Below are 143,838 nucleotides of genomic sequence, written 5' to 3'. Positions count from 1 at the left end.
CTGCACTGGCTCATCTTTCACGCCGAGGATCGACTCACACCACGGTGGCACGTGGGACAGCCCTGTGGGAAAGCCTCGAGGGAAAACCACAGATCCTTTGATCCGCGCGACGGGAAGCGTGACATTGCTGCTACAGCCTGGAAGGAAAGCGCACGTGCATGCCCCCACTCGAGAAGAGGCCTAACTCCCCTGGGGAGACTCCAGAAGTACCCAAAGATCCATGTCAGCCCCTGAGAGGAATCCTCGGTTCCGGCCCTGACTCCACACAAGGTTTTTGGCCCCGGTATCGACGGGAGAGGAATCCCGAGAGGCCCCCTAGCACCTCGCATGGGGACTGGCCTCTCCTGAGGCCACCAGGGCGGGTCCCTGAGGTCCCCGTCGTAACTCGAGAACACCTGCCGCAACTCGAGAAAATCCAGGAAGTTCTCCCTTTCAGGCGAGATGAGGCCTATTTCCGATGAGGCGTCTGGAGACTAATGACACCTAACCTCTGGAACTTCGAAAGGGTCTTTCACACTCTTGCTGCAACTCAAGAAGTTCACCGCCATACCCGTCTCCACTCGAGAGGAAGCACGATGGTCCCGCCCACATCCAGAGGAGCCCCGTTTCCCCCTCGTATCTCGAGATGAGGGAACCTTTCCCTGCTTTAGACGGGAAAGAATTCCCGGCGTTCCCGTCGCATCTCAAGAGGAGGCACTCTCAACAGGAAAGGCGAGAGGAACTCCATGGTCGTACCACCATTCAAGGAGTCCCCCAGATGTCTCAGTCCATTCCAGAGGAACCTCTTTGCCCTGCACTGGCTCATCTTTCACGCCGAGGATCGACTCACACCACGGTGGCACGTGGGACAGCCCTGTGGGAAAGCCTCGAGGGAAAGCCTCGAGGGAAAACCACAGATCCTTTGATCCACGCGACAGGAAGCGTGACATTGCTGCTACAGCCTGGAAGGAAAGCGCACGTGCATGCCCCCACTCGAGACGAGGCCTGACTCCCCTGGGGAGACTCCAGAAGTACCCAAAGATCCATGTCAGCCCCTGAGAGGAATCCTCGGTTCTGGCCCTGACTCCACACAATGTTTTTGGCCCCGGTGTCGACGGGAGAGGAATCCCGAGAGGCCCCCTAGCACATCGCATGGGGACTGGCCTCTCCTGAGGCCACCAGGGCGGGTCCCTGAGTTCTCCGTCGTAACTCGAGAACACCTGCCGCAACTCGAGAAAATCCAGGAAGTTCTCCCTTCCAGGCGAGATGAGGCCTATTTCCGATGAGGCGTCTGGAGACTAATGACACCTAACCTCTGGAACTTCGAAAGGGTCATTCACACCCTTGCTGCAACTCAAGAAGTTCACCGCCATACCCGTGTCCACTCGAGAGGAAGCACGATGGTCCCGCCCACATCCAGAGGAGCCCCGTTTCCCCCTCGTAGCTCGAGATGAGGGATCCTTTCCCTGCTTTCAACGGGAAAGAATTCCCGGCGTTCCCGTCGCATCTCAAGAGGAGGCACTCTCAACAGGAAAGGCGAGAGGAACTCCATGGTCGTACCACCATTCCAAGAGTCCCCCAGATGTCTCAGTCCATTCCAGAGGAACCTCTTTGCCCTGCACTGGCTCATCTTTCACGCCGAGGATCGACTCACACCACGGTGGCACGTGGGACAGCCCTGTGGGAAAGTCTCGAGGGAAAACCACAGATCCTTTGATACACGCCACGGGAAGCGTGACATTGCTGCTACAGCCTGGAAGGAAAGCGCACGTGCATGCCCCCACTCGAGTCGAGGCCTGACTCCCCTGGGGAGACTCCAGAAGTACCCAAAGTTCCATGTCAGCCCCTGAGAGGAATCCTCGGTTCCGGCCCTGACTCCACACAAGCTTTTTGGCCCCGGTATCGACGGGAGAGGAATCCCGAGAGGCCCCCTAGCACCTCGCATGGGGACTGGCCTCTCCTGAGGCCACCAGGGCGGGTCCCTGAGGTCCCCGTCTTAACTCGAGAACACCTGCCGCAACTCGAGAAAATCCAGGAAGTTCTCCCTTCCAGGCGAGATGAGGCCTATTTCCGATGAGGCGTCTGGAGACTAATGACACCTAACCTTTGGAATTTCGAAAGGGTCTTTCACACCCTTGCTGCAACTCAAGAAGTTCACCGCCATACCCGTCTCCACTCGAGAGGAAGCACGATGGTCCCGCCCACATCCAGAGGAGCCCCGTTTCCCTCTCGGAGCTCGAGATGAGGGATCCTTTCCTGCTTTCAACGGGAAGGAATTCCCGGAGTTCCCGTCGCATCTCAAGAGGAGGCACTCTCAACAGGAAAGGCGAGAGGAACTCCATGGTCGTACCACCATTCCTAGAGTCCCCCAGATGTCTCAGTCCATTCCAGAGGAACCTCTTTGCCCTGCACTGGCTCATCTTTCACGCCGAGGATCGACTCACACCACGGAGGCACGTGGGACAGCCCTGTGGGAAAGCCACGAGGGAAAGCCTCGAGGGAAAACCACAGATCCTTTGATCCACGCGACGGGAAGCGTGACATTGCTGCTACAGCCTGGAAGGAAAGCGCACGTGCATGCCCCCACTCGAGACGAGGCCTATCTCCCCTGGCGAGACTCCATAAGTACCCAAAGATCCATATAAGCCCCTGAGAGGAATCCTCGGTTCCGACCCTGAATCCACACAAGGTTTTTGGCCCCGGTATCGACGGGAGAGGAATCCCGAGAGGCCCCCTAGCACCTCGCATGGGGACTGGCCTCTCCTGAGGCCACCAGGGCGGGTCCCTGAGGTCCCCGTCGTAACTCGAGAACACCTGCCGCAACTCGAGAAAATCCAGGAAGTTCTCCCTTCCAGGCGAGATGAGGCCTATTTCCGATGAGGCGTCTGGAGACTAATGACACCTAACCTCTCGAACTTCGAAAGGGTCTTTCACACCCTTTCTGCAACTCAAGAAGTTCACCGGCATACCCGTCTCCACTCGAGAGGAAGCACGATGGTCCCGCCCACATTAAGAGGATCCCCGTTTCCCCCTCTTAGCTCGAGATGAGGGATCCTTTCCCTGCTTTCAACGGGAAAGAATTCCCGGTGTTCCCGTCGTATCTCAAGAGGAGGCACTCTCAACAGGAAAGGCGAGAGGAACTCCATGGTCGTACCACCATTCCAAGAGTCCCCCAGATGTCTCAGTCCATTCCAGAGGAACCTCTTTGCCCTGCACTGGCTCATCTTTCACGCCGAGGATCGACTCACACCACGGTGGCACGTGGGACAGCCCTGTGGGAAAGCCTCGAGGGAAAGCCTCGAGGGAATACCACAGATCCTTTGATCCACGCGACGGGAAGCGTGACATTGCTGCTACAGCCTGGAAGGAAAGCGCACGTGCATGCCCCCACTCGAGTCGAGGCCTGACTCCCCTGGGGAGACTCCAGAAGTACCCAAAGATCCATGTCAGCCCCTGAGAGGAATCCTCGGTTCCGGCCCTGACTCCACACAAGCTTTTTGGCCCCGGTATCGACGGGAGAGGAATCCCGAGAGGCCCCCTAGCACCTCGCATGGGGACTGGCCTCTCCTGAGGCCACCAGGGCGGGTCCCTGAGGTCCCCGTCGTAACTCGAGAACACCTGCCGCAACTCGAGAAAATCCAGGAAGTTCTCCCTTCCAGGCGAGATGAGGCCTATTTCCGATGAGGCGTCTGGAGACTAATGACACCTAACCTCTCGAACTTCGAAAGGGTCTTTCACACCCTTGCTGCAACTCAAGAAGTTCACCGCCATACCCGTCTCCACTCGAGAGGAAGCACGATGGTCCCGCCCACATCCAGAGGAGCCCCGTTTCCCCCTCGTAGCTCAAGATGAGGGATCCTTTCCCTGCTTTCAACGGGAAAGAATTCCCGGCGTTCCCGTCGCATCTCAAGAGGAGGCACTCTCAACAGGAAAGGCGAGAGGAACTCCATGGTTGTACCACCATTCCAAGAGTCCCCCAGATGTCTCAGTCCATTCCAGAGGAACCTCTTTGCCCTGCACTGGCTCATCTTTCACGCCGAGGATCGACTCACACCACGGTGGCACGTTGGACAGCCCTGTGGGAAAGCCTCGAGGGAAAACCACAGATCCTTTGATCCACGCCACGGGAAGCGTGACATTGCTGCTACAGCCTGGAAGGAAAGCGCACGTGCATGCCCACACTCGAGACGAGGCCTGACTCCCCTGGGGAGACTCCAGAAGTACCCAAAGATCCATGTCAGCCCCTGAGAGGAATCCTCGGTTCCGGCCCTGACTCCACACAATGTTTTTGGCCCCGGTATCGACGGGAGAGGAATCCCGAGAGGCCCCCTAGCACCTCGCATGGGTACTGGCCTCTCCTGAGGCCACCAGGGCGGGTCCCTGAGGTCCCCGTCGTAACTCGAGAACACCTGCCGCAACTCGAGAAAATCCAGGAAGTTCTCCCTTCCAGGCGAGATGAGGCCTATTTCCGATGAGTCGTCTGGAGACTAATGACACCTAACCTCTGGAAATTCGAAAGGGTCTTTCACACCCTTGCTGCAACTCAAGAAGTTCACCGCCATACCCGTCTCCACTCGAGAGGAAGCACGATGGTCCCGCCCACATCCAGAGGAGCCCCGTTTCCCCCTCGTAGCTCGAGATGAGGGATCCTTTCCCTGCTTTCAACGGGAAAGAATTCCCGGCGTTCCCGTCGCATCTCAAGAGGAGGCACTCTCAACAGGAAAGGCGAGAGGAACTCCATGGTCGTACCACCATTCCAAGAGTCCCCCAGATGTCTCAGTCCATTCCAGAGGAACCTCTTTGCACTGCACTGGCTCATCTTTCAAGCCGAGGATCGACTCACACCACGGTGGCACGTGGGACAGCCCTGTGGGAAAGCCTCGAGGGAAAGCCTCGAGGGAAAACCACAGATCCTTTGATCCATGCGACGGGAAGCGTGACATTGCTGCTACAGCCTGGAAGGAAAGCGCACGTGCATGCCCCCACTCGAGTCGAGGCCTGACTCCCCTGGGGAGACTCCAGAAGTACCCAAAGATCCATGTCAGCCCCTGAGAGGAATCCTCGGTTCCGGCCCTGACTCCACACAAGGTTTTTGGCCCCGGTATCGACGGGAGAGGAATCCCGAGAGGCCCCCTAGCACCTCGCATGGGGACTGGCCTCTCCTGAGGCCACCAGGGCGGGTCCCTGAGGTCCCCGTCGTAACTCGAGAACACCTGCCGCAACTCGAGAAAATCCAGGAAGTTCTCCCTTCCAGGCGAGATGAGGCCTATTTCCGATGAGGCGTCTGGAGACTAATGACACCTAACCTCTCGAACTTCGAAAGGGTCTTTCACACACTTGCTGCAACTCAAGAAGTTCACCGCCATACCCGTGTCCACTCGAGAGGAAGCACGATGGTCCCGCCCACATCCAGAGGAGCCCCGTTTCCCCCTCGTAGCTCAAGATGAGGGATCCTTTCCCTGCTTTCAACGGGAAAGAATTCCCGGCGTTCCCGTCGCATCTCAAGAGGAGGCACTCTCAACAGGAAAGGCGAGAGGAACTCCATGGTTGTACCACCATTCCAAGAGTCCCCCAGATGTCTCAGTCCATTCCAGAGGAACCTCTTTGCCCTGCACTGGCTCATCTTTCACGCCGAGGATCGACTCACACCACGGTGGCACGTGGGACAGCCCTGTGGGAAAGCCTCGAGGGAAAACCACAGATCCTTTGATCCACGCCACGGGAAGCGTGACATTGCTGCTACAGCCTGGAAGGAAAGCGCACGTGCATGCCCCAACTCGAGACGAGCCCTGACTCCCTTGGGGAGACTCCAGAAGTACCCAAAGATCCATGTAAGCCCCTGAGAGGAATCCTCGGTTCCGGCCCTGACTCCACACAAGGTTTTTGGCCCCGGTATCGACGGGAGAGGAATCCCGAGAGGCCCCCTAGCAACTCCCATGGGGACTGGCCTCACCTGAGGCCACCAGGGCGGGTCCCTGAGGTCCCCGTCGTAACTCGAGAACACCTGCCGCAACTCGAGAAAATCCAGGAAGTTCTCCCTTCCAGGCGAGATGAGGCCTATTTCCGATGAGGCGTCTGGAGACTAATGACACCTAACCTCTGGAACTTCGAAAGGGTCTTTCACACCCTTGCTGCAACTCAAGAAGTTCACCGCCATATGCGTCTCCACTCGAGAGTAAGCACGATGGTCCCGCCCACATCCAGAGGAGCCCCGTTTCCCCCTCGTAGCTCGAGATGAGGGATCCTTTCCCTACTTTCAACGGGAAAGAATTCCCGGCGTTCCCGTCGCATCTCAAGAGGAGGCACTCTCAACAGGAAAGGCGAGAGGAACTCCATGGTCGTACCACCATTCCAAGAGTCCCCCAGATGTCTCAGTCCATTCCAGAGGAACCTCTTTGCCCTGCACTGGCTCATCTTTGACGCCGAGGATCGACTCACACCACGGTGGCACGTGGGACAGCCCTGCGGGAAAGCCTCGAGGGAAAGCCTCGAGGGAAAACCACAGATCCTTTGATGCACGCGACGGGAAGCGTGACATTGCTGCTACAGCCTGGAAGGAAAGCGCACGTGCATGCCCCCACTCGAGACGAGGCCTGACTCCCCTGGGGAGACTCCAGAAGTACCCAAAGATCCATGTCACCCCTGTGAGGAATCCTCGGTTCCGGCCCTGACTCCACACAAGGTTTTTGGCCCTAGTATCGACGAGAGAGGAATCCCGAGAGGCCCCCTAGCAACTCGCATGGGGACTGGCCTCTCCTGAGGCCATCAGGGCGGGTCCCTGTGGTACCCGTCGTAACTCGAGAACACCTGCCGCACCTCGAGAAAATCCAGGAAGTTCTCCCTTCCAGGCGAGATGAGGTCTATTTCCGATGAGGCATCTGGAGACTGACACGTAACCTCTGGAACTTCAAAAGGGTCTTTCACACCCTTGCTGCAACTCAAGAAGTTCACCGCCATACCCGTCTCCACTCGAGAGGAAGCACGATGGTCCTACCCACATCCAGAGGAGCCCCGTTTCCCCCTCGTAGCTCGAGATGAGGGATCCTTTCCCTGCTTTCAACGGGAAAGAATTCCCGGCGTTCCCGTCGCATCTCAAGAGGAGGCACTCTCAACAGGAAAGGCGAGAGGAACTCCATGGTCGTACCACCATTCCAAGAGTCCCCCAGATGTCTCAGTCCATTCCAGAGGAACCTCTTTGCCCTGCACTGGCTCATCTTTCACGCCGAGGATCGACTCACACCACGGTGGAACGTGGGACAGCCCTGCGGGAAAGCCTCCAGGGAAAGCCTCGAGGGAAAACCACAGATCCTTTGATCCACGCCACGGGAAGCGTGACATTGCTGCTACAGCCTGGAAGGAAAGCGCACGTGCATGCCCCAACTCGAGATGAGCCCTGACTCCCTTGGGGAGACTCCAGAAAAACCCAAAGATCCATGTCAGCCCCTGAGAGGAATCCTCGGTTCCGGCCCTGACTCCACACAAGGTTTTTGGCCCCGGTATCGACGGGAGAGGAATCCCGAGAGGCCCCCTAGCAACTCCCATGGGGACTGGCCTCTCCTGAGGCCACCAGGGCGGGTCCCTGAGGTCCCCGTCGTAACTCAAGAACACCTGCCGCAACTCGAGAAAATCCAGGAAGTTCTCCCTTCCAGGCGAGATGAGGCCTATTTCCGATGAGGCGTCTGGAGACTAATGACACCTAAACTCTGGAACTTCGAAAGGGTCTTTCACACCCTTGCTGCAACTCAAGAAGTTCACCGCCATATGCGTCTCCACTCGAGAGGAAGCACGATGGTCCCGCCCACATCCAGAGGAGCCCCGTTTCCCCCTCGTAGCTCGAGATGAGGGATCCTTTCCCTGCTTTCAACGGGAAAGAATTCCCGGCGTTCCCGTCGCATCTCAAGAGGAGGCACTCTCAACAGGAAAGGCGAGAGGAACTCCATGGTCGTACCACCATTCCAAGAGTCCCCCAGATGTCTCAGTCCATTCCAGAGGAACCTCTTTGCCCTGCACTGGCTCATCTTTCACGCCGAGGATCGACTCACACCACGGTGGCACGTGGGACAGCCCTGTGGGAAAGCCTCGAGGGAAAACCACAGATCCTTTGATCCACGCGACGGGAAGCGTGACATTGCTGCTACAGCCTGGAAGGAAAGCGCACGTGCATTCCCCCACTCGAGACGAGGCCTGACTCCCCTGGGGAGACTCCAGAAGTACCCAAAGATCCATGTCAGCCCCTGAGAGGAATCCTCGGTTCCGGCCCTGACTGCACACAAGGTTTTTGGCCCCAGTATCGACGGGAGAGGAATCCCGATAGGCCCCCTAGCACCTCGCATGGGGACTGGCCTCTCCTGAGGCCACCAGGGCGGGTCCCTGAGGTCCCCGTCATAACTCGAGAACACCTGCCACAAATCGAGAATATCCAGGAAGTTCTCCCTTCCAGGCGAGATGAGGCCTATTTCCGATGAGGCGTCTGGAGACTAATGACACCTAACCTCTGGAATTTCGAAAGGGTCTTTCACACCCTTGCTGCAACTCAAGAAGTTCACTGCCATACCCGTGTCCACTCGAGAGGAAGCACGATGGTCCCGCCCACATCCAGAGGAGCCCCGTTTCCCCCTCGTAGCTCGAGATGAGGGATCCTTTCCCTGCTTTCAATGGGAAAGAATTCCCGGCGTTCCCGTCGCATCCAAAGAGGAGGCACTCTCAACAGGAAAGGCGAGAGGAACTCCATGGTCGTACCACCATTCCAAGAGTCCCCCAGATGTCTCAGTCCATTCCAGAGGAACCTCTTTGCCCTGCACTGGCTCATCTTTCACGCCGAGGATCGACTCACACCACGGTGGCACGTGGGACAGCCCTGTGGGAAAGCCTCGAGGGAAAAACACAGATCCTTTGATCCACGCGACGGGAAGCGTGACATTGCTGCTACAGCCTGGAAGGAAAGCACACGTGCATGCCCCCAATCGAGAAGAGGCCTGACTCCCCTGGTGGTACTCCAGAAGTACCCAAAGATCCATGTCAGCTCCTGAGAGGAATCCTCGGTTCCAGCCCTGACTCCACACAAGGTTTTTGGCCCCGGTATCGACGGGAGAGGAATCCCGAGAGGCCCCCTAGCAACTTGCATGGGGACTGGCCTCTCCTGAGGCCACCAGGGCGGGTCCCTGAGGTCCCCGTCGTAACTCGAGAACACCTGCCGCACCTCGAGAAAATTCAGGAAGTTCTCCCTTCCAGGCGAGATGAGGCCTATTTCAGATGAGGCTTCTGGAGACTAATGACACCTAACCTCTGGAACTTCGAAAGGGTCTTTCACACCCTTGCTGCAGCTCAAGAAGTTCACCGCCATACCCGTCTCCACTCGAGAGGAAGCACGATGGTCCCGCCCACATCCAGAGGAGCCCTGTTTCCCCCTCGTAGCTCGAGAAGAGGGATCCTTTCCCTGCTTTCAACGGGAAAGAATTCCCGGCGTTCCCGGCGCATCTCAAGAGGAGGCACTCTCAACAGGATAGGCGAGAGGAACTCCATGGTCGTACCACCATTCCAAGAGTCCCCCAGATGTCTCAGTCCATTCCAGAGGAACCTCTTTGCCCTGCACTGGCTCATCTTTCACGCCGAGGATCGACTCACACCACGGTGGCACGTGGGACAGCCCTGTGGGAAAGCCTCGAGGGAAAGCCTCGAGGGAAAACCACAGATCCTTTGATCCATGCGACGGGAAGCGTGACATTGCTGCTACAGCCTGGAAGGAAAGCACACGTGCATGCCCCCACTCGAGACGAGGCCTGACTCCCCTGGGGAGACTCCAGAAGTACCCAAAGATCCATGTCAGCCCATGAGAGGAATCCTCGGTTCCGGCCCTGACTCCACACAAGGTTTTTGGCCCCGGTATCGACGGGAGAGGAATCCCGAGAGGCCCCCTAGCAACTCGCATGGGGACTGGCCTCTCCTGAGGCCACCAGGGCGTGTCCCTGAGGTCCCCGTCATAACTCGAGAACACCTGCCGCAACTCGAGAAAATCCAGGAAGTTCTCCCTTCCAGGCGAGATTAGGCGTATTTCCGATGAGGCGTCTGGAGACTAATGACACCTAACCTCTGGAACTTCGAAAGGGTCTTTCACACCCTTGCTGCAACTCAAGAAGTTCACCGCCATACCCGTCTCCACTCGAGAGGAAGCACGATGGTCCCGCCCACATCCAGAGGAGCCCCGTTTCCCCCTCGGAGCTCGAGATGTGGGATCCTTTCCCTGCTTTCAACGGGAAAGAATTCCCGGCGTTCCCGTCGCATCTCAAGAGGAGGCACTCTCAACAGGAAAGGCGAGAGGAACTCCAGGGTCGTACCACCATTCCAAGAGTCCCCCAGATGTCTCAGTCCATTCCAGAGGAACCTCTTTGCCCTGCACTGGCTCATCTTCCACGCCGAGGATCGACTCACACCACGGTGGCACGTGGGACAGCCCTGTGGGAAAGCCTCGAGGGAAAGCCTCGAGGGAAAACCACAGATCCTTTGATCCACGCGACGGGAAGTGTGACATTGCTGCTACAGCCTGGAAGGAAAGCTCACGTGCATGCCCCCACTGGAGACGAGGCCTGACTCCCCTGGGGAGACTCCAGAAGTACCCAAAGATCCATGTCACCCCTGAGAGGAATCCTCGGTTCCGGCCTTGACTCCACACAAGGTTTTTGGCCCCGGTATCGACGGGAGAGGAATCCCGAGAGGCCCCCTAGCAACTCGCATGGGGACTGGCCTCTCTTGAAGCAACCAGGGCGGGTCCCTGAGGTCCCCGTCGTAACTCGAGAACACCTGCCGCAAATCGAGAAAATCCAGGAAGTTCTCCCTTCCAGGCGAGATGAGGCCTATTTCCGATGAGGCGTCTGGAGACTAATGACACCTAAACTGTGGAACTTCTAAAGGGTCTTTCACACCCTTGCTGCAACTCAAGAAGTTCAGCGCCATACCCGTGTCCACTCGAGAGGAAGCACGATGGTCCCGCCCACATCCAGAGGAGCCCCGTTTCACCCTCGTAGCTCGAGATGAGGGATCCTTTCCCTGCTTTCAACGGGAAAGAATTCCCGGCGTTCCCGTCGCATCTCAAGAGGAGGCACTCTCAACAGGAAAGGCGAGAGGAACTCCATGGTCGTACCACCATTCCAAGAGTCGCCCAGATGTCTCAGTCCATTCCAGAGGAACCTCTTTGCCCTGCACTGGCTCATCTTTCACGCCGAGGATCGACTCACACCACGGTGGCACGTGGGACAGCCCTGCTGGAAAGCCTCGAGGGAAAGCCTCGAGGGAAAACCACAGATCCTTTGATGCACGCGACGGGAAGCGTGACATTGCTGCTACAGCCTGGAAGGAAAGCGCACGTGCATGCCCCCACTCGAGACGAGGCCTGACTCCCCTGGGGAGACTCCAGAAGTACCCAAAGATCCATGTCAGCCCCTGAGAGGAATCCTCGGTTCCGGCCCTGACTCCACACAAGGTTTTTGGCCCCGGTATCGACGGGAGAGGAATCCCGAGTGGCCCCCTAGCAACTCGCATGGGGACTGGCCTCTCCTGAGGCCACCAGGGCGGGTCCCTGAGGTCCCCGTCGTAACTCGAGAACACCTGCCGCAACTCGAGAAAATCCAGGAAGTTCTCCCTTCCAGGCGAGATGAGGCCTATTTCCGATGAGGCGTCTGGAGACTAATGACACCTAACCTCTGGAACGTCGAAAGGGTCTTTCACACCCTTGCTGCAACTCAAGAAGTTCACCGCCATACCCGTCTCCACTCGAGAGGAAGCACGATGGTCCCGCCCACATCCAGAGGAGCCCCGTTTCCCCCTCGGAGCTCGAGATGAGGGATCCTTTCCCTGCTTTCAACGGGAAAGAATTCCCGGCGTTCCCGTCGCATCTCAAGAGGAGGCACTCTCAACAGGAAAGGCGAGAGGAACTCCATGGTCGTACCACCATTCCAAGAGTCGCCCAGATGTCTCAGTCCATTCCAGAGGAACCTCTTTGCCCTGCACTGGCTCATCTTTCACGCCGAGGATCGACTCACACCACGGTGGCACGTGGGACAGCCCTGCTGGAAAGCCTCGAGGGAAAGCCTCGAGGGAAAACCACAGATCCTTTGATGCACGCGACGGGAAGCGTGACATTGCTGCTACAGCCTGGAAGGAAAGCGCACGTGCATGCCCCCACTCGAGACGAGGCCTGACTCCCCTGGGGAGACTCCAGAAGTACCCAAAGATCCATGTCAGCCCCTGAGAGGAATCCTCGGTTCCGGCCCTGACTCCACACAAGGTTTTTGGCCCCGGTATCGACGGGAGAGGAATCCCGAGTGGCCCCCTAGCAACTCGCATGGGGACTGGCCTCTCCTGAGGCCACCAGGGCGGGTCCCTGAGGTCCCCGTCGTAACTCGAGAACACCTGCCGCAACTCGAGAAAATCCAGGAAGTTCTCCCTTCCAGGCGAGATGAGGCCTATTTCCGATGAGGCGTCTGGAGACTAATGACACCTAACCTCTGGAACGTCGAAAGGGTCTTTCACACCCTTGCTGCAACTCAAGAAGTTCACCGCCATACCCGTCTCCACTCGAGAGGAAGCACGATGGTCCCGCCCACATCCAGAGGAGCCCCGTTTCCCCCTCGGAGCTCGAGATGAGGGATCCTTTCCCTGCTTTCAACGGGAAAGAATTCCCGGCGTTCCCGTCGCATCTCAAGAGGAGGCACTCTCAACAGGAAAGGCGAGAGGAACTCCATGGTCGTACCACCATTCCAAGAGTCCCCCAGATGTCTCAGGCCATTCCAGAGGAACCTCTTTGCCCTGCACTGGCTCATCTTTCACGCCGAGGATCGACTCACACCACGGTGGCACGTGGGACAGCCCTGTGGGAAAGCCTCGAGGGAAAGCCTCGAGGGAAAACCACAGATCCTTTGATGCACGCGACGGGAAGCGTGACATTGCTGCTACAGCCTGGAAGGAAAGCGCACGTGCATGTCCCCACTCGAGACGAGGCCTGACTCCCCTGGGGAGACTCCAGAAGTGCCCAAAGATCCATGTCACCCCTGAGAGGAATCCTCGGTTCCGGCCCTGACTCCACACAAGGTTTTTGGCCCCGGTATCGACGGGAGAGGAATCCCGAGAGGCCCCCTAGCAACTCGCATGGGGACTGGCCTCTCCTGAGGCCACCAGGGCGGGTCCCTGAGGTCCCCGTCATAACTCGAGAACACCTGCCGCAAATCGAGAATATCCAGGAAGTTCTCCCTTCCAGGCGAGATGAGGCCTATTTCCGATGAGGCGTCTGGAGACTAATGACACCTAACCTCTGGAATTTCGATAGGGTCTTTCACACCCTTGCTGCAACTCAAGAAGTTCACCGCCATACCCGTGTCCACTCGAGAGGAAGCACGATGGTCCCGCCCACATCCAGAGGAGCCCCGTTTCCCCCTCGTAGCTCGAGATTAGGGATCCTTTCCCTGCTTTCAATGGGAAAGAATTCCCGGCGTTCCCGTCGCATCCAAAGAGGAGGCACTCTCAACAGGAAAGGCGAGAGGAACTCCATGGTCGTACCACCATTCCAAGAGTCCCCCAGATGTCTCAGTCCATTCCAGAGGAACCTCTTTGCCCTGCACTGGCTCATCTTTCACGCCGAGGATCGACTCACACCACGGTGGCACGTGGGACAGCCCTGTGGGAAAGCCTCGAGGGAAAAACACAGATCCTTTGATCCACGCGACGGGAAGCGTGACATTGCTGCTACAGCCTGGAAGGAAAGCACACGTGCATGCCCCCAATCGAGGAGAGGCCTGACTCCCCTGGTGGTACTCCAGAAGTACCCAAAGATCCATGTCAGCTCCTGAGAGGAATCCTCGGTTCCAGCCCTGACTCCACACAAGGTTTTTGGCCCCGGTATCGACGGGAGAGGAATCCCGAGAGGCACCCTAGCAACTTGCATGGGGACTGGCCTCTCCTGAGGCCACCAGGGCGGGTCCCTGAGGTCCCCGTCGTAACTCGAGAACACCTGCCGCACCTCGAGAAAATTCAGGAAGTTCTCCCTTCCAGGCGAGATGAGGCCTATTTCCGATGAGGCTTCTGGAGACTAATGACACCTAACCTCTGGAACTTCGAAAGGGTCTTTCACACCCTTGCTGCAGCTCAAGAAGTTCACCGCCATACCCGTCTCCACTCGAGAGGAAGCACGATGGTCCCGCCCACATCCAGAGGAGCCCTGTTTCCCCCTCGTAGCTCGAGAAGAGGGATCCTTTCCCTGCTTTCAACGGGAAAGAATTCCCGGCGTTCCCGGCGCATCTCAAGAGGAGGCACTCTCAACAGGATAGGCGAGAGGAACTCCATGGTCGTACCACCATTCCAAGAGTCCCCCAGATGTCTCAGTCCATTCCAGAGGAACCTCTTTGCCCTGCACTGGCTCATCTTTCACGCCGAGGATCGACTCACACCACGGTGGCACGTGGGACAGCCCTGTGGGAAAGCCTCGAGGGAAAGCCTCGAGGGAAAACCACAGATCCTTTGATCCATGCGACGGGAAGCGTGACATTGCTGCTACAGCCTGGAAGGAAAGCACACGTGCATGCCCCCACTCGAGACGAGGCCTGACTCCCCTGGGGAGACTCCAGAAGTACCCAAAGATCCATGTCAGCCCATGAGAGGAATCCTCGGTTCCGGCCCTGACTCCACACAAGGTTTTTGGCCCCGGTATCGACGGGAGAGGAATCCCGAGAGGCCCCCTAGCAACTTGCATGGGGACTGGCCTCTCCTGAGGCCACCAGGGCGGGTCCCTGAGGTCCCCGTCGTAACTCGAGAACACCTGCCGCAACTCGAGAAAATCCAGGAAGTTCTCCCTTCCAGGCGAGATGAGGCCTATTTCCGATGAGGCGTCTGGAGACTAATGACACCTAACCTTTGGAACTTCGAAAGGGTCTTTCACACCCTTGCTGCAACTCAAGAAGTTTACCGCCATACCCGTCTCCACACGAGAGAAAGCACGATGGTCCCGCCCACATACAGAGGAGCCACGTTTCCCCCTCGGAGCTCGAGATGAGGGATCCTTTCCCTGCTTCCAACGGGAAAGAATTCCCGGCATTCCCGTCGCAGCTCAAGAGGAGGCACTCTCAACAGGAAAGACGAGAGGAACTCCATGGTCGTACCACCATTCCAAGAGTCCCCCAGATGTCTCAGTCCATTCCAGAGGAACCTCTTTGCCCTGCACTGGCTCATCTTTCACGCCGAGGATCGACTCACACCACGGTGCCACGTGGGACAGCCCTGTGGGAAAGCCTCGAGGGAAAGCCTCGAGGGAAAACCACAGATCCTTTAATCCTCGCGATGGGAAGCGTGACATTGCTGCTACAGCCTGGAAGGAAAGCGCACGTGCATGCCCCCACTCGAGACGAGGCCTGACTCCCCTGGGGAGACTCCAGAAGTACCCAAAGATCCATGTAACCCCTGAGAGGAATGCTCGGTTCCGGCCCTGACTCCACACAAGGCTTTTGGCCCCGGTAACGACGGGAGAGGAATCCCGAGAGGCCCCCTAGCAACTCGCATGGGGACTGGCCTCTACTGAGGCCACCAGGGCGGGTCCTTGAGGTCCCCGTCGTAACTCGAGAACACCTGCCGCAACTCGAGAAAATCCAGGAAGTTCTCCCTTCCAGGCGAGATGAGGCCTATTTCCAATGAGGCGTCTGGAGACTAATGACACCTAACCTCTGGAACTTCGAAAGGGTCTTTCACACCCTTGCTGCAACTCAAGAAGTTCACCGCCATACCCGTGTCCACTCGGGAGGAAGCACGATGGTCCCGCCCACATCCAGAGGAGCCCCGTTTCCCCCTCGGAGCTCGAGATGAGGGATCCTTTCCCTGCTTTCAACGGGAAAGAATTCCCGGCGTTCCCGTCGCATCTCAAGAGGAGGCACTCTCAACAGGAAAGGCGAGAGGAACTCCATGGTCGTACCACCATTCCAAGAGTCCCCCAGATGTCTCAGTCCATTCCAGAGGAACCTCTTTGCCCTGCACTGGCTCATCTTTCACGCCGAGGATCGACTCACACCACGGTGGCACGTGGGACAGCCCTGTGGGAAAGCCTCGAGGGAAAGCCTCGAGGGAAAACCACAGATCATTTGATCCACGCGACGGGAAGCGTGACATTGCTGCTACAGCCTGAAAGGAAAGCGCACGTGCATGCCCCCACTCGAGACGAGGCCTGACTCCCCTGGGGAGACTCTAGAAGTACCCAAAGATCCATGTCAGCCCCTGAGAGGAATCCTCGGTTCCGGCCCTGACTCCACACAAGGTTTTTGGCCCCGGTATCGACGGGAGAGGAATCCCGAGAGGCCCCCTAGCAACTGGCATGGGGACTGGCCTCTCCTGAGGCCACCAGGGCGGGTCCCTGAGGTCCCCGTCGTAACTCGAGAACACCTGCCGCAACTCGAGAAAATCCTGGAAGTTCTCCCTTCCAGGCGAGATGAGGCCTATTTCCGATGAGGCGTCTGGAGACTAATGACACCTAACCTCTGGAACTTCGAAAGGGTCTTTCACACCCTTGCTGCAACTCAAGAAGTTCACCGCCATACCCGTCTCCACTCGAGAGGAAGCACGATGGTCCCGCCCACATCCAGAGGAACCCCGTTTCCCCCTCGTAGCTCGAGATGAGGGATCCTTTCCCTGCTTTCAACGGGAAAGAATTCCCGGCGTTCCCGTCGGATCTCAAGAGGAGGCACTCTTAACAGGAAAGGCGAGAGGAACTGCATGGTCGTACCACCATTCCAAGAGTCCCCCAGATGTCTCAGTCCATTCCAGAGGAACCTCTTTGCCCTGCACTGGCTCATCTTTCGCGCCGAGGATCGACTCACACCACGGTGGCACGTGGGACAGCCCTGTGGGAAAGCCTCGAGGGAAAGCCTCGAGGGAAAACCACAGATCCTTTGATCCACGCCACGGGAAGCGTGACATTGCTGCTACAGCCTGGAAGGAAAGCGCACGTGCATGCCCCCACTCGAGACGAGGCCTGACTCCCCTGGGGAGACTCCAGAAGTACCCAAAGATCCATGTCAGCCCCTGAGAGGAATCCTCGGTTCTGGCCCTGACTCCACACAAGGTTTTTGGCCCCGGTATCGACGGGAGAGGAATCCCGAGAGGCCCCCTAGCAACTCGCATGGGGACTGGCCTCTCCTGAGGCCACCAGGGCGGGTCCATGAGGTCCCCGTCGTAACTCGAAAACACCTGCCGCAACTCGAGAAAATCCAGGAAGTTCTCCCTTCCAGGCGAGATGAGGCCTATTTCCGATGAGGCGTCTGGAGACTAATGACACCTAACCTCTGGAACTTCGAAAGGGTCTTTCACACCCTTGCTGCAACTCAAGAAGTTTACCGCCATACCCGTCTCCACACGAGAGAAAGCACGATGGTCCCGCCCACATACAGAGGAGCCCCGTTTCCACCTCGTAGCTCGAGATGAGGGATCCTTTCCCTGCTTTCAACGGGAAAGAATTCCCGGCATTCCCGTCGCATCTCAAGAGGAGGCACTCTCAACAGGAAAGGCGAGAGGAACTCCATGGTCGTACCACCATTCCAAGAGTCCCCCAGATGTCTCAGTCCATTCCAGAGGAACCTCTTTGCCCTGCACTGGCTCATCTTTCACGCCGAGAATCGACTCAAACCACGGTGGCACGTGGGACAGCCCTGTGGGAAAGCCTCGAGGGAAAGCCTAGAGGGAAAACCACAGATACTTTGATCCACGCGATGGGAAGCGTGACATTGCTGCTACAGCCTGGAAGGAAAGCGCACGTGCATGCCCCCACTCGAGACGAGGCCTGACTCCCCTGGGGAGACACCAGAAGTACCCAAAGATCCATGTCAGCCCCTGAGAGGAATCCTCGGTTCCGGCCCTGACTCCACACAAGGTATTTGGCCCCAGTATCGACGGGAGAGGAATCCCGAGAGGCCCCCTAGCAACACGCATGGGGACTGGCCTCTCCTGAGGCCATCAGGGCGGGTCCCTGTGGTACCAGTCGTAACTCGAGAACACCTGCTGCACCTCGAGAAAATCCAGGAAGTTCTCCCTTCCAGGCGAGATGAGGTCTATTTCCGATGAGGCGTCTGGAGACTGACACGTAACCTCTGGAACTTCGAAAGGGTCTTTCACACCCTTGCTGCAACTCAAGAAGTTCACCGCCATACCCGTCTCCACTCGAGAGGAAGCACGATGGTCCCGCCCACATCCAGAGGAGCCCCGTTTCCCCCTCGTAGCTCGAGATGAGGGATCCTTTCCCTGCTTTCAACGGGAAAGAATTCCCAGCGTTCCCGTCGCATCTCAAGAGGAGGCACTCTCAACAGGAAAGGCGAGAGGAACTCCATGGTCGTACCATCATTCCAAGAGTCCCCCAGATATCTCAGTCCATTCCAGAGGAACCTCTTTGCCCTGCACTGGCTCATCTTTCACTCCGAGGATCGACTCACACCACGGTGGCACATGGGACAGCCCTGTGGGAAAGCCTCGAGGGAAAGCCTCGAGGGAAAACCACAGATCATTTGATCCACGGGACGGGAAGCGTGACATTGCTGCTACAGCCTGGAAGGAAAGCGCACGTGCATGCCCCCACTCGAGAAGAGGCCTGACTCCCCTGGGGAGACTCTAGAAGTACCCAAAGATCCATGTCAGCCCCTGAGAGGAATCCTCGGTTCTGGCCCCGACTCCACACAAGGTTTTTGGCCCCGGTATCGACTGGAGAGGAATCCCGAGAGGCCCCCTAGCAACTCGCATGGGGACTGGCCTCTCCTGAGGCCATCAGGGCGGGTCCCTGTGGTACCCGTCGTAACTCGAGAACACCTGCCGCACCTCGAGAAAATCCAGGAAGTTCTCCCTTCCAGGCTAGATGAGGCCTATTTCCGATGAGGCGTCTGGAGACTAATGACACCTAACCTCTGGAACTTCGAAAGGGTCTTTCACACCCTTGCTGCAACTCAAGAAGTTCACCGACATACCCGTGTCCACTCGAGAGGAAGCACGATGGTCCCGCCCACATCCCGAGGAGCCCCGTTTCCCCCTCGTAGCTCGAGATGAGGGATCCTTTCCCTGCTTTCAACGGGAAAGAATTCCCGGCGTTCCCGTCACAACTCAAGAGTAGGCACTTTCAACAGGAAAGGCGAGAGGAACTCCATGGTCGTACCACCATTCCAAGAGTCCCCCAGATGTCTCAGTCCATTCCAGAGGAACCTCTTTGCCCTGCACTGGCACATCTTTCACGCCGAGGATCGACTCACACCACGGTGGCACGTGGGACAGCCCTGTGGGAAAGCCTCGAGGGAAAGCCTCGAGGGAAAACCACAGATCCTTTGATCCACGCGACGGGAAGAGTGACATTGCTGCTACAGCCAGGAAGGAAAGCGCACGTGCATGCCCCCACTCGAGACGAGGCCTGACTCCCCTGGGGAGACTCCAGAAGTACCCAAAGATCCATGTCAGCCCCTGAGAGGAATCCTCGGTTCTGGCCCTGACTCCACACAAGGTTTTTGGCGCCGGTATCGACGGGAGAGGAATCCCGAGAGGCCCCCTAGCAACTCGCATGGGGACTGGCCTCTCCTGAGGCCATCAGGGCGGGTCCCTGTGGTACCCGTCGTAACTCGAAAACACCTGCCGCACCTCGAGAAAATCCAGGAAGTTCTCCCTTCCAGGCGAGATGAGGCCTATTTCCGATGAGGCGTCTGGAGACTAATGACACCTAACCTCTGGAATTTCGAAAGGGTCTTTCACACCCTTGCTGCAACTCAAGAAGTTCACCGCCATACCCGTCTCCACTCGAGAGGAAGCACGATGGTCCCGCCCACATCCAGAGGAGCCCCGTTTCCCCCTCGGAGCTCGAGATGAGGGATCCTTTCCCTGCTTTCAACGGGAAAGAATTCCCGGCGTTCCCGTCGCATCTCAAGAGGAGGCACTCTCAACAGGAAAGGCGAGAGGAACTCCATGGTCGTACCACCATTCCAAGAGTCCCCCAGATGTCTCAGTCCATTCCAGAGGAACCTCTTTGCCCTGCACTGGCTCATCTTTCACGCCGAGGATCGACTCACACCACGGTGGCACGTGGGACAGCCCTGTGGGAAAGCCTCGAGGGAAAGCCTCGAGGGAAAACCACAGATACTTTGATCCACGCGACGGGAAGCGTGACATTGCTGCTACAGCCTGGAAGGAAAGCACACGTGCATGCCCCCACTCGAGACGAGGCCTGACTCCCCTGGGGAGACTCCAGAAGTACCCAAAGATCCATGTCAGCCCCTGAGAGGAATCCTCGGTTCCGGCCCTGACTCCACACAAGGTTTTTGGCCCCGGTATCGACGGGAGAGGAATCCCGAGAGGCCCCCTAGCAACTCGCATGGGGACTGGCCTCTCCTGAGGCCACCAGGGCGGGTCCCTGAGGTCCCCGTCGTAACTCGAGAACACCTGCCGCAACTCGAGAAAATCCAGGAAGTTCTCCCTTCCAGGCGAGATGAGGCCTATTTCCGATGAGGCGTCTGGAGACTAATGACACCTAACCTCTGGAACTTCGAAAGGGTCTTTCACACCCTTGCTGCAACTCAAGAAGTTTACCGCCATACCCGTCTCCACACGAGAGAAAGCACGATGGTCCCGCCCACATCCAGAGGAGCCCCGTTTCCCCCTCGTAGCTCGAGATGAGGGATCCTTTCCCTGCTTTCAACGGGAAAGAATTCCCGGCATTCCCGTCGCATCTCAAGAGGAGGCACTCTCAACAGGAAAGGCGAGAGGAACTCCATGGTCGTACCACCATTCCAAGAGTCCCCCAGATGTCTCAGTCCATTCCAGAGGAACCTCTTTGCCCTGCACTGGCTCATCTTTCACGCCGAGAATCGACTCACACCACGGTGGCACGTGGGACAGCCCTGTGGGAAAGCCTCGAGGGAAAGCCTAGAGGGAAAACCACAGATACTTTGATCCACGCGACGGGAAGCGTGACATTGCTGCTACAGCCTGGAAGGAAAGCGCACCTGCATGCCCCCACTCGAGACGAGGCCTGACTCCCCTGGGGAGACTCCAGAAGTACCCAAAGATCCATGTCAGCCCCTGAGAGGAATCCTCGGTTCTGGCCCTGACTCCACACAAGGTTTTTGGCCCCGGTATCGACTGGAGAGGAATCCCGGGAGGCCCCCTAGCAACTCGCATGGGGACTGGCCTCTCCTGAGGCCATCAGGGCGGGTCCCTGTGGTACCCGTCGTAACTCGAGAACACCTGCCGCACCTCGAGAAAATCCAGGAAGTTCTCCCTTCCAGGCTAGATGAGGCCTATTTCCGATGAGGCGTCTGGAGACTAATGACACCTAACCTCTGGAACTTCGAAAGGGTCTTTCACACCCTTGCTGCAACTCAAGAAGTTCACCGACATACCCGTGTCCACTCGAGAGGAAGCACGATGGTCCCGCCCACATCCCGAGGAGCCCCGTTTCCCCCTCGTAGCTCGAGATGAGGGATCCTTTCCCTGCTTTCAACGGAAAAGAATTCCCGGCGTTCCCGTCACAACTCAAGAGGAGGCACTCTCAACAGGAAAGGCGAGAGGAACTCCATGGTCGTACCACCATTCCAAGAGTCCCCCAGATGTCTCAGTCCATTCCAGAGGAACCTCTTTGCCCTGCACTGGCTCATCTTTCACGCCGAGGATCGACTCACACCACGGTGGCACGTGGGACAGCCCTGTGGGAAAGCCTCGAGGGAAAGCCTCGAGGGAAAACCACAGATCCTTTGATCCACGCGACGGGAAGCGTGACATTGCTGCTACAGCCTGGAAGGAAAGCGCACGTGCATGCCCCCACTCGAGACGAGGCCTGACTCCCCTGGGGAGACTCCAGAAGTACCCAAAGATCCATGTCAGCCCCTGAGAGGAATCCTCGGTTCTGGCCATGACTCCACACAAGGTTTTTGGCGCCGGTATCGACGGGAGAGGAATCCCGAGAGGACCCCTAGCAAGTCGCATGGGGACTGGCCTCTCCTGAGGCCACCAGGGCGGGTCCCTGAGGTCCCCGTCGTAACTCGAGAACACCTGCCGCAACTCGAGAAAATCCAGGAAGTTCTCCCTTCCAGGCGAGATGAGGCCTATTTCCGATGAGGCGTCTGGAGACTAATGACACCTAACCTCTGGAACTTCGAAAGGGTCTTTCACACCCTTGCTGCAACTCAAGAAGTTTACCGCCATACCCGTCTCCACACGAGAGAAAGCACGAAGGTCCCGCCCACATCCAGAGGAGCCCCGTTTCCCCCTCGTAGCTCGAGATGAGGGATCCTTTCCCTGCTTTCAACGGGAAAGAATTCCCGGCATTCCCGTCGCATCTCAAGAGGAGGCACTCTCAACAGGAAAGGCGAGAGGAACTCCATGGTCGTACCACCATTCCAAGAGTCCCCCAGATGTCTCAGTCCATTCCAGAGGAACCTCTTTGCCCTGCACTGGCTCATCTTTCACGCCGAGGATCGACTCACACCACGGTGGCACGTGGGACAGCCCTGTGGGAAAGCCTCGAGGGAAAGCCTAGAGGGAAAACCACAGATACTTTGATCCACGCGACGGGAAGCGTGACATTGCTGCTACAGCCTGGAAGGAAAGCGCACGTGCATGCCCCCACTCGAGACGAGGCCTGACTCCCCTGGGGAGACTCCAGAAGTACCCAAAGATCCATGTCAGCCCCTGAGAGGAATCCTCGGTTCCGGCCCTGACTCCACACAAGGTATTTGGCCCCAGTATCGACGGGAGAGGAATCCCGAGAGGCCCCCTAGCAACACGCATGGGGACTGGCCTCTCCTGAGGCCATCAGGGCGGGTCCCTGTGGTACCAGTCGTAACTCGAGAACACCTGCCGCACCTCGAGAAAATCCAGGAAGTTCTCCCTTCCAGGCGAGATGAGGTCTATTTCCGATGAGGCGTCTGGAGACTGACACGTAACCTCTGGAACTTCGAAAGGGTCTTTCACACCCTTGCTGCAACTCAAGAAGTTCACCGCCATACCCGTCTCCACTCGAGAGGAAGCACGATGGTCCCGCCCACATCCAGAGGAGCCCCGTTTCCCCCTCGTAGCTCGAGATGAGGGATCTTTTCCCTGCTTTCAACGGGAAAAAATTCCCAGCGTTCCCGTCGCATCTCAAGAGGAGGCACTCTCAACAGGAAAGGCGAGAGGAACTCCATGGTCGTACCACCATTCCAAGAGTCCCCCAGATGTCTCAGTCCATTCCAGAGGAACCTCTTTGCCCTGCACTGGCTCATCTTTCACTCCGAGGATCGACTCACACCACGGTGGCACATGGGACAGCCCTGTGGGAAAGCCTCGAGGGAAAGCCTCGAGGGAAAAACACAGATCATTTGATCCACGCGACGGGAAGCGTGACATTGCTGCTACAGCCTGGAAGGAAAGCGCACGTGCATGCCCCCACTCGAGACGAGGCCTGACTCCCCTGGGGAGACTCCAGAAGTACCCAAAGATCCATGTCAGCCCCTGAGAGGAATCCTCGGTTCTGGCCCTGACTCCACACAAGGTTTTTGGCCCCGGTATCGACTGGAGAGGAATCCCGGGAGGCCCCCTAGCAACTCGCATGGGGACTGGCCTCTCCTGAGGCCATCAGGGCGGGTCCCTGTGGTACCCGTCGTAACTCGAGAACACCTGCCGCACCTCGAGAAAATCCAGGAAGTTCTCCCTTCCAGGCTAGATGAGGCCTATTTCCGATGAGGCGTCTGGAGACTAATGACACCTAACCTCTGGAACTTCGAAAGGGTCTTTCACACCCTTGCTGCAACTCAAGAAGTTCACCGACATACCCGTGTCCACTCGAGAGGAAGCACGATGGTCCCGCCCACATCCCGAGGAGCCCCGTTTCCCCCTCGTAGCTCGAGATGAGGGATCCTTTCCCTGCTTTCAACGGAAAAGAATTCCCGGCGTTCCCGTCACAACTCAAGAGGAGGCACTCTCAACAGGAAAGGCGAGAGGAACTCCATGGTCGTACCACCATTCCAAGAGTCCCCCAGATGTCTCAGTCCATTCCAGAGGAACCTCTTTGCCCTGCACTGGCTCATCTTTCACGCCGAGGATCGACTCACACCACGGTGGCACGTGGGACAGCCCTGTGGGAAAGCCTCGAGGGAAAGCCTCGAGGGAAAACCACAGATCCTTTGATCCACGCGACGGGAAGCGTGACATTGCTGCTACAGCCTGGAAGGAAAGCGCACGTGCATGCCCCCACTCGAGACGAGGCCTGACTCCCCTGGGGAGACTCCAGAAGTACCCAAAGATCCATGTCAGCCCCTGAGAGGAATCCTCGCTTCCGGCCCTGACTCCACACAAGGTTTTTGGCCCCGGTATCGACGGGAGAGGAATCCCGAGAGGCCCCCTAGCAACTTGCATGGGGACTGGCCTCTCCTGAGGCCACCAGGGCGGGTCCCTGAGGTCCCCGTCGTAACTCGAGAACACCTGCCGCAACTCGAGAAAATCCAGGAAGTTCTCCCTTCCAGGCGAGATGAGGCCTATTTCCGATGAGGCGTCTGGAGACTAATGACACCCAACCTCTGGAACTTCGAAAGGGTCTTTCACACCCTTGCTGCAACTCAAGAAGTTCACCGACATACCCGTGTCCACTCGAGAGGAAGCACGATGGTCCCGCCCACATCCCGAGGAGCCCCGTTTCTCCCTCGTAGCTCGAGATGAGGGATCCTTTCCCTGCTTTCAACGGGAAAGAATTCCCGGAGTTCCCGTCACAACTCAAGAGGAGGCACTCTCAACAGGAAAGGCGAGAGGAACTCCATGGTCGTACCACCATTCCAAGAGTCCCCCAGATGTCTCAGTCCATTCCAGAGGAACCTCTTTGCCCTGCACTGGCTCATCTTTCACGCCGAGGATCGACTCACACCACGGTGGCACGTGGGAGATCCCTGTGGGAAAGCCTCGAGGGAAAGCCTCGAGGGAAATCCACAGATCCTTTGATCCACGCGACGGGAAGCGTGACATTGCTGCTACAGCCTGGAAGGAAAGCACACGTGCATGCCCCCACTCGAGATGAGGCCTGACTCCCCTGGGGAGACTCCAGAAGTACCCAAAGATCCATGTCAGCCCCTGAGAGGAATCCTCGGTTCCGGCCCTGACTCCACACAAGGTTTTTGGCGCCGTTATCGACGGGAGAGGAATCCCGAGAGGCCCCCTAGCAACTCGCTTGGGGACTGGCCTCTCCTGAGGCCAGCAGGCCGGGTCCCTGAGGTCCCCGTCGTAACTCGGGAACACCTGCCGCAACTCGAGAAAATCCAGGAAGTTCTCCCTTCCAGGCGAGATGAGGTCTATTTCCGATGAGGCGTCTGGAGACTGACACGTAACCTCTGGAACTTCGAAAGGGTCTTTCACACCCTTGCTGCAACTCAAGAAGTTCACCGCCATACCCGTCTCCACTCGAGAGGAAGCACGATAGTCTCGCCCACATCCTGAGGAGCCCCGTTTCCCCCTCGTAGCTCGAGATGAGGGATCCTTTCCCTGCTTTCAACGGGAAAGTATTCCCAGCGATCCCGTCGCATCTCAAGAGGAGGCACTCTCAACAGGAAAGGCGAGAGGAACTCCATGGTCGTACCACCATTCCAAGAGTCCCTCAGATGTCTCAGTCCATTCCAGAGGAACCTCTTTGCCCTGCACTGGCTCATCTTTCACTCCGAGGATCGACTCACACCACGGTGGCACGTGGGACAGCCCTGTGGGAAAGCCTCGAGAGAAAACCACAGATCATTTGATCCACGAGACGGGAAGCGTGACATTGCTGCTACAGCCTGGAAGGAAAGCGCACGTCCATGCCCCCACTCGAGACCAGCCCTGACTCCCCTGGGGAGACTCTAGAAGTACCCAAAGATCCATGTCAGCCCCTGAGAGGAATCCTCGGTTCCGGCCCTGACTCCACACAAGGTTTTTGGCCCCGGTATCGACGGGAGAGGAATCCCGAGAGGCCCCCTAGCAACTCGCATGGGGACTGGCCTCTCCTGAGGCCATCAGGGCGGGTCCCTGTGGTACCCGTCGTAACTCGAGAACACCTGCCGCACCTCGAGAAAATCCAGGAAGTTCTCCCTTCCAGGCTAGATGAGGCCTATTTCCGATGAGGCGTCTGGAGACTAATGACACCTAACCTCTGGAACTTCGAAAGGGTCTTTCACACCCTTGCTGCAACTCAAGAAGTTCACCGACATACCCGTGTCCACTCGAGAGGAAGCACGATGGTCCTGCCCCCATCACGAGGAGCCCCGTTTCCCCCTCGTAGCTCGAGATGAGGGATCCTTTCCCTGCTTTCAACGGGAAAGAATTCCCGGCGTTCCCATCGCATCTCAAGAGGAGGCACTCTCAACAGGAAAGGCGAGAGGAACTCCATGGTCGTACCACCATTCCAAGAGTCCCCCAGATGTCTCAGTCCATTCCAGACGAACCTCTTTGCCCTGCACTGGCTCATCTTTCACGCCGAGGATCGACTCACACCACGGTGGCACGTGGGACAGCCCTGTGGGAAAGCCTCGAGAGAAAGCCTCGAGGGAAAACCACAGATCCTTTGATGCACGCGACGGGAAGCGTGACATTGCTGCTACAGCCTGGAAGGAAAGCACACGTGCATGCCCCCACTCGAGACGAGGCCTGACTCCCCTGGGGAGACTCCAGAAGTACCCAAAGATCCATGTCAGCCCCTGAGAGGAATCCTCGGTTCCGGCCCTGACTCCACACAAGGTTTTTGGCCCCGGTATCGACGGGAGAGGAATCCCGAGAGGCCCCCTAGCAACTCGCATGGGGACTGGCCTCTCCTGAGGCCACTGGGCGGGTCCCTGAGGTCCCCGTCGTAACTCGAGAACACCTGCCGCAACTCGAGAAAATCCAGGAAGTTCTCCCTTCCAGGCGAGATGAGGCCTATTTCCGATGAGGCGTCTGGAGACTAATGACACCCAACCTCTGGAACTTCGAAAGGGTCTTTCACACCCTTGCTGCAACTCAAGAAGTTCACCGACATACCCGTGTCCACTCGAGAGGAAGCACGATGGTCCCGCCCACATCCCGAGGAGCCCCGTTTCCCCCTCGTAGCTCGAGATGAGGGATCCTTTCCCTGCTTTCAACGGGAAAGAATTCCCGGAGTTCCCGTCACAACTCAAGAGGAGGCACTCTCAACAGGAAAGGCGAGAGGAACTCCATGGTCGTACCACCATTGCAAGACTCCCCCAGATGTCTCAGTCCATTCCAGAGGAACCTCTTTGCCCTGCACTGGCTCATCTTTCACGCCAAGGATCGACTCACACCACGGTGGCACGTGGGACAGCCCTGTGGGACAGCCTCGAGGGAAAGCCTCGAGGGAAAACCACAGATCCTTTGATCCACGCGTCGGGAAGCGTGAAATTGCTGCTACAGCCTGGAAGGAAAGCGCACGTGCATGCCCCCACTCGAGACGAGGCCTGACTCCCCTGGGGAGACTCCAGAAGTACCCAAAGGTCAATGTCAGCCCCTGAGAGGAATCCTCGGTTCCGGCCCTGACTCCACACAAGGTTATTGGCCCCGGTATCGACGGGAGAGGAATCCCGAGAGGCCCCCTAGCAACTCGCATGGGGATTAGCCGTTCCTGAGGCCACCAGGGCGGGTCCCAGAGGTCCCCGTCGTAACTCGAGAACACCTGCCGCAACTCGAGAAAATCCAGGAAGTTCTCCCTTCCAGGCGAGATGAGGCCTATTTCCGATGAGGCGTCTGGAGACTAATGACACCTAACCTCTGGAACTTCGAAAGGGTCTTTCACACCCTTGCTGCAACTCAAGAAGTTCACCACCATACCCGTCTCCACTCGAGAGGAAGCACGATGATCCCGCCCACATCCAGAGGAGCCCCGTTTCCCCCTCGTAGCTCGAGATGAGGGATCCTTTCCCTGCTTTCAACGGGAAAGAATTCCCGGCGTTCCCGTCGCATCTCAAGAGGAGGCACTCTCAACAGGAAAGGCGAGAGGAACTCCATGGTCGTACCACCATTCCAAGAGTCCCCCAGATGTCTCAGTCCATTACAGAGGAACCTCTTTGCCCTGCACTGGCTCATCTTTCACGCCGAGGATCGACTCACACCACGGTGGCACGTGGGACAGCCCTGTGGGAAAACCTCGAGGGAAAGCCTCGAGGGAAAACCACAGATCCTTTGATCCAGGCCACGGGAAGCGTGACATTGCTGCTACAGCCTGGAAGGAAAGCGCACGTGCATGCCCCCACTCGAGACGAGGCCTGACTCCCCTGGGGAGACTCCAGAAGTATCCAAAGATCCATGTCAGCCCCTGAGAGGAATCCTCGGTTCCGGCCCTGACTCCACACAAGGTTTTTGGCCCCGGTATCGACGGGAGAGGAATCCCGAGAGGCCCCCTAGCACCTCGCATGGGGACTGGCCTCTCCTGAGGCCACCAGGGCGGGTCCCTGAGGTCCCCGTCGTAACTCGAGAACACCTGCCGCAACTCGAGAAAATCCAGGAAGTTCTCCCTTCCAGGCGAGATGAGGCCTATTTCCGATGAGGCGTCTGGAGACTAATGACACCTAACCTCTGGAACTTCGAAAGGGTCTTTCACACCCTTGCTGCAACTCAAGAAGTTCACCGACATACCCGTCTCCACTCGAGAGGAAGCACGATGGTCCCGCCCACATCCAGAGGAGCCCCGATTCCCCCTCGTAGCTCGAGATGAGGGATCCTTTCCCTGCTTACAACGGGAAAGAATTCCCGGCGTTCCCGTCGCATCTCAAGAGGAGGCACTCTCAACAGGAAAGGCGAGAGGAACTCCATGGTCATACCACCATTCCAAGAGTCCCCCAGATGTCTCAGTCCATTCCAGAGGAACCTCTTTGCCCTGCACTGGCTCATCTTTCACGCCGAGGATCGACTCACACCACGGTGGCACGTGGGACAGCCCTGTGGGAAATCCTCGAGGTAAAGCATCGAGGAAAAACCACAGATCCTTTGATCCACGAGACGGGAAGCGTGACATTGCTGCTACAGCCTGGAAGGAAAGCGCACGTGCATGCCCCCACTCGAGACGAGGCCTGACTCCCCTGGGGAGACTCCAGAAGTACCCAAAGATCCATGTCAGCCCCTGAGAGGAATCCTCGGTTCCGGCCCTGACTCCACACAAGGTTTTTGGCCCCGGTATCGATGGGAGAGGAATCCCGAGAGGCCCCCTAGCAACTCGCATGGGGACTGGCCTCTCCTGAGGCCACCAGGATGGGTCCCTGAGGTCCCCGTCGTAACTCGAGAACACCTGCCGCAACTCGAGAAAATCCAGGAAGTTCTCCCTTCCAGGCGAGATGAGGCCTATTTCCGATGAGGCGTCTGGAGACTAATGACACCTAACCTCTGGAACTTCAAAAGGGTCTTTCACACCCTTGCTGCAACTCAAGAAGTTCACCGCCATACCCGTCTCCACTCGAGAGGAAGCACGATGGTCCCGCCCACATCCAGAGGAGCCCCGTTTCCCCCTCGTAGCTCGAGATGAGGGATCCATTCCCTGCTTTCAACGGGAAAGAATTCCCGGCGTTCCCGTCGCATCTCAAGAGGAGGCACTCTCAACAGGAAAGGCGAGAGGAACTCCATGGTCGTACCACCATTCCAAGACTCCCCCAGATGTCTCAGTCCATTCCAGAGGAACCTCTTTGCCCTGCACTGGCTCATCTTTCACGCCGAGGATCGACTCACACCACGGTGGCACGTGGGACTGGCCTGTGGGAAAGCCTCGAGGGAAAGCCTCGAGGGAAAACCACAGATCCTTTGATCCAGGCCACGGGAAGCGTGACATTGCTGCTACAGCCTGGAAGGAAAGCGCACGTGCATGCCCCCACTCGAGACGAGGCCTGACTCCCCTGGGGAGACTCCAGAAGTACCCAAAGATCCATGTCAGCCCCTGAGAGGAATCCTCGGTTCCGGCCCTGACTCCACACAAGGTTTTTGGCCCCGGTATCGACGGGAGGGGAATCCCGAGAGGCCCCCTAGCAACTCGCATGGGGACTGGCCTCTCCTGAGGCCACCAGGGCGGGTCCCTGAGGTCCCCGTCGTAACTCGAGAACACCTGCTGCAACTCGAGAAAATCCATGAAGTTCTCCCTTCCAGGCGAGATGAGGCCTATTTCCGATGAGGCGTCTGGAGACTAATGACACCTAACCTCTGGAACTTCGAAAGGGTCTTTCACACCCTTGCTGCAACTCAAGAAGTTCACCACCATACCCGTCTCCACTCGAGAGGAAGCACGATGATCCCGCCCACATCCAGAGGAGCCCCGTTTCCCCCTCGTAGCTCGAGATGAGGGATCCTTTCCCTGCTTTCAACGGGAAAGAATTCCCGGCGTTCCCGTCGCATCTCAAGAGGAGGCACTCTCAACAGGAAAGGCGAGAGGAACTCCATGGTCGTACCACCATTCCAAGAGTCCCCCAGATGTCTCAGTCCATTACAGAGGAACCTCTTTGCCCTGCACTGGCTCATCTTTCACGCCGAGGATCGACTCACACCACGGTGGCACGTGGGACAGCCCTGTGGGAAAACCTCGAGGGAAAGCCTCGAGGGAAAACCACAGATCCTTTGATCCAGGCCACGGGAAGCGTGACATTGCTGCTACAGCCTGGAAGGAAAGCGCACGTGCATGCCCCCACTCGAGACGAGGCCTGACTCCCCTGGGGAGACTCCAGAAGTATCCAAAGATCCATGTCAGCCCCTGAGAGGAATCCTCGGTTCCGGCCCTGACTCCACACAAGGTTTTTGGCCCCGGTATCGACGGGAGAGGAATCCCGAGAGGCCCCCTAGCACCTCGCATGGGGACTGGCCTCTCCTGAGGCCACCAGGGCGGGTCCCTGAGGTCCCCGTCGTAACTCGAGAACACCTGCCGCAACTCGAGAAAATCCAGGAAGTTCTCCCTTCCAGGCGAGATGAGGCCTATTTCCGATGAGGCGTCTGGAGACTAATGACACCTAACCTCTGGAACTTCGAAAGGGTCTTTCACACCCTTGCTGCAACTCAAGAAGTTCACCGACATACCCGTCTCCACTCGAGAGGAAGCACGATGGTCCCGCCCACATCCAGAGGAGCCCCGATTCCCCCTCGTAGCTCGAGATGAGGGATCCTTTCCCTGCTTACAACGGGAAAGAATTCCCGGCGTTCCCGTCGCATCTCAAGAGGAGGCACTCTCAACAGGAAAGGCGAGAGGAACTCCATGGTCATACCACCATTCCAAGAGTCCCCCAGATGTCTCAGTCCATTCCAGAGGAACCTCTTTGCCCTGCACTGGCTCATCTTTCACGCCGAGGATCGACTCACAACACGGTGGCACGTGGGACAGCCCTGTGGGAAATCCTCGAGGTAAAGCATCGAGGAAAAACCACAGATCCTTTGATCCACGAGACGGGAAGCGTGACATTGCTGCTACAGCCTGGAAGGAAAGCGCACGTGCATGCCCCCACTCGAGACGAGGCCTGACTCCCCTGGGGAGACTCCAGAAGTACCCAAAGATCCATGTCAGCCCCTGAGAGGAATCCTCGGTTCCGGCCCTGACTCCACACAAGGTTTTTGGCCCCGGTATCGATGGGAGAGGAATCCCGAGAGGCCCCCTAGCAACTCGCATGGGGACTGGCCTCTCCTGAGGCCACCAGGATGGGTCCCTGAGGTCCCCGTCGTAACTCGAGAACACCTGCCGCAACTCGAGAAAATCCAGGAAGTTCTCCCTTCCAGGCGAGATGAGGCCTATTTCCGATGAGGCGTCTGGAGACTAATGACACCTAACCTCTGGAACTTCGAAAGGGTCTTTCACACCCTTGCTGCAACTCAAGAAGTTCACCGCCATACCCGTCTCCACTCGAGAGGAAGCACGATGGTCCCGCCCACATCCAGAGGAGCCCCGTTTCCCCCTCGTAGCTCGAGATGAGGGATCCATTCCCTGCTTTCAACGGGAAAGAATTCCCGGCGTTCCCGTCGCATCTCAAGAGGAGGCACTCTCAACAGGAAAGGCGAGAGGAACTCCATGGTCGTACCACCATTCCAAGAGTCCCCCAGATGTCTCAGTCCATTCCAGAGGAACCTCTTTGCCCTGCACTGGCTCATCTTTCACGCCGAGGATCGACTCACACCACGGTGGCACGTGGGACTGGCCTGTGGGAAAGCCTCGAGGGAAAGCCTCGAGGGAAAACCACAGATCCTTTGATCCAGGCCACGGGAAGCGTGACATTGCTGCTACAGCCTGGAAGGAAAGCGCACGTGCATGCCCCCACTCGAGACGAGGCCTGACTCCCCTGGGGAGACTCCAGAAGTACCCAAAGATCCATGTCAGCCCCTGAGAGGAATCCTCGGTTCCGGCCCTGACTCCACACAAGGTTTTTGGCCCCGGTATCGACGGGAGGGGAATCCCGAGAGGCCCCCTAGCAACTCGCATGGGGACTGGCCTCTCCTGAGGCCACCAGGGCGGGTCCCTGAGGTCCCCGTCGTAACTCGAGAACACCTGCTGCAACTCGAGAAAATCCATGAAGTTCTCCCTTCCAGGCGAGATGAGGCCTATTTCCGATGAGGCGTCTGGAGACTAATGACACCTAACCTCTGGAACTTCAAAAGGGTCTTTCACACCCTTGCTGCAACTCAAGTAGTTCACCGCCATACCCGTCTCCACTCGAGAGGAAGCACGATGGTCCCGCCCACATCCAGAGGAGCCCCGTTTCCCCCTCGTAGCTCGAGATGAGGGATCCTTTCCCTGCTTTCAACGGGAAAGAATTCCCGGCGTTCCCGTCGCATCTCAAGAGGAGGCACTCTCAACAGGAAAGGCGAGAGGAACTCCATGGTCATACCACCATTCCAAGAGTCCCCCAGATGTCTCAGTCCATTCCAGAGGAACCTCTTTGCCCTGCACTGGCTCATCTTTCACGCCGAGGATCGACTCACACCACGGTGGCACGTGGGACAGCCCTGTGGGAAAACCTCGAGGGAAAGCCTCGAGGGAAAACCACAGATCCTTTGATCCAGGCCACGGGAAGCGTGACATTGCTGCTACAGCCTGGAAGGAAAGCGCACGTGCATGCCCCCACTCGAGACGAGGCCTGACTCCCCTGGGGAGACTCCAGAAGTACCCAAAGATCCATGTCAGCCCCTGAGAGGAATCCTCGGTTCCGGCCCTGAATCCACACAAGGTTTTTGGCCCCGATATCGACGGGAGAGGAATCCCCAGAGGCCCCCTAGCAACTCGCATGGGGACTGGCCTCTCCTGAGGCCACCAGGGCGGGTCCCTGAGGTCCCCGTCGTAACTCGAGAACACCTGCCGCAACTCGAGAAAATCCAGGAAGTTCTCCCTTCCAGGCGAGATGAGGCCTATTTCCGATGAGGCGTCTGGAGACTAATGACACCTAACCTCTGGAACTTCGAAAGGGTCTTTCACACCCTTGCTGCAACTCAAGAAGTTCACCGCCATACCCGTCTCCACTCGAGAGGAAGCACGATGGTCCCGCCCACATCCAGAGGAGCCCCGTTTCCCCCTCGTAGCTCGAGATGAGGGATCCTTTCCCTGCTTTCAACGGGAAAGAATTCCCGGCGTTCCCTTCGCATCTCAAGAGGAGGCACTCTCAACAGGAAAGGCGAGAGGAACTCCATGGTCGTACCACCATTCTAAGAGTCCCCCAGATGTCTCAGTCCATTCCAGAGGAACCTCTTTGCCCTGCACTGGCTCATCTTTCACGCCGAGGATCGACTCACACCACGGTGGCACGTGGGACAGCCCTGTGGGAAAGCCTCGAGGGAAAGCCTCGAGGGAAAACCACAGATCCTTTGATCCAGGCCACGGGAAGCGTGACATTGCTGCTACAGCCTGAAAGGAAAGCGCACGTGCATGCCCCCACTCGAGACGAGGCCTGACTCCCCTGGGGAGGCTCCAGAAGTACCCAAAGATCCATGTCAGCCCCTGAGAGGAATCCTCGGTTCCGGCCCTGACTCCACACAAGGTTTTTGGCCCCGGTATCGACGGGAGGGGAATCCCGAGAGGCCCCCTAGCAACTCGCATGGGGACTGGCCTCTCCTGAGGCCACCAGGGCGGGTCCCTGAGGTCCCCGTCGTAACTCGAGAACACCTGCCGCAACTCGAGAAAATCCAGGAAGTTCTCCCTTCCAGGCGAGATGAGGCCTATTTCCGATGAGGCGTCTGGAGACTAATGACACCTAACCTCTGGAACTTCGAAAGGGTCTTTCACACCCTTGCTGCAACTCAAGAAGTTCACCGCCATACCCATCTCCACTCGAGAGGAAGCACGATGGTCCCGCCCACATCCAGAGGAGCCCCGTTTCCCCCTCGTAGCTCGAGATGAGGGATCCTTTCCCTGCTTTCAACGGGAAAGAATTCCCGGCGTTCCCGTCGCATCTCAAGAGGAGGCACTCTCAACAAGAAAGGCGAGAGGAACTCCATGGTCGTACCATCATTCAAAGAGTCCCCCAGATGTCTCAGTCCATTCCAGAGCAACCTCTTTGCCCTGCACTGGCTCATCTTTCACGCCGAGGATCGACTCACACCACGGTGGCACGTGGGACAGCCCTGTGGGAAAGCCTCGAGGGAAAGCCTCGAGGGAAAACCACAGATCCTTTGATCCAGGCCACGGGAAGCGTGACATTGCTGCTACAGCCTGGAAGGAAAGCGCACGTGCATGCCCCCACTCGAGACGAGGCCTGACTCCCCTGGGGAGACTCCAGAAGTACCCAAAGATCCATGTCAGCCCCTGAGAGGAATCCTCGGTTCCGGCCCTGAATCCACACAAGGTTTTTGGCCCCGGTATCGACAGGAGGGGAATCCCGAGAGGCCCCCTAGCAACTCGCATGGGGACTGGCCTCTCCTGAGGCCACCAGGGCGGGTCCCTGAGGTCCCCGTCGTAACTCGAGAACACCTGCTGCAACTCGAGAAAATCCATGAAGTTCTCCCTTCCAGGCGAGATGAGGCCTATTTCCGATGAGGCGTCTGGAGACTAATGACACCTAACCTCTGGAACTTCGAAAGGGTCTTTCACACCCTTGCTGCAACTCAAGAAGTTCACCGCCATACCCGTCTCCACTCGAGAGGAAGCACGATGGTCCCGCCCACATCCAGAGGAGCCCCGTTTCCCCCTCGTAGCTCGAGATGAGGGATCCTTTCCCTGCTTTCAACGGGAAAGAATTCCCGGCGTTCCCATCGCATCTCAAGAGGAGGCACTCTCAACAGGAAAGGCGAGAGGAACTCCATGGTCATACCACCATTCCAAGAGTCCCCCAGATGTCTCAGTCCATTCCAGAGGAACCTCTTTGCCCTGCACTGGCTCATCTTTCACGCCGAGGATCGACTCACACCACGGTGGCACGTGGGACAGCCCTGTGGGAAAGCCTCGAGGGAAAGCCTCGAGGGAAAACCACAGATCCTTTGATCCAGGCCACGGGAAGCGTGACATTGCTGCTACAGCCTGGAAGGAAAGCGCACGTGCATGCCCCCACTCGAGACGAGGCCTGACTCCCCTGGGGAGACTCCAGAAGTACCCAAAGATCCATGTCAGCCCCTGAGAGGAATCCTCGGTTCCGGCCCTGAATCCACACAAGGTTTTTGGCCCCGGTATCGACGGGAGAGGAATCCCCAGAGGCCCCCTAGCAACTCGCATGGGGACTGGCCTCTCCTGAGGCCACCAGGGCGGGTCCCTGAGGTCCCCGTCGTAACTCGAGAACACCTGCCCCAACTCGAGAAAATCCAGGAAGTTCTCCCTTCCAGGCGAGATGAGGCCTATTTCCGATGAGGCGTCTGGAGACTAATGACACCTAACCTCTGGAACTTCGAAAGGGTCTTTCACACCCTTGCTGCAACTCAAGAAGTTCACCGCCATACCCGTCTCCACTCGAGAGGAAGCACGATGGTCCCGCCCACATCCAGAGGAGCCCCGTTTCCCCCTCGTAGCTCGAGATGAGGGATCCTTTCCCTGCTTTCAACGGGAAAGAATTCCCGGCGTTCCCGTCGCATCTCAAGAGGAGGCACTCTCAACAGGAAAGGCGAGAGGAACTCCATGGTCGTACCACCATTCTAAGAGTCCCCCAGATGTCTCAGTCCATTCCAGAGGAACCTCTTTGCCCTGCACTGGCTCATCTTTCACGCCGAGGATCGACTCACACCACGGTGGCACGTGGGACAGCCCTGTGGAAAAGCCTCGAGGGAAAGCCTCGAGGGAAAACCACAGATCCTTTGATCCAGGCCACGGGAAGCGTGACATTGCTGCTACAGCCTGGAAGGAAAGCGCACGTGCATGCCCCCACTCGAGACGAGGCCTGACTCCCCTGGGGAGACTCCAGAAGTACCCAAAGATCCATGTCAGCCCCTGAGAGGAATCCTCGGTTCCGGCCCTGACTCCACACAAGGTTTTTGGCCCCGGTATCGACGGGAGGGGAATCCCGAGAGGCCCCCTAGCAACTCGCATGGGGACTGGCCTCTCCTGAGGCCACCAGGGCGGGTCCCTGAGGTCCCCGTCGTAACTCGAGAACACCTGCCGCAACTGGAGAAAATCCATGAAGTTCTCCCTTCCAGGCGAGATGAGGCCTATTTCCGATGAGGCGTCTGGAGACTAATGACACCTAACCTCTGGAACTTCGAAAGGGTCTTTCACACCCTTGCTGCAACTCAAGAAGTTCACCGCCATACCCGTCTCCACTCGAGAGGAAGCACGATGGTCCCGCCCACATCCAGAGGAGCCCCGTTTCCCCCTCGGAGCTCGAGATGAGGGATCCTTTCCCTGCTTTCAACGGGAAAGAATTCCCGGCGTTCCCGTCGCATCTCAAGAGGAGGCACTCTCAACAGGAAAGGCGAGAGGAACTCCATGGTCATACCACCATTCCAAGAGTCCCCCAGATGTCTCAGTCCATTCCAGAGGAACCTCTTTGCCCTGCACTGGCTCATCTTTCACGCCGAGGATCGACTCACACCACGGTGGCACGTGGGACAGCCCTGTGGGAAAGCCTCGAGGGAAAACCACAGATCCTTTGATCCAGGCCACGGGAAGCGTGACATTGCTGCTACAGCCTGAAAGGAAAGCGCACGTGCATGCCCCCACTCGAGACGAGGCCTGACTCCCCTGGGGAGACTCCAGAAGTACCCAAAGATCCATGTCAGCCCCTGAGAGGAATCCTCGGTTCCGGCCCTGAATCCACACAAGGTTTTTGGCCCCGGTATCGACGGGAGAGGAATCCCCACTGGCCCCCTAGCAACTCGCATGGGGACTGGCCTCTCCTGAGGCCACCAGGGCGGGTCCCTGAGGTCCCCGTCGTAACTCGAGAACACCAGCCGCAACTCGAGAAATTCCAGGAAGTTCTCCCTTCCAGGCGAGATGAGGCCTATTTCCGATGAGGCGTCTGGAGACTAATGACACCTAACCTCTGGAACTTCGAAAGGGTCTTTCACACCCTTGCTGCAACTCAAGAAGTTCACCGCCATACCCGTCTCCACTCGAGAGGAAGCACGATGGTCCCGCCCACATCCAGAGGAGCCCCGTTTCCCCCTCGTAGCTCGAGATGAGGGATCCTTTCCCTGCTTTCAACGGGAAAGAATTCCCGGCGTTCCCGTCGCATCTCAAGAGGAGGCACTCTCAACAGGAAAGGCGAGAGGAACTCCATGGTCATACCACCATTCCAAGAGTCCCCCAGATGTCTCAGTCCATTCCAGAGGAACCTCTTTGCCCTGCACTGGCTCATCTTTCACGCCGAGGATCGACTCACACCACGGTGGCACGTGGGACAGCCCTGTGGGAAAACCTCGAGGGAAAGCCTCGAGGGAAAACCACAGATCCTTTGATCCAGGCCACGGGAAGCGTGACATTGCTGCTACAGCCTGGAAGGAAAGCGCACGTGCATGCCCCCACTCGAGACGAGGCCTGACTCCCCTGGGGAGACTCCAGAAGTACCCAAAGATCCATGTCAGCCCCTGAGAGGAATCCTCGGTTCCGGCCCTGACTCCACACAAGGTTTTTGGCCCCGGTATCGACGGGAGGGGAATCCCGAGAGGACCCCTAGCAACTCGCATGTGGACTGGCCTCTTCTGAGGCCACCAGGGCGGGTCCCTGAGGTCCCCGTCGTAATTCGAGAACACCTGCCGCAACTCGAGAAAATCCAGGAAGTTCTCCCTTCCAGGCGAGATGAGGCCTATTTCCGATGAGGCGTCTGGAGACTAATGACACCTAACCTCTGGAACTTCGAAAGGGTCTTTCACACCCTTGCTGCAACTCAAGAAGTTCACAGCCATACCCGTGTCCACTCGAGAGGAAGCACGATAGTCCCGCCCACATCCAGAGGAGCCCCGTTTCCCCCTCGTAGCTCGAGATGAGGGATCCTTTCCCTGCTTTCAACGGGAAAGAATTCCCGGCGTTCCCGTCGCATCTCAAGAGGAGGCACTCTCAACAGGAAAGGCGAGAGGAACTCCATGGTCGTACCACCATTCCAAGAGTCCCCCAGATGTCTCAGTCCATTCCAGAGGAACCTCTTTGCCCTACACTGGCTCATCTTTCACTCCTAGCATCGACTCACACCACGGTGGCACGTGGGACAGCCCTGTGGGAAAGCCTCGAGGAAAAGCCTCGAGGGAAAACCACAGATCCTTTGATCCAGGCCACGGGAAGCGTGACATTGCTGCTACAGCCTGGAAGGAAAGCGCACGTACCTGTGCCCACTCGAGACGAGGCCTGACTCCCCTGGGGAGACTCCAGAAGTACCCAAAGATCCATGTCAGCCCCAGAGAGGAAACCTCGGTTCTGGCCCTGACTCCACACAAGGTTTTTGGACCCGGTATCGACGGGAGAGGAATCCCAGAGTCCCCTTAGCAACTCGCATGGGGATTGTCCTCTCCTGAGGCCACCAGGCCTGGTCCCTGAGGTCCCCGTCGTAACTCGAGAACACCTGCCGCAACTCGAGAAAATCCATGAAGTTCTCCCTTCCAGGCGAGATGAGCCCTATTTCCGATGAGGCGTCTGGAGACTAATGATACCTAACCTCTGGAACTTCGAAAGGGTCTTTCACTCCCTTGCTGCAACTCAAGAAGTTCTCTGCCATACCCGTCTCCACTCGAGAGGAAGCACGATGGTCCCGCCCACATCCAGAGGAGCCCCGTTTCCCCCTCGTAGCTCGAGATGAGGGATCCTTTCCCTGCTTTCAACGGGAAAGAATTCCCGGCGTTCCCGTCGCATCTCAAGAGGAGGCACTCTCAACAGGAAAGGCGAGAGGAACTCCATGGTCGTACCACCATTCCAAGAGTCCCCCAGATGTCTCAGTCCATTCCAGAGGAACCTCTTTGCCCTGCACTGGCTCATCTTTCACGCCGAGGATCGACTCACACCAGGGTGGCACGTGGGACAGCCCTGTGGGAAAGCCTCGAGGGAAAGCCTCGAGGGAAAACCACAGATCCTTTGATCCAGGCCACGGGAAGTGTGACATTGCTGCTACAGCCTGGAAGGAAAGCGCACGTGCATGCCCCCACTTGAGACGAGGCCTGACTCCCCTGGGGAGACTCCAGAAGTACCCAAAGATCCATGTCAGCCCCTGAGAGGAATCCTCGGTTCCGGCCCTGACTCCACACAAGGTTTTTGGCCCCGGTATCGACGGGAGAGGAATCCCGAGAGGCCCCCTAGCAACTCACATGGGGACTGGCCTCTCCTGAGGCCACCAGGGCGGGTCCCTGAGGTCCCCGTCGCAACTCCAGAACACCTGCCGCAACTCGAGAAAATCCAGGAAGCTCTCCCTTCCAGGCGAGATGAGGCCTATTTCCGATGAGGCGTCTGGAGACTAATGACACCTAACCTCTGGAACTTCGAAAGGGTCTTTCACACCCTTGCTGCAACTCAAGAAGTTCACCGCCATACCCGTCTCCACTCGAGAGGAAGCACGATGGTCCCGCCCACATCCAGAGGAGCCCCGTTTCCCCCTCGTAGCTCGAGATGAGGGATCCTTTCCCTGCTTTCAACGGGAAAGAATTCCCGGCGTTCCCGTCGCATCTCAAGAATAGGCACTCTCAACAGGAAAGGCGAGAGGAACTCCATGGTCGTACCAGCATTCCAAGAGTCCCCCAGATGTCTCAGTCCATTCCAGAGGAACCTCTTTGCCCTGCACTGGCTCATCTTTCACGCCGAGGATCGACTCACACCACGGTGGCACGTGGGACAGCCCTGTGGGAAAGCCTCGAGGGAAAGCCTCGAGGGAAAACCACAGATCCTTTGATCCACGCCATGGGAAGCGTGACATTGCTGCTACAGCCTGGAAGGAAAGCGCACGTGCATGCCCCCACTCGAGACGAGGCCTGACTCCCCTGGGGAGACTCCAGAAGTACCCAAAGATCCATGTCAGCCCCTGAGAGGAATCCTCGGTTCCGGCCCTGACTCCACACAAGGTTTTTGGCCCCGGTATCGACGGGAGAGGAATCCTGAGAGGCCCCCTATCAACTCGCATGGGGACTGGCCTTTCCTGAGGCCACCATGGCGGGTCCCTGAGGTCCCCGTCGTAACTCCAGAACACCTGCCGCAACTCGAGAAAATCCAGGAAGTTCTCCCTTCCAGCCGAGATGAGGCCTATTTCCGATGAGGCGTCTGGAGACTAATGACACCTAACCTCTGGAACTTCGAAAGGGTCTTTCACACCCTTGCTGCTACTCAAGAAGTTCACCGCCATACCCGTCTCCACTCGAGAGGAAGCACGATGGTCCCGCCCACATCCAGAGGAGCCCCGTTTCCCCCACGTACCTCGAGATGAGGGATCCTTTCCCTGCTTTCAACGGGAAAGAATTCCCGGCGTTCCCGTCGCATCTCAAGAGGAGGCACTCTCAACAGGAAAGGCGAGAGGAACTCCATGGTCGTACCACCATTCCAAGAGTCACCCAGATGTCTCAGTCCATTCGAGAGGAAGATCTTTGCCCTGTACTGGCTCATCTTTCACGCCGAGGATCGACTCACACCACGGTGGCACGTGGGACAGCCCTGTGGGAAAGCCTCGAGGGAAAGCCTCGAGGGAAAACCACAGATCCTTTGATCCACGCGACGGGAAGCGTGACATTGCTGCTACAGCCTGGAAGTAAAGCGCACGTGCATGCCCCCACACGAGACGAGTCCTGACTCCCCTAGGGAGACTCCAGAAGTACCCAAAGATCCATGTCACCCCTGAGAGGAAACCTCGTTTCCGGCCCTGACTCCACACAAGGTTTTTGGCCCCTGTATCGACGGGAGAGGAATCCTGAGAGGCCCCCTAGCAACTCGCATGGGGACTGGCCTTTCCTGAGGCCACCATAGCGGGTCCCTGAGGTCCCCGTCGTAACTCTAGAACACCTGCCGCAACTCGAGAAAATCCAGGAAGTTCTCCCTTCCAGCCGAGATGAGGCCTATTTCCGATGAGGCGTCTGGAGACTAATGACACCTAACCTCTGGAACTTCGAAAGGGTCTTTCACACCCTTGCTGCTACTCAAGAAGTTCACCGCCATACCCGTCTCCACTCGAGAGGAAGCACGATGGTCCCGCCCACATCCAGAGGAGCCCCGTTTCCCCCTCGTAGCTCGAGATGAGGGATCCTTTCCCTGCTTTCAACGGGAAAGAATTCCCGGCGTTCCCGTCGCATCTCAAGAGGAGGCACTCTCAACAGGAAAGGCGAGAGGAACTCCATGGTCGTACCACCATTCCAAGAGTCCCCCAGATGTCTCAGTCCATTCCAGAGGAACCTCGTTGCCCTGCACTGGCTCATCTTTCACGCCGAGGATCGACTCACACCACTGTGGCACGTGGGACAGCCCTGTGGCAAAGCCTCGAGGGAAAGCCTCGAGGGAAAACCACAGATCCTTTGATCCACGCGACGGGAAGCGTGACATTGCTGCTACAGCCTGGAAGGAAAGCGCACGTGCATGCCCCCACTCGAGACGAGGCCTGACTCCCCTGGGGAGACTCCAGAAATACCCAAAGTTCCATGTCACCCCTGAGAGGAAACCTCGGTTCCGGCCCTGACTCCACACAAGGTTTTTGGCCCCGGTATCGACGGGAGAGGAATCCTGAGAGGCCCCCTAGCAACTCGCATGGGGACTGGCCTTTCCTGAGGCCACCAGGGCGGTTCCCTGAGGTCCCCGTCGTAACTCGAGAACACCTGCCGCAACTCGAGAAAATCCAGGATGTTCTCCCTTCCAGGCGAGATGAGGCCTATTTCCAATGAGGCGTCTGGAGACTAATGACACCTAACCTCTGGAACTTCGAAAGGGTCTTTCACACCCTTGCTGCAACACAAGAAGTTCACCGCCATACCCGTCTCCACTCGAGAGGAAGCACGATGGTCCCGACCACATCCAGAGGAGCCCCGTTTCCCCTCGTAGCTCGAGATGAGGGATCCTTTCCCTGCTTTTAACGGGAAATAATTCCCGGCATTTCCGTCGCATCTCAAGAGGAGGCACTCTCAACAGGAAAGGCGAGAAGAACTCCATGGTCGTACCACCATTCCAAGAGTCCCCCAGATGTCTCAGTCCATTCCAGAGGAACCTCTTTGCCCTGCACTGGATAATCTTTCACGCCGAGGATCGACTCACACCACGGCGGCACGTGGGACAACCCTGTGGGAAAGCCTCGAGGGAAAGCCTCGAGGGAAAACAACAGATCCTTTGATCCACGCGAAGGTAAGCGTGACATTGCTGCTACAGCCTGGAAGAAAAGCGCACGTGCATCCCCCCACTCGAAACGAGGCCTGACTCCAGTGGGGAGACTCCAGAAGTACCCAAAGATCCATGTCAGCCCCTGAGAGGAATCCTCGGTTCGGACCCTGACTTCACACAAGGTTCTTGACCCCGGTATCGATGGGAGAGGAATCCCGAGAGGCCCCCTAGCAACTCGCATGGGGACTGGCCTCTCCTGAGGCCACCATGGCGGGTCCCTGAGGTCCCCGTCGTAACTCGAGAACACCTGCCACAACTCGAGAAAATCCAGGAAGTTCTCCCTTCCAGGCCAGATGAGGCCTATTTCCAATGAGGCGTCTGGAGACTAATGACACCTAACCTCTGGAACTTCGAAAGGGTCTTTCACACCCTTGCTGCTACTCAAGAAGTTCACCGCCATACCCGTCTCCACTCGAGAGGAAGCACGATGGTCCCGCCCACATCCAGAGGAGCCCCGTTTCCCCCTCGTAGCTCGAGATGAGGGATCCTTTCCCTGCTTTCAACGGGAAAGAATTCCCGGCGTTCCCGTCGCATCTCAAGAGGAGGCACTCTCAACAGGAAAGGCGAGAGCATCTCCATGGTCGTACCACCATTCCAAGAGTCCCCCAGATGTCTCAGTCCATTCGAGAGGAAGCTCTTTGCCCTGCACTGGCTCATTTTTCACGCCGAGGATCGACTCACACCACGGTGGCACGTGGGACAGCCCTGTGGGAAAGCCTCGAGGGAAAACCACAGATCCTTTGATCCACGCGACGGGAAGCGTGACATTGCTGCTACAGCCTGGAAGGAAAGCGCACATGCATGCCCCCACTCGAGACGAGGCCTGACTCCCCTGGGGAGACTCCAGAAATACCCAAAGTTCCATGTCACCTCTGAGAGGAAACCTCGGTTCCGACCCTGACTCCACAGAAGGTTTTTGGCCCCGGTATCGACGGGAGAGGAATCCTGAGAGGCCCCCTAGCAAATCGCATGGGGACTGGCCTTTCCTGAGGCCACCATGGCGGGTCCCTGAGGTCCCCGTCGTAACTCGAGAACACCTGCCGCAACTCGAGAAAATCCAGGAAGTTCTCCCTTCCAGGCGAGATGAGGCCTATTTCCGATGAGGCGTCTGGAGACTAATGACACCTAACCTCTGGAACTTCGAGAGGGTCTTTCACACCCTTGCTGCTACTCAAGAAGTTCACCGCCATACCCGTCTCCACTCGAGAGGAAGCACGATGGTCCCGCCCACATCCACAGGAGCCCCGTTTCCCCCTCGTAGCTCGAGATGAGGGATCCTTTCCCTGCTTTCAACGGGAAAGAATTCCCGGCGTTCCCGTCGCATCTCAAGAGGAGGCACTCTCAACAGGAAAGGCGAGAGGAACTCCATGGTCGTACCACCATTCCAAGAGTCCCCCAGATGTCTCAGTCCATTCCAGAGGAACCTCTTTGCCCTGCACTGGCTCATCTTTCACGCCGAGGATCGACTCACACCACGGTGGCAAGTGGGACAGCCCTGTGGGAAAGCCTCGAGGGAAAGCCTCGAGGGAAAACCACAGATCCTTTGATCCACGCGACGGGAAGCGTGACATTGCTGCTTCAGCCTGGAGGGAAAGCGCACGTGCATGCCCCCACTCGAGACGAGGCCTGACTCCCCTGGGGAGACTCCAGAAGTACCCAAAGATCCATGTCAGCCCCTGAGAGGAATTCTCGTTTCCGGCCCTGACTCCACACAAGGATTTGGCCCGGGTATCGACGGGAGAGAAATCCCGAGAGGCCCCCTAGCAACTCGCTTGGGGACTGGCCTCTCCTGAGGCCACCAGGGCGGGTCCCTGAGGTCCCCATCGTAACTCGAGATCACCTGCCGCAACTCGAGAAAATCCAGGAAGTTCTCCCTTCCAGGCGAGATGAGGCCTATTTCCGATGAGGCGTCTAGAGACTAATGACACCTAAACTATGGAACTTCGAAAGGGTCTTTCACACCCTTGCTGCAACTCAAGTAGTTCACCGCCATACCCGTATCCACTCGAGAGGAAGCACGATGGTCCCGCCCACATCCAGAGGAGCCCCACTTCCCCCTCGGAGCTCGAGATGAGGGATCCTTTCCCTGCTTTCAACGGGAAAGTATTCCCGGCGTTCCTGTCGCATCTCAAGAGGAGGCACTCTCAACAGGAAAGGCGAGAGGAACTCCATGGTCGTACCACCATTCCAAGAGTCCCCCAGATGTCTCAGTCCATTCCAGAGGAACCTCTTTGCCCTGCACTGGCTCATCTTTCACGCCGACGATCGACTCACACCACGGTGGCACGTGGGACAGCCCTGTGGGAAAGCCTCGAGGGAAAACCACAGATCCTTTGATCCACGCGACGGGAAGCGTGACATTGCTGCTACAGCCTGGAAGGAAAGCGCACGTGCATGCCCCCACTCGAGACGAGGCCTGACTCCCCTGGGGAGACTCCAGAAATACCCAAAGTTCCATGTCACCCCTGAGAGAAAACCTCGGTTCCGGCCCTGACTCCACACAAGGTTTTTGGCCCCGGTATCGACGGGAGAGGAATCCTGAGAGGCCCCCTAGCAACTCGCATGGGGACTGGCCTTTCCTGAGGCCACCATGGCGGGTCCCTGAGGTCCCCGTCGTAACTCGAGAACACCTACCGCAACTCGAGAAAATCCAGGAAGTTCTCCCTTCCAGGCGAGATGAGGCCTATTTCCTATGAGGCGTCTGGAGACTAATGACACCTAACCTCTGGAACTTCGAAAGGGTCTTTCACACCCTTGCTGCAACTCAAGAAGTTCACCGCCATACCCGTCTCCACTCGAGAGGAAGCACGATGGTCCCGCCCATATCCAGAGGAGCCCCGTTTCCCCCTCGTAGCTCGAGATGAGGGATCCTTTCCCTGCTTTCAACGGGAAAGAATTCCCGGCATTCCCGTCGCATCTCAAGAGGAGGCACTCTCAACAGGAAAGGCGAGAGGAACTCTATGGTCGTACCACCATTCCAAGAATCCCCCAGATGTCTCAGTCCATTCCATAGGAACCTCTTTGCCCTGCACTGGCTCATCTTTCACGCCGAGGATCGACTCACACCACGGTGGCAAGTGGGACAGCCCTGTGGGAAAGCCTCGAGGGAAAGACTCGAGGGAAAACCACAGATCCTCTGATCCACGCGAAGGTAAGCGTGACATTGCTGCTACAGCCTGGAAGAAAAGCGCTCGTGCATGCCCCCACTCGAAACGAGGCCTGACTCCAGTGGGGAGACTCCAGAAGTACCCAAAGATCCATGTCAGCCCCTGAGAGGAATCCTCGGTTCCGGCCCTGACTCCAAACAAGGTTTTCGGCCCCGGTATCGACAGGAGAGGAATCCTGAGAGGCCCCCTAGCAACTCGCATGGGGACTGGCTTTTCCTGAGGCCACCAGGGCGGTTCCCTGAGGTCCCCGTCGTAACTCGAGAACACCTGCCGCAACTCGAGAAAATCCAGCATGTTCTCCCTTCCAGGCGAGATGAGGCCTATTTCCAATGAGGCGTCTGGAGACTAATGACACCTAACCTCTGGAACTTCGAAAGGGTCTTTCACACCCTTGCTGCAACTCAAGAAGTTCACCGCCATACCCGTCTCCACTCGAGAGTAAGCACGATGGTCCCGCCCACATCCAGAGGAGCCCCGTTTCCCCTCGTAGCTCGAGATGAGGGATCCTTTCCCTGCTTTTAACGGGAAAGAATTCCCTGCATTTCCGTCGCATCTCAAGAGGAGGCACTCTCAACAGGAAAGGCGAGAGGAACTCCATGGTCGTACCACCATTCCAAGAGTCCCCCAGATGTCTCAGTCCATTCCAGAGGAACCTCTTTGCCCTGCACTGGCTAATCTTTCACGCCGAGGATCGACTCACACCACGGCGGCTCGTGGGACATCCCTGTGGGAAAGCCTCGAGGGAAAGCCTCGAGGGAAAACCACAGATCCTTTGATCCACGCGACGAGACGCGTGACGTTGCTGCTACAGCCTGGAAGGAAAGCGCACGTGCATGCCCCCACTCGAGACGAGGCCTCACTCCCCTGGGGACACTCCAGAAGTACCCAAAGATCCATGTCAGCCCCTGAGAGGAATCCCCGGTTCCGGCCCTGACTTCACAGAAGGTTTTTGGCCCCGGTATCGACGGGAGAGGAATCCTGAGAGGCCCCCTAGCAACTCGCATGGGGACTGGCCTTTCCTGAGGCCACCATGGCGGGTCCCTGAGGTCCCCGTCGTAACTCGAGAACACCTGCCGCAACTCGAGAAAATCCAGGAAGTTCTCCCTTCCAGGCGAGATGAGGCCTACTTCCAATGAGGCGTCTGGAGACTAATGACACCTAACCTCTGGAACTTCGAAAGGGTCTTTCACACCCTTGTTGCAACTCAAGAAGTTCACCGCCATACCCGTCTCCACTTGAGAGGAAGCACGATCGTCCCGCCCACATCCAGAGGAGCCCCCTTTCCCCCTCGTAGCTCGAGATGAGGAATCCTTTCCCTGCTTTCAATGGAAAGAATTCCCGGCGTTCCCGTCGCATTTCAAGCGGAGGCACTCTCAACAGGAAAGGCGAGAGGAACTCCATGGTCGTACCACCATTCCAAGAGTCCCCCAGATGTCTCAGTCCATTCCAGAGGAACCTCTTTGCCCTGCACTGGCTCATCTTTCACGCCGAGGATCGACTCACACTACGGTGGCACGTGGGACAGCCCTGTGGGAAAGCCTCGAGGGAAAGCTTCGAGGGAAAACCACAGATCCTTTGATCCACGCCACGGGAAGCGTGACATTGCTGCTACAGCCTGGAAGGAAAGTGCACGTGCATGGCCCGACTCGAGACGAGGCCTGACTCCCCTGGTGAGACTCCAGAAGTACCCAAAGATCCATGTCAGCCACTGAGAGGAATCCTCGGTTCCGGCCCTGACTCCACACAAGGTTTTTGGCCCCGGTATCGACGGGAGAGGAATCCTGAGAGGCCCCCTAGCAACTCGCATGGGGACTGGCCTTTCCTGAGGCCACCATGGCGGGTCCCTGAGGTCCCCGTCGTAACTCGAGAACACCTGCCGCAACTCGAGAAAATCCAGGAAGTTCTCCCTTCCAGGCGAGATGAGGCCTATTTCCGATGAGGCGTCTGGAGACTAATGACACCTAACCTCTGGAACTTCGAAAGGGTCTTTCACACCCTTGCTGCAACTCAAGAAGTTCACCGCCATACCCGTCTCCACTCGAGAGGAAGCACGATGGTCCCGCCCACATCCAGAGGAGCCCCGTTTCACATTCGTACCTCGAGATGAGGGATCCTTTCCCTGCTTTCAACGGGAAAGAATTCCCGGCGTTCCCGTCGCATCTCAAGAGGAGGCACTCTCAACAGGAAAGGCGAGAGGAACTCCATGGTCGTACCACCATTCCAAGAGTCCCCCAGATGTCTCAGTCCATTCCAGAGAAACCTCTTTGCCCTGCACTGGCTCATCTTTCACGCCGAGGATCGACTCACACCACGGTGGCACGTGGGACAGCCCTGTGGGAAAGCCTCAAGGGAAAGCCTCGAGGGAAAACCACAGATCCTTTGATCCACGCGACGGGAAGCGTGACATTGCTGCTACAGCCTGGAAGGAAAGCACACGTGCATGCCCCCACTCGAGACGAGGCCTGACTCCCCTGGGGAGACTCCAGAAGTACCCAAAGATCCATGACAGCCCCTGAGAGGAATCCCCGGTTCCGGCCCTGACTCCACACAAGGTTTTTGGCCCCGGTATCGACGGGAGAGGAATCCCGAGAGGCCCCGTAGCAACTCGCATGGGGACTGGCCTCTCCTGGGGCCACCAGGGCGGGTCCCTGAGGTCCCCGTTGTAACTCGAGAACACCTGCCGCAACTCGAGAAAATCCATGAAGTTCTCCCTTCCAGGCGAGATGAGGCCTATTTCCGATGAGGCGTCTGGAGACTAATGAAACCTAACCTCTGGAATTTCGAGAGGGTCTTTCACACCCTTGCTGCTACTCAAGAAGTTCACCGCCATACCCGTCTCCACTCGAGAGGAAGCACGATGGTCCCGCCCACATCCAGAGGAGCCCCGTTTCCCCCTCGTAGCTCGAGATGAGGGATCCTTTCCCTGCTTTCAACGGGAAAGAATTCCCGGCGTTCCCGTCGCATCTCAAGAGGAGGCACTCTCAACAGGAAAGGCGAGAGGAACTCCATGGTCGTACCACCATTCCAAGAGTCCCCCAGACCATTCGAGAGGAAGCTCTTTGCCCTGCACTGGCTCAGCTTTCACGCCGAGGATCGACTCACACCACGGTGGCACGTGGGACAGCCCTGTGGGAAAGCCTCGACGGAAAGCCTCGAGGGAAAACCACAGATCCTTTGATCCACGTGACGGGAAGCGTGACATTGCTGCTTCAGCCTGGAGGGAAAGCGCACGTGCATGCCCCCACTCGAGACGAGGCCTGACTCCCCTGGGGAGACTCCAGAAGTACCCAAAGATCCATGTCAGCCCCTGAGAGGAATCCTCGTTTCCGGCCCTGACTCCACACAAGGATTTGGCCCGGGTATCGACGGGAGAGAAATCCCGAGAGGCCCCCTAGCAACTCGCTTGGGGACTGGCCTCTCCTGAGGCCACCAGGGCGGGTCCCTGAGGTCCCCATCGTAACTCGAGATCACCTGCCGCAACTCGAGAAAATCCAGGAAGTTCTCCCTTCCAGGCGAGATGAGGCCTATTTCCGATGAGGCGTCTAGAGACTAATGACACCTAAACTATGGAACTTCGAAAGGGTCTTTCACACCCTTGCTGCAACTCAAGTAGTTCACCGCCATACCCGTCTCCACTCGAGAGGAAGCACGATGGTCCCGCCCACATCCAGAGGAGCCCCGCTTCCCCCTCGGAGCTCGAGATGAGGGATCCTTTCCCTGCTTTCAACGGGAAAGAATTCCCGGCGTTCCTGTCGCATCTCAAGAGGAGGCACTCTCAACAGGAAAGGCGAGAGGAACTCCATGGTCGTACCACCATTCCAAGAGTCCCCCAGATGTCTCAGTCCATTCCAGAGGAACCTCTTTGCCCTGCACTGGCTCATCTTTCACGCCGACGATCGACTCACACCAAGGTGGCACGTGGGACAGCCCTGTGGGAAAGCCTCGAGGGAAAACCACAGATCCTTTGATCCACGCGACGGGAAGCGTGACATTGCTGCTACAGCCTGGAAGGAAAGCGCACGTGCATGCCCCCACTTGAGACGAGGCCTGACTCCCCTAGGGAGACTCCAGAAATACCCAAAGTTCCAAGTCACCCCTGAGAGAAAACCTCGGTTCCGGCCCTGACTCCACACAAGGTTTTTGGCCCCGGTATCGACGGGAGAGGAATCCTGAGAGGCCCCCTAGCAACTCGCATGGGGACTGGCCTTTCCTGAGGCCACCATGGCGGGTCCCTGAGGTCCCCGTCGTAACTCGAGAACACCTGCCGCAACTCGAGAAAATCCAGGAAGTTCTCCCTTCCAGGCGAGATGAGGCCTATTTCCTATGAGGCGTCTGGAGACTAATGACACCTAACCTCTGGAACTTCGAAAGGGTCTTTCACACCCTTGCTGCAACTCAAGAAGTTCACCGCCATACCCGTCTCCACTCGAGAGGAAGCACGATGGTCCCGCCCATATCCAGAGGAGCCCCGTTTCCCCCTCGTAGCTCGAGATGAGGGATCCTTTCCCTGCTTTCAACGGGAAAGAATTCCCGGCATTCTCGTCGCATCTCAAGAGGAGGCACTCTCAACAGGAAAGGCGAGAGGAACTCTATGGTCGTACCACCATTCCAAGAATCCCCCAGATGTCTCAGTCCATTCCATAGGAACCTCTTTGCCCTGCACTGGCTCATCTTTCACGCCGAGGATCGACTCACACCACGGTGGCAAGTGGGACAGCCCTGTGGGAAAGCCTCGAGGGAAAGCCTCGAGGGAAAACCACAGATCCTTTGATCCACGCGACGAGAAGCGTGACATTGCTGCTACAGCCTGGAAGGAAAGCGCACGTGCATGCCCCCACTCGAGACGAGGCCTGACTCCCCTGGGGAGACTCCAGAAGTACCCAAAGATCCATGTCAGCCCCTGAGAGGAATCCCCGGTTCCGGCCCTGACTTCACAGAAGGTTTTTGGCCCCGGTATCGACGGGAGAGGAATCCTGAGAGGCCCCCTAGCAACTCGCATGGGGACTGGCCTTTCCTGAGGCCACCATGGCGGGTCCCTGAGGTCCCCGTCGTAACTCGAGAACTCCTGCCGCAACTCGAGAAAATCCAGGAAGTTCTCCCTTCCAGGCGAGATGAGGCCTATTTCCAATGAGGCGTCTGGAGAGTAATGACACCTAACCTCTGGAACTTCGAAAGGGTCTTTCACACCCTTGCTGCAACTCAAGTAGTTCACCGCCATACCCGTCTCCACTCGAGAGGAAGCACGATGGTCCCGCCCATATCCAGAGGAGCCCCGTTTCCCCCTCGTAGCTCGAGATGAGGGATTCTTTCCCTGCTTTCAACGGGAAAGAATTCCCGGCATTCCCCTCGCATCTCAAGAGGAGGCACTCTCAACAGGAAAGGCGAGAGGAACTCTATGGTCGTACCACCATTCCAAGAATCCCCCAGATGTCTCAGTCCATTCCAGAGGAACCTCTTTGCCCTGCACTGGCTCATCTTTCACGCCGAGGATCGACTCACACCACGGTGGCAAGTGGGACAGCACTGTGGGAAAGCCTCGAGGGAAAGCCTCGAGGGAAAACCACAGATCCTTTGATGCACGCGAAGGTAAGCGTGACATTGCTGCTACAGCCTGGAAGAAAAGCGCTCGTGCATGCCCCCACTCTAAACGAGGCCTGACTCCAGTGGGGAGACTCCAGAAGTACCCAAAGATCCATGTCAGCCCCTGAGACGAACCCTCGGTTCCGGCCCTGACTCCAAACAAGGTTTTTGGCCCCGGTATCGACAGGAGAGGAATCCTGAGAGGCCCCCTAGCAACTCGCATGGGGACTGGCTTTTCCTGAGGCCACCAGGGCGGTTCCCTGAGGTCCCCGTCGTAACTCGAGAACACCTGCCGCAACTCGAGAAAATCCAGGATGTTCTCCCTTCCAGGCGAGATGAGGCCTATTTCCAATGAGGCGTATGGAGACTAATGACTCCTAACCTCTGGAACTTCGAAAGGGTCTTTCACACCCTTGCTGCAACACAAGAAGTTCACCGCCATACCCGTCTCCACTCGAGAGGAAGCACGATGGTCCCGCCCACATCCAGAGGAGCCCCGTTTCCCCTCGTAGCTCGAGATGAGGGATCCTTTCCCTGCTTTTAACGGGAAAGAATTCCCGGCATTTCCGTCGCATCTCAAGAGGAGGCACTCTCAACAGGAAAGGTGAGAAGAACTCCATGGTCGTACCACCATTCCAAGAGTCCCCCAGATGTCTCAGTCCATTCCAAAGGAACCTCTTTGCCCTGCACTGGCTCATCTTTCACGCCGAGGATCGACTCACACCACGGCGGCAGGTGGGACAACCCTGTGGGAAAGCCTCGAGGCAAAGCCTCGAGGGAAAACCACAGATCCTTTGATCCACGCGACGAGAAGCGTGACATTGCTGCTACAGCCTGGAAGGAAAGCGCACGTGCATGCCCCCACTCGAGACGAGGCCTCACTCCCCTGGGGAGACTCCAGAAGTACCCAAAGATCCATGTCACCCCTGAGAGGAATCCTCGGTTCCGGCCCTGACTCCACACAAGGTTTTTGGCCCCGGTATCGACGGGAGAGGAATCCCGAGAGGCCCCCTAGCAACTCGCATGGGGACTGGCCGTTCCTGAGGCCACCAGGGCGGGTCCCTGAGGTCCCCGTCGTAACGCGAGAACACCTGCCGCATCTCGAGAAAATCCAGGAAGTTCTCCCTTCCAGGCGAGATGAAGCCTATTTCCGATGAGGCATCTGGAGACTAATGACACCTAACCTCTGGAACTTCGAAAGGGTCTTTCACACCCTTACTGCAACTCAAGAAGTTCACCGCCATACCCGTCTCCACTCGAGAGGAAGCACGATGGTCCCGCCCACATCCAGAGGAGCCCCGTTTCCCCCTCGTAGCTCGAGATGAGGGATCCTTTCCCTGCTTTCAACGGGAAAGAATTCCCGAAGTTCCCGTCGCATCTCAAGAGGAGGCACTCTCAACAGGAAAGGCGAGAGTAACTCTATGGTCGTACCACCATTCCAAGAATCCCCCAGATGTCTCAGTCCATTCCAGAGGAACCTCTTTGCCCTGCACTGGCTCATCTTTCACGCCGAGGATCGACTCACACCACGGTGGCAAGTGGGACAGCCCTGTGGGAAAGCCTCGAGGGAAAGCCTCGAGGGAAAACCACAGATCCTTTGATCCACGCGAAGGTAAGTGTGACATTGCTGCTACAGCCTGGAAGAAAAGCGCTCGTGCATGCCCCCACTCGAAACGAGGCCTGACTCCAGTGGGGAGACTCCAGAATTACCCAAAGATCCATGTCAGCCCCTGATAGGAATCCTCGGTTCGGGCCCTGACTCCACACAAGGTTATTGGCCCCGGTATCGACGGGAGAGGAATCCCGAGAGGCCCCCTAGCAACTCGCATGGGGACTGGCCTCTCCTGAGGCCACCAGGGCGGGTCCCTGAGGTCCCCGTCGTAACTCGAGAACACCTGCCGCAACTCGAGAAAATCCAGGAAGTTCTCCCTTCCAGGTGAGATGAGGCCTATTTCCGATGAGGCGTCTGGAGACTAATGACACCTAACCTCTGGAATTTCGAAAGGGTCTTTCACACCCTTGCTGCAACTCAAGAAGTACACCGCCATACCCGTCTCCACTCGAGAGGAAGCACGATGGTCCCGCCCACATCCAGAGGAGCCCCGTTTACCCCTCGTAGCTCGAGATGAGGGATCCTTTCCCTGCTTTCAACGGGAAAGAATTCCCAGCGTTCCCGTCGCATCTCAAGAGGAGGCACTCTCAACAGGAAAGGCGAGAGGAACTCCATGGTCGTACCACCATTCCAAGAGTCCCCCAGATGTCTCAGTCCATTCCAGAGGAACCTCTTTGCCCTGCACTGGCTCATCTTTCACGCCGAGGATCGACTCACACCACGGTGGCACGTGGGACAGCCTTGTGGGAAAGCCTCGAGGGAAAGCCTCGAGGGAAAACCACAGATCCTTTGATCCACTCGACGGGAAGCGTGACATTGCTGCTACAGCCTGGAAGGAAAGCGCACGTGCATGCCCCCACTCGAGACGAGGCCTGACTCCCCTGGGGAGACTCCAGAAGTACCCAAAGATACATGTTACCCCTGAGAGGAATCCTCGGTTCCGGCCCTGACTCCACACAAGGTTTTTGGCCCCGGTATCGACGGGATAGGAATCCCGAGAGGCCCCCTAGCAACTCGCATGGGGACTGGCCTCTCCTGAGGCAACCAGGGCGGGTCCCTGAGGTCCCCGTCGTAACTCGAGAACACCTGCCGCAACTCGAGAAAATCCAGGAAGTTCTCCCTTGCAGGCGAGATGAGGCCTATTTCCGATGAGGCGTCTGGAGACTAATGACACCTAACCTCTGGAACTTCGAAAGGGTCTTTCACACCTTTGCTGCAACTCAAGAAGTTCACCGCCATACCCGTCTCCACTCGAGAGGAAGCACGATGGTCCCGCCCACATCCAGAGGAGCCCCGTTTCCCCCTCGTAGCTCGAGATGAGGGATCCTTTCCCTGCTTTCAACGGGAAAGAATTCCCGGCGTTCCCATCGCATCTCAAGAGGAGGCACTCTCAACAGGAAAGGCGAGAGGAACTCCATGGTCGTACCACCATTCCAAGAGTCCCCCAGATGACTCAGTCCATTCCAGAGGAACCTCTTTGCCCTGCACTGGCTCATCTTTCACGCCGAGGATCGACTCACACCACGGTGGCACGTGGGACAGCCCTGTGGGAAAGCCTCGAGGGAAAGCCTCGAGGGAAAACCACAGATCCTTTGATCCTCGCGACGGGAAGCGTGACATTGCTGCTACAGCCTGGAAGGAAAGCGCACGTGCATGCCCCCACTCGAGAGGAGGCCTGACTCCCCTGGGGAGACTCCAGAAGTACCCAAAGATCCTTGTCACCCCTGAGAGGAATCCTCGGTCCCGGCCCTGACTCCACACAAGGTTTTGGCCCCGGTATCGACGGGAGAGGAATCCCGAGAGGCCCCCTAGCAACTCGCATGGGGACTGGCCTCTCTTGAGGCCACCCGGGCGGGTCCCTGAGGTCCCCGTCGTAACTCGAGAACACCTGCCGCAACTCAAGAAAATCCAGGAAGTTCTCCCTTCCAGGCGAGATGAGGCCTATTTCCGATGAGGCGTCTGGAGACTAATGACACCTAACCTCTGGAACATCGAAAGGGTCTTTCACACCCTTGCTGCAACTCAAGAAGTTCACCGCCATACCCGTCTCCACTCGAGAGGAAGTACGATGGTCCCGCCCACATCCAGAGGAGCCCCGTTTCCCCCTCGGAGCTCGAGATGAGGGATCCTTTCCCTGCTTTCAACGGGAAAGAATTCCCGGCGTTCCCGTCGCATCTCAAGAGGAGGCACTCTCAACAGGAAAGGCGAGAGGAACTCCATGGTCGTACCACCATTCCAAGACTCCCCCAGATGTCTCAGTCCATTCCAGAGGAACCTCTTTGCCCTGCACTGGCTCATCTTTCACGCCGAGGATCGACTCACACCACGGTGGCACGTGGGACAGCCCTGTGGGAAAGCCTCGAGGGAAAGCCTCGAGGGAAAGCCTCGAGGGAAAACCACAGATCCTTTGATCCACGCGACGGGAAGCGTGACATTGCTGCTACAGCCTGGAAGGAAAGCGCACGTGCATGGCCCCACTCGAGAGGAGGCCTGACTCCCCTGGGGAGACTCCAGAAGTACCCAAAGATCCATGTCACCCCTGAGAGGAATCCTCGGTCCCGGCCCTGACTCCACACAAGGTTTTTTTCCCCGGTATCGACGGGAGAGGAATCCCGAGAGGCCCCCAAGCAACTCGCATGGGGACTGGCCTCTCCTGAGGCCACCAGGGCGGGTCCCTGATGTCCCCGTCGTAACTCGAGAACACCTGCCGCAACTCGAGAAAATCCAGGAAGTTCTCCCTTCCAGGCGAGATGAGGCCTATTTCCGATGAGGCGTCTGGAGACTAATGACACCTAACCTCTGGAACTTCGAAAGGGTCTTTCACACCCTTGCTGCAACTCAAGAAGTTCACCGCCATACCCGTCTCCACTCGAGAGGAAGCACGATGGTCCCGCCCACATCCAGAGGAGCCCCGTTTCCCCCTCGGAGCTCGAGATGAGGGATCCTTTCCCTGCTTTCAACGGGAAAGAATTCCCGGCGTTCCCGTCGCATCTCAAGAGGAGGCACTCTCAACAGGAAAGGCGAGAGGAACTCCATGGTCGTACCACCATTCCAAGAGTCCCCCAGATGTCTAAGTCCATTCCAGAGGAACCTCTTTGCCCTGCACTGGCTCATTTTTCACGCCGAGGATCGACTCACACCACGGTGGCACGTGGGACAGCCCTGTGGGAAAGCCTCGAGGGAAAGCCTCGAGGGAAAACCACAGATCCTTTGATCCACGCGACGGGAAGCGTGACATTGCTGCTACAGCCTGGAAGGAAAGCACACGTGCATGCCCCCACTCGAGACGAGGCCTGACTCCCCTGGGGAGACTCCAGAAGTACCCAAAGATCCATGTCAGCCCCTGAGAGGAATCCTCAGTTCGGGCCCTGACTCCACACAAGGTTCTTGGCCCCGGTATCGACGGGAGAGGAATCCCGAGAGGCCCCCTAGCAACTCGCATGGGGACTGGCCTCTCCTTAGGCCACCAGGGCGGGTCCCTGAGGTCCCCGTCGTAACTCGAGAACACCTGCCGTAACTCGAGAAAATCCAGGAAGTTCTCCCTTCCAGGCGAGATGAGGCCTATTTCCGATGAGGCGTCTGGAGACTAATGACACCTAACCTCTGGAACTTCGAAAGGGTCTTTCACACCCTTGCTGCAACTCAAGAAGTTCACCGCCATACCCGTCTCCACTCGAGAGGAAGCACGATGGTCCCGCCCACATCCAGAGGAGCCCCGTTTCCCCCTCGGAGCTCGAGATGAGGGATCCTTTCCCTGCTTTCAACGGGAAAGAATTCCCGGCGTTCCCGTCGCATCTCAAGAGGAGGCACTCTCAACAGGAAAGGCGAGAGGAACTCCATGGTCGTACCACCATTCCAAGAGTCCCCCAGATGTCTCAGTCCATTCCAGAGGAACCTCTTTGCCCTGCACTGGCTCATCTTTCACGCCGAGGATCGACTCACACCACGGTGGCACGTGGGACAGCCCTGTGGGAAAGCCTCGAGGGAAAGCCTCGAGGGAAAACCACAGATCCTTTGATCCACGCGACGGGAAGTGTGACATTGCTGCTACAGTCTGGAAGGAAAGCGCACGTGCATGCCCCCACTCGAGACGAGGCCTGACTCCCCTGGGGAGACTCCAGAAGTACTCAAAGATCCATGTCAGCCCCTGAGAGGAATCCTCGGTTCGGGCCCTGAATCCACACAAGGTTATTGGCCCCGGTATCGACGGGAGAGGAATCCCGAGAGGCCCCCTAGCAACTCGCATGGGGACTGGCCTCTCCTGAGGCCACCAGGGCGGGTCCCTGAGGTCCCCGTCGTAACTCGAGAACACCTGCCGCAACTCGAGAAAATCCAGGAAGTTCTCCCTTCCAGGTGAGATGAGGCCTATTTCCGATGAGGCGTCTGGAGACTAATGACACCTAACCTCTGGAATTTCGAAAGGGTCTTTCACACCCTTGCTGCAACTCAAGAAGTACACCGCCATACCCGTCTCCACTCGAGAGGAAGCACGATGGTCCCGCCCACATCCAGAGGAGCCCCGTTTCCCCCTCGTAGCTCGAGATGAGGGATCCTTTCCCTGCTTTCAACGGGAAAGAATTCCCAGCGTTCCCGTCGCATCTCAAGAGGAGGCACTCTCAACAGGAAAGGCGAGAGGAACTCCATGGTCGTACCACCATTCCAAGAGTCCCCCAGATGTCTCAGTCCATTCCAGAGGAACCTCTTTGCCCTGCACTGGCTCATCTTTCACGCCGAGGATCGACTCACAACACGGTGGCACGTGGGACAGCCTTGTGGGAAAGCCTCGAGGGAAAGCCTCGAGGGAAAACCACAGATCCTTTGATCCACTGGACGGGAAGCGTGACATTGCTGCTACAGCCTGGAAGGAAAGCGCACGTGCATGCCCCCACTCGAGACGAGGCCTGACTCCCCTGGGGAGACTCCAGAAGTACCCAAAGATTCATGTCACCCCTGAGAGGAATCCTCGGTTCCGGCCCTGACTCCACACAAGGTTATTGGCCCCGGTATCGACGGGAGAGGAATCCCGAGAGGCCCCCTAGCAACTCGCATGGGGACTGGCCTCTCCTGAGGCAACCAGGGCGGGTCCCTGAGGTCCCCGTCGTAACTCGAGAACACCTGCCGCAACTCGAGAAAATCCAGGAAGTTCTCCCTTGCAGGCGAGATGAGGCCTATTTCCGATGAGGCGTCTGGAGACTAATGACACCTAACCTCTGGAACTTCGAAAGGGTCTTTCACACCCTTGCTGCAACTCAAGAAGTTCACCGCCATACCCGTCTCCACTCGAGAGGAAGCACGATGGTCCCGCCCACATCCAGAGGAGCCCCGTTTCCACCTCGTAGCTCGAGATGAGGGATCCTTTCCCTGCTTTCAACGGGAAAGAATTCCCGGCGTTCCCGTCGCATCTCAAGAGGAGGCACTCTCAACAGGAAAGGCGAGAGGAACTCCATGGTCGTACCACCATTCCAAGAGTCCCCCAGATGTCTCAGTCCATTCCAGAGGAACCTCTTTGCCCTGCACTGGCTCATCTTTCACGCCGAGGATCGACTCACACCACGGTGGCACGTGGGACAGCCTTGTGGGAAAGCCTCGAGGGAAAGCCTCGAGGGAAAACCACAGATCCTTTGATCCACTCGACGGGAAGCGTGACATTGCTGCTACAGCCTGGAAGGAAAGCGCACGTGCATGCCCCCACTCGAGACGAGGCCTGACTCCCCTGGGGAGACTCCAGAAGTACCCAAAGATACATGTCACCCCTGAGAGGAATCCTCGGTTCCGGCCCTGACTCCACACAAGGTTTTTGGCCCCGGTATCGACGGGATAGGAATCCCGAGAGGCCCCCTAGCAACTCGCATGGGGACTGGCCTCTCCTGAGGCAACCAGGGCGGGTCCCTGAGGTCCCCGTCGTAACTCGAGAACACCTGCCGCAACTCGAGAAAATCCAGGAAGTTCTCCCTTCCAGGCGAGATGAGGCCTATTTCCGATGAGGCGTCTGGAGACTAATGACACCTAACCTCTGGAACTTCGAAAGGGTCTTTCACACCTTTGCTGCAACTCAAGAAGTTCACCGCCATACCCGTCTCCACTCGAGAGGAAGCACGATGGTCCCGCCCACATCGAGAGGAGCCCCGTTTCCCCCTCGTAGCTCGAGATGAGGGATCCTTTCCCTGCTTTCAACGGGAAAGAATTCCCGGCGTTCCCGTCGCATCTCAAGAGGAGGCACTCTCAACAGGAAAGGCGAGAGCAACTCCATGGTCGTACCACCATTCCAAGAGTCCCCCAGATGTCTCAGTCCATTCCAGAGGAACCTCTTTGCCCTGCACTGGCTCATCTTTCACGCCGAGGATCGACTCACACCACGGTGGCACGTGGGACAGCCCTGTGGGAAAGCCTCGAGGGAAAGCCTCGAGGGAAAACCTCAGATCCTTTGATCCACGCGACGGGAAGCGTGACATTGCTGCTACAGCCTGGAAGGAAAGCGCACGTGCATGCCCCCACTCGAGAGGAGGCCTGACTCCCCTGGGGAGACTCCAGAAGTACCCAAAGATCCTTGTCACCCCTGAGAGGAATCCTCGGTCCCGGCCCTGACTCCACACAAGGTTTTTGGCCCCGGTATCGACGGGAGAGGAATCCCGAGAGGCCCCCTAGCAACTCGCATGGGGACTGGCCTCTCTTGAGGCCACCCGGGCGGGTCCCTGAGGTCCCCGTCGTAACTCGAGAACACCTGCCGCAACTCAAGAAAATCCAGGAAGTTCTCCCTTCCAGGCGAGATGAGGCCTATTTCCGATGAGGCGTCTGGAGACTAATGACACCTAACCTCTGGAACTTCGAAAGGGTCTTTCACACCCTTGCTGCAACTCAAGAAGTTCACCGCCATACCCGTCTCCACTCGAGGGGAAGTACGATGGTCCCGCCCACATCCAGAGGAGCCCCGTTTCCCCCTCGGAGCTCGAGATGAGGGATCCTTTCCCTGCTTTCAACGGGAAAGAATTCCCGGCGTTCCCGTCGCATCTCAAGAGGAGGCACTCTCAACAGGAAAGGCGAGAGGAACTCCATGGTCGTACCACCATTCCAAGACTCCCCCAGATGTCTCAGTCCATTCCAGAGGAACCTCTTTGCCCTGCACTGGCTCATCTTTCACGCCGAGGATGGACTCACACCACGGTGGCACGTGGGACAGCCCTGTGGGAAAGCCTCGAGGGAAAGCCTCGAGGGAAAACCACAGATCCTTTGATCCACGCGACGGGAAGCGTGACATTGCTGCTACAGCCTGGAAGGAAAGCGCACGTGCATGGCCCCACTCGAGAGGAGGCCTGACTCCCCTGGGGAGACTCCAGAAGTACCCAAAGATCCATGTCACCCCTGAGAGGAATCCTCGGTCCCGGCCCTGACTCCACACAAGGTTTTTGGCCCCGGTATCGACGGGAGAGGAATCCCGAGAGGCCCCCTAGCAACTCGCATGGGGACTGGCCTCTCCTGAGGCCACCAGGGCGGGTCCCTGATGTCCCCGTCGTAACTCGAGAACACCTGCCGCAACTCGAGAAAATCCAGGAAGTTCTCCCTTCCAAGCGAGATGAGGCCTATTTCCGATGAGGCGTCTGGAGACTAATGACACCTAACCTCTGGAACTTCGAAAGGGTCTTTCACACCCTTGCTGCAACTCAAGAAGTTCACCGCCATACCCGTCTCCACTCGAGAGGAAGCACGATGGTCCCGCCCACATCCAGAGGAGCCCCGTTTCCCCCTCGGAGCTCGAGATGAGGGATCCTTTCCCTGCTTTCAACGGGAAAGAATTCCCGGCGTTCCCGTCGCATCTCAAGAGGAGGCACTCTCAACAGGAAAGGCGAGAGGAACTCCATGGTCGTACCACCATTCCAAGAGTCCCCCAGATGTCTCAGTCCATTCCAGAGGAACCTCTTTGCCCTGCACTGGCTCATTTTTCACGCCGAGGATCGACTCACACCACGGTGGCACGTGGGACAGCCCTGTGGGAAAGCCTCGAGGGAAAGCCTCGAGGGAAAACCACAGATCCTTTGATCCACGCGACGGGAAGCGTGACATTGCTGCTACAGCCTGGAAGGAAAGCACACGTGCATGCCCCCACTCGAGACGAGGCCTGACTCCCCTGGGGAGACTCCAGAAGTACCCAAAGATCCATGTCAGCCCCTGAGAGGAATCCTCGGTTCGGGCCCTGACTCCACACAAGGTTCTTGGCCCCGGTATCGACGGGAGAGGAATCCCGAGAGGCCCCCTAGCAACTCGCATGGGGACTGGCCTCTCCTTAGGCCACCAGGGCGGGTCCCTGAGGTCCCCGTCGTAACTCGAGAACACCTGCCGTAACTCGAGAAAATCCAGGAAGTTCTCCCTTCCAGGCGAGATGAGGCCTATTTCCGATGAGGCGTCTGGAGACTAATGACACCAAACCTCTGGAATTTCGAAAGGGTCTTTCACACCCTTGCTGCAACTCAAGAAGTTCACCGCCATACCCGTCTCCACTCGAGAGGAAGCACGATGGTCCCGCCCACATCCAGAGGAGCCCCGTTTCCCCCTCGGAGCTCGAGATGAGGGATCCTTTCCCTGCTTTCAACGGGAAAGAATTCCCGGCGTTCCCGTCGCATCTCAAGAGGAGGCACTCTCAACAGGAAAGGCGAGAGGAACTCTATGGTCGTACCACCATTCCAAGAGTCCCCCAGATGTCTCAGTCCATTCCAGAGGAACCTCTTTGCCCTGCACTGGCTCATCTTTCACGCCGAGGATCGACTCACACCACGGTGGCACGTGGGACAGCCCTGTGGGAAAGCCTCGAGGGAAAGCCTCGAGGGAAAACCACAGATCCTTTGATCCACGCGACGGGAAGTGTGACATTGCTGCTACAGTCTGGAAGGAAAGCGCTCGTGCATGCCCCCACTCGAGACGAGGCCTGACTCCCCTGGGGAGACTCCAGAAGTACTCAAAGATCCATGTCAGCCCCTGAGAGGAATCCTCGGTTCGGGCCCTGACTCCACACAAGGTTATTGGCCCCGGTATCGACGGGAGAGGAATCCCGAGAGGCCCCCTAGCAACTCGCATGGGGACTGGCCTCTCCTGAGGCCACCAGGGCGGGTCCCTGAGGTCCCCGTCGTAACTCGAGAACACCTGCCGCAACTCGAGAAAATCCAGGAAGTTCTCCCTTCCAGGTGAGATGAGGCCTATTTCCGATGAGGCGTCTGGAGACTAATGACACCTAACCTCTGGAATTTCGAAAGGGTCTTTCACACCCTTGCTGCAACTAAAGAAGTACACCACCATACCCGTCTCCACTCGAGAGGATGCACGATGGTCCCGCCAACATCCAGAGGAGCCCCGTTTCCCCCTCGGAGCTCGAGATGAGGGATCCTTTCCCTGCTTTCAACGGGAAAGAATTCCCGGCGTTCCCGTCGCATCTCAAGAGGAAGCACTCTCAACAGGAAAGGCGAGAGGAACTCCATGGTCGTATCACCATTCCAAGACTCCCCCAGATGTCTCAGTCCATTCCAGAGGAACCTCTTTGCCCTGCACTGGCTCATCTTTCACGCCGAGGATCGACTCACACCACGGTGGCACGTGGGACAGCCCTGTGGGAAAGCCTCGAGGGAAAGCCTCGAGGGAAAACCACAGATCCTTTGATCCACGCGACGGGAAGCGGAACATTGCTGCTACAGCCTGGAAGGAAAGCGCACGTGCATGCCCCCACTCGAGAGGAGGCCTGACTCCCCTGGGGAGACTCCAGAAGTACCCAAAGATCCATGTCACCCCTGAGAGGAATCCTCGGTCCCGGCCCTGACTACACACAAGGTTTTTGGCCCCGGTATCGACGGGAGAGGAATCCCGAGAGGCCCCCTAGCAACTCGCATGGGGTCTGGCCTCTCCTGAGGCCACCAGGGCGGGTCCCTGAGGTCCCCGTCGTAACTCGAGAACACCTGCCGCAACTCGAGAAAATCCAGGAAGTTCTCCCTTCCAGGCGACATGTGGCCTATTTCCGATGAGGCGTCTGGAGACTAATGACACCTAACCTCTGGAACTTCGAAAGGGTCTTTCACACCCTTGCTGCAACTCAAGAAGTTCACCGCCATACCCGTCTCCACTCGAGAGGAAGCACGATGGTCCCGCCCACATCCAGAGGAGCCCCGTTTCCCCCTCGTAGCTCGAGATGAGGGATCCTTTCCCTGCTTTCAACGGGAAAGAATTCACGGCGTTCCCGTCGCATCTCAAGAGGAGGCACTCTCAACAGGAAAGGCGAGAGGAACTCCATGGTCGTACCACCATTCCAAGACTCCCCCAGATGTCTCAGTCCATTCCAGAGGAAACTCTTTGCCCTGCACTGGCTCATCTTTCACGCCGAGGATCGACTCACAACACGGTGGCACGTGGGACAGCCCTGTGGGAAAGCCTCGAGGGAAAGCCTCGAGGGAAAGCCACAGATCCTTTGATAAATGCGACGGGAATCGTGACATTGCTGCTACAGCCTGGAAGGAAAGCGCACGTGCATGCCCCCACTCGAGACGAGGCCTGACTCCCGTGGGGAGACTCCAGAAGTACCCAAAGATCCATGTCAGCCCCTGAGAGGAATCCTCGGTTCGGGCCCTGACTCCACACAAGGTTCTTGGCCCCGGTATCGACGGGAGAGGAATCCCGAGAGGCCCCCTAGCAACTCGCATGGGGACTGGCCTCTCCTGAGGCCACCAGGGCGGGTCCCTGAGGTCCCCGTCGTAACTCGAGAACACCTGCCGTAACTCGAGAAAATCCAGGAAGTTCTCCCTTCCAGGCGAGATGAGGCCTATTTCCGATGAGGCGTCTGGAGACTAATGACACCTAACCTCTGGAATTTCGAAAGGGTCTTTCACACCCTTGCTGCAACTCAAGAAGTTCACCGCCATACCCGTCTCCACTCGAGAGGAAGCACGATGGTCCCGCCCACATCCAGAGGAGCCCCGTTTCCCCCTCGGAGCTCGAGATGAGGGATCCTTTCCCTGCTTTCAACGGGAAAGAATTCCCGGCGTTCCCGTCGCATCTCAAGAGGAGGCACTCTCAACAGGAAAGGCGAGAGGAACTCCATGGTCGTACCACCATTCCAAGAGTCCCCCAGATGTCTCAGTCCATTCCAGAGGAACCTCTTTGCCCTGCACTGGCTCATCTTTCACGCCGAGGATCGACTCACACCACGGTGGCACGTGGGACAGCCCTGTGGGAAAGCCTCGAGGGAAAGCCTCGAGGGAAAACCACAGATCCTTTGATTCACTCGACGGGAAGCGTGACATTGCTGCTACAGCCTGGAAGGAAAGCGCACGTGCATGCCCCCACTCGAGACGAGGCCTGACTCCCCTGGGGAGACTCCAGAAGTACCCAAAGATACATGTCACCCCTGAGAGGAATCCTCGGTTCCGGCCCTGACTCCACACAAGGTTTTTGGCCCCGGTATCGACGGGAGAGGAATCCCGAGAGGCCGCCTAGCAACTCGCACGGGGAGTGGCCTCTCCTGAGGCCAGAAGGGCGGGTCCCTGACGTCCCCGTCGTAACTCGAGAACACCTGCCGCAACTCGAGAAAATCCAGGAAGTTCTCCCTTGCAGGCGAGATGAGGCCTATTTCCGATGAGGCGTCTGGAGACTAATGACACCTAACCTCTGGAACTTCGAAAGGGTCTTTCACACCCTTGCTGCAACTCAAGAAGTTCACCGCCATACCCGTCTCCACTCGAGAGGAAGCACGATGGTCCCGCCCACATCCAGAGGAGCCCCGTTTCCCCCTCGTAGCTCGAGATGAGGGATCCTTTCCCTGCTTTCAACGGGAAAGAATTCCCGGCGTTCCCGTCGAATCTCAAGAGGAGGCACTCTCAACAGGAAAGGCGAGAGGAACTCCATGGTCGTACCACCATTCCAAGAGTCCCCCAGATGTCTCAGTCCATTCCAGAGTAACCTCTTTGCCCTGAACTGGCTCATCTTTCACGCCGAGGATCGACTCACACCACGGTGGCACGTGGGACAGCCCTGTGGGAAAGCCTCGAGGGAAAGACTCGAGGGAAAACCACAGATCCTTTGATCCACGCCACGGGAAGCGTGACATTGCTGCTACAGCCTGGAAGGAAAGCGCACGTGCATGCCCCCACTCGAGACGAGGCCTGACTCCCCTGGGGAGACTCCAGAAGTACCCAAAGATCCATGTCAGCCCCTGAGAGGAATCCTCGGTTCCGGGCCTGACTCCACACAAGGTTTTTGGCCCCGGTATCGACGGGAGAGGAATCCCGAGAGGCCCCCTAGCAAATTGCATGGGGACTGGCCTCTCCTGAGGCCACCAGGGCGGTTCCCTGAGGTCCCCGTCGTAACTCGAGAACACCTGCCGCAACTCGAGAAAATCCAGGAAGTTCTCCCTTCCAGGCGACATGTGGCCTATTTCCGATGAGGCGTCTGGAGACTAATGACACCTAACCTCTGGAACTTCGAAAGGGTCTTTCACACCCTTGCTGCAACTCAAGAAGTTCACCGCCATACCCGTCTCCACTCGAGAGGAAGCACGATGGTCCCGCCCACATCCAGAGGAGCCCCGTTTCCCCCTCGGAGCTCGAGATGAGGGATCCTTTCCCTGCTTTCAACGGTAAAGAATTCACGGCGTTCCCGTCGCATCTCAAGAGGAGGCACTCTCAACAGGAAAGGCGAGAGGAACTCCATGGTCGTACCACCATTCCAAGACTCCCCCAGATGTCTCAGTCCATTCCAGAGGAAACTCTTTGCCCTGCACTGGCTCATCTTTCACGCCGAGGATCGACTCACAACACGGTGGCACGTGGGACAGCCCTGTGGGAAAGCCTCGAGGGAAAGCCTCGAGGGAAAGCCACAGATCCTTTGATAAATGCGACGGGAATCGTGACATTGCTGCTACAGCCTGGAAGGAAAGCGCACGTGCATGCCCCCACTCGAGACGAGGCCTGACTCCCGTGGGGAGACTCCAGAAGTACCCAAAGATCCATGTCAGCCCCTGAGAGGAATCCTCGGTCCCGGCCCTGACTCCACACAAGGTTTTTGGCCCCGGTATCGACGGGAGAGGAATCCCGAGAGGCCCCCTAGCAACTCGCATGGGGACTGGCCTCTCCTGAGGCCACCAGGGCGGGTCCCTGAGGTCCCCGTCGTAACTCGAGAACACCTGCCGCAACTCGAGAAAATCCAGGAAGTTCTCCCTTCCAGGCGAGATGAGGCCTATTTCCGATGAGGCGTCTGGAGACTAATGACACCTAAACTCTGGAACTTCGAAAGGGTCTTTCACACCCTTGCTGCAACTCAAGAAGTTCACCGCCATACCCGTCTCCACTCGAGAGGAAGCACGATGGTCCCGCCCACATCCAGAGGAGCCCCGTTTCCCCCTCGTAGCTCGAGATGAGGGATCCTTTCCCTGCTTTCAACGGGAAAGAATTCCCAGCGTTCCCGTCGCATCTCAAGAGGAGGCACTCTCAACAGGAAAGGCGAGAGGAACTCCATGGTCGTACCACCATTCCAAGACTCCCCCAGATGTCTCAGTCCATTCCAGAGGAAACTCTTTGCCCTGCACTGGCTCATCTTTCACGCCGAGGATCGACTCACAACACGGTGGCACGTGGGACAGCCCTGTGGGAAATCATCGAGGGAAAGCCTCGAGGGAAAGCCACAGATCCTTTGATAAATGCGACGGGAATCGTGACATTGCTGCTACAGCCTGGAAGGAAAGCGCACGTGCATGCCCCCACTCGAGACGAGGCCTGACTCCCGTGGGGAGACTCCAGAAGTACCCAAAGATCCATGTCAGCCCCTGAGAGGAATCCTCGGTCCCGGCCCTGACTCCACACAAGGTTTTTGGCCCCGGTATCGACGGGAGAGGAATCCCGAGAGGCCCCCTAGCAACTCGCATGGGGACTGGCCTCTCCTGAGGCCACCAGGGCGGGTCCCTGAGGTCCCCGTCGTAACTCGAGAACACCTGCCGCAACTCGAGAAAATCCAGGAAGTTCTCCCTTCCAGGCGAGATGAGGCCTATTTCCGATGAGGCGTCTGGAGACTAATGACACCTAAACTCTGGAACTTCGAAAGGGTCTTTCACACCCTTGCTGCAACTCAAGAAGTTCACCGCCATACCCGTCTCCACTCGAGAGGAAGCACGATGGTCCCGCCCACATCCAGAGGAGCCCCGTTTCCCCCTCGGAGCTCGAGATGAGGGATCCTTTCCCTGCTTTCAACGGGAAAGAATTCCCAGCGTTCCCGTCGCATCTCAAGAGGAGGCACCCTCAACAGGAAAGGCGAGAGGAACTCCATGGTCGTACCACCATTCCAAGAGTCCCCCAGATGTCTCAGTCCATTCCAGAGGAACCTTTTGCCCTGCACTGGCTCATCTTTCACGCCGAGGATCGACTCACACCACGGTGGCACGTGGGAAAGCCTTGTGGGAAAGCCTCGAGGGAAAGCCTCGAGGGAAAACCACAGATCCTTTGATCCACGCGACGGGAAGCGTGACATTGCTGCTGCAGCCTGGAAGGAAAGCGCACGTGCATGCCCCCACTCGAGACGAATCCTGACTGCCCTGGGGAGACTCCAGAAGTACCCAAAGATACATGTCACCCCTGAGAGTAATCCTCGGTTCCGGCCCTGACTCCACACAAGGTTTTTGGCCCCGGTATCGACGGGAGAGGAATCCCGAGAGGCCCCCTAGCAACTCGCATGGGGACTGGCCTCTCCTGAGGCAACCAGGGCGGGTCCCTGAGGTCCCCGTCGTAACTCGAGAACACCTGCCGCAACTCGAGAAAATCCAGGAAGTTCTCCCTTGCAGGCGAGATGAGGCCTATTTCCGATGAGGCGTCTGGAGACTAATGACACCTAACCTCTGGAACTTCGAAAGGGTCTTTCACACCCTTGCTGCAACTCAAGAAGTTCACCGCCATACCCGTCTCCACTCGAGAGGAAGCACGATGGTCCCGCCCACATCCAGAGGAGCCCCGTTTCCCCCTCGTAGCTCGAGATGAGGGATCCTTTCCCTGCTTTCAACGGGAAAGAATTCCCGGCGTTCCCGTCGCATCTCAAGAGGAGGCACTCTCAACAGGAAAGGCGAGAGGAACTCCATGGTCGTACCACCATTCCAAGAGTCCCCCAGATGTCTCAGTCCATTCCAGAGGAACCTCTTTGCCCTGCACTGGCTCATCTTTCACGCCGAGGATCGACTCACACCACGGTGGCACGTGGGACAGCCCTGTGGGAAAGCCTCGAGGGAAAGCCTCGAGGGAAAACCACAGATCCTTTGATCCACGCGACGGGAAGCGTGACATTGCTGCTACAGCCTGGAAGGAAAGCGCACATGCATGCCCCCACTCGAGACGAGGCCTGACTCCCCTGGGGAGACTCCAGAAGTACCCAAAGATCCATGTCAGCCCCTGAGAGGAATCCTCGGTTCCGGGCCTGACTCCACACAAGGTTTTTGGCCCTGGTAACGACGGGAGAGGAATCGCGAGAGGCCCCCTAGCAAATTGCATGGGGACTGGCCTCTCCTGAGGCCACCAGTGCGGTTCCCTGAGGTTCCCGTCGTAACTCGAGAACACCTGCCGCAACTCGAGAAAATCCAGGAAGTTCTCCCTTCCAGGCGACATGTGGGCTATTTCCGATGAGGCGTCTGGAGACTAATGACACCTAACCTCTGGAACTTCGAAAGGGTCTTTCACACCCTTGCTGCAAGTCAAGAAGTTCACCGCCATACCCGTCTCCACTCGAGAGGAAGCACGATGGTCCCGCCCACATCCAGAGGAGCCCCGTTTCCCCCTCGTAGCTCGAGATGAGGGATCCTTTCCCTGCTTTCAACGGGAAAGAATTCCCAGTGTTCCCGTCGCATCTCAAGAGGAGGCATTCTCAACAGGAAAGGCGAGAGGAACTCCATGGTCATACCACCATTCCAGGATTGCCCAGATGTCTCAGTCCATTCCAGAGGAACCTCTTTGCCCTGCACTGGCTCATCTTTCACGCCGAGGATCGACTCACACCACGGTGGCACGTGGGACAGCCCTGTGGGAAAGCCTCGAATGAAAGCCTCGAGGGAAAACCACAGATCCTTTGATCCACGCGACGGGAAGCGTGACATTGATGCTACAGCCTGGAAGGAAAGCGCACGTGCATGCCCCCACTCGAGACGAGGCCTGACTCCCCTTTGGAGACTCCAGAAGTACCCAAAGATACATGTCACCCCTGAGAGGAATCCTCGGTTCCGGCCCTGACTCCACACAAGGTTTTTGGCCCCGGTATCGACGGGAGAGGAATCCCGAGAGGCCCCCTATCAACTCGCATGGGGACTGGCCTCTCCTGAGGCCACCAGGGCGGGTCCCTGAGGTCCCCGTCGTAACTCGAGAACACCTGCCGCAACTCGAGAAAATCCAGGTAGTTCTCCCTTGTAGGCGAGATGAGGCCTATTTCCGATGAGGCGTCTGGAGACTAATGACACCTAACCTCTGGAACTTCGAAAGGGTCTTTCACACCCTTGCTGCAACTCAAGAAGTTCACCGCCATACCCGTCTCCACTCGAGAGGAAGCACGATGGTCCCGCCCACATCCAGAGGAGCCCCGTTTCCCCCTCGTAGCTCGAGATGAGGGATCCTTTCCCTGCTTTCAACGGGAAAGAATTCCCAGTGTTCCCGTCGCATCTCAAGAGGAGGCATTCTCAACAGGAAAGGCGAGAGGAACTCCATGGTCATACCACCATTCCAGGATTGCCCAGATGTCTCAGTCCATTCCAGAGGAACCTCTTTGCCCTGCACTGGCTCATCTTTCACGCCGAGGATCGACTCACACCACGGTGGCACGTGGGACAGCCCTGTGGGAAAGCCTCGAATGAAAGCCTCGAGGGAAAACCACAGATCCTTTGATCCACGCGACGGGAAGCGTGACATTGCTGCTACAGCCTGGAAGGAAAGCGCACGTGCATGCCCCCACTCGAGACGAGGCCTGACTCCCCTTTGGAGACTCCAGAAGTACCCAAAGATACATGTCACCCCTGAGAGGAATCCTCGGTTCCGGCCCTGACTCCACACAAGGTTTTTGTCCCCGGTATCGACGGGAGAGGAATCCCGAGAGGCCCCCTATCAACTCGCATGGGGACTGGCCTCTCCTGAGGCCACCAGGGCGGGTCCCTGAGGTCCCCGTCGTAACTCGAGAACACCTGCCGCAACTCGAGAAAATCCAGGAAGTTCTCCCTTGCAGGCGAGATGAGGCCTATTTCCGATGAGGCGTCTGGAGACTAATGACACCTAACCTCTGGAACTTCGAAAGGGTCTTTCACACCCTTGCTGCAACTCAAGAAGTTCACCGGCATACCCGTCTCCACTCGAGAGGAAGCACGATGGTCCCGCCCACATCCAGAGGAGCCCCGTTTCCCCCTCGTAGCTCGAGATGAGGGATCCTTTCCCTGCTTTCAATGGGAAAGAATTCCCGGCGTTCCTGTCGCATCTCAAGAAGAGGCACTCTCAACAGGAAAGGCGAGAGGAACTCCATAGTCGTTCCACCATTCCTAGAGTCCCCTAGATGTCTCAGTCCATTCCAGAGGAACCTCTTTGCCCTGCACTGGCTCATCTTTCACGCCGAGGATCGACTCACACCACGGTGGCACGTGGGCCAGCCCTGTGGGAAAGCCTCGAGGGAAAGCCTCGAGGGAAAACCACAGATCCTTTGATCCACCCGACGGGAAGCGTGACATTGCTGCTACAGCCTGGAAGGAAAGCGCAAGTTCATGCCACCACTCGAGACGAGGCCTGACTCCCCTGGGGAGACTCCAGAAGTACCCAAAGATCCATGTCAGCCCCTGAGAGGAATCCTGGGTTCCGGCCCTGACTCCACACAAGGTTTTTGGCCCCGGTATCGACGGGAGAGGAATCCCGAGAGGCCGCCTACCAACTCGCACGGGGACTGGCCGTTCCTGAGGCCACCAGGGCGGGTCCCTGAGGTCCCCGTCGTAACTCGAGAACACCTGCCGCAACTCGAGAAAATCCAGGAAGTTCTCCCTTCCAGGCGAGATGAGGCCTATTTCCGATGAGGCGTCTGGAGTCTAATGACACCTAACCTCTGGAACTTCGAAAGGGTCTTTCACACCCTTGCTGCAACTCAAGAAGTTCACCGCCATACCCGTCTGCACCCGAGAGGAAGCACGATGGTCCCGCCCACATCCAGAGGAGCCCCGTTTCCCCCTCGTAGCTCGAGATGAGGGATCCTTTCCCTGCTTTCAACGGGAAAGAATTCCCGGCGTTCCCGTCGCATCTCAAGAGGAGGCACTCTCAACAGGAAAGGCGAGAGGAACTCCATGGTCGTACCACCATTCCAAGACTCCCCCAGATGTCTCAGTCCATTCCAGAGGAAACTCTTTGCCCTGCACTGGCTCATCTTTCACGCCGAGGATCGACTCACAACACGGTGGCACGTGGGACAGCCCTGTGGGAAATCATCGAGGGAAAGCCTCGAGGGAAAGCCACAGATCCTTTGATAAATGCGACGGGAATCGTGACATTGCTGCTACAGCCTGGAAGGAAAGCGCACGTGCATGCCCCCACTCGAGACGAGGCCTGACTCCCGTGGGGAGACTCCAGAAGTACCCAAAGATCCATGTCAGCCCCTGAGAGGAATCCTCGGTCCCGGCCCTGACTCCACACAAGGTTTTTGGCCCCGGTATCGACGGGAGAGGAATCCCGAGAGGCCCCCTAGCAACTCGCATGGGGACTGGCCTCTCCTGGGGCAACCAGGGCGGGTCCCTGAGGTCCCCGTCGTAACTCGAGAACACCTGCCGCAACTCGAGAAAATCCAGGAAGTTCTCCCTTCCAGGCGAGATGAGGCCTATTTCCGATGAGGCGTCTGGAGACTAATGACACCTAAACTCTGGAACTTCGAAAGGGTCTTTCACACCCTTGCTGCAACTCAAGAAGTTCACCGCCATACCCGTCTCCACTCGAGAGGAAGCACGATGGTCCCGCCCACATCCAGAGGAGCCCCGTTTCCCCCTCGGAGCTCGAGATGAGGGATCCTTTCCCTGCTTTCAACGGGAAAGAATTCCCAGCGTTCCCGTCGCATCTCAAGAGGAGGCACCCTCAACAGGAAAGGCGAGAGGAACTCCATGGTCGTACCACCATTCCAAGAGTCCCCCAGATGTCTCAGTCCATTCCAGAGGAACCTTTTGCCCTGCACTGGCTCATCTTTCACGCCGAGGATCGACTCACACCACGGTGGCACGTGGGAAAGCCTTGTGGGAAAGCCTCCAGGGAAAGCCTCGAGGGAAAACCACAGATCCTTTGATCCACTCGACGGGAAGCGTGACATTGCTGCTGCAGCCTGGAAGGAAAGCGCACGTGCATGCCCCCACTCGAGACGAGTCCTGACTGCCCTGGGGAGACTCCAGAAGTACCCAAAGATACATGTCACCCCTGAGAGTAATCCTCGGTTCCGGCCCTGACTCCACACAAGGTTTTTGGCCCCGGTATCAACGGGAGAGGAATCCCGAGAGGCCCCCTAGCAACTCGCATGGGGACTGGCCTCTCCTGAGGCAACCAGGGCGGGTCCCTGAGGTCCCCGTCGTAACTCGAGAACACCTGCCGCAACTCGAGAAAATCCAGGAAGTTCTCCCTTGCAGGCGAGATGAGGCCTATTTCCGATGAGGCGTCTGGAGACTAATGACACCTAACCTCTGGAACTTCGAAAGGGTCTTTCACACCCTTGCTGCAACTCAAGAAGTTCACCGCCATACCCGTCTCCACTCGAGAGGAAGCACGATGGTCCCGCCCCCATCAGAGGAGCCCCGTTTCCCCCTCGTAGCTCGAGATGAGGGATCCTTTCCCTGCTTTCAACGGGAAAGAATTCCCGGCGTTCCCGTCGCATCTCAAGAGGAGGCACTCTCAACAGGAAAGGCGAGAGGAACTCCATGGTCGTACCACCATTCCAAGAGTCCCCCAGATGTCTCAGTCCATTCCAGAGGAACCTCTTTGCCCTGCACTGGCTCATCTTTCACGCCGAGGATCGACTCACACCACGGTGGCACGTGGGACAGCCCTGTGGGAAAGCCTCGAGGGAAAGCCTCGAGGGAAAACCACAGATCCTTTGATCCACGCGACGGGAAGCGTGACATTGCTGCTACAGCCTGGAAGGAAAGCGCACGTGCATGCCCCCACTCGAGACGAGGCCTGACTCCCCTGGGGAGACTCCAGAAGTACCCAAAGATCGATGTCAGCCCCTGAGAGGAATCCTCGGTTCCGGGCCTGACTCCACACAAGGTTTTTGGCCCCGGTAACGACGGGAGAGGAATCCCGAGAGGCCCCCTAGCAAATTGCATGGGGACTGGCCTCTCCTGAGGCCACCAGGGCGGTTCCCTGAGGTTCCCGTCGTAACTCGAGAACACCTGCCGCAACTCGAGAAAATCCAGGAAGTTCTCCCTTCCAGGCGACATGTGGCCTATTTCCGATGAGGCGTCTGGAGACTAATGACACCTAACCTCTGGAACTTCGAAAGGGTCTTTCACACCCTTGCTGCAACTCAAGAAGTTCACCGCCATACCCGTCTCCACTCGAGAGGAAGCACGATGGTCCCGCCCACATCCAGAGGAGCCCCGTTTCCCCCTCGTAGCTCGAGATGAGGGATCCTTTCCCTGCTTTCAACGGGAAAGAATTCCCAGTGTTCCCGTCGCATCTCAAGAGGAGGCATTCTCAACAGGAAAGGCGAGAGGAACTCCATGGTCATACCACCATTCCAGGATTGCCCAGATGTCTCAGTCCATTCCAGAGGAACCTCTTTGCCCTGCACTGGCTCATCTTTCACGCCGAGGATCGACTCACACCACGGTGGCACGTGGGACAGCCCTGTGGGAAAGCCTCGAATGAAAGCCTCGAGGGAAAACCACAGATCCTTTGATCCACGCGACGGGAAGCGTGACATTGATGCTACAGCCTGGAAGGAAAGCGCACGTGCATGCCCCCACTCGAGACGAGGCCTGACTCCCCTTTGGAGACTCCAGAAGTACCCAAAGATACATGTCACCCCTGAGAGGAATCCTCGGTTCCGGCCCTGACTCCACACAAGGTTTTTGGCCCCGGTATCGACGGGAGAGGAATCCCGAGAGGCCCCCTATCAACTCGCATGGGGACTGGCCTCTCCTGAGGCCACCAGGGCGGGTCCCTGAGGTCCCCGTCGTAACTCGAGAACACCTGCCGCAACTCGAGAAAATCCAGGTAGTTCTCCCTTGTAGGCGAGATGAGGCCTATTTCCGATGAGGCGTCTGGAGACTAATGACACCTAACCTCTGGAACTTCGAAAGGGTCTTTCACACCCTTGCTGCAACTCAAGAAGTTCACCGCCATACCCGTCTCCACTCGAGAGGAAGCACGATGGTCCCGCCCACATCCAGAGGAGCCCCGTTTCCCCCTCGTAGCTCGAGATGAGGGATCCTTTCCCTGCTTTCAACGGGAAAGAATTCCCAGTGTTCCCGTCGCATCTCAAGCGGAGGCATTCTCAACAGGAAAGGCGAGAGGAACTCCATGGTCATACCACCATTCCAGGATTGCCCAGATGTCTCAGTCCATTCCAGAGGAACCTCTTTGCCCTGCACTGGCTCATCTTTCACGCCGAGGATCGACTCACACCACGGTGGCACGTGGGACAGCCCTGTGGGAAAGCCTCGAATGAAAGCCTCGAGGGAAAACCACAGATCCTTTGATCCACGCGACGGGAAGCGTGACATTGCTGCTACAGCCTGGAAGGAAAGCGCACGTGCATGCCCCCACTCGAGACGAGGCCTGACTCCCCTTTGGAGACTCCAGAAGTACCCAAAGATACATGTCACCCCTGAGAGGAATCCTCGGTTCCGGCCCTGACTCCACACAAGGTTTTTGTCCCCGGTATCGACGGGAGAGGAATACCGAGAGGCCCCCTATCAACTCGCATGGGGACTGGCCTCTCCTGAGGCCACCAGGGCGGGTCCCTGAGGTCCCCGTCGTAACTCGAGAACACCTGCCGCAACTCGAGAAAATCCAGGAAGTTCTCCCTTGCAGGCGAGATGAGGCCTATTTCCGATGAGGCGTCTGGAGACTAATGACACCTAACCTCTGGAACTTCGAAAGGGTCTTTCACACCCTTGCTGCAACTCAAGAAGTTCACCGGCATACCCGTCTCCACTCGAGAGGAAGCACGATGGTCCCGCCCACATCCAGAGGAGCCCCGTTTCCCCCTCGTAGCTCGAGATGAGGGATCCTTTCCCTGCTTTCAATGGGAAAGAATTCCCGGCGTTCCTGTCGCATCTCAAGAAGAGGCACTCTCAACAGGAAAGGCGAGAGGAACTCCATGGTCGTACCACCATTCCTAGAGTCCCCTAGATGTCTCAGTCCATTCCAGAGGAACCTCTTTGCCCTGCACTGGCTCATCTTTCACGCCGAGGATCGACTCACACCACGGTGGCACGTGGGCCAGCCCTGTGGGAAAGCCTCGAGGGAAAGCCTCGAGGGAAAGCCACAGATCCTTTGATAAATGCGACGGGAATCGTGACATTGCTGCTACAGCCTGGAAGGAAAGCGCACGTGCATGCCCCCACTCGAGACGAGGCCTGACTCCCGTGGGGAGCCTCCAGAAGTACCCAAAGATCCATGTCAGCCCCTGAGAGGAATCCTCGGTCCCGGCCCTGACTCCACACAAGGTTTTTGGCCCCGGTATCGACGGGAGAGGAATCCCGAGAGGCCCCCTAGCAACTCGCATGGGGACTGGCCTCTCCTGAGGCCACCAGGGCGGGTCCCTGAGGTCCCCGTCGTAACTCGAGAACACCTGCCGCAACTCGAGAAAATCCAGGAAGTTCTCCCTTCCAGGCGAGATGAGGCCTATTTCCGATGAGGCGTCTGGAGACTAATGACACCTAAACTCTGGAACTTCGAAAGGGTCTTTCACACCCTTGCTGCAACTCAAGAAGTTCACCGCCATACCCGTCTCCACTCGAGAGGAAGCACGATGGTCCCGCCCACATCCAGAGGAGCCCCGTTTCCCCCTCGTAGCTCGAGATGAGGGATCCTTTCCCTGCTTTCAACGGGAAAGAATTCCCAGCGTTCCCGTCGCATCTCAAGAGGAGGCACTCTCAACAGGAAAGGCGAGAGGAACTCCATGGTCGTACCACCATTCCAAGAGTCCCCGAGATGTCTCAGTCCATTCCAGAGGAACCTCTTTGACCTGCACTGGCTCATTTTTCACGCCGAGGATCGACTCACTCCTCGGTGGCACGTGGGACAGCCCTGTGGGAAAGCCTCGAGGGAAAGCCTCGAGGGAAAGCCACAGATCCTTTGATAAATGCGACGGGAAGCGTGACATTGCTGCTACAGCCTGGAAGGAAAGCGCACGTGCATGCCCCCACTCGAGACGAGGCCTGACTCCCCTAGGGAGACTCCAGAAGTACCCAAAGATCCATGTCACCATTGAGAGGAATCTTCGGTTCCGGCCCTGACTCCACACAAGGTTTTTGGCCCCGGTATCGACAGGAGAGGAATCCCGAGAGGCCCCCTAGCAACTCGCATGGGGAATGGCCTCTCCTGAGGCCACCAGGGCGGGTCCCTGAGGTCCCCGTCGTAACTCGAGAACACCTGCCGCAACTCGAGAAAATCCAGGAAGTTCTCCCTTCCAGGCGAGATGAGGCCTATTTCCGATGAGGCGTCTGGAGACTAATGACACCTAACCTCCGGAACTTCGAAAGGGTCTTTCACACCCTAGCTGCAACTCAAGAAGTTCACCGCCATACCCGTCTTAACTCCAGAGGAAGCACGATGGTCCCGCCCACATCCAGAGGAGCCCCGTTTCCCCCTCTTAGCTCGAGATGAGGGATCCTTTCCCTACTTTCAACGGGAAAGAGTTCCCGGCGTTCCCGTCGCATCTCAAGAGGAGGCACTCTCAACAGGAAAGGCGAGAGGAACTCCATGGTCGTACCACCATTCCAAGAGTCCCCCAGATGTCTCAGTCCATTCCAGAGGAACCTCTTTGCCCTGCACTGGCTTATCTTTCACGCCGAGGATCGACTCACACCACGGTCGCACTTGGGACAGCCCTGTGGGAAAGCCTCGAGGAAAAGCCTCGTGGGAAAACCACATATCCTATGATCCACGCGACGGGAAGCGTGACATTGCTGCTACAGCCTGGAAGGGAAGCGCAAGTGCATGCCCCCACTCGAGACGAGGCCTGACTCCCCTGGGGAGACTCCATAAGTACCCAAAGATCCATGTCAGCCCCTGAGAGGAATCCTCGGTTCCGGCCCTGACTCCACACAAGGTTTTTGGCCCCGGTATCAACGGGAGAGGAATCCCGAGACGACGCCTAGCAACTCGCATGGGGAGTGGCCTCTCCTGAGGCCACCAGGGCGGGTCCCTAACGTCCCCGTCGTAACTCGAGAACACCTGCCGCAACTCGAGAAAATCCAGGAAGTTCTCCCTTCCAGGCGAGATGAGGCCTATTTCCGATGAGGCGTCTGGAGACTAATGACACCTAACCTCTGGAACTTCGAAAGGGTCTTTCACACAATTGCTGCAACTCAAGAAGTTCACCGCCATACCCGTCTCCACTCGAGAGGAAGCACGGTGGTCCCGCCCACATCCAGAGGAGCCCCGTTTCCCCCTCGTAGCTCGAGATGAGGGATCCTTTCCCTGCTTTCAACGGGAAAGAATTCCCAGCGTTCCCGTCGCATCTCAAGAGGAGGCACTCTCAACAGGAAAGGCGAGAGGAACTCCATGGTCGTACCACCATTCCAAGAGTCCCCCAGATGTCTCAGTCCATTCCAGAGGAACCTCTTTGCCCTGCACTGGCTCATCTTTCACGCCGAGGATCGACTCACACCACGGTGGCACGTGGGACAGCCCTGTGGGAAAGCCTCATGGGAAAGCCTCGAGGAAAAACCACAGATTCTTTGATCCACGCGACGGGAAGCGTGACATTGCTGCTAGAGCCTGGAAGGAAAGCGCACGTGCATGCCCCCACTCGAGACGAGGCCTGACTCCCCTGGGGAGACTCCAGAAGTACCCAAAGATCCATGTCAGCCCCTGAGAGGAATCCTCGGTTCCGGCCCTGACTCCACACAAGGTTTTTGGCCCCGGTATCGACGGGAGAGGAATCCCGAGGGGCCCCCTAATAACTAGCATGGGGACTGGCCTCTCCTGAGGCCACCAGGGCGGGTCCCTGAGGTCCCCGTCGTAACTCGAGAACACCTGCCAGAACTCGAGAAAATCCAGGAAGTTCTCCCTTCCAGGCGAGATGAGGCCTATTTCCGATGAGGCGTCTGGAGACTAATGACACCTAACCTCTGGAACTTCGAAAGGGTCTTTCACACCCTTGCTGCAACTCAAGAAGTTCACCGCCATACCCGTCTCCACTCGGGAGGAAGCACGATGGTCCCGCCCACATCCAGAGGAGCCCCGTTTCCCCCTCGGAGCTCGAGATGAGGGATCCTTTCCCTGCTTTCAACGGAAAAGAATTCCTGGCGTTCCCGTCGCATGTCAAGAGGAGGCACTCTCAACAGGAAAGGCGAGAGGAACACCAAGGTCGTACCACCATTCCAAGAGTCCCCCAGATGTCTCAGTCCATTCCAGAGGAACCTCTTTGCCCTGCACTGGCTCATCTTTCACGCCGAGGATCGACTCACACCACAGTGGCACCTGGGACAGCCCTGTGGGTAAGCCTCGAGGGAAAGCCTCGAGGGAAAACCACAGATCCTTTGATCCACGCCACGGAAAACGTGACATTGCTGCTACAGCCTGGAAGGAAAGCGCACGTGCATGCCCCCACTCGAGACGAGGCCTGACTCCCCTGGGGAGACTCCAGAAGTACCCAAAGATCCATGTCAGCCCCTGAGAGGAATCCTCGGTTCCGGCCCTGACTCCACACAAGATTTTTGGCCCCGGTATCGACGGGAGAGGAATCCCGAGGGGCCCCCTAGCAACTAGCATGGGGACTGGCCTCTCCTGAGGCCACCAGGGCGGGTCCCTGAGGTCCCCGTCGTAACTCGAGAACACCTGCCGCAACTCGAGCAAATCCAGGAAGTTCTCCCTTCCAGGCGAGATGAGGCCTATTTCCGATGAGGCGTCTGGAGACTAATGACACCTAACCTCAGGAACTTCGAAAGGGTCATTCACACCCTTGCTGCAACTCAAGAAGTTCACCGAAATACCCGTCTCCACTCGGGAGGAAGCACGATGGTCCCGCCCACATCCAGAGGAGCCCCGTTTCCCCCTCGGAGCTTGAGATGAGGGATCCTTTCCCTGCTTTCAACGGGAAAGATTTCCCGGTGTTCCCGTCGCATCTCAAGAGGAGGCACTCTCAACAGGAAAGGCGAGAGGAACTCAATGGTCGTACCACCATTCCTAGAGTCCCCTAGATGTCTCAGTCCATTCCAGAGAAACCTCTTTGACCTGCACTGGCTCATCTTTCACGCCGAGGATCGACTCACACCACGGTGGCACGTGGGACAGCCCTGTGGGAAAGCCTCGAGGGAAAGCCTCGAGGGAAAGCCACAGATCCTTTGAAAATGCGACGGGAAGAATGACATTGCTGCTACAGCCTGGAAGGAAAGCGCACGTGCATGCCCCCACTCGAGACGAGGCCTGACTCCCCTGGGGAGACTCCAGAAGTACCCAAAGATCCATGTCAGCCCCTGAGAGGAATCCTCGGTTCCGGCCCTGACTCCACACAAGGTTTTTGGCCTCGGTATCGACGGGAGAGGAATCCCGAGGGGCCCCCTAGCAACTAGCATGGGGACTGGTCTCTCCTGAGGCCACCAGGCCGGGTCCCTGAGGTCCCCGTCGTAACTCGAGAACACCTGCCGCAACTCGAGCAAATCCAGGAAGTTCTCCCTTCCAGGCGAGATGAGGCCTATTTCCGATGAGGCGTCTGGAGCCTAATGACACCTAACCTCTGGAACTTCGAAAGGGTCATTCACAACCTTGCTGCAACTCAAAAATTTCACCGCCATACCCGTCTCCACTCGGGAGGAAGCACGATGGTCCCGCCCACATCCAGAGGAGCCCCGTTTCCCCCTCGGAGCTCGAGATGAGGGATCCTTTCCCTGCTTTCAACGGAAAAGAATTCCTGGCGATCCTGTTGCATCTCAAGAGGAGGCACTCTCAACAGGAAAGGGGAGAGGAACTCCATGGTCGTACCACCATTCAAAGAGTCCCCCAGATTTCTCAGTCCATTCCAGAGGAACCTCTTTGCCCTGCACTGGCTCATCTTTCACGCCGAGGATCGACTCACACCACAGTGGCACGTGGGACAGCCCTGTGGGAAAGCCTCGAGGGAAAGCCTCGAGGGAAAACCATAGATCCTTTGATCCACGCGACGGGTAGCGTGACGTTGATGCTACAGCCTGGAAGGAAAGCGCACGTGCATGCCCCCACTCGAGACGAGGCCTGACTCCCCTTTGGAGACTCCAGAAGTACCCAAAGATACATGTCACCCCTGAGAGGAATCCTCGGTTCCGGCCCTGACTCCACACAAGGTTTTTGTCCCCGGTATCGACGGGAGAGGAATCCCGAGAGGCCCCCTATCAACTCGCATGGGGACTGGCCTCTCCTGAGGCCACCAGGGCGGGTCCCTGAGGTCCCCGTCGTAACTCGAGAACACCTGCCGCAACTCGAGAAAATCCAGGAAGTTCTCCCTTGTAGGCGAGATGAGGCCTGTTTCCGATGAGGCGTCTGGAGACTAATGACACCTAACCTCTGGAACTTCGAAAGGGTCTTTCACACCCTTGCTGCAACTCAAGAAGTTCACCGCCATACCCGTCTCCACTCGAGAGGAAGAACGATCGTCCCGCCCACATCCAGAGGAGCCCCGTTTCCCCCTCGTAGCTCGAGATGAGGGATCCTTTCCCTGCTTTCAACGGGAAAGAATTCCCAGTGTTCCCGTCGCATCTCAAGAGGAGGCATTCTCAACAGGAAAGGCGAGAGGAACTCCATGGTCATACCACCATTCCAGGATTGCCCAGATATCTCAGTCCATTCCAGAGGAACCTCTTTGCCCTGCACTGGCTCATCTTTCACGCCGAGGATCGACTCACACCACGGTGGCACGTGGGACAGCCCTGTGGGAAAGCCTCGAATGAAAGCCTCGAGGGAAAACCACAGATCCTTTGATCCACGCGACGGGAAGCGTGACATTGCTGCTACAGCCTGGAAGGAAAGCGCACGTGCATGCCCCCACTCGAGACGAGGCCTGACTCCCCTTTGGAGACTCCAGAAGTACCCAAAGATACATGTCACCCCTGAGAGGAATCCTCAGTTCCGGCCCTGACTCCACACAAGGTTTTTGTCCCCGGTATCGACGGGAGAGGAATCCCGAGAGGCCCCCTATCAATTCGCATGGGGACTGGCCTCTCCTGAGGCCACCAGGGCGGGTCCCTGAGGTCCCCGTCGTAACTCGAGAACACCTGCCGCAACTCGAGGAAATCCAGGAAGTTCTCCCTTCCAGGCGAGATGAGGCCTATTTCCGATGAGGCGTCTGGAGACTAATGACTCCTAACCTCTGGAACTTCGAAAGGGTCTTTCACACCCTAGCTGCAACTCAAGAAGTTCACCGCCATACCCGTCTTAACTCCAGAGGAAGCACGATGGTCCCGCCCACATCCAGAGGAGCCCCGTTTCCCCCTCTTAGCTCGAGATGAGGGATCCTTTCCCTACTTTCAACGGGAAAGAGTTCCCGGCGTTCCCGTCGCATCTCAAGAGGAGGCACTCTCAACAGGAAAGGCGAGAGGAACTCCATGGTCGTACCACCATTCCAAGAGTCCCCCAGATGTCTCAGTCCATTCCAGAGGAACCTCTTTGCCCTGCACTGGCTCATCTTTCACGCCGAGGATCGACTCACACCACGGTCGCACGTGGGACAGCCCTGTGGGAAAGCCTCGAGGGAAAGCCTCGAGGGAAAACCACATATCCTTTGATCCACGCGACGGGAAGCGTGACATTGCTGCTACAGCCTGGAAGGAAAGCGCAAGTGCATGCCACCACTCGAGACGAGGCCTGACTCCCCTGGGGAGACTCCATAAGTACCCAAAGATCCATGTCAGCCCCTGAGAGGAATCCTCGGTTCCGGCCCTGACTCCACACAAGGTTTTTGGCCCCGGGATCAACGGGAGAGGAATCCCGAGACGACGCCTAGCAACTCGCATGGGGAGTGGCCTCTCCTGAGGCCACCAGGGCGGGTCCCTAACGTCCCCGTCGTAACTCGAGAACACCTGCCGCAACTCGAGAAAATCCAGGAAGTTCTCCCTTCCAGGCGAGATGAGGCCTATTTCCGATGAGGCGTCTGGAGACTAATGACACCTAACCTCTGGAACTTCGAAAGGGTCTTTCACACAATTGCTGCAACTCAAGAAGTTCACCGCCATACCCGTCTCCACTCGAGAGGAAGCACGGTGGTCCCGCCCACATCCAGAGGAGCCCCGTTTCCCCCTCGTAGCTCGAGATGAGGGATCCTTTCCCTGCTTTCAACGGGAAAGAATTCCCAGCTTTCCCGTCGCATCTCAAGACGAGGCACTCTCAACAGGAAAGGCGAGAGGAACTCCATGGTCGTACCACCATTCCAAGAGTCCCCCAGATGTCTCAGTCCATTCCAGAGGAACCTCTTTGCCCTGCACTGGCTCATCTTTCACGCCGAGGATCGACTCACACCACGGTGGCACGTGGGACAGCCCTGTGGGAAAGCCTCATGGGAAAGCCTCGAGGAAAAACCACAGATTCTTTGATCCACGCGACGGGAAGCGTGACATTGCTGCTAGAGCCTGGAAGGAAAGCGCACGTGCATGCCCCCACTCGAGACGAGGCCTGACTCCCCTGGGGAGACTCCAGAAGTACCCAAAGATCCATGTCAGCCCCTGAGAGGAATCCTCGGTTCCGGCCCTGACTCCACACAAGGTTTTTGGCCCCGGTATCGACGGGAGAGGAATCCCGAGGGGCCCCCTAGCAACTTGCATGGGGACTGGCCTCTCCTGAGGCCACCAGGGCGGGTCCCTGAGGTCCCCGTCGTAACTCGAGAACACCTGCCGCAACTCGAGAAAATCCAGGAAGTTCTCCCTTCCAGGCGAGATGAGGCCTATTTCCGATGAGGCGTCTGGAGACTAATGACACCTAACCTCTGGAACTTCGAAAGGGTCTTTCACACCCTTGCTGCAACTCAAGAAGTTCACCGCCATACCCGTCTCCACTCGGGAGGAAGCACGATGGTCCCGCCCACATCCAGAGGAGCCCCGTTTCCCCCTCGGAGCTCGAGATGAGGGATCCTTTCCCTGCTTTCAACGGAAAAGAATTCCTGGCGTTCCCGTCGCATGTCAAGAGGAGGCACTCTCAACAGGAAAGGCGAGAGGAACACCATGGTCGTACCACCATTCCAAGAGTCCCCCAGATGTCTCAGTCCATTCCAGAGGAACCTCTTTGCCCTTCACTGGCTCATCTTTCACGCCGAGGATCGACTCACACCACAGTGGCACGTGGGACAGCCCTGTGGGTAAGCCTCGAGGGAAAGCCTCGAGGGAAAGCCACAGATCCTTTGATAAATGCGACAGGAAAAATGACATTGCTGCTACAGCCTGGAAGGAAAGCGCACGTGCATGCCCCCACTCGAAACGAGGCCTGACTCCCCTGGGGAGACTCCAGAAGTACCCAAAGATCCATGTCAGCCCCTGAGAGGAATCCTCGGTTCCGGCCCTGACTCCACACAAGATTTTTGGCCCCGGTATCGACGGGAGAGGAATCCCGAGGGGCCCCCTAGCAACTAGCATGGGGACTGGCCTCTCCTGAGGCCACCAGGGCGGGTCCCTGAGGTCCCCGTCGTAACTCGAGAACCCCTGCCGCAACTCGAGCAAATCCAGGAAGTTCTCCCTTCCAGGCGAGATGAGGCCTATTTCCGATGAGGCGTCTGGAGACTAATGACACCTAACCTCAGGAACTTCGAAAGGGTCATTCACACCCTTACTGCAACTCAAGAAGTTCACCGAAATACCCGTCTCCACTCGGGAGGAAGCACGATGGTCCCGCCCACATCCAGAGGAGCCCCGTTTCCCCCTCGGAGCTTGAGATGAGGGATCCTTTCCCTGCTTTCAACGGGAAAGATTTCCCGGCGTTCCCGTCGCATCTCAAGAGGAGGCACTCTAAACAGGAAAGGCGAGAGGAACTCCATGGTCGTACCACCATTCCAAGCTTCCCCCAGATGTCTCAGTCAATTCCAGAGGATCCTCTTTGCCCTGCACTGGCTCATCTTTCACGCCGAGGATCGACTCACACCACGGTGGCACGTGGGACAGCCCTGTGGGAAAGCCTCGAGGGGAAGTCTCGAGGGAAAGCCAGAGATCCTTTGATAAATGCGACGGGAAGAATGACATTGCTGCTACAGCCTGGAAGGAAAGCGCACGTGCATGCCCCCACTCGAGACGAGGCCTGACTCCCCTGGGGAGACTCCAGAAGTACCCAAAGATCCATGTCAGCCCCTGAGAGGAATCCTCGGTTCCGGCCCTGACTCCACACAAGGTTTTTGGCCCCGGTATCGAAGGGAGAGGAATCCCGAGGGGCCCCCTAGCAACTAGCATGGGGACTGGCCTCTCCTGAGGCCACCAGGGCGGGTCCCTGAGGTCCCCGTCGTAACTCGAGAACACCTGCCGCAACTCGAGCAAATCCAGGAAGTTCTCCCTTCCAGGCCAGATGAGGCCTATTTCCGATGAGGCGTCTGGAGACTAATGACACCTAACCTCTGGAACTTCGAAAGGGTCATTCACACCCTTGCTGCAACTCAAGAAGTTCACCGCCATACCCGTCTCCACTCGGGAGGAAGCACGATGGTCCCGCCCACATCCAGAGGAGCCCCGTTTCCCCCTCGTAGCTCGAGATGAGGGATCCTTTCCCTGCTTTCAACGGGAAAGAATTCCCGGCGTTCCCGTCGCATCTCAAGAGGAGGCACTCTCAACAGGAAAGGCGAGAGGAACTCCATGGTCGTACCACCATTCCAAGAGTCCCACAGATGTCTCAGTCCATTCCAGAGGAACCTCTTTGCCCTGCACTGGCTCATCTTTCACGCCGAGGATCGACTCACACCACGGTCGCACGTGGGACAGCCCTGTGGGAAAGCCTCGAGGGAAAGCCTCGAGGGAAAACCACATATCCTTTGATCCACGCGACGGGAAGCGTGACATTGCTGCTACAGCCTGGAAGGAAAGCGCAAGTGCATGCCACCACTCGAGACGAGGCCTGACTCCCCTGGGGAGACTCCAGAAGTACCCAAAGATCCATGTCAGCCCCTGAGAGGAATCCTCGGTTCCGGCCCTGACTCCACACAAGGTTTTTGGCCCCGGTATCAACGGGAGAGGAATCCCGAGAGGCCGCCTAGCAACTCGCATGTGGAGTGGCCTCTCCTGAGGCCACCAGGGCGGGTCCCTAACGTCCCCGTCGTTACTCGAGAACACCTGCCGCAACTCGAGAAAATCCAGGAAGTTCTCCCTTCCAGGCGAGATGAGGCCTATTTCCGATGAGTCGTCTGGAGACTAATGACACCTAACCTCTGGAACTTCGAAAGGGTCTTTCACACAATTGCTGCAACTCAAGAAGTTCACCGCCATACCCGTCTCCACTCGAGAGGAAGCACGATGGTCCCGACCACATCCAGATGAGCCCCGTTTCCCCCTCGTAGCTCGAGATGAGGGATCCTTTCCCTGCTTTCAACGGGAAAGAATTCCCAGCGTTCCCGTCGCATCTCAAGAGGAGGCACTCTCAACAGGAAAGGCGAGAGGAACTCCATGGTGGTACCACCATTCCAAGAGTCCCCCAGATGTCTCAGTCCATTCCAGAGGAACCTCTTTGCCCTGCACTGGCTCATCTTTCACGCCGAGGATCGACTCACACCACGGTGGCACGTGGGACAGCCCTGTGGGAAAGCCTCATGGGAAAGCCTCGAGGAAAAACCACAGATTCTTTGATCCACGCGACGGGAAGCGTGACATTGCTGCTAGAGCCTGGAAGGAAAGCGCACGTGCATGCCCCCACTCGAGACGAGGCCTGACTCCCCTGGGGGGACTCCAGAAGTACCCAAAGATCCATGTCAGCCCCTGAGAGGAATCCTCGGTTCCGGCCCTGACTCCACACAAGGTTTTTGGCCCCGGTATCGACGGGAGAGGAATCCCGAGGGGCCCCCTAGCAACTAGCATGGGGACTGGCCTCTCCTGAGGCCACCAGGGCGGGTCCCTGAGGTCCCCGTCGTAACTCGAGAACACCTGCCCCAACTCGAGAAAATCCAGGAAGTTCTCCCTTCCAGGCGAGATGAGGCCTATTTCCGATGAGGCGTCTGGAGACTAATGACACCTAACCTCTGGAACTTCGAAAGGGTCTTTCACACCCTTGCTGCAACTCAAGAAGTTCACCGCCATACCCGTCTCCACTCGGGAGGAAGCACGATGGTCCCGCCCACATCCAGAGGAGCCCCGTTTCCCCCTCGGAGCTCGAGATGAGGGATCCTTTCCCTGCTTTCAACGGAAAAGAATTCCTGGCGTTCCCGTCGCATGTCAAGAGGAGGCACTCTCAACAGGAAAGGCGAGAGTAACACCATGGTCGTACCACCATTCCAAGAGTCCCCCAGATGTCTCAGTCCATTCCAGAGGAACCTCTTTGCCCTGCACTGGCTCATCTTTCACGCCGAGGATCGACTCACACCACAGTGGCACGTGGGACAGCCCTGTGGGAAAGCCTCGAGGGAAAGCCTCGAGGGAAAACCACAGATCCTTTGATCCACGCCACGGAAAGCGTGACATTGCTGCTACAGCCTGGAAGGAAAGCGCACGTGCATGCCCCCACTCGAGACGAGGCCTGACTCCCCTGGGGAGACTCCAGAAGTACCCAAAGATCCATGTCAGCCCCTGAGAGGAATCCTCGGTTCCGGCCCTGACTCCACACAATGTTTTTGGCCCCAGTATTGATGGGAGAGGAATCCCGAGAGGCCCCCTAGCAACTCGCATGGGGACTGGCCGTTCCTGAGGCCACCAGGGCGGGTCGCTGAGGTCCCCGTCGTAACTCGAGAACTCCTGCCGCAACTCGAGAAAATCCAGGAAGTTCTCCCTTCCAGGCGAGATGAGGCCTATTTCCGATGAGGCGTCTGGAGACTAATGACACCTAACCTCTGGAACTTCGAAAGGGTCTTTCACACCCTTTCTGCAACTCAAGAAGTTCACCGCCATACCCGTATCCCCTCGAGAGGAAGCACGATGGTCACGCCCACATCCAGAGGAGCCCCGTTTCCCCCTCGGAGCTCGAGATGAGGGATCGTTTCCCTGCTTTCAACAGGAAAAAATTCCCAGCATTCCCGTCGCATCTCAAGAGGAGGCACTCTCAACAGGAAAGGCGAGAGGAACTCAATGGTCGTACCACCATTCCTAGAGTCCCCTAGATGTCTCAGTCCATTCCAGAGGAACCTCTTTGACCTGCACTGGCTCATCTTTCACGCCGAGGATCGACTCACACCACGGTGGCACGTGGGACAGCCCTGTGGGAAAGCCTCGAGGGAACGCCTCGAGGGAAAGCCACAGATCCTTTGATAAATGCGACGGGATGAATGACATTGCTGCTACAGCCTGGAAGGAAAGCGCACGTGCATGCCCCCACTCGAGACGAGGCCTGACTCCCCTGGGGAGACTCCAGAAGTACCCAAAGATCCATGTCAGCCCCTGAGAGGAATCTTCGGTTCCGGCCCTGACTCCACACAAGGTTTTTGGCCCCGGTATCGACGGGAGAGGAATCCCGAGGGGCCCCCTAGCAACTAGCAAGGGGACTGGTCTCTCCTGAGGCCACCAGGGCGGGTCCCTGAGGTCCCCGTCGTAACTCGAGAACACCTGCCGCAACTCGAGCAAATCCAGGAAGTTCTCCCTTCCAGGCAAGATGAGGCCTATTTCCGATGAGGCGTCTGGAGCCTAATGACACCTAACCTCTGGAACTTCGAAAGGGTCATTCACAACCTTGCTGCAACTCAAGAATTTCACCGCCATACCCGTCTCCACTCGGGAGGAAGCACGATGGTCCCGCCCACATCCAGAGGAGCCCCGTTTCCCCCTCGGAGCTCGAGATGAGGGATCCTTTCCCTGCTTTCAACGGAAAAGAATTCCTGGCGTTCCTGTTGCATCTCAAGAGGAGGCACTCTCAACAGGAAAGGCGAGAGGAACTCCATGGTCGTACCACAATTCCAAGAGTCCCCCAGATGTCTCAGTCCATTCCAGAGGAACCTCTTTGACCTGCACTGGCTCATCTTTCACGCCGAGGATCAACTCACACCACGGTGCCACGTGGGACAGCCCTGTGGGAAAGCCTCGAGGGAAAGCCTCGAGGGAAAGCCACAGATCCATTCATAAATGCGACGGGAAGAATGACATTGCTGCTACAGCCTGGAAGGAAAGCGCACGTGCATGCCCCCACTCGAGACGTGGCCTGACTCCCCTGGGGAGACTCCAGAAGTACCCAAAGTTCCATGTCAGCCCCTGAGAGGAATCCTCGGTTCCGGCCCTGACTCCACACAAGGTTTTTGGCCCCGGTATCGACGGGAGAAGAATCACGAGAGGCCACCTAGCAAGACGCATGGGGACTGTTCTCTATTGAGGCCACCAGGGCGGGTCCCTTAGGTCCCCGTCGTAACTCTAGAACACCTCCCGCAACTCGAGAAAATCCAGGAAGTTCTCCCTTCCAGGCTAGATGAGGCCTATTTCCGATGAGGCGTCTGGAGACTAATGACACCTAACCTCTGGAACTTCGAAAGGGTCTTTCACACCCTTGCTGCAACTCAAGAAGTTCACCGCCATACCCGTCTCCACTCGAGAGGAAGCACGATGGTCCCGCCCACATCCAGAGGAGCCCCGTTTCCCCCTCGTAGCTCGAGATGAGGGATCCTTTCCCTGCTTTCAACGGGAAAGAATTCCCAGCGTTCCCGTCGCATCTCAAGAGGAGGCACTCTCAACAGAAAAGGCGAGAGGAACTCCATGGTCGTACCACAATTCCAAGAGTCCCCCAGATGTCTCAGTCCATTCAAGAGGAACCTCTTTGACCTGCACTGGCTCATCTTTCACGCCGAGGATCGACTCACACCACGGTGGCACGTGGGACAGTCCTGTGGGAAAGCCTCGAGGGAAAGCCTCGAGGGAAAACCACAGATCCTTTGATCCACGCGACGGGAAGCGTGACATTGCTGCTACAGCCTGGAAGGAAAGCGCACGTGCATGCCCCCGCTTGAGACGAGGCCTGACTCCCCTGGGGAGTCTCCAGAAGTACCCAAAGAACCATGTCACCCCTGAGAGGAATCCTCGGTTCCGGCCCTGACTCCACACAAGGTTTTTGGCCCTGGTATCGACGGGAGAGGAATCACGAGAGGCCCCCTAGCAACTCGCATGGGGACTGGCCTTTGCTGAGGCCACCAGGACGGGTCCCTGAGGTCCCCGTCTTAACTCGAGAACACCTCCCGCAACTCGAGAAAATCCAGGAAGTTCTCCCTTCCAGGCAAGATGAGGCCTATTTCCGATGAGGCGTCTGGAGACTAATGACACCTAACCTCTGGAACTTCGAAAGGGTCTTTCACACCCTTGCTGCAACTCAAGAAGTTCACCGCCATAACCGTCTCCACTCGAGAGGAAGCACGATGGTCTCGCCCACATCCAGAGGAGCCCCGTTTCCCCCTCGGAGCTCGAGATGAGGGATCCTTTCCCTGCTTTCAACGGGAAAGAATTCCCGGCGTTCCCGTCGCATCTCAAGAGGAGGCACTCTCAACAGGAAAGGCGAGAGGAACTCCATGGTCGTACCACCATTCCAAGAGTCCCGAAGATATCTCAGTCCATTCCAGAGGAACCTCTTTGCCCTGCACTGGCTCATCTTTCACGCCGAGGATCGACTCACACCACGGTGGCACGTGGGACAGCCCTGTGGGAAAGCCTCGAGGGAATGCCTCGAGGGAAAACCACAGATCCTTTGATCCACGCGACGGGAAGCGTCACATTGCTGCTACAGCATGGAAGGAAAGCGCACGTGCATGCCCCCGCTCGAGACGAGGCCTGACTCCCCTGGGGAGACTCCAGAAGTACCCAAAGATCCATGTCACCCCTGAGAGGAATCCTCGGTTCCGGCCCTGACTCCACACAAGATTTTTGGCCCCGGTATCGACAGGAGAGGAATCCCGGGAGGCCACCTAGCAACTCGCATGGACCTGGCCTCTCCTGAGGCCATCAGGGCGGGTCCCTGAGGTCCCCGTCGTAACTCGAGAACACCTGCCGCAACTCAAGAAATTCCAGGAAGTTCTCCCTTACAGGCCAGATGAGGCCTATTTCCGATGAGGCGTCTGGAGACTAATGACACCAAACCTCTGGAACTTCGAAAGGGTCTTTCACACCCTTGCTGCAACTCAAGAAGTTCACCGCCATACCCATCTCCACTCGAGAGGAAGCACGACGGTCCCGCCCACATCCAGAGGAGCCCCGTTTCCCCCTCGTAGCTCGAGATGAGGGATCCTTTCCCTGCATTCAACGGGAAAGAATTCCCGGCGTTCCCGTCACATCTCAAGAGGAGGCACTCTCAACAGGAAAGGCGAGAGGAACTCCATGGTCGTACCACCATTCCAAGAGTCCCCCAGATGTCTCAGTCCATTCCAGACGAACCTCTTTGCCCTGCACTGGCTCATCTTTCACGCCGAGGATCGACTCACACCACGGTGGCACGTGGGACAGCCCTGCTGGAAAGCCTCGAGGGAAAGCCTCGAGGGAAAACCACAGATCCTTTGATCCACGCCACGGGAAGCGTGAGATTGCTGCTACAGCCTGTAAGGAAAGCGCACGTGCATGCCCCCACTCGAGACGAGGCCTGACTCCCCTGGGGAGACTCCAGAAGTACCCAAAGATCCATGTCAGCCCCTGAGAGGAATCCTCGGATCCGGCCCTGACTCCAAACAAGGTTTTTGGCCCCGGTATCGACAGAAGAGGAATCCCGAGAGGCCCCCTAGCAACTCGCATGCGGAATGGCCTCTCCTGAGGCCACCAGGGCGGGTCCCTGAGGTCCCCGTCGTAACTCGAGAACACCTCCCGCAACTCGAGAAAATCCAGGAAGTTCTCCCTTCCAGGCGAGATGAGGCCTATTTCCGATGAGGCGTCTGGAGACTAATGACACCTAACCTCTGGAACTTCGAAAGGGTCTTTCACACCCTTGCTGCAACTCAAGAAGTTCACCGCCATACCCGTCTCCACTCGAGAGGAAGCACGATGGTCCCGCCCACATCCAGAGGAGCCCCGTTTCCCCCTCGTAGCTCGAGATGAGGGATCCTTTCCCTGCTTTCAACGGGAAAGAATTCCCGGCATTCACGTCGCATCTCAAGAGGAGGCACTCTCAACAGGAAAGGCGAGAGGAACTCCATGGTCGTACCACCATTCCAAGAGTCCCCCAGATGTCTCAGTCCATTCCAGAGGACCCTCTTTGCCCTGCACTGGCTCATCTTTCACGCCGAGGATCGACTCACACCACGGTGGCACGTGGGACAGCCCTGTGGGAAAGCCTCTAGGGAAAGCCTCGAGGGAAAACCACAGATCCTTTGATTCACGCGACGGGAAGCGTCACATTCCTGCTACAGCCTGGAAGGAAAGCGCACGTGCATGCCCCCGCTCGAGACGAGGCCTGACTCCCCTGGGGAGACTCCAGAAGTACCCAAAGATCCATGTCACCCCTGAGAGGAATCCTCGGTTCCGGCCCTGACTCCACACAAGATTTTTGTCCCCGGTATCGACAGGAGAGGAATCCCGAGAGGCCACCTAGCAACTCGCATGGACCTGGCGTCTCCTGAGGCCATCAGGGCGGGTCCCTGAGGTCCCCGTCGTAATCGAGAACACCTGCCGCAACTCAAAAAAATCCAGGAAGTTCTCCCTTCCAGGCGAGATGAGGCCTATTTCCGATGAGGCGTCTGGAGACTAATGACACCTAACCTCTGGAACTTCGAAAGGGTCTTTCACACCCTTGCTGCAACTCAAGAAGTTCACCGCCATACCCATTTCCACTCGAGAGGAAGCACGACGGTCCCGCCCACATCCAGAGGAGCCCAGTTTCCCCCTCGTAGCTCGAGATGAGGGATCCTTTCCCTGCATTCAACGGGAAAGAATTCCCGGCGTTCTCGTCGCATCTCAAGAGGAGGCACTCTCAACAGGAAAGGCTTGAGGAACTCCATGGTCGTACCACCATGCCAAGAGTCCCCCAGATGTCTCAGTCCATTCCAGAGGAACCTCTTTGCCCTGCACTGGCTCATCTTTCACGCCTAGGATCGACTCACACCACGGTGGCACGTGGGACAGCCCTGTGGGAAAGCCTCGAGGGAAAGCCTCGAGGGAAAACCACAGATCCTTTGATCCACGCGACGGGAAGCGTGACATTGCTGCTACAGCCTCGAAGGAAAGCGCACGTGCATGTCCCCACTCGAGACGAGGCCTGACTCAGCTGGGGAGACTCCAGAAGTACCCAAAGATCCATGTCAGCCCCTGAGAGGAATCCTCGGTTCCGGCCCTGACTCCACACAAGTTTTTTGGCCCCGGTATCGACGGGAGAGGAATCCCGAGAGGCCACCTAGCAACACGCATGGGGACTGTCCTCTATTGAGGCCACCAGGGCGGGTCCCCGAGGTCCCCGTCTTAACTCTAGAACACCTCCCGCAACTCGAGAAAATCCAGGAAGTTCTCCCTTCCAGGCGAGATGAGGCCTATTTCCGATGAGGCGTCTTTAGACTAATGACACCTAACCTCTGGAACTTCGAAAGGGTCTTTCACACCCTTGCTGCAACTCAAGAAGTTCACCGCCATACCCGTCTCCACTCGAGAGGAAGCACGATGGTCCCGGCCACATCCAGAGGAGCCCCGTTTCCCCCTCGGAGCTCGAGATGAGGGATCCTTTCCCTGCTTTCAACGGGAAAGAATTCCCGGCGTTCCCGTCGCATCTCAAGAGGAGGCACTCTCAACAGGAAAGGCGAGAGGAACTCCATGGTCGTACCACCATTCCAGGAGTCCCCCAGATGTCTCAGTCCATTCCAGAGGAACCTCTTTGCCCTGCACTGGCTCATCTTTCACGCCGAGGATCGACTCACACCAAGGTGGCACGTGGGGCAGCCCTGTGGGAAAGCCTCGAGGGAAAACCACAGATCCTTTGATCCACGCGACGGGAAGCGTGACATTGCTGCTACAGTCTGGAAGGAAAGCGCACGTCCATGCCCCCACTCGAGACGAGGCCTGACTCCCCTGGGGAGACTCCAGAAGTACTCAAAGATTCATGTCAGCCCCTGAGAGGAATCCTCGGTTCCGGCCCTGACTCCACACAAGGTTTTTGGCCCCAATATCGACGGGAGAGGAATCCCTAGAGGCCCCCTAGCAACTCGCAGGGGACTGGCCTTTCCAGAGGCCACCAGAGCGGGTCCCTGATGTCCCCGTCGTATCTCGAGAACACCTGCCGCAGCTCGAGAAAATCCAGGAAGTTCTCCCTTCCAGGCGAGATGAGGCCAATTTCCGATGAGGCGTCTGGAGAGTAATGACACCTAACCTCTGGAAATTCGAAAGGGTCTTTCACACCCTTGCGGCAACTCAAGAAGTTCACCGCCATACCCATCTCCAATCGAGAGGAAGCACGATGATCACGCGCACATCCAGAGGAGCCCCGTATCCTTCTCGTAGCTCGAGATGAGGGATCCTTTCCCTGCTTTCAACGGGAAAGAATTCCCGGCGTTCCCGTCACATCTCAAGAGGAGGCACTCTCAACAGGAAAGGCGAGAGGAACTCCATGGTCGTACCACCATTCCAAGAGTCCCCCAGATGTCTCAGTCCATTCCAGAGGAACCTCTTTGCCCTTCACTGGCTCATCTTTCACGCCGAGGATCGACTCACACCACGGTGGCACGTGGGACAGCCCTGTGGGAAAGCCTCGATGGAAAACCACAGATCCTTTGATCCACGCCACGGGAAGCGTGACATTGCTGCTACAGCCTGTAAGGAAAGCGCACGTGCATGCCCCCACTCGAGACGAGGCCTGACTCCCCTGGGGAGTCTCCAGAAGTACCCAAAGATCCATGTCAGCCCCTGAGAGGAATCCTCGGATCCGGCCCTGACTCCACACAAGGTTTTTGGCCCCGGTATCAACAGAAGAGGAATCCCGAGAGGCCCCCTAGCAACTCGCATGGGGAATGGCCTCTCCTGAGGCCACCAGGGCGGGTCCCTGAGGTCCCCGTCGTAACTCGAGAACACCTGCCGCAACTCGAGAAAATCCAGGAAGTTCTCCCTTCCAGGCGAGATGAGGCCTATTTCCGATGAGGCGTCTGGAGACTAATGACACCTAACCTCTGGAACTTCGAAAGGGTCTTTCACACCCTTGCTGCAACTCAAGAAGTTCACCGCCATACACGTCTCCACTCGAGAGGAAGCACGATGGTCCCGCCCACATCCAGAGGAGCCCCGTTTTCCCCTCGGAGCTCGAGATGAGGGATCCTTTCCCTGCTTTCAACGGGAAAGAATTCCCGGCGTTCCCGTCGCATCTCAACAGGAGGCACTCTCAACAGGAAAGGCGAGAGGAACTCCATGGTCGTACCACCATTCCAAGAGTCCCCCAGATGTCTCAGTCCATTCCAGAGGAACCTCTTTGCCCTGCACTGGCTCATCTTTCACGCCGAGGATCGACTCACACCACGGTGGCACGTGGGACAGCCCTGTGGGAAAGCCTCGAGGGAAAGCCTCGAGGAAAAACCACAGATCCTTTGATCTACGCGACGGGAAGCGTGACATTGCTGCTACAGCCTGGAAGGAAAGCGCACGTGCATGCCCCCACTCGAGACGAGGCCTGACTCCCTTGGGGAGACTCCAGAAGTACCCAAAGATCCATGTCACCCCTGAGAGGAATCCTCGGTTCTGGCCCTGACTCCACACAAGGTTTTTGGCCCCGGTATCGACAGGAGAGGAATCCCGAGAGGCCCCCTAGCAATTCGCATGGGCCTGGCCTCTCCTGAGTCCATCAGGGCGGGTCCCTGAGTTCCCCGTCGTAACTCGAGAACACCTGCCGCAACTCGAGAAAATCCAGGAAGTTCTCCCTTCCAGGCGAGATGAGGCCTATTTCCGATGAGGCGTCTGGAGACTAATGACACCTAACCTCAGGAACTTCGAAAGGGTCTTTCACACCCTTGCTGCAACTCAAGAAGTTCACCGCCATACCTATCTCCACTCGAGAGGAAGCACGATGGTCCCGCCCACATCCAGAGGAGCCCCGTTTCACCCTCGTAGCTCGAGATGAGGGATCCTTTCCCTGCATTCAACGGGAAAGAATTCCCGGCGTTCCCATCGCATCTCAAGAGGAGGCACTCTCAACAGGAAAGGCGAGAGGAACTCCATGGTCGTACCACCATTCCAAGAGTCCCCCAGATGTCTCAGTCCATTCCAGAGAAACCTCTTTGCCCTGCACTGGCTCATCTTTCACGCCGAGGATCGACTCACACCACGGTGGCACGTGGGACAGCCCGGTGGGAAAGCCTAGAAAGAAAGTCTCCAGGGAAAACCACAGATCCTTTGATCGACACGACGGGAAGCTGGACATTGCTGCTACAGTCTGGAAGGAAAGCTCACGTGCATGCCCCCACTCGAGACGAGGCCGGACTCCCCAGGGGAGACTCCAGAAGTACCCAAATATCCATGTCAGCCCATGAGAGGAATCCTCGGTTCCGGCCCTGACTCCACACAAGGATTTTGGCCCCGGTATCGACGGCAGAGGAATCCCTAGAGGCCCCCTAGCAACTCGCATGGGGACTGGCCTTTCCTGAGGCCACCAGGGCTGGTCCCTTAGGTCCCCGTCGTAACTCGAGAACACCTGCCGCAACTCGAGAAAATCCAGGAAGTTCTCCCTTCCAGGCGAGATGAGGCCTATTTCCGATGAGGCGACTGGAGACTAATGACACCTAACCTCTGGAATTTCGAAAGGTTCATTCACACCCTTGCTGCAACTCAAGAAGTTCACCGCCATACCCGTCTCCACTCGAGAGGAAGCACGATGGTCCCGCCCACATCCAGAGGAGCCCCATTTCCCCCTCATAGCTCGAGATGAGGGATCCTTTCCCTACTTTCAACGGGAAAGAATTCCCGGCGTTCCCGTCGCATCTCAAGAGGAGGCACTCTCAACAGGAAAGGCGAGAGGAACTCCATGGTCGTCCCACCATTCCAAGAGTCCCCCAGATATCTCACTCCATTCCAGAGGAACCTCTTTGCCCTGCACTGGCTCATCTTTCACGCCGAGGATCGACTCACACCACGGTGGCACGTGGGACAGCCCTGTGGGAAAGCCTCGATGGAAAATCACAGATCCTTTGATCCACGCGACGGGAAGCGTGACATAGCTGCTACAGCCTGGAAGGAAAACGCACGTGCATGCCCCCACTCGAGACGAGGCCTGACTCCCCTGGGGAGACTCCAGAAGTACCCAAAGATCCATGTCAGCCCCTGAGAGGAATCCTCGGTTCCGGCCCTGACTCTACACAAGGTTTTTGGCTCCGGTATCGACGGGAGAGTAATCCCGAGAGGCCCCCTAGCAACTCGCATGGGGACTGGCCTCTCCTGAGGCCACCAGGGCGGGTCCCTGAGGTCCCCGTCGTAACTCGAGAACACCTGCCGCAACTCGAGAAAATCCAGGAAGTTCTCCCTTCCAGGCGAGATGAGGCCTATTTCCGATGAGGCGTCTGGAGACTAATGACACCTAACCTCTGGAACTTCGAAAGGGTCTTTCACACCCTTGCTGCAACTCAAGAAGTTCACCGCCATACCCGTCTCCACTCGAGAGGATGCACGATGGTTCCGCCCACATCCAGAGGAGCCCCGTTTCCCCCTCGTAGCTCGAGATGAGGGATCCTTTCCCTGCTTTCAACGGGAAAGAATTCCCGGCGTTACCGTCGCATCTCAAGAGGAGGCACTCTCAACAGGAAAGGCGAGAGAAACTCCATGGTCGTACCACCATTCCAAAAGTCCCCCAGATGTCTCAGTCCATTCCAGAGGAACCTCTTTGCCCTGCACTGGCTCATCTTTCACGCCGAGGATCGACTCACACCACGGTGGCACGTGGGGCAGCCCTGTGGGAAAGCCTCGAGGGAAAGCCTCGAGGGAAAACCACAGATCCTTTGATCCACGAGACGGGAAGCGTGACATTGCTGCTACAGCCTGGAAGGAAAGCGCACGTGCATGCCCCCACTCGAGACGAGGCCTGACTCCCCTGGGGAGACTGCAGAAGTACCCAAAGATCCATGTCAGCCCTTGAGAGGAATTCTCGGTTCCGGCCCTGACTCCACACAAGGTTTTTGGCCCCGGTATCGACGGGAGAGGAATCCCGAGAGGCCTCCCAGCAACTCGCATGAGGACTGGCCTCTCCTGAGGCCATCAGGGCGGGTCCCTGAGGTCCCCGTCGTAACTCGAGAACACCTGCCGCAACTCGAGAAAATCCAGGAAGTTCTCCATTCCAGGCGAGATGAGGCCTATTTCCGATGAGGCGTCTGGAGACTAATGACACCTAACCTCTGGAACTTCGAAAGGGTCTTTCACACCCTTGCTGCAACTCAAGAAGTTCACCGCCATACCCGTCTCCACTCGAGAGGAAGCACGATGGTCCCGCCCACATCCAGAGGAGCCCCGTTTCCCCCTCGTAGCTCGAGATGAGGGATCCTTTCCCTGCTTTCAACGGGAAAGAATTCCCGGCGTTCCCGTCGCATCTCAAGAGGAGGCACTCTCAACAGGAAAGGCGAGCGGAACTCCATGGTCGTACCACCATTCCAAGAGTCCCCCAGATGTCTCAGTCCATTCCAGAGGAACCTCTTTGCCCTGCACTGGCTCATCTTTCACGCCGAGGATCGACTCACACCACGGTGGCACGTGGGACAGCCCTGTGGGAAAGCCTCGAGGGAAAACCCCAGATCCATTACTCCACGCGACGGGATGCGTGACATTGCTGCTACAGCCTGGAAGGAAATCGCACGTGCATGCCCCCACTCGAGCCGAGGCCTGACTCCCCTGGGGAGACTCCAGAAGTACCCAAAGATCCATGTCAGCCCCTGAGAGGAATCCTCGGTTCCGGCCCTGACTCTACACAAGGTTTTTGGCCCCGGTATCGATGGGAGAGGAATCCCGAGAGGCCCCCTAGCAACTCGCATGGGGACTGGCCTCTCCTGAGGCCACCAGGGCGGGTCCCTGAGGTCCCCGTCGTAACTCAAGAACACCTGCCGCAACTCGAGAAAATCCAGGAATTTCTCCCTTCCAGGCGAGATGAGGCCTATTTCCGATGAGGCGTCTGGAGACTAATGACACCTAACCTCTGGAACTTCGAAAGGGTCTTTCACACCCTTGCTGCAACTCAAGAAGTTCACCGCCATACCCGTCTCCACTCGAGAGGAAGCACGATGGTCCCGCCCACATCCAGAGGAGCCCCGTTTCCCCCTCGTAGCTCGAGATGAGGGTTTCTTTCACTGCTTTCAAAGCAAAGAATTCCCGGCGTTCCTGACGCATCTCAAGAGGTGGCACTCTCAACAGGAAAGGCGAGAGGAACTCCATGGTCGTACCACCATTCCAAGAGTCCACCAGATGTCTCAGTCCATTCCAAAGGAACCTCTTTGCCCTGCACTGGCTCATCTTTCACGCCGAGGATCGACTCACACCACGGTGGCACGTGGGACAGCCCTGTGGGAAAGCCTCGATGGAAAATCACAGATCCTTTGATCCACGCCACGGGAAGCGACATTGCTGCTACAGCCTGGAAGGAAAGCGCACGTGCATGCCCCCACTCGAGACGAGGCCTGACTCCCCTGGGGAGACTCCAGAAGTACCCAAAGATCCATGTCAGCCCCTGAGAGGAATCCTCGGTTCCGGCCCTGACTCTACACAAGGTTTTTGGCCCCGGTATCGACGGGAGAGTAATTCCGAGAGGCCCCCTAGCAACTCGCATGGGGACTGGCCTCTCCTGAGGCCACCAGGGCGGGTCCCTGAGGTCCCCGTCGTAACTCGAGAACACCTGCCGCAACTCGAGAAAATCCAGGAAGTTCTCCCTTCCAGGCGAGATGAGGCCTATTTCCGATGAGGCGTCTGGAGACTAATGACACCTAACCTCTGGAACTTCGAAAGGGTCTTTCACACCCTTGCTGCAACTCAAGAAGTTCACCGCCATACCCGTCTCCACTCGAGAGGATGCACGATGGTCCCGCCCACATCCAGAGGAGCCCCGTTTCCCCCTCGTAGCTCGAGATGAGGGATCCTTTCCCTGTTTTCAACGGGAAAGAATTCCCGGCGTTCCCGTCGCATCTCAAGAGGAGGCACTCTCAACAGGAAAGGCGAGAGAAACTCCATGGTCGTACCACCATTCCAAGAGTCCCCCAGATGTCTCAGTCCATTCCAGAGGAAACTCTTTGCCCTGCACTGGCTCATCTTTCACGCCGAGGATCGAATCACACCACGGTGGCACGTGGGGCAGCCCTGTGGGAAAGCCTCGAGGGAAAGCCTCGAGGGAAAACCGCAGATCCTTTGATCCACGCGACGGGAAGCGTGACATTGCTGCTACAGCCTGGAAGGAAATCGCACGTGCATGCCCCCACTCGAGACGAGGCCTGACTCCCCTGGGGAGACTCCAGAAGTACCCAAAGATCCATGTCAGCCCTTGAGAGCAATTCTCGGTTCCGGCCCTGACTCCACACAAGGTTTTTGGCCCCGGTATCGACGGGAGAGGAATCACGAGAGGCCTCCCAGCAACTCGCATGGGGACTGGCCTCTCCTGAGGCCACCAGGGCGGGTCCCTGAGGTCCCCATCGTAACTCGAGAACACCTGCCGCAACTCGAGAAAATCCAGGAAGTTCTCCCTTCCAGGCGAGATGAGGCCTATTTCCGATGAGGCGTCTGGAGACTAATGACAACTAACCTCTGGAACTTCGAAAGGGTCTTTCACACCCTTGCTGCAACTCAAGAAGTTCACCGCCATACCCGTCTCCACTCGAGAGGAAGCACGATGGTCCCGCCCACATTCAGAGGAGCCCCGTTTCCCCCTCGGAGCTCGAGATGAGGGATCCTTTCCCTGCATTCAACGGGAAAGAATTCCCGGAGTTCCCGTCGCATCTCAAGAGGAGGCACTCTCAACAGGAAAGGCGAGTGGAACTCCATGGTCGTACCACCATTCCAAGAGTCCCCCAGATGTCTCAGTCCATTCCAGAGGAACCTCTTTGCCCTGCACTGGCTCATCTTTCACGCCGAGGATCGACTCACACCACGGTGGCACGTGGGACAGCCCTGTGGGAAAGCCTCGATGGAAAACCACAGATCCATTACTCCATGCGACGGGATGCGTGACATTGCTGCTACAGCCTGGAAGGAAATCGCACGTGTATGCCCCGACTCGAGACGAGGCCTGACTCCCCTGGGGAGACTCCAGAAGTACCCAAACATCCATGTCAGCCCCTGAGAGGAATCCTCGGTTCCGGCCCTGACTCCACACAAGGTTTTTCGCCCCGGTATCGACGGGAGATTAATCCCGAGAGGCCCCCTAGCAACTCGCATGGGGACTGGCCTCTCCTGAGGCCACCAGGGCGGGTCCCTGAGGTCCCCGTCGTAACTCGAGAACACCTGCCGCAACTCGAGAAAATCCAGGAAGTTCTCCCTTCCAGCGAGATGAGGCCTATTTCCGATGAGGCGTCTGGAGACTAATGACACCTAACCTCTGGAACTTCGAAAGGGTCTTTCACACCCTTGCTGCAACTCAAGAAGTTCACCGCCATACCCATCTCCACTCGAGAGGAAGAACGATGGTCCCGCCCCCATCCAGAGGAGCCCCGTTTCCCCCTCGGAGATCGAGATGAGGGATCCTTTCCCTGCTTTCAACGGGAAAAAATTCCTGCGTTCCCGTCGCATCTCAAGAGGAGGCACTCTCAACAGGAAAGGCGAGAGGAACTCCATGGCCGTACCACCATTCCAAGAGTCCCCCAGCTGTCTCTTTCCATTCCAGAGGAACCTCTTTGCCCTGCACTGGCTCATCTTTCACGGAGAAGTCGACTCACACCACAGTGGCACGTGGGACAGCCCTGTGGGAAAGCCTCGAGGGAAAAGCACAGATCCTTTGATCCACGCCACGGGAAGCGTGACATTGCTGCTACAGCCTGGAAGGAAAGCACACGTGCATGACCCCACTCGAGACGAGGCCTGACTCCCCTGGGGAGACTCCAGAAATACCCAAAGATCCATGTCAGCCCCTGAGAGGAATCCTCGGTTCCGGCCCTGACTCCAGACAAGGTTTTTGGCCCCGGTATCGACGGGAGAGGAATCCCGAGAGGCCCCCTAGCAACTCGCATGGGGACTGGCCTTTACTGAGGCCACCAGGGCGGGTCCCTGAGGTCCCCGTCATAACTCGAGAACACCTGCCACAACTCGAGAATATCCAGGAAGTTCTCCCTTCTAGGCGAGATGAGGCCTATTTCCGATGATGCGTCTGGAGACGAATGACACCTAACCTCTGGAACTTCGAAAGGGTCTTTCACACCCTTGCTGCAACTCAAGAAGTTCACCGCCACACCCGTCTCCACTCGAGAGGAAGCACGATGGTCCCGCCCACATCCAGAGGAGCCCCGTTTCCCCCTCCTAGCTCGAGATGAGCGATCCTTTCCCTGCTTTCAACGGGAAAGAATTCCCGGCGTTCCCGTCGCATCTCAAGAGGAGGCACTCTCAACAGGAAAGGCGAGAGGAACTCCATGGTCATACCACCATTCCAAGAGTCCCCCAGATGTCTCAGTCCATTCCAGACGAACCTCTTTGCCCTGCACTGGCTCAGCTTTCACGCCGAGGATCGACTCACACCACGGTGGCACGTGGGACAGCCCTGTGGGAAAGCCTCGAGGGAAAGCCTCGAGGGAAAACCACAGATCCTTTGATCCACGCGATGGGAAGCGTGACATTGCTGCTACAGCCTGGAAGGAAAGTGCACGTGCATGCCCCCACTCGAGATGAGGCCTTTCTCCCCTGGCGAGACTCCAGAAGTACCCAAAGATCCATATCAGCCCGTGAGAAGAATCCTCCGTTCCGGCCCAGACTCCACACAAGGTTTTTGGCCCGGGTATCGACGGGAGAGGAATCCCGAGAGGCCCCCTAGCAACTCGCATGGGGACTGGCCTCTCCTGAGGCCACCAGGGCGGGTCCCTGAGGTCCCCGTCGTAACTCGAGAACACCTGCCGCAACTCGAGAAAATCCAGGAAGTTCTCCCTTCAAGCGAGATGAGGCCTATTTCCGATGAGGCGTCTGGAGACTAATGACACCTAACCTCTGGAACTTCGAAAGGGTCTTTCACACCCTTGCTGCAACTCAAGAAGTTCACCGCCATACCCATCTCCACTCGAGAGGAAGAACGATAGTCCCGCCCCCATCCAGAGGAGCCCCGTTTCCCCCTCGGAGATCGAGATGAGGGATCGTTTCCCTGCTTTCAACGGGAAAGAATTCCTGCGTTCCCGTCGCATCTCAAGAGGAGGCACTCTCAACAGGAAAGGCGAGAGGAACTCCATGGCCGTACCACCATTCCAAGAGTCCCCCGGATGTCTCTTTCCATTCCAGAGGAACCTCTTTGCCCTGCACTGGCTCATCTTTCACGGAGAAGTCGACTCACACCACAGTGGCACGTGGGACAGCCCTGTGGGAAAGCCTCGAGGGAAAACCACAGATCCTTTGATCCACGCCACGGGAAGCGTGACATTGCTGCTACAGCCTGGAAGGAAAGCACACGTGCATGCCCCCACTCGAGACGAGGCCTGACTCCCCTGGGGAGACTCCAGAAATACCCAAAGATCCATGTCAGCCCCTGAGAGGAATCCTCGGTTCCGGCCCTGACTCCAGACAAGGTTTTTGGCCCCGGTATCGACGGGAGAGGAATCCCGAGAGGCCCCCTAGCAACTCGCATGGGGACTGGCCTTTACTGAGGACACCAGGGCGGGTCCCTGAGGTCCCCGTCATAACTCGAGAACACCTGCCACAACTCGAGAATATCCAGGAAGTTCTCCCTTCTAGGCGAGATGAGGCCTATTTCCGATGATGCGTCTGGAGTCGAATGACACCTAACTTCTGGAACTTCGAAAGGGTCTTTCACACCCTTGCTGCAACTCAAGAAGTTCACCGCCATACCCGTCTCCACTCTAGAGGAAGCACGATGGTCCCGCCCACATCCAGAGGAGCCCCGTTTCCCCCTCCTAGCTCGAAATGAGCGATCCTTTCCCTGCTTTCAACGGGAAAGAATTCCCGGCGTTCCCGTCGCATCTCAAGCGGAGGCACTCTCAACAGGAAAGGCGAGAGGAACTCCATGTTCGTACCACCATTCCAAGAGTCCCCCAGATGTCTCAGTCCATTCCAGAGGAACCTCTTTGCCCTGCACTGGCTCATCTTTCACGCCGAGGATCGACTCACACCACGGTGGCACGTGGGACAGCCCTGTGGGAAAGCCTCGAGGGAAAGCCTCGAGGGAAAACCACAGATCCTTTGATCAACGCGACGGGAAGCGTGACATTGCTGCTACAGCCTGGAAGGAAAGCGCACGTGCATGCCCCCACTCGAGACGAGGCCTGACTCCCCTGGGGAGACTCCAGAAGTACCCAAAGATCCATGTCAGCCCCTGAGAGGAATCCTCGGTTCTGGCCCTGACTCCACACAAGGTTTTTGGCCCCGGTATCGACGGGAGAGGAATCTCGAGAGGCCCCCTAGCAACTAGCATGGGAACTGGCCTCTCCTGAGGCCACCAGGGCGGGTCCCTGAGGTCCCCGTCGTAACTCGAGAACACCTGCCGCAACTCGAGAAAATCCAGGAAGTTCTCCCTTCCAGCGAGATGAGGCCTATTTCCGATGAGGCGTCTGGAGACTAATGACACCTAACCTCTGGAACTTCGAAAGGGTCTTTCACACCATTGCTGCAACTCAAGAAGTTCACCGCCATACCCGTCTCCACTCGAGAGGAAGAACGATGGTCCCGCCCCCATCCAGAGGAGCCCCGTTTCCCCCTCGGAGATCGAGATGAGGGATCCTTTCCCTGCTTTCAACGGGAAAGAATTCCTGCGTTCCCGTCGCATCTCAAGAGGAGGCACTCTCAACAGGAAAGGCGAGAGGAACTCCATGGCCGTACCACCATTCCAAGAGTCCCCCAGATGTCTCATTCCATTCCAGAGGAACCTCTTTGCCCTGCACTGGCTCATCTTTCACGGAGAAGTCGACTCACACCACAGTGGCACGTGGGACAGCCCTGTGGGAAAGCCTCGAGGGAAAACCACAGATCCTTTGATCCACGCCACGGGAAGAGTGACATTGCTGCTACAGCCTGGAAGGAAAGCACACGTGCATGCCCCGACTCGAGACGAGGCCTGACTCCCCTGGGGAGACTCCAGAAGTACCCAAAGATCCATGTCAGCCCCTGAGAGGAATCCTCGGTTCCGGCCCTGACTCCACACAAGGTTTTTGCCCCGGTATCGACGGGAGAGGAATCCCGAGAGGCCCCCTAGCAACTCGCATGGGGACTGGCCTCTCCTGAGGCCACCAGGGCGGGTCCCTGAGGTCCCCGTCGTAACTCGAGAACACCTGCCACAACTCGAGAAATTCCAGGAAGTTCCCCCTTCCAGGCGAGATGAGGCCTATTTCCGATGAGGCGTCTGGAGACTAATGACACCTAACCTCTGGAACTTCGAAAGGGTCTTTCACACCCTTGCTGCAACTCAAGAAGTTCACCGCCACACCCGTCTCCACTCGAGAGGAAGCACGATGGTCCCGCCCACATCCAGAGGAGCCCCGTTTCCCCCTCGTAGCTCGAGATGAGGGATCCTTTCCCTGCTTTCAACGGGAAAGAATTCCTGGCGTTCCCGTCGCATCTCAAGAGGAGGCACTCTCAACAGGAAAGGCGAGGGGAACTCCATGGTCGTACCACCATTCCAAGAGTCCCCCAGATGTCTCAGTCCATTCCAGAGGAACCTCTTTGCCCTGCACTGGCTCATCTTTCACGCCGAGGATCGACTCACACCACGGTGGCACGTGGGACAGCCCTGTGGGAAAGCCTCGATGGAAAATCACAGATCCTTTGATCCACGCGACGGGAAGCATGACATTGCTGCTACAGCCTGGAAGGAAAGCGCAAGTGCAAGCCCCCACTCGAGACGAGGCCTGACTCCCCTGGGGAGACTCCAGAAGTACCCAAAGATCCATGTCAGCCCCTGAGAGGAATCCTCGGTTCCGGCCCTGACTCTACACAAGGTTTTTGGCCCCGGTATCGACGGGAGAGTAATCCCGAGAGGCCCCCTAGCAACTCGCATGGGGACTGGCCTCTCCTGAGGCCACCAGGGCGGGTCCCTGAGGTCCCCATCGTAACTCAAGAACACCTGCCGCAACTCGAGAAAATCCAGGAATTTCTCCCTTCCAGGCGAGATGAGGCCTATTTCCGATGAGGCGTCTGGAGACTAATGACACCTAACCTCTGGAACTTCGAAAGGGTCTTTCACACCCTTGCTGCAACTCAAGAAGTTCAACGCCATACCCGTCTCCACTCGAGAGGAAGCACGATGGTCCCGCCCACATCCAGAGGAGCCCCGTTTCCCCCTCGTAGCTCGAGATGAGGGATCCTTTCACTGCTTTCAACGGGAAAGAATTCCCGGCGTTCCCGTCACATCTCAAGAGGAGGCACTCTCAACAGGAAAGGCGAGAGGAACTCCATGGTCGTACCACCATTCCAAGAGTCCCCCAGATGTCTCAGTCCATTCCAGAGGAACCTCTTTGCCCTTCACTGGCTCATCTTTCACGCCGAGGATCGACTCACACCACGGTGGCACGTGGGACAGCCCTGTGGGAAAGCCTCGATGGAAAACCACAGATCCTTTGATCCACGCCACGGGAAGCGTGACATTGCTGCTACAGCCTGTAAGGAAAGCGCACGTGCATGCCCCCACTCGAGACGAGGCCTGACTCCCCTGGGGAGTCTCCAGAAGTACCCAAAGATCCATGTCAGCCCCTGAGAGGAATCCTCGGATCCGGCCCTGACTCCACACAAGGTTTTTGGCCCCGGTATCAACAGAAGAGGAATCCCGAGAGGCCCCCTAGCAACTCGCATGGGGAATGGCCTCTCCTGAGGCCACCAGGGCGGGTCCCTGAGGTCCCCGTCGTAACTCGAGAACACCTGCCGCAACTCGAGAAAATCCAGGAAGTTCTCCCTTCCAGGCGAGATGAGGCCTATTTCCGATGAGGCGTCTGGAGACTAATGACACCTAACCTCTGGAACTTCGAAAGGGTCTTTCACACCCTTGCTGCAACTCAAGAAGTTCACCGCCATACACGTCTCCACTCGAGAGGAAGCACGATGGTCCCGCCCACATCCAGAGGAGCCCCGTTTTCCCCTCGGAGCTCGAGATGAGGGATCCTTTCCCTGCTTTCAACGGGAAAGAATTCCCGGCGTTCCCGTCGCATCTCAACAGGAGGCACTCTCAACAGGAAAGGCGAGAGGAACTCCATGGTCGTACCACCATTCCAAGAGTCCCCCAGATGTCTCAGTCCATTCCAGAGGAACCTCTTTGCCCTGCACTGGCTCATCTTTCACGCCGAGGATCGACTCACACCACGGTGGCACGTGGGACAGCCCTGTGGGAAAGCCTCGAGGGAAAGCCTCGAGGAAAAACCACAGATCCTTTGATCTACGCGACGGGAAGCGTGACATTGCTGCTACAGCCTGGAAGGAAAGCGCACGTGCATGCCCCCACTCGAGACGAGGCCTGACTCCCTTGGGGAGACTCCAGAAGTACCCAAAGATCCATGTCACCCCTGAGAGGAATCCTCGGTTCTGGCCCTGACTCCACACAAGGTTTTTGGCCCCGGTATCGACAGGAGAGGAATCCCGAGAGGCCCCCTAGCAATTCGCATGGGCCTGGCCTCTCCTGAGTCCATCAGGGCGGGTCCCTGAGTTCCCCGTCGTAACTCGAGAACACCTGCCGCAACTCGAGAAAATCCAGGAAGTTCTCCCTTCCAGGCGAGATGAGGCCTATTTCCGATGAGGCGTCTGGAGACTAATGACACCTAACCTCAGGAACTTCGAAAGGGTCTTTCACACCCTTGCTGCAACTCAAGAAGTTCACCGCCATACCTATCTCCACTCGAGAGGAAGCACGATGGTCCCGCCCACATCCAGAGGAGCCCCGTTTCACCCTCGTAGCTCGAGATGAGGGATCCTTTCCCTGCATTCAACGGGAAAGAATTCCCGGCGTTCCCATCGCATCTCAAGAGGAGGCACTCTCAACAGGAAAGGCGAGAGGAACTCCATGGTCGTACCACCATTCCAAGAGTCCCCCAGATGTCTCAGTCCATTCCAGAGAAACCTCTTTGCCCTGCACTGGCTCATCTTTCACGCCGAGGATCGACTCACACCACGGTGGCACGTGGGACAGCCCGGTGGGAAAGCCTAGAAAGAAAGTCTCCAGGGAAAACCACAGATCCTTTGATCGACACGACGGGAAGCTGGACATTGCTGCTACAGTCTGGAAGGAAAGCTCACGTGCATGCCCCCACTCGAGACGAGGCCGGACTCCCCAGGGGAGACTCCAGAAGTACCCAAATATCCATGTCAGCCCATGAGAGGAATCCTCGGTTCCGGCCCTGACTCCACACAAGGATTTTGGCCCCGGTATCGACGGCAGAGGAATCCCTAGAGGCCCCCTAGCAACTCGCATGGGGACTGGCCTTTCCTGAGGCCACCAGGGCTGGTCCCTTAGGTCCCCGTCGTAACTCGAGAACACCTGCCGCAACTCGAGAAAATCCAGGAAGTTCTCCCTTCCAGGCGAGATGAGGCCTATTTCCGATGAGGCGACTGGAGACTAATGACACCTAACCTCTGGAATTTCGAAAGGTTCATTCACACCCTTGCTGCAACTCAAGAAGTTCACCGCCATACCCGTCTCCACTCGAGAGGAAGCACGATGGTCCCGCCCACATCCAGAGGAGCCCCATTTCCCCCTCATAGCTCGAGATGAGGGATCCTTTCCCTACTTTCAACGGGAAAGAATTCCCGGCGTTCCCGTCGCATCTCAAGAGGAGGCACTCTCAACAGGAAAGGCGAGAGGAACTCCATGGTCGTCCCACCATTCCAAGAGTCCCCCAGATATCTCACTCCATTCCAGAGGAACCTCTTTGCCCTGCACTGGCTCATCTTTCACGCCGAGGATCGACTCACACCACGGTGGCACGTGGGACAGCCCTGTGGGAAAGCCTCGATGGAAAATCACAGATCCTTTGATCCACGCGACGGGAAGCGTGACATAGCTGCTACAGCCTGGAAGGAAAACGCACGTGCATGCCCCCACTCGAGACGAGGCCTGACTCCCCTGGGGAGACTCCAGAAGTACCCAAAGATCCATGTCAGCCCCTGAGAGGAATCCTCGGTTCCGGCCCTGACTCTACACAAGGTTTTTGGCTCCGGTATCGACGGGAGAGTAATCCCGAGAGGCCCCCTAGCAACTCGCATGGGGACTGGCCTCTCCTGAGGCCACCAGGGCGGGTCCCTGAGGTCCCCGTCGTAACTCGAGAACACCTGCCGCAACTCGAGAAAATCCAGGAAGTTCTCCCTTCCAGGCGAGATGAGGCCTATTTCCGATGAGGCGTCTGGAGACTAATGACACCTAACCTCTGGAACTTCGAAAGGGTCTTTCACACCCTTGCTGCAACTCAAGAAGTTCACCGCCATACCCGTCTCCACTCGAGAGGATGCACGATGGTTCCGCCCACATCCAGAGGAGCCCCGTTTCCCCCTCGTAGCTCGAGATGAGGGATCCTTTCCCTGCTTTCAACGGGAAAGAATTCCCGGCGTTACCGTCGCATCTCAAGAGGAGGCACTCTCAACAGGAAAGGCGAGAGAAACTCCATGGTCGTACCACCATTCCAAAAGTCCCCCAGATGTCTCAGTCCATTCCAGAGGAACCTCTTTGCCCTGCACTGGCTCATCTTTCACGCCGAGGATCGACTCACACCACGGTGGCACGTGGGGCAGCCCTGTGGGAAAGCCTCGAGGGAAAGCCTCGAGGGAAAACCACAGATCCTTTGATCCACGAGACGGGAAGCGTGACATTGCTGCTACAGCCTGGAAGGAAAGCGCACGTGCATGCCCCCACTCGAGACGAGGCCTGACTCCCCTGGGGAGACTGCAGAAGTACCCAAAGATCCATGTCAGCCCTTGAGAGGAATTCTCGGTTCCGGCCCTGACTCCACACAAGGTTTTTGGCCCCGGTATCGACGGGAGAGGAATCCCGAGAGGCCTCCCAGCAACTCGCATGAGGACTGGCCTCTCCTGAGGCCATCAGGGCGGGTCCCTGAGGTCCCCGTCGTAACTCGAGAACACCTGCCGCAACTCGAGAAAATCCAGGAAGTTCTCCATTCCAGGCGAGATGAGGCCTATTTCCGATGAGGCGTCTGGAGACTAATGACACCTAACCTCTGGAACTTCGAAAGGGTCTTTCACACCCTTGCTGCAACTCAAGAAGTTCACCGCCATACCCGTCTCCACTCGAGAGGAAGCACGATGGTCCCGCCCACATCCAGAGGAGCCCCGTTTCCCCCTCGTAGCTCGAGATGAGGGATCCTTTCCCTGCTTTCAACGGGAAAGAATTCCCGGCGTTCCCGTCGCATCTCAAGAGGAGGCACTCTCAACAGGAAAGGCGAGCGGAACTCCATGGTCGTACCACCATTCCAAGAGTCCCCCAGATGTCTCAGTCCATTCCAGAGGAACCTCTTTGCCCTGCACTGGCTCATCTTTCACGCCGAGGATCGACTCACACCACGGTGGCACGTGGGACAGCCCTGTGGGAAAGCCTCGAGGGAAAACCCCAGATCCATTACTCCACGCGACGGGATGCGTGACATTGCTGCTACAGCCTGGAAGGAAATCGCACGTGCATGCCCCCACTCGAGCCGAGGCCTGACTCCCCTGGGGAGACTCCAGAAGTACCCAAAGATCCATGTCAGCCCCTGAGAGGAATCCTCGGTTCCGGCCCTGACTCTACACAAGGTTTTTGGCCCCGGTATCGATGGGAGAGGAATCCCGAGAGGCCCCCTAGCAACTCGCATGGGGACTGGCCTCTCCTGAGGCCACCAGGGCGGGTCCCTGAGGTCCCCGTCGTAACTCAAGAACACCTGCCGCAACTCGAGAAAATCCAGGAATTTCTCCCTTCCAGGCGAGATGAGGCCTATTTCCGATGAGGCGTCTGGAGACTAATGACACCTAACCTCTGGAACTTCGAAAGGGTCTTTCACACCCTTGCTGCAACTCAAGAAGTTCACCGCCATACCCGTCTCCACTCGAGAGGAAGCACGATGGTCCCGCCCACATCCAGAGGAGCCCCGTTTCCCCCTCGTAGCTCGAGATGAGGGTTTCTTTCACTGCTTTCAAAGCAAAGAATTCCCGGCGTTCCTGACGCATCTCAAGAGGTGGCACTCTCAACAGGAAAGGCGAGAGGAACTCCATGGTCGTACCACCATTCCAAGAGTCCACCAGATGTCTCAGTCCATTCCAAAGGAACCTCTTTGCCCTGCACTGGCTCATCTTTCACGCCGAGGATCGACTCACACCACGGTGGCACGTGGGACAGCCCTGTGGGAAAGCCTCGATGGAAAATCACAGATCCTTTGATCCACGCCACGGGAAGCGACATTGCTGCTACAGCCTGGAAGGAAAGCGCACGTGCATGCCCCCACTCGAGACGAGGCCTGACTCCCCTGGGGAGACTCCAGAAGTACCCAAAGATCCATGTCAGCCCCTGAGAGGAATCCTCGGTTCCGGCCCTGACTCTACACAAGGTTTTTGGCCCCGGTATCGACGGGAGAGTAATTCCGAGAGGCCCCCTAGCAACTCGCATGGGGACTGGCCTCTCCTGAGGCCACCAGGGCGGGTCCCTGAGGTCCCCGTCGTAACTCGAGAACACCTGCCGCAACTCGAGAAAATCCAGGAAGTTCTCCCTTCCAGGCGAGATGAGGCCTATTTCCGATGAGGCGTCTGGAGACTAATGACACCTAACCTCTGGAACTTCGAAAGGGTCTTTCACACCCTTGCTGCAACTCAAGAAGTTCACCGCCATACCCGTCTCCACTCGAGAGGATGCACGATGGTCCCGCCCACATCCAGAGGAGCCCCGTTTCCCCCTCGTAGCTCGAGATGAGGGATCCTTTCCCTGTTTTCAACGGGAAAGAATTCCCGGCGTTCCCGTCGCATCTCAAGAGGAGGCACTCTCAACAGGAAAGGCGAGAGAAACTCCATGGTCGTACCACCATTCCAAGAGTCCCCCAGATGTCTCAGTCCATTCCAGAGGAAACTCTTTGCCCTGCACTGGCTCATCTTTCACGCCGAGGATCGAATCACACCACGGTGGCACGTGGGGCAGCCCTGTGGGAAAGCCTCGAGGGAAAGCCTCGAGGGAAAACCGCAGATCCTTTGATCCACGCGACGGGAAGCGTGACATTGCTGCTACAGCCTGGAAGGAAATCGCACGTGCATGCCCCCACTCGAGACGAGGCCTGACTCCCCTGGGGAGACTCCAGAAGTACCCAAAGATCCATGTCAGCCCTTGAGAGCAATTCTCGGTTCCGGCCCTGACTCCACACAAGGTTTTTGGCCCCGGTATCGACGGGAGAGGAATCACGAGAGGCCTCCCAGCAACTCGCATGGGGACTGGCCTCTCCTGAGGCCACCAGGGCGGGTCCCTGAGGTCCCCGTCGTAACTCGAGAACACCTGCCGCAACTCGAGAAAATCCAGGAAGTTCTCCCTTCCAGGCGAGATGAGGCCTATTTCCGATGAGGCGTCTGGAGACTAATGACAACTAACCTCTGGAACTTCGAAAGGGTCTTTCACACCCTTGCTGCAACTCAAGAAGTTCACCGCCATACCCGTCTCCACTCGAGAGGAAGCACGATGGTCCCGCCCACATTCAGAGGAGCCCCGTTTCCCCCTCGGAGCTCGAGATGAGGGATCCTTTCCCTGCATTCAACGGGAAAGAATTCCCGGAGTTCCCGTCGCATCTCAAGAGGAGGCACTCTCAACAGGAAAGGCGAGTGGAACTCCATGGTCGTACCACCATTCCAAGAGTCCCCCAGATGTCTCAGTCCATTCCAGAGGAACCTCTTTGCCCTGCACTGGCTCATCTTTCACGCCGAGGATCGACTCACACCACGGTGGCACGTGGGACAGCCCTGTGGGAAAGCCTCGATGGAAAACCACAGATCCATTACTCCATGCGACGGGATGCGTGACATTGCTGCTACAGCCTGGAAGGAAATCGCACGTGTATGCCCCGACTCGAGACGAGGCCTGACTCCCCTGGGGAGACTCCAGAAGTACCCAAACATCCATGTCAGCCCCTGAGAGGAATCCTCGGTTCCGGCCCTGACTCCACACAAGGTTTTTCGCCCCGGTATCGACGGGAGATTAATCCCGAGAGGCCCCCTAGCAACTCGCATGGGGACTGGCCTCTCCTGAGGCCACCAGGGCGGGTCCCTGAGGTCCCCGTCGTAACTCGAGAACACCTGCCGCAACTCGAGAAAATCCAGGAAGTTCTCCCTTCCAGCGAGATGAGGCCTATTTCCGATGAGGCGTCTGGAGACTAATGACACCTAACCTCTGGAACTTCGAAAGGGTCTTTCACACCCTTGCTGCAACTCAAGAAGTTCACCGCCATACCCATCTCCACTCGAGAGGAAGAACGATGGTCCCGCCCCCATCCAGAGGAGCCCCGTTTCCCCCTCGGAGATCGAGATGAGGGATCCTTTCCCTGCTTTCAACGGGAAAAAATTCCTGCGTTCCCGTCGCATCTCAAGAGGAGGCACTCTCAACAGGAAAGGCGAGAGGAACTCCATGGCCGTACCACCATTCCAAGAGTCCCCCAGCTGTCTCTTTCCATTCCAGAGGAACCTCTTTGCCCTGCACTGGCTCATCTTTCACGGAGAAGTCGACTCACACCACAGTGGCACGTGGGACAGCCCTGTGGGAAAGCCTCGAGGGAAAAGCACAGATCCTTTGATCCACGCCACGGGAAGCGTGACATTGCTGCTACAGCCTGGAAGGAAAGCACACGTGCATGACCCCACTCGAGACGAGGCCTGACTCCCCTGGGGAGACTCCAGAAATACCCAAAGATCCATGTCAGCCCCTGAGAGGAATCCTCGGTTCCGGCCCTGACTCCAGACAAGGTTTTTGGCCCCGGTATCGACGGGAGAGGAATCCCGAGAGGCCCCCTAGCAACTCGCATGGGGACTGGCCTTTACTGAGGCCACCAGGGCGGGTCCCTGAGGTCCCCGTCATAACTCGAGAACACCTGCCACAACTCGAGAATATCCAGGAAGTTCTCCCTTCTAGGCGAGATGAGGCCTATTTCCGATGATGCGTCTGGAGACGAATGACACCTAACCTCTGGAACTTCGAAAGGGTCTTTCACACCCTTGCTGCAACTCAAGAAGTTCACCGCCACACCCGTCTCCACTCGAGAGGAAGCACGATGGTCCCGCCCACATCCAGAGGAGCCCCGTTTCCCCCTCCTAGCTCGAGATGAGCGATCCTTTCCCTGCTTTCAACGGGAAAGAATTCCCGGCGTTCCCGTCGCATCTCAAGAGGAGGCACTCTCAACAGGAAAGGCGAGAGGAACTCCATGGTCATACCACCATTCCAAGAGTCCCCCAGATGTCTCAGTCCATTCCAGACGAACCTCTTTGCCCTGCACTGGCTCAGCTTTCACGCCGAGGATCGACTCACACCACGGTGGCACGTGGGACAGCCCTGTGGGAAAGCCTCGAGGGAAAGCCTCGAGGGAAAACCACAGATCCTTTGATCCACGCGATGGGAAGCGTGACATTGCTGCTACAGCCTGGAAGGAAAGTGCACGTGCATGCCCCCACTCGAGATGAGGCCTTTCTCCCCTGGCGAGACTCCAGAAGTACCCAAAGATCCATATCAGCCCGTGAGAAGAATCCTCCGTTCCGGCCCAGACTCCACACAAGGTTTTTGGCCCGGGTATCGACGGGAGAGGAATCCCGAGAGGCCCCCTAGCAACTCGCATGGGGACTGGCCTCTCCTGAGGCCACCAGGGCGGGTCCCTGAGGTCCCCGTCGTAACTCGAGAACACCTGCCGCAACTCGAGAAAATCCAGGAAGTTCTCCCTTCAAGCGAGATGAGGCCTATTTCCGATGAGGCGTCTGGAGACTAATGACACCTAACCTCTGGAACTTCGAAAGGGTCTTTCACACCCTTGCTGCAACTCAAGAAGTTCACCGCCATACCCATCTCCACTCGAGAGGAAGAACGATAGTCCCGCCCCCATCCAGAGGAGCCCCGTTTCCCCCTCGGAGATCGAGATGAGGGATCGTTTCCCTGCTTTCAACGGGAAAGAATTCCTGCGTTCCCGTCGCATCTCAAGAGGAGGCACTCTCAACAGGAAAGGCGAGAGGAACTCCATGGCCGTACCACCATTCCAAGAGTCCCCCGGATGTCTCTTTCCATTCCAGAGGAACCTCTTTGCCCTGCACTGGCTCATCTTTCACGGAGAAGTCGACTCACACCACAGTGGCACGTGGGACAGCCCTGTGGGAAAGCCTCGAGGGAAAACCACAGATCCTTTGATCCACGCCACGGGAAGCGTGACATTGCTGCTACAGCCTGGAAGGAAAGCACACGTGCATGCCCCCACTCGAGACGAGGCCTGACTCCCCTGGGGAGACTCCAGAAATACCCAAAGATCCATGTCAGCCCCTGAGAGGAATCCTCGGTTCCGGCCCTGACTCCAGACAAGGTTTTTGGCCCCGGTATCGACGGGAGAGGAATCCCGAGAGGCCCCCTAGCAACTCGCATGGGGACTGGCCTTTACTGAGGACACCAGGGCGGGTCCCTGAGGTCCCCGTCATAACTCGAGAACACCTGCCACAACTCGAGAATATCCAGGAAGTTCTCCCTTCTAGGCGAGATGAGGCCTATTTCCGATGATGCGTCTGGAGTCGAATGACACCTAACTTCTGGAAGTTCGAAAGGGTCTTTCACACCCTTGCTGCAACTCAAGAAGTTCACCGCCATACCCGTCTCCACTCTAGAGGAAGCACGATGGTCCCGCCCACATCCAGAGGAGCCCCGTTTCCCCCTCCTAGCTCGAAATGAGCGATCCTTTCCCTGCTTTCAACGGGAAAGAATTCCCGGCGTTCCCGTCGCATCTCAAGCGGAGGCACTCTCAACAGGAAAGGCGAGAGGAACTCCATGTTCGTACCACCATTCCAAGAGTCCCCCAGATGTCTCAGTCCATTCCAGAGGAACCTCTTTGCCCTGCACTGGCTCATCTTTCACGCCGAGGATCGACTCACACCACGGTGGCACGTGGGACAGCCCTGTGGGAAAGCCTCGAGGGAAAGCCTCGAGGGAAAACCACAGATCCTTTGATCAACGCGACGGGAAGCGTGACATTGCTGCTACAGCCTGGAAGGAAAGCGCACGTGCATGCCCCCACTCGAGACGAGGCCTGACTCCCCTGGGGAGACTCCAGAAGTACCCAAAGATCCATGTCAGCCCCTGAGAGGAATCCTCGGTTCTGGCCCTGACTCCACACAAGGTTTTTGGCCCCGGTATCGACGGGAGAGGAATCTCGAGAGGCCCCCTAGCAACTAGCATGGGAACTGGCCTCTCCTGAGGCCACCAGGGCGGGTCCCTGAGGTCCCCGTCGTAACTCGAGAACACCTGCCGCAACTCGAGAAAATCCAGGAAGTTCTCCCTTCCAGCGAGATGAGGCCTATTTCCGATGAGGCGTCTGGAGACTAATGACACCTAACCTCTGGAACTTCGAAAGGGTCTTTCACACCATTGCTGCAACTCAAGAAGTTCACCGCCATACCCGTCTCCACTCGAGAGGAAGAACGATGGTCCCGCCCCCATCCAGAGGAGCCCCGTTTCCCCCTCGGAGATCGAGATGAGGGATCCTTTCCCTGCTTTCAACGGGAAAGAATTCCTGCGTTCCCGTCGCATCTCAAGAGGAGGCACTCTCAACAGGAAAGGCGAGAGGAACTCCATGGCCGTACCACCATTCCAAGAGTCCCCCAGATGTCTCATTCCATTCCAGAGGAACCTCTTTGCCCTGCACTGGCTCATCTTTCACGGAGAAGTCGACTCACACCACAGTGGCACGTGGGACAGCCCTGTGGGAAAGCCTCGAGGGAAAACCACAGATCCTTTGATCCACGCCACGGGAAGAGTGACATTGCTGCTACAGCCTGGAAGGAAAGCACACGTGCATGCCCCGACTCGAGACGAGGCCTGACTCCCCTGGGGAGACTCCAGAAGTACCCAAAGATCCATGTCAGCCCCTGAGAGGAATCCTCGGTTCCGGCCCTGACTCCACACAAGGTTTTTGCCCCGGTATCGACGGGAGAGGAATCCCGAGAGGCCCCCTAGCAACTCGCATGGGGACTGGCCTCTCCTGAGGCCACCAGGGCGGGTCCCTGAGGTCCCCGTCGTAACTCGAGAACACCTGCCACAACTCGAGAAATTCCAGGAAGTTCCCCCTTCCAGGCGAGATGAGGCCTATTTCCGATGAGGCGTCTGGAGACTAATGACACCTAACCTCTGGAACTTCGAAAGGGTCTTTCACACCCTTGCTGCAACTCAAGAAGTTCACCGCCACACCCGTCTCCACTCGAGAGGAAGCACGATGGTCCCGCCCACATCCAGAGGAGCCCCGTTTCCCCCTCGTAGCTCGAGATGAGGGATCCTTTCCCTGCTTTCAACGGGAAAGAATTCCTGGCGTTCCCGTCGCATCTCAAGAGGAGGCACTCTCAACAGGAAAGGCGAGGGGAACTCCATGGTCGTACCACCATTCCAAGAGTCCCCCAGATGTCTCAGTCCATTCCAGAGGAACCTCTTTGCCCTGCACTGGCTCATCTTTCACGCCGAGGATCGACTCACACCACGGTGGCACGTGGGACAGCCCTGTGGGAAAGCCTCGATGGAAAATCACAGATCCTTTGATCCACGCGACGGGAAGCATGACATTGCTGCTACAGCCTGGAAGGAAAGCGCAAGTGCAAGCCCCCACTCGAGACGAGGCCTGACTCCCCTGGGGAGACTCCAGAAGTACCCAAAGATCCATGTCAGCCCCTGAGAGGAATCCTCGGTTCCGGCCCTGACTCTACACAAGGTTTTTGGCCCCGGTATCGACGGGAGAGTAATCCCGAGAGGCCCCCTAGCAACTCGCATGGGGACTGGCCTCTCCTGAGGCCACCAGGGCGGGTCCCTGAGGTCCCCATCGTAACTCAAGAACACCTGCCGCAACTCGAGAAAATCCAGGAATTTCTCCCTTCCAGGCGAGATGAGGCCTATTTCCGATGAGGCGTCTGGAGACTAATGACACCTAACCTCTGGAACTTCGAAAGGGTCTTTCACACCCTTGCTGCAACTCAAGAAGTTCAACGCCATACCCGTCTCCACTCGAGAGGAAGCACGATGGTCCCGCCCACATCCAGAGGAGCCCCGTTTCCCCCTCGTAGCTCGAGATGAGGGATCCTTTCACTGTTTTCAAAGCAAAGAATTCCCGGCGTTCCTGACGCATCTCAAGAGGTGGCACTCTCAACAGGAAAGGCGAGAGGAACTCCATGGTCGTACCACCATTCCAAGAGTCCCCCAGATGTCTCAGTCCATTCCAAAGGAACCTCTTTGCCCTGCACTGGCTCATCTTTCACGCCGAGGATCGACTCACACCACGGTGGCACGTGGGACAGCCCTGTGGGAAAGCCTCGATGGAAAATCACAGATCCTTTGATCCACGCGACGGGAAGCGTGACATTGCTGCTACAGCCTGGAAGGAAAGCGCACGTGCATGCCCCCACTCGAGACGAGGCCTGACTCCCCAGGGGAGACTCCAGAAGTACCCAAAGATCCATGTCAGCCCCTGAGAGGAATCCTCGGTTCCGGCCCTGACTCTATACAAGGTTTTGGCCCCGGTATCGACGGGAGAGTAATTCCGAGAGGCCCCCTAGCAACTCGCATGGGGACTGGCCTCTCCTGAGGCCACCAGGGCGGGTCCCTGAGGTCCCCGTCGTAACTCGAGAACACCTGCCGCAACTCGAGAAAATCCAGGAAGTTCTCCCTTCCAGGCGAGATGAGGCCTATTTCCGATGAGGCGTCTGGAGACTAATGACACCTAACCTCTGGAACTTCGAAAGGGTCTTTCACACCCTTGCTGCAACTCAAGAAGTTCACCGCCATACCCGTCTCCACTCGAGAGGATGCACGATGGTCCCGGCCACATCCAGAGGAGCCCCGTTTCCCCCTCGTAGCTCGAGATGAGGGATCCTTTCCCTGCTTTCAACGGGAAAGAATTCCCGGCGTTCCCGTCGCATCTCAAGAGGAGGCACTCTCAACAGGAAAGGCGAGAGAAACTCCATGGTCGTACCACCATTCCAAGAGTCCCCCAGATGTCTCAGGCCATTCCAGAGGAAACTCTTTGCCCTGCACTGGCTCATCTTTCACGCCGAGGATCGACTCACACCACGGTGGCACGTGGGGCAGCCCTGTGGGAAAGCCTCGAGGGAAAGCCTCGAGGGAAAACCACAGATCCTTTGATCCACGCGACGGGAAGCGTGACATTGCTGCTACAGCTTGGAAGGAAATCGCACGTGCATGCCCCCACTCGAGACGAGGCCTGACTCCCCTGGGGAGACTCCAGAAGTACCCAAAGATCCATGTCAGCCCTTGAGAGCAATTCTCGGTTCCGGCCCTGACTCCACACAAGGTTTTTGGCCCCGGTATCGACGGGAGAGGAATCCCGAGAGGCCTCCCAGCAACTCGCATGGGGACTGGCCTCTCCTGAGGCCACCAGGGCGGGTCCCTGAGGTCCCCGTCGTAACTCGAGAACACCTGCCGCAACTCGAGAAAATCCAGGAAGTTCTCCCTTCCAGGCGTGATGAGGCCTATTTCCGATGAGGCGTCTGGAGACTAATGACACCTAACCTCTGGAACTTCGAAAGGGTCTTTCACACCCTTGCTGCAACTCAAGAAGTTCACCGCCATACCCGTCTCCACTCGAGAGGAAGCACGATGGTCCCGCCCACATCCAGAGGAGCCCCGTTTCCCCCTCGTAGCTCGAGATGAGGGATCCTTTCCCTGCTTTCAACGGGAAAGAATTCCCGGCGTTCCCATCGCATCTCAAGAGGAGGCACTCTCAACAGGAAAGGCGAGTGGAACTCCATGGTCGTACCACCATTCCAAGAGTCCCCCAGATGTCTCAGTCCATTCCAGAGGAACCTCTTTGCCCTGCACTGGCTGATCTTTCACGCCGAGGATCGACTCACACCACGGTGGCACGTGGGACAGCCCTGAGGGAAAGCCTCGATGGAAAACCACAGATCCATTACTCCACGCGACGGGATGCGTGACATTGCTGCTACAGCCTGGCAGGAAATCGCACGTGCATGCCCCCACTCGAGACGAGGCCTGACTCCCCTGGGGAGACTCCAGAAGTACCCAAACATCCATGTCAGCCCCTGAGAGGAATCCTCGGTTCCGGCCCTGACTCCACACAAGGTTTTTGGCCCCGGTATCGACGGGAGATTAATCCCGAGAGGCCCCCTAGCAACTCGCATGGGTACTGGCCTCCCCTGAGGCCACCAGGGCGGGTCCCTGAGGTCCCCGTCGTACCTCGAGAACACCTGCCGCAACTCGAGAAAATCCAGGAAGTTCTCCCTTCCAGGCGAGATGAAGCCTATTTCCGATGAGGCGTCTGGAGACAAATGGCACCTAACCTCTGGAACTTCGAAAGGGTCTTTCACACCCTTGCTGCAACTCAAGAAGTTCACCGCCATACCCGTCTCCACTCGAGAGGAAGCACGATGGTCACGCCCACATCGAGAGGAGCCCCGTTTCCCCCTCGTAGCTCGAGATGAGGGATCCTTTCCCTGCTTTCAACGCAAAGAATTCCCGGCGTTCCCGTCACATCTCAAGAGGAGGCACTCTCAACAGGAAAGGCGAGAGGAACTCCATGGTCGTACCACCATTCCAAGAGTCCCCGAGATGTCTCAGTCCATTCCAGAGGAACCTCTTTGCCCTGCACTGGCTCATCTTTCACGCCGAGGATCGACTCACACCACGGTGGCACGTGGGACAGCCCTGTGGGAAAGCCTCGAGGGAAAGCCTCGAGGGAAAACCACAGATCCTTTGATCCACACCACGGGAAGCGTGACATTGCTGCTACAGCCTGGAAGGAAAGTGCACGTGCATGCCCCCACTCGAGCCGAGGCCTGACTCCCATGGGGAGACTCCAGAAGTACCCAAACATCCATGTCAGCCCCTGAGAGGAATCCTCGGTTCCGGCCCTGACTCCACACAAGGTTTTTGGCCCCGGTATCGACGGGAGAGGAATACCGAGAGGCCCCCTAGCAACTCGCATGGGGACTGGCCTCTCCTGAGGCCATCAGGGCGGGTCCCTGTGGTTCCCGTCGTAACTCGAGAACACCTGCCGCAACTCGAGAAAATCCAGGAATTTCTCCCTTCCAGGCGAGATGAGGCCTATTTCTGATGAGGCGTCTGGAGACTAATGACACCTAACCTCTGGAACTTCGAAAGGGTCTTTCACACCCTTGCTGCAACTCAAGAAGTTCACCGCCATACCCGTCTCCACTCGAGAGGAAGCACGATGGTCCCGCCCACATCCAGAGGAGCGCCGTTTCCCACTCGTAGCTCGAGATGAGGGATCCTTTCACTGCTTTCAAAGCAAAGAATTCCCGGCGTTCCTGACGCATCTCAAGAGGAGGCACTCTCAACAGGAAAGGCGAGCGGAACTCCATGGTCGTACCACCATACAAAGAGTCCCCCAGATGTCTCAGTCCATTCCAGAGGAACCTCTTTGCCCTGCACTGGTTCATCTTTCACGCCGAGGATCGACTCACACCACGGTGGCACGTGGGACAGCCCTGTGGGAAAGCCTCGAGGAAAAGCCTCGAGGGAAAACCACAGATCCTTTGATCCACGCGACGGGAAGCGTGACATTGCTGCTACAGCCTGGAAGGAAAGCGCACGTGCATGCCCCCACTCGAGACGAGGCCTGACTCCCCTGGGGAGACTCCAGAAGTACCCAAAGATCCATGTCAGCCCCTGAGAGGAATCCTCGGTTCTGGCCCTGACTCCACACAAGGTTTTTGGCCCCGGTATCGACGGGAGAGGAATCTCGAGAGGCCCCCTAGCAACTAGCATGGGAACTGGCTTCTCCTGAGGCCACCAGGGCGGGTCCCTGAGGTCCCCGTCGTAACTCGAGAACACCTGCCGCAACTCGAGAAAATCCAGGAAGTTCTCCCTTCCAGCGAGATGAGGCCTATTTCCGATGAGGCGTCTGGAGACTAATGACACCTAACCTCTGGAACTTCGAAAGGGTCTTTCACACCCTTGCTGCAACTCAAGAAGTTCACCGCCATACCCATCTCCACTCGAGAGGAAGAACGATGGTCCCGCCCCCATCCAGAGGAGCCCCGTTTCCCCCTCGGAGATCGAGATGAGGGATCCTTTCCCTGCTTTCAACGGGAAAGAATTCCTGCGTTCCCGTCGCATCTCAAGAGGAGGCACTCTCAACAGGAAAGGCGAGAGGAACTCCATGGCCGTACCACCATTCCAAGAGTCCCCCAGATGTCTCTTTCCATTCCAGAGGAACCTCTTTGCCCTGCACTGGCTCATCTTTCACGGAGAAGTCGACTCACACCACAGTGGCACGTGGGACAGCCCTGTGGGAAAGCCTCGAGGGAAAACCACAGATCCTTTGATCCACGCCACGGGAAGCGTGACATTGCTGCTACAGCCTGGAAGGAAAGCACACGTGCATGCCCCCACTCGAGACGAGGCCTGACTCCCCTGGGGAGACTCCAGAAATACCCAAAGATCCTTGTCAGCCCCTTAGAGGAATCCTCGGTTCCGGCCCTGACTCCAGACAAGGTTTTTGGCCCCGGTATCGACGGGAGAGGAATCCCGAGAGGCCCCCTAGCAACTCGCATGGGGACTGGCCTTTACTGAGGACACCAGGGCGGGTCCCTGAGGTCCCCGTCATAACTCGAGAACACCTGCCACAACTCGAGAATATCCAGGAAGTTCTCCCTTCTAGGCGAGATGAGGCCTATTTCCGATGATGCGTCTGGAGACGAATGACACCTAACCTCTGGAACTTCGAAAGGGTCTTTCACACCCTTGCTGCAACTCACGAAGTTCACCGCCATACCCGTCTCCACTCGAGAGGAAGCACGATGGTCCCGCCCACATCCAGAGGAGCCCCGTTTCCCCCTCGGAGCTCGAGATGAGGGATCCTTTCCCTGCTTTCAACGGGAAAGAATTCCCGGCGTTCCCGTCGCATCTCAAGAGGAGGCACTCTCAACAGGAAAGGCGAGAGGAACTCCATGGTCGTACCACCATTCCAAGAGTCCCCCAGATGTCTCAGTCCATTCCAGAGGAACCTCTTTGCCCTGCACTGGCTCATCTTTCACGCCGAGGATCGACTCACACCACGGTGGCACGTGGGACAGCCCTGTGGGAAAGCCTCGAGGGAAAGCCTCGAGGGAAAACCACAGATCGTTTGATTCACGCCACGGGAAGCGTGACATTGCTGCTACAGCCTTGAAGGAAAGCGCACGTGCATGCCCCCACTCGAGACGAGGCCTGACTCCCCTGGGGAGACTCCAGAAGTACCCAAAGATCCATGTCAGCCACTGAGAGGAATCCTCGGTTCCGGCCCTGACTCCACACAAGGTTTTTGGCCCCGGTATCGACGGGAGAGGAATCCCGAGAGGCCCCCTAGCAACTCGCATGGGGACTGGCCTCTCCTGAGGCCACCAGGGCGGGTCCCTGAGGTCCCCGTCGTAACTCGAGAACACCTACCGCAACTCGAGAAAATCCAGGAAGTTGTCCCTTCCAGGCGAGATGAGGCCTATTTCCGATGAGGCGTCTGGAGACTAATGACACCTAAACTCTGGAACTTCGAAAGGGTCTTTCACACCCTTGCTGCAAATCAAGAAGTTCACCGCCATACCCGTCTCCACTCTAGAGGAAGCACGATGGTCCCACCCACATCCAGAGGAGCCCCGTTTCCCCCTCCTAGCTCGAGATGAGCGATCCTTTCCCTGCTTTCAACGGGAAAGAATTTCCGGCGTTCCCGTCGCATCTCAAGAGGAGGCACTCTCAACAGGAAAGGCGAGAGGAACTCCATGGTCGTACCACCATTCCAAGAGTCCCCCAGATGTCTCAGTCCATTCCAGAGGAGCCTCTTTGCCCTGCACTGGCTCAGCTTTCACGCCGAGGATCGACTCACACCACGGTGGCACGTGGGACAGCCCTCTGGGAAAGCCTCGAGGGAAAGCCTCGAGGGAAAACCACAGATCCTTTGATCCACGCGATGGGAAGCGTGACATTGCTGCTACAGCCTGGAAGGAAAGTGCACGTGCATGCCCCCACTCGAGATGAGGCCTTTCTCCCCTGTCGAGACTCCAGAAGTACCCAAAGATACATATCAGCCCGTGAGAGGAATCCTCGGTTCCGGCCCAGACTCCACACAAGGTTTTTGGCCCGGGTATCGACGGGAGGGGAATCCCGAGAGGCCCCCTAGCAACTCGCATGGGGACTGGCCTCTCCTGAGGCCACCAGGGCGGGTCCCTGAGGTCCCCGTCGTAACTCGAGAACACCTGCCGCAACTCGAGAAAATCCAGGAAGTTCTCCCTTCCAGCGAGATGAGGCCTATTTCCGATGAGGCGTCTGGAGACTAATGACACCTAACCTCTGGAACTTCGAAAGGGTCTTTCACACCCTTCCTGCAACTCAAGAAGTTCACCGCCATACCCATCTCCACTCGAGAGGAAGAACGATGGTCCCGCCCCCATCCAGAGGAGGCCCGTTTCCCCCTCGGAGATCGAGATGAGGGATCCTTTCCCTGCTTTCAACGGGAAAGAATTCCTGCGTTCCCGTCCCATCTCAAGAGGAGGCACTCTCAACAGGAAAGGCGAGAGGAACTCCATGGCCGTACCACCATTTCAAGAGTCCCCCAGATGTCTCAGTCCATTCCAGAGGAACCTCTTTGCCCTGCACTGGCTCATCTTTCACGCCGAGGATCGACTGACACCACGGTGGCACGTGGGACAGCCCTGTGGGAAAGCCTCGAGGGAAAGCCTCGAGGGAAAACCACAGATCGTTTGATTCACGGCACGGGAAGCGTGACATTGCTGCTACAGCCTTGAAGGAAAGCGCACGTGCATGCCGCCACTCGAGAAGAGGCCTGACTCCCCTGGGGAGACTCCAGAAGTACCCAAAGATCCATGTCAGCCACTGAGAGGAATCCTCGGTTCCGGCCCTGACTCCACACAAGGTTTTTGGCCCGGGTATCGACGGGAGAGGAATCCCGAGAGGCCCCCTAGCAACTCGCATGGGGACTGGCCTCTCCTGAGGCCACCAGGGCGGTTCCCTGAGGTCCCCGTCGTAACTCGAGAACACCTGCCGCAACTCGAGAAAATCCAGGAAGTTCTCCCTTCCAGGCGAGATGAGGCCTATTTCCGATGAGGCGTCTGGAGACTAATGACACCTAAACTCTGGAACTTCGAAAGGGTCTTTCACACCCTTGCTGCAACTCAAGAAGTTCACCGCCATACCCGTCTCCACTCGAGAGGAAGCACGATGGTCCCGCCCACATCGAGAGGAGCCCCGTTTCCCCCTCGAAGCTCGAGATGAGGGATTCTTTCCCTGCTTTCAACGCAAAGAATTCCCGGCCTTCCCGTCACATCTCAAGAGGAGGCACTCTCAACAGGAAAGGCGAGAGGAACTCCATGGTCGTACCACCATTCCAAGAGTCCCCCAGATGTCTCAGTCCATTCCAGAGGAACCTCTTTGCCGTACACTGGCTCATCTTTCACGCCGAGGATCGACTCACACCACGGTGGCACGTGGGACAGCCCTGTGGGAAAGCCTCGAGGGAAAGCCTCGAGGGAAAACCACAGATCCTTTGATCCACGCCACGGGAAGCGTGACATTGCTGCTACAGCCTGGAAGGAAAGCGCACGTGCATGCCCCCACTCGAGCCGAGGCCTGACTCCCCTGGGGAGACTCCAGAAGTACCCAAACATCCATGTCAGCCCCTGAGAGGAATCCTCGGTTCCGGCCCTGACTCCACACAAGGTTTTTGGCGCCGGTATCGACGGTAGAGGAATCCCGAGAGGCCCCCTAGCAACTCGCATGGGGACTGGCCTCTCCTGAGGCCATTAGGGCGGGTCCCTGTGGTTCCCGTCGTAACTCGAGAACACCTGCCGCAACTCGAGAAAATCCAGGAAGTTCTCCCTTCCAGGCGAGATGAGGCCTATTTCCGATGAGGCGTCTGGAGACTAATGACACCTAACCTCTGGAACTTCGAAAGGGTCTTTCACACCCTTGCTGCAACTCAAGAAGTTCACCGCCATACCCGTCTCCACTCTAGAGGAAGCACGATGGTCCCGCCCACATCCAGAGGAGCCCCGTTTCCCCCTCGGAGCTCGAGATGAGGGATCCTTTCCCTGCTTTCAACGGGAAAGAATTCCGGGCGTTCCCGTCGCATCTCAAGAGGAGGAACTCTCAACAAGAACGGCGTGAGGAACTGCATGGTCGTACCACCATTTCAAGAGTCCCCCAGATGTCTCAGTCCATTCCAGAGGAACCTCTTTGCCCTGCACTGGCTCATCTTTCACGCCGAGGATCGACTGACACCACGGTGGCACGTGGGACAGCCCTGTGGGAAAGCCTCGAGGGAAAGCCTCGAGGGAAAACCACAGATCGTTTGATTCACGCCACGGGAAGCGTGACATTGCTGCTACAGCCTTGAAGGAAAGCGCACGTGCATGCCGCCACTCGAGACGAGGCCTGACTCCCCTGGGGAGACTCCAGAAGTACCCAAAGATCCATGTCAGCCACTGAGAGGAATCCTCGGTTCCGGCCCTGACTCCACACAAGGTTTTTGGCCCGGGTATCGACGGGAGAGGAATCCCGAGAGGCCCCCTAGCAACTCGCATGGGGACTCACCTCTCCTGAGGCCACCAGGGCGGTTCCCTGAGGTCCCCGTCGTAACTCGAGAACACCTGCCGCAACTCGAGAAAATCCAGGAAGTTCTCCCTTCCAGGCGAGATGAGGCCTATTTCCGATGAGGCGTCTGGAGACTAATGACACCTAACCTCTGGAACTTCGAAAGGGTCTTTCACACCCTTGCTGCAACTCAAGAAGTTCACCGCCATACCCGTCTCCACTCGAGAGGATGCACGATCGTCCCGCCCACATCCAGAGGATCCCCCTTTCCCCCTCGTAGCTCGAGATGAGGAATCCTTTCCCTGCTTTCAATGGGAAAGAATTCCCGGCGTTCCCGTCGCATCTCAAGCGGAGGCACTCTCAACAGGAAAGGCGAGAGGAACTCCATGGTCGTACCACCATTCCAAGAGTCCCCCAGATGTCTCAGTCCATTCCAGAGGAACCTCTTTGCCCTGCACTGGCTCATCTTTCACGTCGAGGATCGACTCACACCACGGTGGCACGTGGGACAGCCCTGTGGGAAAGCCTCGAGGGAAAGCCTCGAGGGAAAACCACAGATCCTTTGATCCACGCCACGGGAAGCGTGACATTGCTGCTACAGCCTGGAAGGAAAGCGCACGTGCATGGCCCCACTCGAGCCGAGGCCTGACTCCCCTGGGGAGACTCCAGAAGTACCCAAAGATCCATGTCAGCCCCTGAGAGAAATCCTCGTTTCCGGCCCTGACTCCACACAAGGATTTTGGCCCCGGTATCGACGGGAGAGGAATCCCGAGAGGCCCCCTAGCAACTCGCCTGGGGACTGGCCTCTCCTGAGGCCACCAGGGCGGGTCCCTGATGTCCCCGTCGTAACTCGAGAACACCTGCCGCAACTCGAGAAAATCCAGGAAGTTCTCCCTTCCAGGCGAGATGAGTCCTATTTCCGATGAGGCGTCTGGAGACTAATGACACCTAAACTCTGGAACTTCGAAAGGGTCTTTCACACCCTTGCTGCAACTCAAGAAGTTCACCGCCATACCCGTCTCCACTCGAGAGGAAGCACGATCGTCCCGCCCACATCCAGAGGAGCCCCCTTTCCCCCTCCTAGCTCGAGATGAGCGATCCTTTCCCTGCTTTCAACGGGAAAGAATTCCCGGCGTTCCTGTCGCATCTCAAGAGGAGGCACTCTCAACAGGAATGGCGAGAGGAACTCCATGGTCTTACCACCATTCCAAGAGTCCCCCAGATGTCTCAGTCCATTCCAGAGGAACCTCTTTGCCCTGCACTGGCTCATCTTCCACGCCGAGGATCGACTCACACCACGGTGGCACGTGGGACAGCCCAGTGGGAAAGCCTCGAGGGAAAGCCTCGAGGGAAAACCACAGATCCTTTCATCCACGCCACGGGAAGCGTGACATTGCTGCTACAGCCTGGAAGGAAAGCGCACGTGCATGCCCCCACTCGAGACGAGGCCTGACTCCCCTGGGGAGACTCCAGAAGTACCCAAACATCCATGTCAGCCCCTGAGAGGAATCCTCGGTTCGGGCCCTGACTCCACACAAGGTTTTTGGCCCCGGTATCGACGGGAGAGGAATCCCGAGAGGCCCCCTAGCAACTCGCATGGGGACTGGCCTCTCCTGAGGCCATCAGGGCGGGTCCCTGTGGTCCCCGTCGTAACTCGAGAACACCTGCCGCAACTCGAGAAAATCCAGGAATTTCTCCCTTCCAGGCGAGATGAGGCCTATTTCCGATCAGGCGTCTGGAGACTAATGACACCTAACCTCTGGAACTTCGAAAGGGTCTTTCACACCCTTGCTGCAACTCAAGAAGTTCACCGCCATATCCGTCTCCACTCGAGAGGAAGCACGATGGTCCCGCCCACATCCAGAGGAGCCCCGTTTCCCCCTCCTAGCTCGAGATGAGCGATCCTTTCCCTGCTTTCAACGGGAAAGAATTCCCGGCGTTCCCGTCGCATCTCAAGAGAAGGCACTCTCAACAGGAAAGGCGAGAGGAACTCCATGGTCGTACCACCATTCCAAGAGTCCCCCAGATGTCTCAGTCCATTCCAGAGGAACCTCTTTGCCCTGCACTGGCTCATCTTTCACGCCGAGGATCGACTCACACCACGGTGGCACGTGGGACAGCCCTGTGGGAAAGCCTCGAGGGAAAGCCTCGAGGGAAAACCACAGATCCTTTGATCCACGCGATGGGAAGCGTGACATTGCTGCTACAGCCTGGAAGGAAAGCGCACGAGCATGCCCCCACTGGAGATGAGGCCTGTCTCCCCTGGCGAGACTCCAGAAGTACCCAAAGATCCATATCAGCCCGTGAGAGGAATCCTCGGTTCCGGCCCTGACTCCACACAAGGTTTTTGGCCCGGGTATCGACGGGAGAGGAATCCCGAGAGGCGCCCTAGCAACTCGCATGGGGACTGGCCTCTCCTGAGGCCACCAGGGCTGGTCCCTGAGGTCCCCGTCGTAACTCAAGAACACCTGCCGCAACTCGAGAAAATCCAGGAAGTTCTCCCTTCCAGGCGAGATGAGGCCTATTTCCGATCAGGCGTCTGGAGACTAATGACACCTAAACTCTGGAACTTCGAAAGGGTCTTTCACACCCTTGCTGCAACTCAAGAAGTTCACCGGCATAACCGTCTCCACTCTAGAGGAAGCACGATGGTCCCGCCCACATCCAGAGGAGCCCCGTTTCCCCCTCGTAGCTCGAGATGGGCGATCCTTTCCCTGCTTTCAACGGGAAAGAATTCCCGGCGTTCCCGTCGCTTCTCAAGAGGAGGCACTCTCAACAGAAAAGGCGAGAGGAACTCCATGGTCGTACCACCATTCCAAGAGTCCCCCAGATGTCTCAGTCCATTCCAGAGGAACCTCTTTGCCCTGCACTGGCTCATCTTTCACGCCGAGGATCGACTCACACCACGGTGGCACGTGGGACAGCCCTGTGGGAAAGCCTCGAGGGAAAGCCTCGAGGGAAAACCACAGATCCTTTGATCCACGCGATGGGAAGCGTGACATTGCTGCTACAGCCTGGAAGGAAATCGCACGTGCATGGCCCCACTCGAGCCGAGGCCTGACTCCCCTGGGGAGACTCCAGAAGTACCCAAAGATCCATGTCAGCCCCTGAGAGGAATCCTCGTTTCCGGCCCTGACACCACACAAGGATTTTGGCCCCGGTATCGACGGGAGAGGAATCCCGAGAGGCCCCCTAGCAACTCGCCTGGGGAGTGGCCTCTCCTGAGACCACCAGGGCGGGTCCCTGAGGTCCCCGTCGTAACTCGAGAACACCTGCCGCAACTCGAGAAAATCCAGGAAGTTCTCCCTTCCAGGCGAGATGAGTCCTATTTCCGATGAGGCGTCTGGAGACTAATGACACCTAAACTCTGGAACTTCGAAAGGGTCTTTCACACCCTTGCTGCAACTCAAGAAGTTCACCGCCATACCCGTCTCCACTCGAGAGGAAGCACGATCGTCCCGCCCACATCCAGAGGAGCCCCCTTTCCCCCTCCTAGCTCGAAATGAGCGATCCTTTCCCTGCTTTCAACGGGAAAGAATTCCCGGCGTTCCCGTCGCATCTCAAGAGGAGGCACTCTCAACAGGAAAGGCGAGAGGAACTCCATGGTCTTACCACCATTCCAAGAGTCCCCCAGATGTCTCAGTCCATTCCAGAGGAACCTCTTTGCCCTGCACTGGCTCATCTTTCACGCCGAGGATCGACTCACACCACGGTGGCACGTGGGACAGCCCAGTGGGAAAGCCTCGAGGGAAAGCCTCGAGGGAAAACCACAGATCCTTTGATCCACGCCACGGGAAGCGTGACATTGCTGCTACAGCCTGGAAGGAAAGCGCACGTGCATGCCCCCACTCGAGCCGAGGCCTGACTCCCCTGGGGAGACTCCAGAAGTACCCAAACATCCATGTCAGCCCCTGAGAGGAATCCTCGGTTCCGGCCCTGACTCCACACAAGGTTTTTGGCCTCGGTATCGACGGGAGAGGAATCCCGAGAGGCCCTCTAGCAACTCGCATGGGGACTGGCCTCTCCTGAGGCCATCAGGGCGGGTCCCTGTGGTCCCCGTCGTAACTCGAGAACACCTGCCGCAACTCGAGAAAATCCAGGAATTTCTCCCTTCCAGGCGAGATGAGGCCTATTTCCGATCAGGCGTCTGGAGACTAATGACACCTAACCTCTGGAACTTCGAAAGGGTCTTTCACACCCTTGCTGCAACTCAAGAAGTTCACCGCCATATCCGTCTCCACTCGAGAGGAAGCACGATGGTCCCGCCCACATCCAGAGGAGCCCCGTTTCCCCCTCCTAGCTCGAGATGAGCGATCCTTTCCCTGCTTTCAACGGGAAAGAATTCCCGGCGTTCCCGTCGCATCTCAAGAGGAGGCACTCTCAACAGGAAAGGCGAGAGGAACTCCATGGTCGTACCACCATTCCAAGAATCCCCCAGATGTCTCAGTCCATTCCAGAGGAACCTCTTTGCCCTGCACTGGCTCATCTTTCACGCCGAGGATCGATTCACACCACGGTGGCACGTGGGACAGCCCTGTGGGAAAGCCTCGAGGGAAAGCCTCGAGGGAAAACCACAGATCCTTTGATCCACGCGATGGGAAGCGTGACTTTGCTGCTACAGCCTGGAAGGAAAGCGCACGAGCATGCCCCCACTCGAGATGAGGCCTGTCTCCCCTGGCGAGACTCCAGAAGTACCCAAAGATCCATATCAGCCCGTGAGAGAAATCCTCGGTTCCGGCCCTGACTCCACACAAGGTTTTTGGCCCGGGTATCGACGGGAGAGGAATCCCGAGAGGCCCCCTAGCAACTCGCATGGGGACTGGCCTCTCCTGAGGCCACCACGGCGGGTCCCTGAGGTCCCCGTCGTAACTCGAGAACACCTGCCGCAACTCGAGAAATTCCAGGAAGTTCCCCCTTCCAGGCGAGATGAGGCCTATTTCCGATGAGGCGTCTGGAGACTAATGACACCTAACCTCTGGAACTTCGAAAGGGTCTTTCACACCCTTGCTGCAGCTCAAGAAGTTCACCGCCGTACCCGTCTCCACTCGAGAGGAACCACGATCGTACCGCCCACATCCAGAGGAGCCCCCTTTCCCCCTCATAGCTCGAGATGAGGAATCCTTTCCCTGCTTTCAATGGGAATGAATTCCCGGCGTTCCCGACGCATCTCAAGCGGAGGCACTCTCAACAGGAAAGGCGAGAGGAACTCTATGGTCGTACCACCATTCCAAGAGTCCCCCAGATGTCTCAGTCCATTCCAGAGGAACCTCTTTGCCCTGCACTGGCTCATCTTTCACGCCGAGGATCGACTCACACCACGGTGGCACGTGGGACAGCCCTGTGGGAAAGCCTCGAGGGAAAGCCTCGAGGGAAAACCACAGATCCTTTGATCCACGCGATGGGAAGCATGACATTGCTGCTACAGCCTGGAAGGAAAGCGCACGTGCATGGCCCCACTCGAGCCGAGGCCTGACTCCCCTGGGGAGACTCCAGAAGTCCCCAAAGGTCCATGTCAGCCCCTGAGAGGAATCCTCGTTTCCGGCCCTGACTCCACACAAGGATTTTGGCCCCGGTATCGACGGGAGAGGAATCCCGAGAGGCCCCCTAGCAACTCGCCTGGGGACTGGCCTCTCCTGAGGCCACCAGGGCGGGTCCCTGATGTCCCCGTCGTAACTCGAGAACACCTGCCGCAACTCGAGAAAATCCAGGAAGTTCTCCCTTCCAGGCGAGATGAGTCCTATTTCCGATGAGGCGTCTGGAGACTAATGACACCTAAACTCTGGAACTTCGAAAGGGTCTTTCACACCCTTGCTGCAACTCAAGAAGTTCACCGCCATACCCGTCTCCACTCGAGAGGAAGCACGATCGTCCCGCCCACATCCAGAGGAGCCCCCTTTCCCCCTCCTAGCTCGAGATGAGCGATCCTTTCCCTGCTTTCAACGGGAAAGAATTCCCGGCGTTCCCGTCGCATCTCAAGAGGAGGCACTCTCAACAGGAAAGGCGAGAGGAACTCCATGGTCTTACCACCATTCCAAGAGTCCCCCAGATGACTCAGTCCATTCCAGAGGAACCTCTTTGCCCTGCACTGGCTCATCTTTCACGCCGAGGATCGACTCACACCACGGTGGCACGTGGGACAGCCCAGTGGGAAAGCCTCGAGGGAAAGCCTCGAGGGAAAACCACAGATCCTATGATCCACGCCACGGGAAGCGTGACATTGCTGCTACAGCCTGGAAGGAAAGCGCACGTGCATGCCCCCACTCGAGCCGAGGCCTGACTCCCCTGGGGAGACTCCAGAAGTACCCAAACATCCATGTCAGCCCCTGATAGGAATCCTCGGTTCCGGCCCTGACTCCACACAAGGTTTTTGGCCCCGGTATCGACGGGAGAGGAATCCCGAGAGGCCCCCTAGCAACTCGCATGGGGACTGCCCTCTCCTGAGGCCATCAGGGCGGGTCCCTGTGGTCCCCGTCGTAACTCGAGAACACCTGCCGCAACTCGAGAAAATCCAGGAATTTCTCCCTTCCAGGCGAGATGAGGCCTATTTCCGATCAGGCGTCTAGAGACTAATGACACCTAACCTCTGGAACTTCGAAAGGGTCTTTCACACCCTTGCTGCAACTCAAGAAGTTCACCGCCATACCCGTCTCCACTCGAGAGGAAGCACGATGGTCCCGCCCACATCCAGAGGAGCCCCGTTTCCCCCTCGTAGCTCGAGATGAGGGATCCTTTCCCTGCTTTCAGCGGGAAAGAATTCCCGGCGTTCCCGTCGCATCTCAAGAGGAGGCACTCTCAACAAGAAAGGCGAGAGGAACTGCATGGTCGTACCACCATTTCAAGAGTCCCCCAGATGTCTCAGTCCATTCCAGAGGAACCTCTTTGCCCTGCACTGGCTCATCTTTCACGCCGAGGATCGACTCACACCACGGTGGCACGTGGGACAGCCCTGTGGGAAAGCCTCGAGGGAAAACCACAGATCCTTTGATCCACGCGATGGGAAGCGTGACATTGCTGCTACAGCCTGGAAGGAAAGCGCACGTGCATACCCCCACTCGAGATGAGGCCTGTCTCCCCTGGCGAGACTCTAGAAGTACCCAAAGATCCATATCAGCCACTGAAAGGAATCCTCGGTTGCGGCCCTAACTCCACACAAGGTTTTTGGCCCCGGTATCGATGGGAGAGGAATACCGAGAGGCCCCCTAGCAACTCGCATGGGGACTGGCCTCTTCTGAGGCCACCAGGGCGGGTCCCTGAGGTCCCCGTCGTAACTCGAGAACACCAGCCGAAACTCGAGAAAATCCAGGAAGTTCTCCCTTCCCGGCGAGATGAGGCCTATTTCCGATGAGGCGTCTGGAGACTAATGACACCTAACCTCTGGAACTTCGAAAGGGTCTTTCACACCCTTGCTGCAACTCAAGAAGTTCACCGCCATACCCGTCTCCACTCGAGAAGAAGCACGATAGTCCCGCCCACATCCAGAGGAGCCCCGTTTCCCCTCGTAGCTCGAGATGAGGGATCCTTTCCCTGCTTTCAACGGGAAAGAATTCCCGGCGTTCCCGTCGCATCTCAAGAGGAGACACTCTCAACAGGAAAGGCGAGAGGAACTCCATGGTCGTACCACCATTCCAAGAGTCCCCCAGATGTCTCAGTCCATTCCAGAGGAAGCTCTTTGCCCTACACTGGCTCATCTTTCACGCCGAGGATCGACTCACACCACGGTGGCACGTGGGACAGCCCTGTGGGAAAGCCTCGAGGGAAAGCCTCGAGGGAAAACCACAGATCCTTTGATCCACGCGACGGGAAGCGTGACATTCCTGCTACAGCCTGGAAGGAAAGCGCACGTGCATGCCCCGACTCGAGACAAGGCCTGACTCCCCTGGGGAGACTCCAGAAGTACCCAAAGATCCATGTCAGCCCCTGAGAGAAATCCTCGGTTCCGGCCTTGACACCACACAAGGTTTTTGGCCCCAGTATCAACGGGAGAGGAATCCCGAGAGGGCCCCTAGCAACTCGCATGGGGACTGGCCTCTCCTGAGGCCACCAGGGCGGGTCCCTGAGGTCCCCGTCGTAACTCGAGAACACCTGCCACAACTCGAGAAAATCCAGGAAGTTCTCCCTTCCAGGCGAGATGAGGCCTATTTCCGATGAGGCGTCTGGAGACTAATGACACCTAAACTCTGGAACTTCGAAAGGGTCTTTCACAACCTTGCTGCAACTCAAGAATTTCACCGCCATACCCGTCTCCACTCTACAGGAAGCACGATGGTCCCGCCCACATCCAGAGGAGCCCCGTTTCCCCCTCCTAGCTTGAAATGAGCGATCCTTTCCCTGCTTTCAACGGGAAAGAATTCCCGGCGTTCCCGTCGCATCTCAAGCGGAGGCACTCTCAACAGGAAAGGCGACAGGAACTCCATGGTCGTACAACCATTCCAAGAGTCCCCCAGATGTCTCAGTCCATTCCAGAGGAACCTCTTTGCCCTGCACTGGCTCATCTTTCACGCCGAGGATCGACTCACACCACGGTGGCACGTGGGACAGCCCTGTGGGAAAGCCTCGAGGGAAAGCCTCGAGGGAAAACCACAGATCCTTTGATCCACGCCACGGGAAGCGTGACATTGATGCTACAGCCTGGAAGGAAAGTGCACGTGCATGCCCCGACTCGAGACGAGGCCTGACTCCCCTGGGGAGACTCCAGAAGTACCCAAAGATCCATGTCAGCCCCTGAGAGGAATCCTCGGTTCCGGCCCTGACTCCACACAAGGTTTTTGCCCCGGTATCGAAGGGAGAGGAATCCCGAGAGGCCCCCTTGCAACTCGCATGGGGACTGGCCTCTCCTGAGGCCACCAGGGCGGGTCCCTGAGGTCCCCGTCGTAACTCGAGAACACCTGCCACAACTCGAGAAATTCCAGGAAGTTCCCCCTTCCAGGCGAGATGAGGCCTATTTCCGATGAGGCGTCTGGAGACTAATGACACCTAACCTCTGGAACTTCGAAAGGGTCTTTCACACCCTTGCTGCAACTCAAGAAGTTCACCGCCACACCCGTCTCCACTCGAGAGGAAGCACGATGGTCCCGCCCACATCCAGAGGAGCCCCGTTTCCCCCTCGTAGCTCGAGATGAGGGATCCTTTCCCTGCTTTCAACGGGAAAGAATTCCTGGCGTTCCCGTCGCATCTCAAGAGGAGGCACTCTCAACAGGAAAGGCGAGGGGAACTCCATGGTCGTACCACCATTCCAAGAGTCCCCCAGATGTCTCAGTCCATTCCAGAGGAACCTCTTTGCCCTGCACTGGCTCATCCTTCACGCCGAGGATCGACTCACAACACGGTGGCACGTGGGACAGCCCTGTGGGAAAGCCTCGAGGGAAAGCCTCGAGGGAAAACCACAGATCCTTTGATCCACGCCACGGGAAGCGTGACATTGCTGCTACAGCCTGGAAGGAAAGCGCACGTGCATGCCCCCACTCGAGACGAGGCCATACTCCCATGGGGAGACTCCAGAAGTACCCAAAGATCCATGTCAGCCCCTGAGAGGAATCCTCGGTTCCGGCCGTGACTCCACACAAGGTTTTTGGCCCCGGTATCGACGGGAGAGGAATCCTGAGAGGCCCCCTAGCAACTCGCATGGGGACTGGCCTCTCCTGAGGCCACCAGGGCGGGTCCCTGAGGGCCCCGTCGTAACTCGAGAACACCTGCCGCAACTCGAGAAAATCCAGGAAGTTCTCCCTTCCAGGCGAGATGAGGCCTATTTCCGATGAGGCGTCTGGAGACTAATGACACCTAACCTCTGGAACTTCGAAAGGGTCTTTCACACCCTTGCTGCAACTCAAGAAGTTCACCGCCATACCCGTCTCCACTCTAGAGGAAGCACGATGGTCCCGCCCACATCCAGAGGAGCCCCGTTTCCCCCTCCTAGCTCGAGATGAGCGATCCTTTCCCTGCTTTCAACGGGAAAGAATTCCCGGCGTTCCCGTTGCATCTCAAGAGGAGGCACTCTCAACAGGAAAGGCGAGAGGAACTCCATGGTCGTACCACCATTCCAAGAGTCCCCCAGATGTCTCAGTCCATTTCAGAGGAACCTCTTTGCCCTGCACTGGCTCATCTTTCACGCCGAGGATCGACTCACACCACGGTGGCACGTGGGACAGCCCTGTGGGAAAGCCTCGAGGGAAAGCCTCGAGGGAAAACCACAGATCCTTTGATCCAGGCGATGGGAAGCGTGACATTGCTGCTACAGCCTGGAAGGAAAGCGCACGTGCATGCACCCACTCGAGATAAGGCCTGTCTCCCCTGGCGAGACTCCAGAAGTACCCAAAGATCCATATCAGCACGTGAGAGGAATCCTCGGTTCCGGCCCTGACTCCACACAAGGTTTTTGGCCCGGGTATCGACGGGAGAGGAATACCGAGAGGCCCCCTAGCAACTCGCATGGGGACTGGCCTCTCCTGAGGCCACCAGGGCGGGTCCCTGAGGTCCCCGTCGTAACTCGAGAACACCTGCCGCAACTCGAGAAAATCCAGGAAGTTCTCCCTTCCAGGCGAGATGAGGCCTATTTCCGATGAGGCGTCTGGAGACTAATGACACCTAACCTCTGGAACTTTGAAAGGGTCTTTCACACCCTTGCTGCAACTCAAGAAGTTCACCGCCATACCCGTCTCCACTCGAGAGGAAGCACGATCGTCCCGCCCACATCCAGAGGAGCCCCCTTTCCCCCTCGTAGCTCGAGATGAGGAATCCTTTCCCTGCTTTCAATGGGAAAGAATTCCCGGCGTTCCCGTCGCATCTCAAGCGGAGGCACTCTCAACAGGAAAGGCGAGAGGAACTCCATGGTCGTACCACCATTCCAAGAGTCCCCCAGATGTCTCAGTCCATTCCAGAGGAACCTCTTTGCCCTGCACTGGCTCATCTTTCACGCCGAGGATCAACTCACACCACGGTGGCACGTGGGACAGCCCTGTGGGAAAGCCTCGAGGGAAAGCCTCGAGGGAAAACCACAGATCCTTTGATCCACGCCACGGGAAGCGTGACATTGCTGCTACAGCCTGGAAGGAAAGTGCACGTGCATGCCCCGACACGAGACGAGGCCTGACTCCCCTGGGGAGACTCCAGAAGTCCCCAAAGATCCATGTCAGCCCCTGAGAGGAATCCTCGGTTCCGGCCCTGACTCCACACAAGGTTTTTGGCCCCGGTATCGACGGGAGAGTAATCCCGAGAGGCCCCCTAGCAACTCGCATGGGGACTGGCCTCTCCTGAGGCCACCAGGGCGGGTCCCTGAGGTCCCCGTCGTAACTCGAGAACACCTGCCGCAACTCGAGAAAATCCAGGAAGTTCTCCCTTCCAGGCGAGATGAGGCCTATTTCCGATCAGGCGTCTGGAGTCTAATGACACCTAACCTCTGGAACTTCGAAAGGGTCTTTCACACCCTTGCTGCAACTCAAGAAGTTCACCGCCATACCCGTCTCCACTCGAGAGGAAGCACGATGGTCCCGCCCACATCCAGAGGAGCCCCGTTTCCCCCTCGTAGCTCGAGATGAGCGATCCTTTCCCTGCTTTCAACGGGAAAGAATTCCCGGCGTTCCCGTCGCATCTCATGAGGAGGCACTCTCAACAGGAAAGGCGAGAGGAACTCCATGGTCGTACCACCATTCCAAGACTCCCCCAGATGTCTCAGTCCATTCCAGAGGAACCTCTTTGCCCTGCACTGGCTCATCTTTCACGCCGAGGATCGACTCAAACCACGGTGGCACGTGGGACAGCCCTGTGGGAAAGCCTCGAGGGAAAGCCTCGAGGGAAAACCACAGATCCTTTGACCCACGCGACGGGAAGTGTGACATTGCTGCTACAGGCTGGAAGGAAAGCGCACGTGCATGCCCCCACTCGAGACGAGGCCTGACTCCCCTGGGGAGACTCCAGAAGAACGCAAAGATCCATGTCAGCCCCTGAGAGGAATCCTCGGTTCCGGCCCTGACTCGACACAAGGTTTTTGGCCCCGGTATCGACGGGAGAGGAATCCCGAGAGGCCCCCTAGCAAGTCGCATGGGGACTGGCCTCTCCTGAGGCCACCAGGGCGGGTCCCTGAGGTCCCCGTCGTAACTGGAGAACACCTGCCGCAACTCGAGAAAATCCAGGAAGTTCTCCCTTCCAGGCGAGATGAGGCCTATTTCCGATGAGGCGTCTGGAGACTAATGACACCTAACCTCTGGAACTTCGAAAGGGTCTTTCACACCCTTGCTGCAACTCAAGAAGTTCATCGCCATACCCGTCTCCACTCGAGAGGAAGCACGATGGTCCCGCCCACATCCAGAGGAGCCCCGTTTCCCCCTCGTAGCTCGAGATGAGGGATCCTTTCCCTGCTTTCAACGGGAAAGAATTCCCGGCGTTCCCGTCGCATCTCAAGAGGAGGCACTCTCAACAGTAAAGGCGAGAGGAACTCCATGGTCGTACCACCATTCCAAGAGTCCCCCAGAAGTCTCAGTCCATTCCAGAGGAACCTCTTTGCCCTGCACTGGCTCATCTTTCACGCCGAGGATCGGCTCACACCACGGTGGCACGTGGGACAGCCGTGTGGGAAAGCCTCGAGGGAAAGCCTCGAAGGAAAACCACAGATCCTCTGATCCACGCCACGGGAAGCGGAACATTGCTGCTACAGCCTGGAAGGAAAGCGCACGTGCATGCCCCCACTCGAGACGAGGCCTGACTCCCCTGGGGAGACTCCAGAAGTACCCATAGATCGATGTCAGCCCCTGAGAGGAATCCTCGGTTCCGGCCCTGACTCCACACAAGGTTTTTGGCCCCGGTATCGACGGGAGAGGAATCCCGAGAGGCCCCCTAGCAACTCGCATGGGGACTGGCCTCTTAGGCCACCAGGGCGGGTCCCTGAGGTCCCCGTCGTAACTCGAGAACACCTGCCGCAATCGAGAAAATCCAGGAAGTTCTCCCTTCCAGGCGAGATGAGGCCTATTTCCGATGAGGCGTCTGGAGACTAATGACACCTAACCTTTGGAACTTCGAAAGGGTCTTTCACACCCTTGCTGCATCTCAAGAAGTTCACCGCCATACCCGTCTCCACTCGAGAGGAAGCACGATGGTCCCGCCCACATCCAGAGGAGCCCCGTTTCCCCCTCGTAGCTCGATATGAGGGATCCTTTCCCTGCTTTCAACGGGAAAGAATTCCCGGCGTTCCCGTCGCATCTCAAGAGGAGGCATTCTCAACAGGAAAGGCGAGAGGAACTCCATGGTCGTACCACCATTCCAAGAGTCTCCCAGATGTCTCAGTCCATTCCAGAGGAACCTCTTTGCCCTGCACTGGCTCATCTTTCACGCCGAGGATCGACTCACACCACGGTGGCTCGTGGAACAGCCCTTTGGGAAAGCCTCGAGGGAAAGCCTCGAGGGAAAACCACAGATCCTTTGATCCACGCCACGGGAAGCGTGACATTGCTGCTACAGCCTGGAAGGAAAGCGCACGTGCATGCCCCCACTCGAGACGAGGCCTGACTCCCCTGGGGAGACTCCAGAAGTACCCAAAGATCCATGTCAGCCCCTGAGAGGAATCCTCGGTTCCGGCCCTGACTCCACACAAGGTTTTTGGCCCCGGTATCGACGGGAGAGGAATCCCGAGAGGCCCCCTAGCAAGTCGCATGGGGACTGGCCTCTCCTGAGGCCACCAGGGCGGGTCCCTGAGGTCCCCGTTGTAACTCGAGAACACCTGCCGCAACTCGAGAAAATCCAGGAAGTTCTCCCTTCCAGGCGAGATGAGGCCTATTTCCGATTAGGCTTCTGGAGACTAATGACACCTAACCTCTGGAACTTCGAAAGGGTCTTTCACACCCTTGCTGCAACTCAAGAAGTTCACCGCCATACCCGTCTCCACTCGAGAGGAAGCACGATGGTCCCGCCCACATCCAGAGGAGCCCCGTTTCCCGCTCGTAGCTCGAGATGAGGGATCCATTCCCTGCTTTCAATGGGAAAGAATTCCCGGCGTTCCCGTCGCATCTCAAGAGGAGGCACTCTCAACAGGAAAGGCGAGAGGAACTCCATGGTCGTACCACCATTCCAAGAGTCCCCCAGATGTCTCAGTCCATTCCAGAGGAACCTCTTTGCCCTGCACTGGCTCATCTTTCACGCCGAGGATCGACTCACACCACGGTGGCACGTGGGACAGCTCTGTGGGAAAGCCTCGAGGGAAAGCCTCGAGGGAAAACCACAAAACCTTTGATCCACGCCACGGGAAGCGTGACATTGCTGCTACAGGCTGGAAGGAAAGCGCACGTGCATGCCCCCACTCGAGACGAGGCCTGACTCCCCTGGGGAGACTCCAGAAGTACCCAAAGTTCCATTTCAGCCCCTGAGAGGAATCCTCGGTTCCGGCCCTGACTCGACACAAGGTTTTTGGCCCCGGTATCGACGGGAGAGGAATCCCGAGAGGCCCCCTAGCAAGTCGCTTGGGGACTGGCCTCTCCTGAGGCCACCAGGGCGGGTCCCTGAGGTCCCCGTCGTAACTCGAGAACACCTGCCGCAATCGAGAAAATCCAGGAAGTTCTCCCTTCCAGGCGAGATGAGGCCTATTTCCGATTAGGCTTCTGGAGACTAATGACACCTAACCTCTGGAACTTCGAAAGGGTCTTTCACACCCTTGCTGCAACTCAAGAAGTTCACCGCCATACCCGTCTCCACTCGAGAGGAAGCACGATGGTCCCGCCCACATCCAGAGGAGCCCCGTTTCCCCCTCGTAGCTGGAGATAATGGATCCTTTCCCTGCTTTCAACGGGAAAGAATTCCCGGCGCTCCCGTCGCATCTCAAGAGGAGGCACTCTCAACAGGAAAGGCGAGAGGAACTCCATGGTCGTACCACCATTCCAAAAGTCCCCCAGATGTCTCAGTCCATTCCAGAGGAACCTCTTTGCCCTGCACTGGCTCATCTTTCACGCCGAGGATCGACTCACACCACGGTGGCACGTGGGACAGCCCTGTGGGAAAGCCTCGAGGGAAAACCACAGATCCTTTGATCCACGCCACGGGAAGCGTGACATTGCTGCTACAGCCTGGAAGGAAAGCGCACGTGCATGCCCCCACTCGAGACGAGGCCTGACTCCCCTGGGGAGACTCCAGAAGTACCCAAAGATCCATGTCAGCCCCTGAGAGGAATCCTCGGTTCCGGCCCTGACTCCACTCAAGGATTTTGGCCCCGGTATCAACGGGAGAGGAATCCCGAGAGGCCCCCTAGCAACTCGCATGAGGACTGGCCTCTCCTGAGGCCACCAGTGCGGGTCTCTGAGGTCCCCGTCGTATCTCGAGAACACCTGCCGCAACTCGAGAAAATTCAGGAAGTTCTCCCTTCCAGGCGAGATGAGGCCTATTTACGATGAGGCGTCTCGAGACTAATGACACCTAACCTCTGGAACTTCGAAAGGGTCTTTCACACCCTTGCTGCAACTCAAGAAGTTCACCGCCATACCCGTATCCACTCGAGAGGAAGCAGGATGGTCCCGCCCACATCCAGAGGAGCCCCGTTTCCCCCTCGTAGCTCGAGATGAGGGATCCTTTCCCTGCTTTCAACGGGAAAGAATTCCCGGCGTTCCCGTCGCATCTCAAGAGGAGGCACTCTCAACAGGAAAGGCGAGAGGAACTCCATGGTCGTACCACCATTCCAAGAGTCCCCCAGATGTCTCAGTCCATTCCAGAGGAATCTCTTTGCCCTGCACTGGCTCATCTTTCAAGCCGACGATCGACTCACACCACGGTGGCACGTGGGACAGCCCTGTGGGAAAGCCTCGAGGGAAAGCCTCGAGGGAAAACCACAGATCCTTTGATCCACGCCACGGGAAGCGTGACATTGCTGGTACAGCCTGAAAGGAAAGCGCACGTGCATGCCCCCACTCGAGACGAGGCCTGACTCCCCTGGGGAGACTCCAGAAGAACCCAAAGATCCATGTCAGCCCCTGAGAGGAATCCTCGGTTCCGGCCCTGACTCCACACAAGGTTTTTGGCCCCGGTATCGACGGGAGAGGAATCGCGAGAGGCCCCCTAGCAAGTCGCATGGGGACTGGCCTCTCCTGAGGCCACCAGGGCGGGTCCCTGAGGTCCCCGTCGTAACTCGAGAACACCTGCCGCAACTCGAGAAAATCCAGGAAGTTCTCCCTTCCAGGCGAGATGAGGCCTATTTCCGATGAGGCGTCTGGAGACTAATGACACCTAACCTCTGGAACTTCGAAAGGGTCTTTCACACCCTTGCTGCAACTCAAGAAGTTCACCGCCATACCCGTCTCCACTCGAGAGGAAGCACGATGGTCCCGCCCACATCCAGAGGAGCCCCGTTTCCCCCTCGTAGCTCGAGATGAGGGATCCTTTCCCTGCTTTCAATGGGAAAGAATTCCCGGCGTTCCCGTCGCATCTCAAGAGGAGGCACTCTCAACAGGAAAGGCGAGAGGAACTCCATGGTCGTACCACCATTCCAAGAGTCCCCCAGATGTCTCAGTCCATTCCAGAGGAACCTCTTTGCCCTGCACTGGCTCATCTTTCACGTCGAGGATCGACTCACACCACGGTGGCACGTGGGACAGCCCTGTGGGAAAGCCTCGAGGGAAAGCCTCGAGGGAAAACCACAGATCCTTTGATCCACGCCACGGGAAGCGTGACATTGCTGCTACAGGCTGGAAGGAAAGCGCACGTGCATGCCCCCACTCGAGACGAGGCCTGACTCCCCTGGGGAGACTCCAGAAGTACCCAAAGATCCATGTCAGCCCCTGAGAGGAATCCTCGGTTCCGGCCCTGACTCCACACAAGGTTTTTGGCCCCAGTATCGACGGGAGAGGAATCCCGAGAGGCCCCCTAGCAACTCGCCTGGGGACTGGCCTCTCCTGAGGCCACCAGGGCGGGTCCCTGAGGTCCCCGTCGTAACTCGAGAACACCTGCCGCAACTCGAGAAAATCCAGGAAGTTCTCCCTTCCAGGCGAGATGAGGCCTATTTCCGATGAGGCGTCTGGAGACTAATGACACCTAACCTCTGGAACATCGAAAGGGTCTTTCACACCCTTGCTGCAACTCAAGAAGTTCACCGCCATACCCGTCTCCACTCGAGAGGAAGCACGATGGTCCCGCCCACATCCAGAGGAGCCCCGTTTCCCCCTCGGAGCTCGAGATGAGGGATCCTTTCCCTGCTTTCAACGGGAAAGAATTCCCGGCGTTCCCGTCGCATCTCAAGTGGAGGCACTCTCAACAGGAAAGGCGAGAGGAACTCCATGGTCGTACCACCATTCCAAGAGTCCCCCAGATGTCTCAGTCCATTCCAGAGGAACCTCTTTGCCCTGCACTGGCTCATCTTTCACGCCGAGGATCGACTCACACCACGGTGGCACGTGGGACAGCCCTGTGGGAAAGCCTCGAGGGAAAGCCTCGAGGGAAAACCACAAATCCTTTGATCCACGCCACGGGAAGCGTGACATTGCTGCTACAGGCTGGAAGGAAAGCGCACGTGCATGCCCCCACTCGAGACGAGGCCTGACTCCCCTGGGGAGACTCCAGAAGTACCCAAAGTTCCATTTCAGCCCCTGAGAGGAATCCTCGGTTCCGGCCCTGACTCGACACAAGGTTTTTGGCCCCGGTATCGACGGGAGAGGAATCCCGAGAGGCCCCCTAGCAAGTCGCATGGGGACTGGCCTCTCCTGAGGCCACCAGGGCGGGTCCCTGAGGACCCCGTCGTAACTCGAGAACACCTGCCGCAACTCGAGAAAATCCAGGAAGTTCTCCCTTCCAGGCGAGATGAGGCCTTTTTCCGATGAGGCGTCTGGAGACTAATGACACCTA

This window comes from Capricornis sumatraensis, unplaced genomic scaffold (genome assembly GCF_032405125.1).
Source record: "Capricornis sumatraensis isolate serow.1 unplaced genomic scaffold, serow.2 scaffold1, whole genome shotgun sequence".
Taxonomy (NCBI): Eukaryota; Metazoa; Chordata; class Mammalia; order Artiodactyla; family Bovidae; genus Capricornis; species Capricornis sumatraensis.
This window is presented reverse-complemented; position numbering follows the sequence as displayed.